The sequence below is a fragment of the Dryobates pubescens genome, chromosome 5, assembly GCF_014839835.1.
Source record: "Dryobates pubescens isolate bDryPub1 chromosome 5, bDryPub1.pri, whole genome shotgun sequence".
Lineage (NCBI taxonomy): Eukaryota > Metazoa > Chordata > Aves > Piciformes > Picidae > Dryobates > Dryobates pubescens.
The window spans coordinates 26,056,751-26,178,806 of record NC_071616.1 but is presented as its reverse complement, the minus strand read 5'-3'; the positions used below and the strand labels follow the sequence as shown (position 1 = coordinate 26,178,806).

The 122,056-nt window shown below is 41.3% G+C and overlaps 1 protein-coding gene across 4 annotated transcripts; it reads right to left on the bottom strand.

The window, feature by feature from the left end:
- Positions 1-26,560: 26,560 nt before the first annotated feature.
- On the bottom strand, positions 26,561-119,289 carry BCL11B (BCL11 transcription factor B). 4 transcript variants are annotated; one of them, XM_009905264.2, is made up of 4 exons: positions 119,095-119,289; positions 104,983-105,351; positions 78,201-78,416; positions 26,561-31,887 (listed from the first exon to the last, which is right to left on the bottom strand). In XM_009905264.2, exons 1-4 carry the CDS (start codon positions 119,150-119,152, stop codon positions 29,876-29,878), a joined length of 2,655 nt encoding a protein of 884 aa, XP_009903566.1. In that variant the 5' UTR covers positions 119,153-119,289; the 3' UTR covers positions 26,561-29,875. The 4 variants fall into 4 exon arrangements, with proteins under 4 accessions (XP_009903566.1, XP_009903575.1, XP_009903583.1 ...); XM_009905273.2 differs by having other exon boundaries at positions 104,983-105,348; XM_009905281.2 differs by lacking the exon at positions 78,201-78,416.
- Between the last annotated feature and the right edge of the window lie 2,767 nt (positions 119,290-122,056).

Here is a 122,056-nt window from a genome sequence, read left to right as displayed (position 1 = left end):
AAATATGTAACATTTAAAATTAACTTGAAGATTTTTATCTTAATATGGGAAATAATTTTTCTACCATAGATTTGAGATGTTAATAAGTTTTCCCTTATGCAGCTAACTTGAAAAGAATACAAATGTCATAATCTGGATTAAAATCATTCCTACTCTGTTTGAGATACACATCTCATAATCAAGAACATCCAGGTCCCCCTTTCACAGGCACTGCTGTATTCCCCAGGGGTTTTCCTTGCTGAAGTTAACTTATGCAAGTAGAAAATTTAGAGTTGAGTCTTGGAGCACCAACATGCAGGGCAGGAATACCTGAAAAAATGGATTAACTATTTTGCTAGATACATGCTGTCTCTTAAGGGCTGTCTGTTGCCTCTCCTGGATTCTCAGAGCTCCCTGTGAATTAAGAGTTGCAGCTCCTTACTGGATAATCACCAAGGCAGCTTGTGATAAGTATCACACACAGTGATGGAAGCAGTTCAGAGTTTCTGAAAGTAAGGTAAATAGGCTTCCATTAATTGGAATGAGCATTCCTTAATTACTTTTCTAGCCTGAACTAGCCTATTATAATATATATCATAATTCAGAATACAGTATACTAATGTCTACAGACTTTTCATGACAAAGGGCGAAGAGCTAACTCTTTTGGAGCCAAAGGTAGTTATGCCATTGATTTTAACAAGGTCGAGAATTCATCACAGACAGATAAAGTTATTCCTGACTAGCACTCAGTGCTTCTGTGAGCAAAAGCAAGTCACTTCCCCAGGCTCCTGTGGTTTCTCCCATGGCTTGTTTTTATGCTCAAACCCATTACCACAGGGCCTATCTCTCAGATTTGTCTGACTGGACCTAAAAGGGTGGGAAGAGAGCACACAAAAGGTATTAAAGTGGTAAAAAAGTGCTAATAAAAATAGTAACATAAGTCTAGTATAAGACAAGATTTCCAAGCGCTGTGCACACAACAATATACAACTCATCCTGGATCAGATGGCAGTCAGCCCAGCCTGTGCCCAGTGATGGATGTTCAGAGAAACAGCAGAGACAGCTCCAGGCTGGGTCTTGTCTCCAGTTTCCCTGCCAAGCTTCCCTCAATCAGTTTTAAAAACCCTGTGAAGCAGAGTTTACTTATAGAACATATGGTTTAACAACCACTGCTGGACTTCAAGGAATATATCTAATACTTTTCTTAACTCATTTTAATTTTTCACTTCCACTATATCCTATTCTTTGTTTTGATTATACACTGTACAAAAAAAAAAAAATTAAAAATTGTTTGTTTAAAACTTAATAATGTCACTGGATTGTGAAAAGCAGAGCCCAATCCTCCCCTAATCTCATTATCTGCAGTATTAGTTATATTATAGACTTCTGGCATATTTGCTCAGAATTTTCTTCTAAGATAAAAGTCCAACATTTTCCAGTCCACAGTGCATGGATAGCATTCCTGCAGCTAGTAAAAAAAAACACACCACATTTCTCTTCACCATTTTCAGGTTACTTTTGTCTCTTTTGCAGTAGAATAATCATGGCTGCATTCAATATTTAAGATACAGATATGTCATGAACATGCATAATAAGACAATGATACTTTCAGTTTTCTTTACCTCATCATTCCTAATATTCTGTTTGCTTTTCTTGAGCTGATCCTTTTGAACAACTCCCTAAAATTGTTTCAGCATCTCTGGCTACCTATACCAAGCTGTCCATGGATGCACAGATGTGAACAGGCAAGGATTTTAGGGAGGACTCCTCCCTCTATATAACTATTTTGCAGGTACCACTATTGAATTCCAGTTGCCATCCTAAAACAAAGTCCCTCTCTGGATCATGGGATACTTTAATCAAAAATACTAAACAAATGCTAGTCAAAAATTAATTTTGGCAGACAAAACTTCTAATTTTCATTTATAATACTTGATTCTCCTTGAACTTGGACTCCAAGTTTTTCAGAGGTCTAACAGACCCATGGAGTCTCATTGGAGTTCCCATTGAAAATAAGAAGTAATATTGATGGCACAATAGATCATACTGATGTAATTGTATAGGACCAGACAGCATACATGAAGCCACAGTTGATGCTCCATGTGGCAATTACAGAATTTAGTTGTAGTACTTCAGATGAATACTTGTACCATCTCCTAATTAAATGATTCCACTTCACAGGACAGCCATGTAGTCCCCTAATTGAGTAAATAAAGGGCTGTACAAACTTCCATCATCTTAGCAAAGTCTTTTTCTTTTCTTCTTTACCTTTTGTCTTAGATGGTACCTCTGCTTCCACACCTTCTATAACATAGGAAATATAAGACTAGAAAGCAGTTCTGAAGAAAAAGTGACATCGGATGTTACAGAACTTGGCATCCCTATGGCACACATATTTCCCCCAAAAAACCCACCCCAAGATATCCTTAGTTAATATAATATCTAGTATAGCTGAAGGAGAATATTCTCCTAGCACTGTGCCAAGGAGTGAACCATTTGGTAAGTAATGGCGGGAGCCTGATGCCATCTCTCCACTGCACAGACTATTAGTCAAAGAGCACCACACAGCTGTAGTTTTACAGAAGGATTTTTTTCTTTTTTTTATTTTTTGAGTGACAATACCAAAAAAACCCAACTTTTTTCTGCTTCTACTTTTAAGACAGCAAGAACATTTCTGACATTTTGTTATAGTTATAAAAACTATTCTCAGGTAATACATAAACACATTCTTCTTTACAAATACAGATGTATGCACAAATATATGGTTATGCTTTTATTGATATGAGTAAGTACATAGGTATTCCACAGGGCATATATAAAAACATCGGGAAATCATCTACTGTGATGTCAGGGACTAAAGGAGCCCGTGATGTCCTCTTATTTCATAATTTTACATGGAACACATCAGGTGTACAAGTAGTAGAAAAACTTGAAGAGATCATAGTTTTTAACTTATTTGGAAACTATAAACATAAATGATAACCTGTCATTGTTAGGCTGTTACTTTACAGAATCACAGAATCACCAAGGTTGGAAGAGGCCTCAAAGATCACCAAGTCCAACCCATCACCACAGACCTCATGACTAAACCATGGCAATAAGTGCCACATCCAATCCCCTCTTGAACACCTCCAGGGATGGTGACTCCACCACTTCCCTGGGCAGCCCTTTCCAATGGCTAATGACTCTCTCAGTGAAGAACTTTCCCCTCACCTCGAGCCTAAACTTCCCCTGGTGCAGCTTGAGACTTTAGCTCGAAAAAAGACTGAACCAAAATTGCCTCTTCTGTAACATCACTGAATTGGATGGTGGGTGAATTGCTGTGGCTTTTCCTATGCTCACACATCACACAAGGTTCATAGCTTACTGGCAGTTTTATTCTAAAACAGTCCTCATGTTCTGTTTAATCTGCATCAGTAATTGCAATTTTCAGTTTGTATCCTGAGACTGGTTTTTGCAAATTTGCAAATTTACCTTGTAAATCTGGAGAACTCCAAAATTAGGTTCTCCTCCTCTGTTTACAGAAGAGAGACAACACATGTGGTTTATGAAATGTTTCCCCGGAAGGAGAACACTAAACACCTGACTAATGCATGAGACCTACAAAGTGAGGCCTATGAAAGTGGTTTTCCAGGAGTAGCAATGATTAATACAACCCGTCAGAACTTTATTTATTAGTTGGCCTTTCTGTGCCAACTGCAACCACAGAGTTGGAAATGGGAGCCTGCGTGCACTCATACGCACACGTGCGCGCGCAGGCATGACACACTCATTGCAACATGTAATTAAGGTATTTCCTTCCTTTCACATAGTAAGCGTTATAGAAGATTAACCAGCTTTGCAGCACAGAATTCGTGTACTTCTGAAATCAAATTGGAGTAGATTTTCCTCATTCTGTGCAGATCAAAGGCAAGCAAAGGGGGGGGGGAGGGGGGAAATAAAAGAGGGAGGAAAAAAAAAAAAGAGACAACAAAACCCCAACAAAATTATGCCTCATATACAATGCAAGGGCTCTTCATTTCTAAGTTATGCAGATGACCCCTCCACAAAAATAACAATCTCTAGGAACTTGGAAGAAGAAACTGTAGTCCCAGTTGCTTTGACCTAAATAAAGTGTCTGTGTAATTATCTTCAACAGGGCTTGCCAAAACATCATTTTATACTGTTCAAATGCATATTCTAAGAGGAGATGGAAATTTGAGGGACAGGATGGCAAGCAAAGTACATTTTATTTCTCTGAACAATTAGAAAGATTATAATAATACAGCAAAAATACTGTGCATCCTGCCACTATGTGCCATCTTCCATCCCAAAGGATCTCAAAGGGACTTGTCACTAATTCCATTTTTCTCATTCCAAAAAATAATATGTCAACCTTCTACTTCCCTTTTCAATCTCATGAAATTGACAATGTGCATTTCTTTGGAGTTTTTTTCCTAGTGACCTAGGATTCCATGCAGACTTGATAAACAGACATCTTTGTTCAAATACAAGCAAAATTTTGTTCATAAATCACACCTTTTTTCCCCATTGCAGACATTTTGCAAATACTGTATTTGAGTATGGAAGATAATGGCACAGTTCAGTTATACAAACTGATAAAAATCTTATTTTGAAGGGATTTGCAGGGAAACAAAATTTCTTATCAGACAGTGAAAACTGAAGAAAACAAGAAGTGGAAATTTTCTTATTTTGATGAATATTTTTTTAAAGACCTGAACTTTGAATCAAAATGTCTATTAAACAAAGCTATTTTAAACTGATAATTCATTACGCTACAACACATGATTTACAGGATGATCTAAGACTTCAATGCCATGCTATCATTTTTCATGATAGAAGTGGAGATTGATTTGTGAGATACACACCCCAACAGCTGCCTGAAACAGAGGCTTTGTCACAGAATTGGAGAAACAGATTCAACATTCCAAAATGTTTTGCAGATTTTTAATAAAATCTTAAGTTTCATTTCTACAAAATTTATAAAGTTAGGGGGAAAATGAGTTCATATCTAGGGCTTTCTTTTCATTATCTTAATATGACAGTTCCTTAACCTGACAAATTAAATTCAAGAGTCTTTAGGACTTGACTGTTTGCAATTTCAAGAGGGATTTTTATAGACAGAAAATTATTCCCTGACTTGGAGTCTGGCCAGGGCACTGCAGAGAGCAGCATCTTGAGAAAAAGGGATCTGGTCAAAACAAGGGATACGCTCATTCTAAACTGTTTAATATAAAACCTTCCTCCTGGAAACAAGACAAACTATCAGACACTACCACAGTGACCATCCCAAACAAAGCAGTAAAGCATTTCATCACAAATATTATCCCACACTGTGTCATTTCAGACAATAGACACTAGTTTGTTCGCAGTGAGTTTGAGCAATTTACCAGGAAATGTAAAAGCTGATCGAGTAGAGAAAGGAAAAAATTTCCAGCCTATTACAGAAAACCTCAATGAGAAAAAGGGAAAAAAAAACCAACAAACCACACAAACAAGCGAATAAAACAACCCCTCCAAAAAAACCAAGACAAAGCAAAACAAGAGAGGATCTCTCCACACAAGACCTTACTAGGGCGATATCTAGATGCATGTCAATAGTCCCTGTGCTGTTAGAGCTTTATAAGAGCCAGCAGTGAAAGAACAAGACAAAAATTGAGACTTCCAAAATTCAAAGCATACGATAGCTGATGAACTAGCAACATCTCAAAACTACCATCAGGAGACCCTGTTGGGATCAAATGTAATCTCAGAAGAAATAATATATTTGTGAGGAAGATACGTGAGTTGATCAGATAAAGCTTCAATCATGTCACACAGCAGTGGCTGGGCATATTATTCACAAATATCACAGATACACATTTATTACAAACTCAGAACATTAACATGAAGGTTGCACTGAGACTCAGTCAGCAGGATGTGGTGAAGAACATAGCAGACAAACAACCAGCAAACATCAGAAGAGACTTTGAAAACACCCTGCTAACAGAAGAACCAAGTACAAGCCAGTCTCTTATCATCACAAGAATAAATTGCATTGGCACCAACATCAAGATGCCTGCAAGGTAAACACAAGACTTTGTACAATACTGGCATGAAAAAAAGTAACTCTCTTAAACCCAGAAGAAAACACTTTCGTTCTCCAAGCAAGTTGGAAGCTCATAACTATAAAAGAGAACTTGGAGCAAAACAGCATAAAGTTATATAATTGATGAGAATTTTAAATGTGTAAGAAAGTTCTGATAGCTACATTTAATGCTACTGTTTTATGTGCAGTCAAAAGTACGTTAGGAAGTGTGGCTTCCCAAGAAGGGATATTGTGTCTTGATAGGCTGAACTATGCACTGCTTTGACACTGTCTCTTTTTGTGCCTGAACATCAAACACCAAGGACATCACTTAACTTTTAGTTCAACTTTTTAGCTTACCTGATAACCCTTAACACTTCTTTTCAGGGAAGTGTAACTTCTAGGCCTCTTCTGCTTTCTTCCCATGAGTGCAGTAAAGATGAAGCTACTAATGTCCTTCAAAGGAAATGGCAATACCTGCAAAAGGGAAGACATTGTCTGGGGTTCTGGAGAGATCCTTTACTTGTCACCTTCTGTGCTATCTGTTAGTGCTGTGCTTTTTTTCTCTTTAAGGTGGATTTCACGTTTTTCTTTAGCAGCAACTCTGGCTTCTTTGTTTTGTTGTGTATTTTATCTGCAGGAATAATACATGCTGTTTTTCCCGCAGTGTTTTGTACACTGTGATGCAAAATCCAGCACTACAACAGAACATTCCCATATTTTTCTTTAACTTTTCTATTGAGACCAACCTCTGCCCAACATAAGAACAGTCACATAACATGTCTGTATGCTGTATTGTGGTGGACACAAACACTCTGCCAGTGTCCTAAACCAACCACACTCTGCTCAACCACAGTTAGCAGTAAGCATTAAACCTGATATAATAAGCCTAGCTGATAATGAACCCAAATATGCTTTTTGCAAGAAGGAAGACAACTGTCCCACTGCTTATATTGTCGAGTTTTTTTGTATCTCAGCAGGCTTATGTCCTCCTACACATCAAATGAGTGTGCAGTTCACATATAACAGCAAGGTGGCCACAATGGAGAGGAACCCAAGCCAATGAATTCATTCTGTGTATCTATAGCCACTAAATATCTCCAGTGAGCTAAAACACACATTCATCTTACACCTTTCCCCTACTAAGACTCATGTTTAAATAATTTTCAACTTCCTTTTTATTGTGCCTTAAAGCCTGTTCTCCATATTGAATCTTTACACTAGGCAGATTGGATCTGTGCTAGAACATCGTATCTCATTTCAGAAGCTATCTAGTTGGAATGTTACCCAGAAAGCAAACTGCCTTCCGCAAGGGTGATGAAACCAAGAGAACAAAACTGAGAGGCTGAGGACTCCACTACAAGCAAACAGGGTGAGCAGATTTCAGGCATGGTTTACCTCTCCAGCAGCACATTGTCACAGGTGAGCAAAGCATCCGTTTCTCTGTCTTGGATAACAAGGACAGATTGCAACAAGAGGGCAACTGGAGTTGCACTCAGCCTTCTGAGGCCAGAATTTGCCCTGTCTCAACTCAAATTCAGAAAGACAAGCAAGGAAGCTGCTGCAGATACCTTGTAAATCATGAGAAGGATCAGCTTAGGAAGTGAAGGACACAGGCAGCTCTTGTGCTAACCAGTAACCCTGTTAAGGCCTTCCCATTACACATTTCTCCAAACCCCACTAACTGAGGCAATGCTCAGAGGGACAAAGAAATCCTTTAATTGTTTTTCCTGAACATGTCACAAACATGTCTTGCCCAGTGAACCACTCTCCTGTACTCCCTGAAAAATCACAAAGCCAGATTATCAGAACTTGAAATAGCATCACACTTAATAATCTCTATGCTATTACAATAGCTGAAGATTTGATCTGATATGTCTGATGGTCATGAGCAGCAAATACTAAAACCTATTTATCCTTCAGCTGTCTCTATGTGATTTACATTGAGACTGTATTAAATGATGGCTGTTCATTGTCATTTCCAGTTGGTTGCCATTTAAAAACTTTAATTTCTAGGATTCTCTTCAAAGCTCCACGTCCAAAAAGCAGCTAAGACATTTGTTTTCCCCACTGAAAACAGATCCTGATTTTTGGAAATATTGGAATTGGTTGTTTTTAATCCTTCTGTATGAAAACTGTCTTCCACAAGCAAATAGTCACAGCAGGTACCAACAATATACAACTACAGACTTCCAATCACCCAAGGTGGGAGCAGAACTGAAGAATTTCTTCCTTCAGCCACAATTATTTTTTCTCTCCCTGCCTATCTATAGCTTTCTCTGTAAGGAAAGTGATACTTGCTGTCATAGCTTCAGCCTCACTATGTAAGTTAAAAATATGCCCTGTCTCCATTACATGATTACAGGCAGACTTTCAGCTCTGATAGTCTATGAGCTAAAGTCAAGGAACGTGCGCCAGCTGTTACAAAACAGTTTTCCTGGAAAATAGCCACTGGAACAGCAGTCAAACTGGGACATTCTACATACAAGGAAGAATAAAAAAAAAAAAAAAAGAAAAGAAAAAGAAAAAGAAAAGAAAAAAAAAAAGAAAGAAAGAAAGAAAGAAAAAAAAAAAGCACAGCCGTACAACACATGATTTTAATAAAGTCAGGAATGCCATGAAATGTCCAGAAGAAAACATGTCTATACTAACCACTAAATTTGATGATCCATGAACATTCACTGCAAGAAAAGTGCTGTGGCACTAAAACACTCACCCTAGCATCTTAACTTTCCATGGAAATCTGATGCAGAAATTCAGGTGTCTTTCTGTCCTGGCAACACTCAGATACTTGTTCATCTGAGTATCTGAGGACATCACATTGTGTGATGTGTCTCACATCCATCACATGTTCTTTGTTCTCTCATCATCTCCCCATGGAGGAGGAGTATGTGGCGCCAGGCCTCTTGTTTTCCTAGGGATTTTTTTTTTCTGGTTTTGTCTGCACATGTTGCTGCACACTGGATAAAGGAAGGTCGCAAATCACGTCTCACATTTGGAGTTGAAGACTGTGAGGCTTGTGATGATCCTTAGCTTCTTAAGCTTTTGTCAGAAAAGCAAAAGTGTCAGAGTCCACCACTAGAATGCCATTTATGTAGCTTTCTACAAACTTCAGTGGATACATTTGAGGTGTCCCTTAGAGAATTCAAGCAAGGTGTTGTGTCTTGAGCCCATTTCTGATCAGAAATGACTATGCCTAATGATCCTAGCACTACGTACCATGACAACAAGAGAAAATATAGGTATTTCAACTTTATCTAGCACCTGAAGCAACCTATGCAGCAAATTTTCACATCATTCAATTTCAGGAGAGAGCTTTGGTGACTAATTTAAGACTGAACTCCCATGTGTTCAGAGCTGGAATCCTAGTTGTCCTACCACATGCCAGTGTTCTTATGCCACTTTCTTCACACCAGCACAAATATAAATTGCATCAACACTACTCACAAATAAGAATGAACTTGAGGATTCAGCTCCCTCCAGACCACAATGCTATGTAAAATCCAGGAGCAGTTGCAAGATGTGACAACACTGTGTGGCATATATTATGAGAGGAAGAAGGATGTTTAGTCAGCTTGTCCAGGATGTATTGAGAGCTGTTGGCAGCCAGGAAGGACAGTTTTGGGCAGTTGTCAAGGAAATTGCAGACGGATTAAATGTTTTTCATGTTCCGGGTATCACAGTTGTGGGAAAATTAACATCTGGGAGGAGAAGGGGACTTTGAGCACTCTCATCGTGGCTGGGAGGTGCTTCTCTGGGATTGCCTCCAATTGACCCTGTGCATTTTGATGGCAAAGCAAAGCCATTCTGCCATGCAGAACTGTGCAGAAGCCAAGGTGCAGAGGAGGACAGTGCTACTTGTTTGGGATTAGCATTTTAGTTATTCTGTTGTGAATTACCCAGAGGAACTGCTGGGTGATGTACCTGAGGTTCATCATGTGGGACTGAAGATACAAGTCAAAGAAAAGAGAGAATATGTGTGTGTGTGTTTATGTGTGTGTTTGTAAATACATGTGAGCTATCTTGAAGATTCAAACCAGAATTAATTGTTTTAGAAGCAAGAAAGCTTACATTTAAGACAATGGAAACAATGTCAGGCCACCAAGAGAAAACAAAAGATCACATTTAGCATATGCATATCAAGGTTTTTAATGTTATCTGAAGGGAAGTTCTTTCAAGAAATGCAAAGTGTCCTGATTTGGCTTGAACACAAGTATTCCTTTAGAAATGTTAATCAGATAGGTAAAAATCTACAGAAGAATATTTTGTACAGATCTTTTGTCCTACATATGGGTGAAACTGGAATAATTTCATGATGAGATATGTACTCTTTTCCCCAAAGAGGGCTCAGTATAGCTTCAGTTATAGCTCTGCCTTAATCCATGAAAGCATGCCTTCCATAGTTTTTGTTGTGATGTTTTGTTTGTTGGGGTTTGTTTTCATTAGTACAGGCATGAGTATTTTATTGTGCATTGCAAGCATTGTTTCAAGGCATCATGTTCATGTCATGCTTCTAAACATGCACGGATGTGTTTGGACAGGGCAATACAGGTTAATTGTAACTTTACCAGTTATGTATTGAAACAAAACACTGACAATACAGCAAGAGACAGGAAATCAATATGGTGTCTGACAAATTAATTATCAATGGTATATGGAGTTAAAAATAATGGAACAAGATTATCCACTTAGTTATTTTCAGAGGTCTGCCTCTCTGTGATCCTCTTTTGACTTTAGAAAATTCTCCATAGATCTGCAAAAACAGAATAATTACCTGTTCAATCAAACTTCTTTCTCCACCTGCTTCTGTGCTGAAACGTCACACTTCACCAGCCCCATTCATAGCCCTTTGCCTTAAATCACATCACTCAACGCTTGTGTAGCAACTCCTGATGCTCTTATGCTTTATTATCCCAACTGGGAAACAAGTACTTCCAGTTTCCAAATCTTTCACTCTTGTCTCACTTCCGCTCAGGTGCCCAGCACTGAAGCCCCTTTATCCACTCTGCTGACCCTCACCCTCCACAAAGCCATGATCTTTCTCACTGCTTTCCATTTCCTTGACCTGGATTTTGTTCCCATGCATTCCTCATTCTCTCTTTGCTTCTTGTGGCCTATCCCATATTTTGTGTCTTCCACATCACTCAGTCTTTCAGCCTTTTCTTCAAACCTGTTTGAAGGGCTTCTATAGCTCTATCCCACCTGCAGCTGCTATCATCTCCTGTGCTTCATGCCTTTAGGCCAGGTCTCCAACTTGAATGATACCATTAGAGACTGTCCTTTTCCTGAGGCAAAAGCAAATGTCTTTGGGCTGAACCCTGAGCCAATATGCATCAGCTCAGCTCCCTGATTTCAAGGGAAAGCTGCAGGCTCAAAGCAGCTGAACATCTCATACACAGCTTCACCCTGGGATATGACTGCAGCACATCACACTAAGAGCTGAGAAGTTCTCATTACTCCAGAAATGGATTCAGCTAGTCCTGCCTAAAAGCCAAAGACAGGAGCTGGTATATTGTGTTTTTATAGTTGTGGGTCATTCACAGTTCTGTCAGATACATAATAATCACAACAGACTTTGGCTGTTTTCTAAAACTTGGAATTGCTGGGAGGAAAAGGGGTGAAAACACAAAAGGATTTAATTAAAATGTATTCACTGAGGTCACCAAGTTATGACACATACATTTGGTTAATCACATTTTTGTTCATTGTTGCAAAAACTGGCAGTTCAAATTTACAAGGCCATTTTCTGTCTGGTAACTCCACTGGTCTGTCTGGAGTCTCCCCTACTGTCAGCATGTGAAAGCAGTGTCCTCCAATAACCAGCATTTACATAGGGCAAAACATGATTTTTCAGATTCTCCTTCTTCCTGGATTACCAGCCTTTAATTAGCAGGACTTAGAGGTCAGTAACTCAGACTTTCTGCATTATGAGATCCTTTCATCAACAAATTATGGCTCAGATCATGCCTCCAGGCCCAGCCCCAGGACAGCAGTAGGTGATGATGGCAAGTCAGCCCAGGAGCAGCCCTGGGAGGATGAGAATCTCAGAGACGGTCCTGGCAGCACACAGTCCCCCTCCTGTCCCTTCCTCAGGGCAGGAAGAGCAATCTACCACTAGTCTCTTGCAACAGCAGCCCATAGCCTTTCCCATGACAGCTCGACCATCCCTCCAAGCCACTATGTGTACACCTGCCTGTGGGAGAGGAAAGCAGCTGAGGAGCTCCACCCATAGCACCACACATCTAGGCACAGGCAGGATCACAATATCCTTACTCCTCTGCATGGACACATAGATCTGCCCTGACAGGTTTCTCTCCCCAGATGCAAAATGACTGAAATATTCTGCAGATGATAGGTCTCTGAGCAAGATGGATTAACAGCCAGGGCCAAGCCTCAGATGAGAAGATTCAGAGCTGCACTGATTGGATGCAATACAGAGATTTGCTCTTTCTTCCCCCCACCCCCTTCCGTATTCCACTCTAACCAAAGCTGCTGTGTAGAAAATCCTTCATAATGTAAACTTTCACTAGAGATTATTCTTTAATTTCCCTTTATTTTCCCTTTCCTTTCCTTTCCTTTGGCCATGCTATTTTCTCATTCCTTTATTTTTTATTCATTTGAACCTGACAGCTTTTAAATAAAAAGTTTCAGTGCTTACATAACTTCCAGTGTGCCAACATGACTGATGAAAGCCAGTGAAACTCACAGTAAAACCTTCCTGAATAATGGTGCTACAAATGAAAAAATAGAAGACACTTTGCAGAAAGTTGCCAAGAGACTCTATGAGATGCTAGATAAAAGCTGGGGATGTATCTGGAGGAAAGAAGACAACTGCAAGAGATAAGAAGGTAGATATAGAGATTTAAGATCAAGAAATAAAGCAGATGTTTGTAAATCAGGACAATGATATAAAGACAAATAGGAGAGAGGAAACCAGGAAAAACAATATTGAATTTATCAAGACAACATTGAACAAACAAAACAAAACTTGAAAGTACAGCAATAGGAAGAAAGCACAAGAGAGGGAAATATCATATTATCACAGTGCTGGGGAAAAGACAGAACTCTGTAAGTGACAGGGCACAAATCATTAAAAGGAGTGGAGTATTCTACAGAGACCTAAGAGCCCTGCGTTTAAAGCAGCTAGCTGAGAAAACAGGTTTTGCCTTCAAAAAGCACCTCTGAAATCATAAATGAATGAAATGCGTGGCCAGACCAAAGCGTACAGTAGGTCAAGGCACTGGCAGGCAGTTGCCTTTGATAATCCATGGAACAGTTTGTCAGACAGCAGTGTGCCCTTTCTCATGTTGGTGTCTTGTATGAAAAGAGCTGTTGGTTCCCCTTGCAGGAGATGTTTGTCTCTCTCACAAAATAACACCAGGGCCTCTGGCACAACTGATTCTCTGAGCAGAGATGCTGAGAGCTAACTGGACATAGAGAAAGAATATTTTTTTTCCTGTAATATGGGCCACAGAAACAAAGATTTTCTGAGTTAACAAATACAGCATGACAGTGGCAAACATACAAGACAGCCCAAACTATGAGGACGTTTGAAGATTACTTCAGAAGATTTTAGAAAGGTACCTTGAAGGGCAACCAGTAACACCAGCCATACCTATTGAACTGTCAGCCCCTGAATATGACCATAGCAGCAACATGTGAGATCAGAAGAAAGGTCTGCATCTTATGTCTCCAACAGTGCACAAAGTAGATGCATGTGAAACATCTAAGATCAAGGCAACATGTACAATTTCTCTGAACAGGATTCGAGTCTCTAGCTCTTTGTGGCTCAGCAACTTCCTAGGCCAGAGATGTATTCAGGAATCCTCAGAAAGTTTCTCTTCTGTGAGCTTGCAAAACCTCCACTTAAAGGCACAGGAACCTTTAGAAACATACAGCAAGGATTTCTGCAGATTACCCACACATGAGTTGAAAGACCACTTCTGATCTTCCCCAGCCAGCATCATCTGACCCACCCCAATCCACCCACATAATTCCACAGACCTTAGGTATCTCTTTCACAGTCTGAAGAAACCTGTTTCCACATCTTGGATCTTCAAAGTGGGCCTTCCTAGATCTGTCTGGGGAGGTCCTTGCTTACTGCAGGTGAGTTGGACTAGATGACCTTTAACAGTCCCTTCCTACCCAGTGCATTCTATGATGCTCAAAAAGCAAGCACCACCAATGCCGTTTGTAGCTGATCTGTGAACCAATGGAATTTTCATATCAGGATTAATGGAGGGTTTTTTAAGGACAGAAGGGAGCAGAGTGGAAACATTACTTTAAAATGTTGAGAATCTATTGATATTATTCTGGGCCAAACACATGTAGATACATAATGCAGATGTCATACGGCATTTCTATGATAGAAGTGGCCTGTGCAACCAGAAGGACTTTCTGTACCCTTTTGAGGTCATGTGACTCTACAGCAGTCCAGCAGAACATGCGGAAGGTGCCAAAACTCAGACCAGCCATTCTTCCCTACTGTATTACCACAGTGATCTCTGCTACCGCTGCATCAGAGCCAACACCCTGTAAAGATGGCAGTGAAATGTACCTTCCTCCTGAGCAGAAACACATTTCATAGAATCATAGAATCAACCAGGTTGGAAGACACCTCCAAGATCATTCAGTCCAACCTATCACCCATCCCTATCCAATAGAATAGAATAGAATAGAATAGAATAGAATAGAATAGAATAGAATAGAATAGAATAGAATAGAATAGAATAATTACCCAGGTTGAAAAGACCTTTGAGATCATCAAGTCAAATCAACTAGACCGTGGCACTAAGTGCTTCCTCCAGTCTTTTCTTGAAGATCTTCAGGGACAGCAACTCCACCACCTCCCTGGGCAGCCCATTCAAATGGCAAATCACTCTGTCTGTGAAGAACTTCTTTCTAATATCCAGCCTCAACCTCCCCAGCACAACTTGAGACTGTCCCCCTCATTCTGTTGCTGATTGCCTGGGAGGACAGACTGACCCCCACCTGGCTACAACCTCCCTTCAGGTAGTTGTAGACAGCAATGAGACCTCCCCTGAGCCTCCTCTTCTGAGCTACCTGGACAGATTTTTTCCGTTCCTTATTCTAACCTTAAATTATTCTCAGATGGTCTCTCTGCCCTTCTCTTTATCTCCATAAATGACTCTTTAACCCTACAGTGGCCCTTAATTTTAGTGAGATCAAACCCAGAGTAAGTGCAGGAATGACCCTACCTTCCATTTTTGCCTCTCAAAAGCAAAGCCCAGGAAAATATTTCACAGCTGATACCTGTTCCCCCACCCCTCCCAGATATTTAAGAGACCAGCCTATTTGTTTACAGTATTTGTTTGTCCTAGCCTAAGCAATCAAGTGCTACCCTGCCTGGGGAATGCAGCAGCATTGGCAGAGCACTAATGGATGAACACTTAGACAGAAAAACAAGGGAAAACCAAGGCAAAATACTTGCAAATCCTTAAATCTTCTTTGACAACACCTACAACCCTCTCCTGAAAATGCAGTGGTAATTGCTAACACTGTGGGTGAGGGTAAACACTTGGGCCACAACTTGGGTTTTCTGCTGAATTTTAGCAGCTACAGTTCTGGTCTGGGATCTGCTGTTTACTCAAGACAAAGATGAGAAAGACTGCATCTTATACATCATGTTAGCATTCGAGCAAACATCGTGTTTAATATTAGCAACCAGAATGCATGTGGTTGCTTAGGAATGAGAAACATCCCTTCTATATGCCCTCCGATACATACCAGGTTGCTGTGGGATGTTTTTGTGCATTCTGTTTGAGCAGTTACCAGGGTCTGGAGTCCATGGGAACATGACATTGTAATCTTGGTCATGTTTTATTTATGGGGAGTACTGCAGCAGATAGGGTGTGTTAACAAACAAAGATGATTGCTTCAGGGGCACTCTCTCGTCCTGAGGTAATTAAGACAAAGTAGTTTCACTGGTTGGGGGATTCATACTGCAGACAGCCTTTCCCTTGCTGAAATGATCTGCAGTAACCAGGCCAAAAAGGCTAAATCAGAAGCAACATGGGTAGTGTTTTATCTTTGGTTAAAGGTTCATCATTAAATGACACTGGCATAAATTATACTTCTTAAAAATCCATATGACATTAAAAACCACTGAGAAAAAAAAATGTCAAGCTCTGAGATGTGCAGATTTCCAGCTGGAAAAATATGCAAAGAATTGCTGCTGTGGCCCAGCATCTCTTTTGAGGCCTGAACTGAACAGTGACTGTCACCAAGGCCACCCTAACCATAAACCCTGAGAGATGTTGGCCTGACAAAACATGTAAAGTTTGAGTCAGGCTTAGCTGTCAAAGAATCTCACCATCATGAGGGAAATCTATTCCATCATCAAAGGTCACAACTCTGCTCACATTTGTTGGCTATTTGTGAACTGTACAGCTGTCATCACAGCCCTGCAGTACCTGCTTCAGAGGAACTCATAGAAATATGCACAAGGCACAACACAGGTTTTGGCAGGAAATACACCCTCTTCTCCCTTCTTTTGTCTCTAGCCCCATTGCTTCCACTGCAGCAAGTCCAGTAGGAAAACTGCCCCCAGCACCTTCTTGCTCTTCATGACGTGCTAGGCTCTAATGAGCAGGTGCGTTGGTCATCTGAGCTCAGATTGATCCCTTGCTGTATTCCCCCTGAAAGCAGAGGATGGCCTTGCCCCTTGCAGTTTTTAGCTGACACATTGAAACTAATGGGAGACTCTTCACTGATTTGGACAAACTCTGGATGAAGCTTGTACGGAAAAACATCTTCATATGTTGCCTGTCATAACAATACATCTACCAAAGGATGATTGTTCCTTTGGGACTGAGGAACACGATCAAAACCCACCAAAGCTGGATTCAGGAGATAAGCACAGAACTTCCGGTTACTTCACAGAGTTCTTTAGTATAACCTTGAATAACTTAACCTTTCTCTGCTTCAGATCCCCATTCATAAAGCTACTATAATAACATTTTTTCCTCTTACTGTTTATACGTACTGATGAAACATGGTAAGTCTCTTACAAAGCCAGAGGTATCAAGCTCCAGCAGTGCTTTTCAGAGACAGTTGTAGACACATGAGGTATTTTAGAGACATAAAATACAATAAAGTATTTCATTTTCAGGATTGCCCATCTTTCACTAATAGGCTAAATTTGCTGTGTAGGATGATTACAGCAGTGCTGTTGTCTTCTGTCACCATTAACCCAGAAGAGTGGTCTGCTCAAATAAGGGACAACTTGAAAGGAAAGAATAAATACATTTAATGAAACCTGACAGGTACCTTTCACACATTTCCAGGGAAAGACATTAATTGCCCCCTTTGCTTTTAACTGTCCTACATTGGTATTTTAAAATAGATCAATATAGTATAAAACCAGTGTCTTGATTGCTTGAACTGTATGTTAAATTAGGCTAATTTGAATTTTTCTCTGAGTTAAATTGAGGTTTAAATTTGAGTCTGGTGGAAGAAGAAGGAACTCTTTTAAAGGTTATGTTGCATTATCTTCTACCAGATCTGAATTTGGTCAACAGGTCTCTACTTAGGTTTGATAAATCCTCAGTGAAATATTGCCATTGAACTCCCTTGTTTTTAGTAAACACTGTTTAAAATATTTGCTCTTTTAAGATGCCAGCGACCACTTATTTGTGAAGAAAGAAAAAGTTTGACGAGAAAAGGATTTGAGAGTTATATAAAGTAAAATTCTTTGTGAAAGGATGAACATCTTTACAACATATTTTTCTCTAACTGATAAGAGTTACCTCCCCTCTCATGTTTCTTCTGATGTTCTTTTTTTGGATGAACAGCCAGAATTGTTTCAGTATTTCCTCATCAAACATACACTGTGGTCTTCTAGTAATTTCCCTTGCTCCCTTCAGGATCACCCTCCAACTGGCCTACCTTCTTCTTGAATTGTAAGAGCTGAACCCACATTGGATGTCCAAAGTCCTCACTAACGCTGGCCAGAGTGGTTTGAGTATATCATGTCATTTGCAGGCTACTATTCTCTTGATATATCTCACAGGGGTATCTACCTTTTCTTTTTTTTTTTTTCTTTTTTTTTTTTTCAACATGTTCTCTCCCTGTCACTTGGGATTCTTCATACCCTTTTTCCCTGACCAACAGCTATTTAGTGAACTTAGCAAGATATTAAAATCGCTTTGAACACCAATGACAACCTTCAATACATTTTTGTCTCTTCCAATTTGGTTTGATATGCGAATATAAGTTTTGTCTACAGACCAACGTTTAAGGTTTTAATGAAATATTACACAGAACTCTTCCCAGTACAGACCCCCTTTAACCTGCTCTGTTTTGAGAGTGGTTCTTCTGAGATGGCTTTGGTCCCCTCAGGCTATATGTCTCTCTCTCCCTGAAGAGAAGTTCCCCTAAAGAGAAAATCAGGAGCATGTAGGAATTCAAACAAACTGAAATATGGTGTGTGCTAGGTAGACACAGAGGCAAGGCAAACAACAACTTAATGCATCTGTGCAGGTTGTTCTAGTGTCCTTTGTGCTCAGAGGATCTGAATTCATTTCTGCTTAAGCTCCTATTTTGTTTAAGTAGCAATTGTGCAGGAGAACTGCAGAAGCAGGTCACTAGTCCAGGAGTGTTACTAGACAGGAGTGTTTTGCAGGAACCCAGATACTTCTTCTGAGGTATAATTAGCAACAATAATTGACCAATTGAGGAATAATAACCAAAACCTCATCTTTGGGAACAGCATGGTGAAGGAAACATACTGAGTTTGTGTTGAGGAATCACTCACAAGGATTAAACTGGTAACATGAAATCATGTCTGAATAACAGCTGACAAATGAAAGAGTCTCTGAATATGGAAAATCATGTGAACTCTCTAGCCAGAGTTTCTTCATATCAAGACAAGTACATCCTTCTGTGAAAATTTGCTTGAGAGATTACATCAGACTGAAATGACAAAAAAGCTGCTTAATTCTGCTGGCTGATCATTCACATACATCAGAGAAGTACCTACTGACATGCACAGTGCACTTAATTTACCAAGAGCTGCTGCTTCCTGCTACTTTTTTTTTGAGGATTTGAGTTACTGGGGAAGTCACACTCAGCATCACAAAGAGACCAAGGTAATTTGGTTTAAAATGCTTCTTGCTTTAAAATTCTGAAGAACATCTTAGTCTTTTTGAAAAATATATCAGATATTAAAACCATGTACCAAGCTGGGGTGGACAGCACAATTTGAAAATAACTCTCAGGTGATAGGTAAGGAAGCCTAATTACTTTGGCACAACACATTCATGCCAGTTCACACCAGACAATGTCCCACTGTGGTTTGCTCCCCAAAAAAAGAATTGCAAAAAGTATTTCTCTAACTTCCTACTAGAAAAATTAAAAATAAATCTGCTTTTGGATCCACATCTGGGAAGATAATTCACCTTTAGAGGCATATCCCTATCTCCATTTGTCATTACCACTGTTCTGCTTACATATATTGTGGAATATCATAGCATCATGGATGGACAAGAGATTCTACAGCATTGTAAAACAAGATGTGCTAACTGAAATTGTATTGCTGTGATCCTTTCATCTTCTCAGATGCTTCATCTGTCAATGAAGAGCTGGTTAATCAATCTGACTGTACTGCGGTGGATGAAGAGCACACATGAAGGCTATCCTGCAACACTTTTATAGAAAGAATGAATTATATCAGAGAAGTAAATCACAAATACTTCACATTTAAAACTTCAAAACTAGCACATGCATAGAAACATTTTCATTGGTGAACATTTTTCATAAAGAGGCATGATTTTTGACTCAAATGTATTTTCTTCCACAAGAACATTCATGTTGTTAGTTGCTGGTAGATTGGGCATTTAAAATAGCTATGATTTCATACTATTACTTCAAGAGTCTCCACAATAAGCCAACTTATGAGCTAACTTTGAACCTCCTGCAGGTAGAGAAGTTTCCACCAGGATGGCATTCCAAGAGTTTCTCCATGGGATTAAAGGAACACTTACAAACCATACTGATCTGGAAATTACTCTGCAGTCTTTCACATCTAGTGAAAGGGTTAGACCACTGTCCTAGCCACGTGCTGTTTACCCTGAATTTGTTATATCTGTTGGTTACAGTGATGAGTTTCCACACCTGAAATATGGGGAATTAGGAGCTATGAGTTATGTCTCTACTAAAGATGCTTCTAGGCCACAAACTGAGACCAGGATGAGTCTGATATTTCAAAAATGTTCAGACATTAAAAGTAATAATTTAAGCCATTGGAATATGAGAATAATGTCTATGATGGGAGAGTTTTTTCCAAATTAACTTTGGACCACTGTCTTGTTTTCGAAAGTCATTTGGAAATGCAAGGCTTGTTAAAAATCAGTGGGTCTTAAAGCTCAAGTTACATCTAAAATGGGATTTATCTCCCATTTCACTTAGGTATTTTGAAATGTCTAACAGGCTTGATTCATCAGTGATCCTCCAATACATTCTTTTCATATGAACATTATTACCATGCGAAACATGATTTTCTCCCTTGTTTATATCTCTTAACATCTCCTTCCCTCTCCTCTTCTAATTCTGTAATTGTACCATTTCGTTCTGTCAGTCATTTGGGGGTATTTTGCAGGAATGATGCATTTTTCAGTGAAGCTGCATTATGTTACATCGTTGCTAAGAATTCAAAGTATTCTGTGATAAGTGCCTGGTTTCTGATTAGATTGCTGCAGCCACATTCTGAATAGAAACTACTATTGCTATCAATATCAATTTCCCCTCGTTTTCCTGATGGTTCACATTGGGAATGTATCATATGAAGACTATTCCTTTGGCCACCTTCTTCACTGCAAAAATTCTTCTCATTGTCACATCACAGAGAGTTAAATGATAAGTGTTTGTTTTGAAGTGTTTCCATGTCTGTTCAGCTTTTGTAATTTGTCTTTGTTTTCTTCATCTCTCCACATCTTGCACCTGTGGGATGACCCATACACCATGAAGAGTGAAGTCTCACATCCCCCAAACACACAGATAGTCATATCCATCTTTCCATACAAATTAATAGTTATAGTGAGGGGAAAAACAAACAAACAAATGAAAAAAAACCCCAAACTATAAACATATCTCCTAGTGGTACTTTGGTACAGCTGAAACTTCATGTGCCCCAGATTAATCTGGCTGGTCACTGAACTTTGCTTTATGATCTATTGGTTTCTAGCTAAAAACAGCATCTTGGGGATCTTAATAGTGTCTACTAGAGTGTTATATGGACATTGCCCACATGCAATGGCCACTCCAATTGTGATTTTCAGAGAGGGAACAAGATGTCTTCATTTATCATTGTAATATCCATTCTAAATCAGCTTTGCTGAAGGAACTGGCAGTCTTGAGGATACAGTGCCGTGGACTAAAATGAGGGCAGTTACACTTGTCTGTTATCAGAAATTCAAACAAAATCAATATTATACTCTATCTTTCTGCAAATACACTTGAAATGTGAATCTGAGTTATGTACACAGAAATGTATACATAGTTTTTGCACTCTCACATGCATGTAACTTGTTAGTCATAGGGCATCCATTCTTCATGCTGAAAATATTTTTGAAGAGTGATGTGTATTTTTTTGCATTATTGTAGTTCCTAGCCGGTTTATGATTGGTTTCTTTCATATTTTTGTTAGCTTTTGGTGTTCTATGATGATGCATATGACATCTACTATAATCAGCACTGGCACTTGGCAACTCTACATGAAAATATGTAAATGGTCCCCACTTGCACAGGAGGCATTTTACAGGTATGATGACAGAATAAGAAAGAAATAAAATGATCCACATCAATGGAAACCTATGCCTAACTTTCATGCAGAAAAAGTGATTTTAAATCAGTATAGTGTTTGTATAATGTAGTGGGCTTCTCATTAGTATGGGAAAAGGAATTAGAACATCTTTTGGAACTAGGCTAGCCCTCAAACTACACCCCACCAAGCCACAAAGCATGTGCCCACTCTCAATAAATTTAGTACCATATTGTTATACCCTGTGACTAAACCATGGGGAAATGGACAGTGACAAAACTGGATGAAGAGCCTTTTCTTACAAGCCACTGTTAAGTTTTTTTTCAATGGGTAAGTATAAAATAATGCTTGATTCTCTTCTGCGTAACATCTTCTTTAGGAAATGTACTGAAAGAAATAATCTTGTATTGGTAGTGGATGGGCAAAAGGACTGAATAGGTCTTTCCCATCTCTAAAATGAGTGATCTCAGAGAATGGCCTGTCATCTGTCAGACAGTGAAATGTGTGTTGTCATTGAGTAGCTAAAGGTCAGTGTTTCGCTGAGCTAGGAGAATAATTCAGAACAAGTCAACTATTAGGCAAATGTTGCCTCTTCTTTTCTTACAAGTTGTCTGCAAATAGATCACAGTTTTATCAAATATATTCATTACTCAGAATTATTTCCTGAATGATTTGGTGTATAATTATTGGTCTGTTCATAAGCTTTTCATTTTGACTGTTTAGTTTTCAAGAAACTGAATGTGCAGGTCACCTGGTATCTGTCTGTACTCTGATAGGGTAAATTGTAACTCTTAGAATCCACTTTCTCATGAAGACATCTCAGTCATGAAGTTAATTGTTCAGTGGCCACTGCTATTCTATGTCATTTATGTAATTTTTTTGCATATAAACCCACTAACCCAGATTCAATCCCACTTGAGCAATTAAACCACCGTCATAACCCTTTTCATCATTGTAATATTTACAATTGTGACTTAAAGTACTTCTCCTTTCATACAAAGTTTAAACTCTACTGGTTTCATTTGGATTTTTCGAAACCTTTTTCTTTTCCAGATTATAATAACAGTTCTTCTTAGGATTCATAAGCATGTGTGAAACCAAAGTATTCAACCCAAGAATGCTGCAAAGAGACTCATTTAAATTTAGTTGTTTGCAGCCTTCTTTGTGTGATTTCTCACATTTCCTCTGTCAAAAGGGCCTAATCCTGCTTTTTCCCTCATGCCAATGTGTGTGAGTAATCATGGTTCTGTCAGACAAGATTTAGCACATCCAACAGTGATGAGTTAAGGCATTAATACTACCAGGAGGTCCATGCTTCTCCTTGCAGGACAGATACCACTTCCCTAGCAGAGACAGTGGACAGGGAGTCCCTCAAAACCCTCTCAGCCACAGGCCAGGACATACAGCAGCAGCTACTGCTGCTAAATCTTCCAACACCACATCAACATCTGCGAGGCCTGCAATGCCATTAAAATTGACAAAATGACACAGTGGTGTAAAGCTCCACTAGAGTGAAGTCATGTTTATGGGGTGTCAAAAATACCCCATTCAAATGCTAACTGTTGAAAATTTAGAAGTAAAATGTAACAGCCTTTACAGCTCACTGCAGAAGTCATTCAAAATGAACGTGGCATTTGGGGAATTACACTGTGAACTATTACCCAATATAATTGTCAGCATTGGGTTCTGATTTCATTTTCACTAGTTTTTCATGAGTGCGACTTTTCAAAGCCTATAACTTTTATATCACTCAGAAGCCTTGATCCAGCAAAGTACTTACACGCATACCTAAATTTAGATTGTAGATTCAGGGAGCCTGAGATCAGGAAGGGACCATCTGTGGGAGCTCTTCTGTAGCACAAACCACTTAGCTTCCCCTTCTGACTTCTGAGTTGAGCCAAATACTTTAAAGTCCAGAAACAGCTCCTTTGAAATGAATTTCAATTACCCACCTGCTTTGAATCACAAGTGTATTACATAGTCTGTTGGACCAGGCCTTCAGGAAATCCGAATCTGGTCTCCAACACTCCAAATCTTTCCTGAGCTTTCCAATAATAGTTTGAATAACAATTCTCTTATTTAAAATTTCCATGCACTTGCTAACAGGTTGGCTTGATAAAGACTATCAGAAGAGTGAACTGCCTGTAGCTGTCAGCTCTTATCCTCAAACTGCAAATTGTGCAATATTCTGCCTTTAACTGTGCATGCCTTAGTCCCTAGATAAGGAGGAGGAGGAGGAGATGTTTAGCTGCCATTACATTTTGGTGCTTCTCACATAATAATACACAGTCTGTGGCCCAAATTCAGCTCCTAGTTCATTTGGTAAGTGTTGTCCTTATTTGCATTGACACCCAAGAAGCAAAACACATTAATAAACATAAGTGCATACAGTTAACAATTAAGTTTATGGGGCTGGAAAGAAACACAAGGGCAAATCTCTTCTCTCTGTCCAGAAAAATGTGCTAATTGCCCTAAATGTAACATAATTTCATGAGAAATTTGGCTGTCTCAAGCATTATTCTACCATTTTCTTTCAAGACTGCTACTTAGGAAATACATTGCATTATATTTAAGTCACAGGGGTCTAAGTAAGACTTGGGCATCTGCTTAGCATCGTATAAGGCGTTTATGTGTCCTCCCCAAACAAGAATTCTCTTCTGATTGACTCCCATGACAGAAAATATGGCACATACTAAAGCTGCGACGCACTGCTTCCTTCTTTTTTCCCCTTCCCACCCCTGAATTTCAAAAAACCAGGAAAGACAAGATTTGGAGATCAAGTCAAATGTCCAATTTATTTTTTATAACTTGAAACTGGAACAAACGTTGTTTTGAACGAGCGTACAAATGAAATGGTAGACACATGCTGAACTCAACAATGTGACAATAAGGGGAAAAAAAAAAAAAAAAAAAAAAGGGCCAAAAATCTTGTACAGAGAATAAAAGGAACAATAAATATTTCACTAAGCCATATTGAAATGACCTCCAGCCATCTCAACATTTTATCCATAATAAAAAAAAAAAAAAAAGGTGCTCTCGTTTTTTAAACAGAGCACAAATACCAAGCAATAATAAATAGTTCCAAACTTGTAGTAAAAGACAAAACCTCCAAGTAAACAACAAAAGCTCATACAATAAGTAATAGAAAAAGGTAATAAAAATATTTTGCCTTGCCGGTACAAATGCAAACAACTTAAATCAACGTTACTTTGCTTTGCAGTTCTAAAATACAAAGAGCACCATAAAAATGAGTTTGCCTGTGAAAAACAAAACCTCGGACTGTCTTTTGCAAAGGACTGGGATGAAATGCTGGAGTTTTGACCCTTTCCTTAAAAATCTGTACTTTTTCTTTCTAAAACCGGGTTCTCAGATCTGCCCTGTTGCCAAGGAAGTTGACTGGAGTTTTGCTCTGGACTTCAAAGGCAGTAGGACCAGACACAATGAAAAGAATAAATTCAACCTTAAATAATAGTAAAAACCTATTTAAATTGTGAAAAGAACTATGGCAGCATCATAGCTATTTTATATCTATGTTATATTGTGCTTATGGCCTAGTAAACTACAATTCTTCTAAGCAAGAAGAAAAGGAGAGCCATTTCATTATCACTACAGTCTGCAGAAACATAACCCTTGTGCTTTTGGGTGACTTACTGTTAGTTTCAGTGATCTAAGTCACAAGATTAGACAACTGCTGGTGTTACCTATCCTTGATAAATAAAAACAACAGAGAGACTGGAGATCCTAGGCAATTTACACCAAAATGAAAGGTGAAAATCTTTCTTAAATCAATGAATTGTGGACTGTAAATCTGCAGTCAATTCTGATCTTTGTTACGCTGATGCATATCCAAGAAATTGTGCTGAGTTCTATGGCATGACTCTGGATTTATACAAATGCCAAAGATCTGAATTTTGACCAAAAAGTGAAAATGTGCCTTTAGGGGACCACATTCCAGCCTCAGCTATGCTGGAGTAATCCATGACTATGAGTGATGGATAATTCCTGATTTATATTAATTCAATCCAGATCTGGAATTTGTCCGGAAGTCTTAAGAGTATATTGTTCAAGCCAGGAAGACACACCTATCTGATGGATAGCTGGACCAAATTTTCCCCACTGTCACATGCATACCTCTCCAATTGCTGCAGCAGTTCTGCATCGATGAAAGCAGCAGAATTTGGCATGGCAGTATGTTTTTTGGTTGTTTTTGTTTTAAGTTTTACTGTTATTTTCTCCAAGAGCAGTTGAGCATTTTCTCCTCCTCCCCCTCACTAGAGCATCAGTTCCTCTTCTGCCACCTGTCCTCCCATTGACCCAAATGTGTACGAGAGTGAAGGAACAACAAAGAAGAGAAAAATCAAAAGGCACAGGATTTCATCCCAGTCCCTCAAACATTCAGAAATTTATGGAATGTACAATTAGGAGTGAACAGCAGCAAAGCAGCTAATAACATGGACTGGCAAGACCTGTACATGGACTAGGTCCTGTTCTGACAGGGAAGAGGAGGGCTGTGCCTGGACCAATTTACTTCAACCTGGTGACAGCTGTACCACCAGCAGACCATTTTACCTTTTTATGTCAAAATGGGTGCAACATCTCTCACTTTTTGCTATAAAATGACTTTATTCCAGAGGGTGGTGGCAGGGTGCAGGGAGCAGTGACTGGAGAGAGGGTGGCTGGGAGAGGGAAGACGTGTTGCACAACTTGTTTGGAAGGGGGAAAATAAAACTCTCTCTCTCTCTCTCTCTCCCAAATCTGCAGGGAAGCTGTGGGATGTCACCCCAGACACCTTTCCAGGAACGGAATTTAATTTCACACAAATAGGCAATAATCATCCGGCCTGGTTCAACCATACCTGGTAAAACCTTGATGCAAGGGGTCCAGGCAACTTTGACATTATTTAGAGCCCTGTGGGAACAGCACTTTTTTGTAGGCCATTTCTGACAAAAAAAAATATATATACAACTAAAATTATTTGTGAACAACAAGAACAAAAAAAGTAAAAATAAAAAAGCGCTTAATTATTTTGTTTTGTTTCTTTTACTCAAAGGTCGTCTAACAACCCCCTTTTTTTCCTGTACAATAAGGACTTCACTTACAAATTTTTTTTTTTATTTTTGCAATATTTTATCCTGCCAAATTAAAAAAATATATTATGGCAGCCTGTTTGTTTGTTTTTATTTTTATTTCCAAATTCACTAACAAAAAGGTACATTAAATCCCTTTAAAAGGACAAGCGTACAGTTAAAAAATTACAAGCTTCAGTAAAAATACAGCAAGTGCCTACATCATATGAATCAACCAATATCAATATCCATTCCAGAAGGGGAAGGGAAAGGGGGAAGGAGAGAAAAAAAGACAAAAATAGGTACAGGTCAGAAACGTGATTTTTTTTTTCTCCTGCAAAGCAATAACAATATTAAGCACTTTTTTCTACATACTTTTTCTACATGGTGTAGCAATCACCTTTAAATCCCCGAATACGAGATTCTATACATTTTTCGAAATAAAAATTCAACACCCAAGGCAGAAAAAAATTTACTAAAACTCAAGACTTTACAGTTACAGTGACAAGAACAAATTTATAGACCCACCATTTAAATTTTACTGCAACATTTTCAAGGAAAAAAAGAAAGGGGATTTTTTTTGTTTTTTCTTTCTGGTTTTGTAAAATGCCCAGGCATTCTCCATTATTACAAATACTGGTCCACTTTTACAGTAATCAAGAAATTTTAATATATATAATATATACTAAAACCCCGTCACCAAAAGAAAACAATATACACATGGCCATTATGGCATTTCTTTTAATAACCTATTAAGCAAACTTTGAAAAAAAAAAAGATTGCTCAAACACACATACACACAATTTCTTTTTCTTTACCCTTGTATGTATTCAATACTGTAAACGTATTTTAAGACAGAGTGCACTAAATTTAACTTTTAAAAAAAATTAGCCGTTGTTCCTGAATTGTTTTTTGTTTTTGTTTTTCTCATTCAATGATAACAACTTGCAATTTGTGTCATTTGAGTTTTAATTCAGCAGTAAATCATTTCCATTCCATTTCCTAAGCAGCGTTGTCCTGAAAAAAAAAAAAAGGCTGAGAATAATTCAGCTAATGGATGTCCGAAGTTGTGCTGGGTATATATCTTCATTTGATTGGGTCTTATGGCATTTTCACGTCCACTATCTTCAACCAGTAATTTTTTGTTTTTCTTTTTGTGTTTTTTTTTTGTTTGTTTGTTTTGTTTTGTTTTTGTTAAGTAAATGTGGCTCTTTTTTTTTTTTCCTAAAGAATGTACTTTTCTTGCTTTACTTTTTTTTTTTTTTTAAAGTCTTTCATTTCACAAAAAGGTTTTGCATTTGTCTCAAGAGACTCAAATAGGAAGATCAGTTTTCAAGGCACTCACGTCAAATTGAATGGCAGTAGAAAAACTGTCCAATAAATTATTTTTATTTATTTTTCTTTATAGTGCCAGTATTGTGAATGCCATGCTTAGCAACACTGACACTTAATCTCAGCTGTTCCCTTACAGTTTAACCCACCTTTGGGCCAAGTAGAAGAATATGATGTAATTTCTTGTTGAGAAGCCATTTTTCTCTTTACCACAAACAAAAGCTTTAAAGTGCGGGTCAACGTAATTAAAATCTATAACCATAATTGTCCACAGTTTGATAATATCAGTCATAAAAGGCTTTTAAAATGTTGGAATTTGAAAGCAGAGCAAGTGCATTTTTATTTTCTTTACTTTTTTTTCCTGTCATAATACTTTTATCCGAATACAGTCCCATTCCGTTCCTAATTAAGTCATGGGGAAAACTCTTACCAATTTCATCAGGAGCAGAATCTTGCCAAGACAAGTAAATCAACTAGAATTTATTTTTCCCTTCCTTATAATAACATTATTGTACATCATATAAGACAGTTCTGATATTTCTTTTCATAAAGCACATGCCTATGAGTTTAGGCTTTTCATTGAGAAATTCCCACTTCCCATCCTCTAGTAAATGTTTTAATTACAGCAAATCTGGACTAAAGTAGAAGTCCTGAACTTAAATTTATGATTTTGTGGCTGAAAAAAAGAAAAAAAATTAAAAAGACAGCAAACAAACATGGCATTTTGCTCCTCCAACGTTTGAAAAGAATATTACAATACTCAATATGTATTTTTACTGTCTCCATGAAGAGTGGCAGGAGGGAAAGAGGGAAGGAAAGAAACCCCAAAAAGTGACAAAATGCCATTGTTATCTTGCCATAGCTTTTAACATGAAGAAACTCTCTGACAGTAATACACAATTAAGAATGCAGAGTTAAGGGTTTTTTTAACGTAGCTGCCTTCTGCACCTATGACTTTTTTGTTGCCATAACTTCAGTGACAAAATCCATCTAGAAAAGGTCTCTATCGTCAGCAACATTGTCAGTGCTACATACTCGATCCAATTCCAAAGAAAGTGCTAATTTTAAAGATTGTTATCCGCTGTACAATTTAGTTCACCCTAATCTTCAAGGTTATTTAAGAAAAGGTAAGGAAAAATAAAAAGAAAAAGGTATTTCTGTTCAAATGCTGGCTTCTTCACAAGAAATTACACACGCTTAGTTTAAATTTCAACAAAGCAGCGGCCCAAAAATTATAATTTTAAAGATATGTTTCTCTCCTACAATGCAAGTAATCTCAGGCTACGACTGGGTAAAATTAAAAAGGGATACCCAACAAAATTTAAAAAGAAATTTAAACAGAAAGAATAAAAAAATGTACCTGCACATGCCAAAAAAATTACAAAAAACCCAATAAATACAGAAATTATTGCACAGTTAAAAGGCTCCACAATTTTTACTGCCTTAATCAACCCTCGGGTTTAATAGAACTTTGTAGACACAGGTTATATTTAAGTGCCAAAGTCTGGCACCTACCATAGTTATGCTAAGTTATGTTTACGGAGGCAAGTTAGGTCATCTTTTCTCAGTTGGCAATAGTTAAACTGTACAAATAAAATGTTACCTAGACCCCTGAAATTTAACCTAGCGGGGGTGGGGGAGAGAGGGGGGGGTTTAGCTTCTTTCTGCCTGCTCAATTTTGACGTCATTTGTCAGCAAATGTTCTCCATGCCACTTTTTCATGTGTTTCTCCAGGGTGCTGTAAACACTGAAGGGCATCTGGCAAATGTCGCAGCGGTATACCTCCTTCCCTATCTGGCCATGCGTTTTCATATGGCGCGTCAGCTTACTGCTCTGGGCACATGCATAGTTGCAGAGCTCACATTTGTAAGGCCGCTCTCCAGTGTGGCTCCGACGGTGCACCGTCAAATTGCTGCAGTTCTTAAAGACCTTGCCACAGTACTCACATGTATCACTCCTGCGCCCTTCCTTCGAACTGGGTCGCCCAGGTCCGGGACCACTGATATGGGGAGTGCTGCCTCCACTTGCCGTGCCGCTGCGCCCTGAGAGACCCCCGTCCAGCATGTCCCCCGGCGGGGTGGAGAAACGCAGACTCCCATTCTCCGACGAGTGTTCGGAAGAGGTTGCAAAGGGGGATTGTCGGGAGTCTGTGAATCCGAGGAACGGATCCTTCATGAAGTGCCGCGATGCTGCATACCCTACCAGCCACTGGGAGTAAACGTTTTCGGAAGGTATTATCGTCGCTGGTGGCAAGTCCAAATCTTTCTCTACCTTTATTCTTTTAGAGGAATTGTTTAAACTGGGGCTCGTGATAGGCGTTGGCTTGCGAGGGAACAAGTTTGGGAAGGGTTCACCTGGGCCAAAGTTTCTTCCGTTGACTGTCCCTTCCTCAGTGCGGTCCAGCTCCCCTACCACTGAGTCTTCGTCACCTGGATCTCTCTGACAAAGGTCTCGAGGACACAAGTCTCGCTGGTCAGAAGACCTTTTCATGAAGCTACTCCTCTTCTGTTTTTCAGCTAGCATGTCATTATATTGCTGGATGGCACCTAGACTTACATTCTCAATTACTTTTCCCAGGACGAGGGATTTCTCGTCTGGCAGAGACTTGGAGCCGTTTTCTCTGTTACGACTCAGCTCCGAGTCCATACTGAAGCTTGATTCTGGCCGGCTCTCATTTTCAAGCTCCTCTTCCTCCTCCTCCTCCTCTTCTTCTTCCTCATTGTCATGGCCCAGGGAAGGATCACTCTCATTCCTGAAATCTGCCTCACTGGATTTCAGTCCCTCTCCAGTGAGCTCGCTTGTGCCTGGCTCAGGAGAACTAGTAGTGGACAGTCCATCATCTGACCTGCCTGTCATGGAGCCAGCTTTATGCATATGTGTTTTCATGTGGCGTTTTAGCTTGCTAGCCTGGGAGCAAGCATGGTCGCAGAGCTGACACTTGTAGGGCTTTTCTCCTGTGTGACTGCGCCGGTGCACAATAAGGTTACTCTGGAACTTGAATGTTTTCCCACAAAATTCACAGGACTTGCTCTTGGCCTGAGGCTGGGGAGGCGTAGTGCTGCTGGGGGGCATGGGGGGCAGTGGTGGGGTGCTCAAAAAAGGTGATTTAGGACTCGGCTGGAAAGGATTCAACAGGCGATGCATAGGGTTGGTGCGACTGGGTGAGACTGGCGGAGGGGTGGAACTGTTTCCTGCCAGCTCTCGAAGCCTTCTGGAGAAATCCATCGCTGGAGACTCAATTGCCATGGGGTTTAAACGCATAACTCTGTCAAAGGCACTGGGATGCTGGGCAACTAACCCCATTTCTTCGGCACTAAGGCGGTGTGGATCCAGATGATGACGAGGCGGTGGGCTAAACAGCGGAGGTGTGTTTGGGAGCCGACCCTCACCAAAGCCAGGATGTTCACGCAAGATGGGTCCTGTCATCCGCAAAAGATTGAAAGGGTTGTTGTCTCCAAGGAAATTCATCAGTGGGGACTGTGCAACAGTCTCCGGTCCCAGAGGAGGAGGGATGGTGATCCGTGGAGTGAGGGAACTGTTTGAAGGGCTTGTTTCCAGGTAGATGCGGAATCCATGTGTGTTCTGGGCATGCTGAAGCAAGAACCAAGCGCTATTAAAAGGCTGCTTGCATGTTGTGCAAATATAGCTTGAAGGCTCATCTTTACCTATAAAAGAAAAACAGAAAGAACATTCAAAAAATAATATAGCAGAGAACATTTAAATACAGTTGGCATACGCTTTATTTTGCTAACACATTTCCTCCTTGGCATTTCTGAAAGAAGGACTTAATTGCAATGTATTGACTGATATAAATTGTTGAACAGCACTTTTACTTACCACACTTATTCACTTAACATGTATGACAACTATCACACATATACGTTGATGCCATATACATTTATATCCTCTAACTCGCAAATAGAACCTTCCTTTATGACGCATAAAGATTCAAATCCTTTCAGGTGTTTATTCCACAAAAAGGAATTTGTTTCAAGGAATTTGACTACAGACAAAAACCAAGGAAAATGTGGTGTGGTAGGTTTTACAAGGCACCTGCAAGGAGCTTCAGTGTCACTTTCACTCTTTCATTCTTTATTTTTTACACTTTATGCAGCATTCCCCTCAGATTTTGCTAAATTTAATTTGTACATGCTTCAGTCATACCAGCACTTCCTTTTTTTAAAATACTATGTAGGCATTTAGCTGTGCAAGTCCTATTCAAGTCAACAGGAGCCTGGAAAATGTACCCCTACATAAACCACTTTGACTTTCTTTTCGCCAAAACACCAAGAAGCCACTCAAGTGAAACATCCGGTAATCAAAGCCGACAGCACAGTTGCAATTAACAGTAACAAATGTCGGGCTGTGCTTGAACTGAGTCCCAAGAATTCCTGAGCCTGAGCCTGCCTTCCAGTGTAGAAACGTTCACTACAGCCAAAAATATTGTTCTGTTTGCCTTTCTAGCCTATTTGAACGACAGCATAAAGGTGGAAAGCATTCCTTTAACCTTGATTCAGCTTTACATAAAGGACAGGTGTGGACAAGTCTGGGCTACAGTCATAATTTTGCTAGCTAGAAAATTCCAGTCCTGGGCACAATATAAACTATGTGCTATCTTCAAAAAGCACTTTCCTCCCTCCATCCCCCTCCTTTTTTCAATGCCTCTGCAAGACTCTAATAAATTCATAAATATGTGTCAACTTGAAAATCACGATCGGGGATTGCTTTTGCTGTTGTTGTTTTTAAACGAGGAGGAAGTTTCCTGAAAAAAACAACTTACCCATTTTGGAAAATCTGTAATTAATCTCTCGCTTGTTTGTTTGTTTATGAAAGCACATATTTTGGCTAGCAATGGTACCGCTGCACCTAAAGGCACTAAACTTCCTGAAAGTTCAGAGCCTGCCAACCTCCTCCTTGGTCTGTGTCTGCATGAGAACCCAAATGAAGTTTGATCTCAGCCCCTCTGCAAGAGCTCAGATCTGAAACTCACTAAACAAACCCTTTTCTAGACAGGGGGACTGAAATTCACAAAAGCCTGTTGCTTGAGTTTGGAAATGAAAGAGCTTATAAGGTGAACAGAACTACATCATCAAAAATACTATTGTAAACAGGAATGACTCAGCAGTGAAAAAAATAAAAGAAAGGGAAAAAAAAAAGAAAAAAAAATTAAAACTTGATCACGTCAGGAAAATCAGGATTGCTGCTGACTGAATTACCCTCTTCTGGCTGTTGCAGGAATGGCTGCTGCTAACAAAACCTACAAAACCATAGACAAGGAGGCTAGAAGATTATCAGCCTACCTATCACCCTGTCAGTCTATCTAATCTTACCACTCAGTGAACATCCATAAAAGCATAAAGGAAAAAGCATCTATCAGATTGAGACTTATTTACAAAGGTAGGTGATAAATGTGGTGCAGCATCTCTTACTCCTATTGATTTAGTAGGGCTGTTGCTGTGAATTGCAGCTTCAGACCCTGATTTTGGAGACGCTGACTCTCCAAAGCCAAGAAAACACATACACAACACGGCAGGCATTTCTGTCTGGCTGACATGGCCCCTATGGCCCAGCCCTGCATGCTATGTCAAATGGGACAGACTCAGTTCCTTTGATTAATCTCTAACAACTGCTACTGGAAAAAACATGTTTGGGAGCTGTACTCAGCTTGGAAAAAGTGCCTGTAACTGCTATTGACATTAATGAAAGCCACATACAAACACGGAAAGGAACCGATACATTATCCCTTAAAACTCTACGCAGCGCCATGGTAGTTAGGGAGTTTTATGTCAGCTCTGCAGCCAAAGCAACAGTAAATGCTCCCATTATTACTTCAAATATTTAAATTTCTTTTTCTTACAGAAATATGATGAAAATGTCTAGACCTTTAACTTTTCCTGCACAGCAACATGTGTAGTATAAAAAGTGACAGAAATCACTGAAGCAGACTAAAGTATATAACATACTCTGTCAAAAGCTTTTTTTAACAATATGTTTTACCTCAGCTCACCCTAGAATAGATTTTAATAAAGCCCCTTCTGAAGTGTGATCTAATAGCAAATGAAGTGCAGCATCTTACAAGGTCATACATCTTCAAATTTAAGAGTGCTCTGCACCCTTCACCTTCATTTTATCCACTCTAATTAATCGATTTATTACCCACAGCTGTTCGATTCTTTCATTTTTAAAGTCACAGCATGCATTCCTTTTTTTGCTGTGTTTTTTTCCTTTAGAAAATACGTGTGAGTATGTGAGTGTGTTCTTACATTATGCTTGCTTAGCTCAAGAGCTGACAGAAGAAAGCAAGCAACTGTATATAGACAATGATGACAACAACGGCAACACATTTACTTCAGCAAAGGCGCATACTTAAGGCAGAAAATTCCTGAGCAGGCTGAGGATCAAGGCCAATCCAAAACTGAAATGGCTGATTAAAAAAATTACCTTCAAAATGGCAGCTGGCAGGCTACTTGCTACTACATGTTACATGGAACTGAGATGTTTTGGTTTGGTTTATTCTCCAAAACTTTACCTCTGTGAAATTCAAGTGAGGAAAGTTAATCCCCTACCTTTTTAGTTTTCTTTCAAATAGAGCAAATTAGTGCTATTAGTGATCTAAGATTTACAAGCTAGCAGTCTTCTCTTCCTTTTTGATTTGTTTCACTTTTATGCTCCTTAACACTTCCCTTCAGAAGACCCTGGCATGACGGCAGAACTGACTGCAGGCTACCTGGCTACCAGCCTCTGACTGCTTCATGAGTGTTTGTGTGTGCATGCCTGTGTATACATGTATACATGTGTACATATATATACACACACATATGTATGAACTTTTACAACCCTCAAAAGAGTCTCCCCAGACTCCTCATTTTTAAAAAAATAATAAAAGAAAAACCCATATAAATAAAAATGTTCATTTCTACATTAGTACTTCATGGTTATCTCGCCTAGAAGTTGCTCTGAGCAGTGTAGGTCCTCACTTTTAAGAACAGAACAATGTCAAAAAAGTCTTTGAAGATCCACTTCATACATTTTTGTATTAAAAACGCACTAAATATTTTAAACATGCCCAGAAACTGCCACATATTGCTCAAGAATTATCCTTATATTTAATAATGCAGTGCACTTATACTATAAAACTCTTTGTTATAAGGCTACTTTTGATATATGGCTATCTTAATCCCTTGCCACCTGTACTGAAGTCTGTCTAAATACCCACTTTATGACAACTGTCTATGTAGGCTTTGCCATATGCAGTCTTTATCACTTTAGCACGTGCTTGACTTTGAGTATGTGAGTAATCAACATCAGTGAACTTAAGCATAGGCTGAAGTGCTCTGTTGGATAGTGAAGAAATTTTTAATGTGCTTAACTCTAAGCACAAGCCAAGACTCCATTAATTATGTTCAATGAATTGCACATGGATTCAACCCTACAGTCTGTAACTAGGCATGGTTTTTTGGACTGATGGATCAAGTTTAATTTCTTTTTTTACATTAGTTGATAAATATGGTATATGTACTGAAATGAGGCATCCAGGACACAAGCCCTGAGTATTCAATAGTAGCTTCAAATTTGTTTGACTAAAGTCAGATAAATACTGCCACTAGGAAAGATTTGTAGGGCTGGATCCTAATGAGATATAATTGTATAGGTTCAGAAACATTGGTATTACGGCCAGGAAGGACTGTGAAATCAAAAACTGAAAGGACTAGTATAAACCTTAAGGGTTAACCCTTACTACATTTCTCACCAAAAGAATGTCCACATCTATGTCATATATCCCACTTCAACAGCCATCTGCACTTACAGATAATATTTTGTCCTACCCGCACATACATGAAACAGATATTTAGTCTGCACCTCACATATAAATATCACCTAGTCCAGCAGTTCATAGTTGCATCCCCTTCTACCAACTTGATTCGGAAACACTAAGTGAGACAGAATTCACTCTGTGTTGAAGCACTCTGTGGCAATGGTTGACTATTTTCAGTATGTTAAAAAAAGTCTTCTTTCCAGCTCATATTGCTGAGTTCAACTGCCAACCATTAGATATTGCTGTGTTTTTTATCTGGTAGATCAAAAATTTTGTAGTATCCTCTCCCTATGTAGGTAAGTATAATCTGTGAACTTATTGAACACTCTTGCCTTTTCTGCATATTATGACAAAAGATGGTCTTTTCCAGAAGTATTAAAATCTGTTTCCTCCATTACTGCATGACAGATTATGTTCCATTCAAAATGTCAAAGCAATAATGAGCATTTTTCCTCTTTCATGAACAATACAAAACAAAGTTAAATTCAGATCCCACTTCACAAATTCTGCCTCTGCAGCAGGCAGTGAGAAAAGACAGGTCCATTTGTCCAGCCCAGAGTAGCTTGAGTGTGTGGACATTTACCCCGCTGCACCAGGCAGCCTGAATCCTGACTTATCTGTCCTCTGCAGTCTGACTTGTGTCATATAGTGATATGCAGATCATCCTTGCCCAGTTGGTATATGACTTTCTATATACCCTGAATGCTGGGTGCCTTTGCCTTGGAGATAAATTTCTCTCAAAATATCCTCAGTTATTCTGGATACCATCAAACAATAATCAGTATGAGATAAGAACTGTTGAGAATTCATTATTTTCTGCTGGGCTACAGTGACATCCAGTGCCTTTTGAATCCTCCCCTCAGCATGCCTGAGTAATTCTATTAGCTGTAACAGAGAACAAACTCTCCTTGCTTGTAATCACCCACCCATAACCCCTGCCAGGATTGCAGAGGACCCACAGTCAGGTCCACAAAACCACTACCATTCTTTACCTCTAGCAATATTTTCCAGATGATGTTTCTGGTTCCCTTTACAAAGTTACAACAGCAGCAATAAAAATGTTAAGAAATTTTAATGCTATTTTACTGCACCTTCAGAAGTTCAGGAAAAGCAGAAACTTGCAAGCTTAAACAAAAGGACACCTTTTAATGTATCACTCAGGAACAGACATGTATCAGCTTCCTACCATCTTCCCACCAATGTTACTGTCTTTTCCACCACGCGATTTTTAATGAGCATTTAAATAATTACTCCTTGTTATTATGATGGTTACTCTAATAATACCAATAAAGGTAGCCTGGATGCTCCATTTAAAAACACACTTTTAATTGAATTATTGTTAAATTAAAATGCCATAATTGAGAACACTACTTTAACAAGTCTCCTTATAAGACCAGCTGACATTAAAGAGAAGGGCATTAAATACTGGAAAGATGTAGTGTTTCATAGTGAAGAAAATATATGGCTTGTATGTGGTTTGACAGGTCACCTAGACAAAGGCCAAATACCTTCCAGGTGTCTGCAGTGTAAATCTGCAATGTGAACTCTATCAGTTCATGCCTGATGCTTGATCAAGTATTAAAAAATATTGCTACTAAAGGTATTTCTGCTGAAGAGGTTTTATAAACCATAGTACCACTCTAAATTATGGAAATTAGGAAGAACATTTGCTTACATATGTTCATGACTGAACAAGCATATGCTGAGAACACCCAGTCTTCAGAATTTTACCCTCCCTGCACTTCCTGGGGTGTTTGGAAGTCCTGCTACCTCCTTTTCAGAGAGACTGACAGTCTCGACTGAAATAAAAAAGAGAAGTTTGAAATAAGGTCCAAACCTGGATGAGGATCTCCACTGCCAGTCCAATGCCAATCACCACTTTTCAAGACCAAGTACAAAGGAATCATTTCTCTTTATGCCACTCTTCATTTTAAGTTTGTTTTGACAGCAACGTGAGCTGAAGATGTAAACCAAGCCAAACTCCTCTATCCACCTCCAAAGCTAACAGTGCATCCATCCTCACATTGCCTTGTCTGAAGGAAGGGCTCAAGAATGTCAGGCAGCATATTCTGCAAAGGGGACTATCACCAACAATTCAGGAAGTAAGCATCAACTGGCAACTAAAGTTGTTTTATTACTTAGCAAGACACTTGCAGTCTCACAACCTATGTACTTCAAATTCTCCACTCACATAAACAGATGTTCTCTTTTGGAAAGCTCAACCAAGCTGAAGCGCATCTCAGTCAAGAAAAGGAGCTGAAGATTAAGGTGCAAGAGTCCAAGTATAAGGGGCCACAGTGACTGTCATCATCTGAAAATGGGAGATCTCAGGATGAGGTCAGTGTAAGGAAAGAATATGACAGGGAAACATAAATTAAACATTTTTAAGAGGGGAATGGAAAAAATAAGTGTGTCCAAAGAAAGTAGAAGTAACCAAGAAGTGTTATTTCTCATTAACAGAATCCTGTTTCCTCCCATACTAGTCCCTGTTCTCTTTTTTCTGCCATGCCTCTTGAATAGCCTATTTCCTCCAGTGCCATCTTCAAGCAGAAGAAAAATCATGACTTCATGCAATATTCTTCTCCCACACACTGCCTGTGTGTTTTACAGCTTTCTGTCCTGACTAGCGAGACTGCAAGTTCTCAATACAGATTATACAAGAAGCTTTATTCTAAGAGAACCTACAAACCCCATAAGACCCCCTCACTCCCAGTGCTGATTTCAATTAGCAATGCGAATATTCTCAAGAGCATTTTCTACCTGTTGAAAAAGATCTACAATAGCATTGGTTGACATCAATATTCAATTATATTACACTACCGTTAGTAATGTAGTATTAAATCTCTCTGTGCTAAAGACAGCCACCAAACTGTCCTAAATGGATTATATGCTGCCCCATTTTTGGGAACCTATTTTATTTTCCGAAGCCATTTGTACTTTTCAGCTGTCCCCCTCTTCTCCTAAGCAGGAATGTACATCGGCCATTTATCATTCTTGTAATAATAATTTATTTATTTTTTTGTCAGAGGAATTATGTTATCACATGTGTGATAAAACCCAATCAAATTAATTACCAATCATATGGTCAAGAAGGCAGGCTGACCTGCTGCCTACAGTCAATCCTTTCATAATTCCAAGAACAAAGAGTATGAATCCTTGAAAGACTTAAGAGATACCAACCTGATACCTTAAAATCATACTCTTAGCCAAGCTCAGATTTGGAGTACCCTACTAAGAATTCGAAGTAGCTCCAATGACCACCAGTACAAATTTTTGTTTCCCCCAGAAAAACTATACCAGCTTATCAGAACCAAGGATCGCAGCTAGGCTTATGTGAATATGCCAACTTGTGATTTCTATTTTTCATTAAACTTCCTCCAGAAGCATTTTATATGTCCTCCTGGCATTTATACTTACAAGGAGACTACAGACAGACTACAGCCATGCATAACACAAACAGATGCTTCCTGCTTCTTAATGGACACAGGCGACCTTTGGTTGAAGATGCAGCTCATGTTCAATAGTCCCATTTTCTGTGAGACTTAATCATACCTCAGATCTGTACTGCCAGATTCACATAAATGAGCCAAATGTGCAGCTCAGTTTAATTTCCAGTGCATTACAAAATGGCAATATTATATTTATAGGTATAAAATGTCAATAGTCATTTTGGGCAACTTCCTTCTGGATGTCCAATTTCTCATTCCTTAAGAGAGCTTGTGGCTTACTGGAAGTGAATGTTCAGCCTACAGAAGAAGTACTTTTGCTTAATGCAGAAAAAGAAAGAAAAATGCATAGCAAAAATTGGATCTCTCAACACAGGAATTTTGACCCAGCAGTGGTATTACAATGGAAGATAAAAAGACATGTTTGTCATCTCTGAACACCTCCTTCTAATTGGTGTTAAATTCTAAAATACAAAGGCAATTTATAAAGCAGAGAAAGGGAGAAGTGTGAAAAGTAAGGAGCAAACAGCAAAATCAATATTAAAAGATCGATAGCGAATAAGTTAACTTTCAAATTAGCCCTTTGTGATACAACAGTTTCAATTGACTCCACCTTTAGCACCTAAACATCTCTATGTCTTTGGTTAGTTTCTCTGAACTTAAGATATCAGATAGCAGACTGAAAGGATGCTGTACAAACCTCCTGTATAAAATAGTGAGAACTATCAGTGAAAATTGGGAGTGTAATATGGAGGGCAAATGTACCCACTCAGGAGATTAAAAGACTATAGGACTACCCACAGCTAGTGGTTTAGTATATAGAATCCCATTTACAACATTCATGAAAACCCCTCGTACTGCTCAAGGACACTTTCAGGCCTCTTCTTTGCATAAGGTATTCAAATGCATTTGAAATAATAATCTTTTCTACAACATATGAACTATCCCAGCAGTTTCCCTTTAAATTGGTTTCCTGTAAATAGTTTTGTTCAAAACCTGGCTTTTTTTCTCTCCCAGTCGTTTCTAAGGTGCCATTTTCTCATTTTACAAGCAAGAATTCTCAGTAATCTGAATAGGAACTTAAAAGAGGACACATAAAGGAAATTGTCCGTGTCATATAATGGAAAAATAAAGAGTAAATTAGGAAAAAATAAAGAGCCGAAGACTGAAAACAAATTTTCCTTTTTTTTTTTTTTTCCTCAGGAGTACTTCAGCCTGTTTTACTACAACTTATTTCTTCAGAGTATTAGGTACCTATTCATAGTTAGTAAATGAAATAGCATTTTTTTTAAATTCATTGCTTCTTTAACAAATGCTAACTCCCATCTCTGCTTCTTAAAACCCACAAAATCTCCACGTTCAATCCTAAGAAGTATTATAAAGGCTGTAAATCTTGTTTTAATGGAATGTACATTTAGCTATGAGGAGATAATTGACGTTATGGAGGGCCTAGATGCTGAATTATATAGGTTATCTAATACAAAGGGGACTCATTACTGAAGCACTACAAACAAGTAGTAATATATGTATATTGTTCTGAGTGGCGTTATAGCAAAAGTGTTCGGGTCTGCAGGGATTTATAAAACACAAGAAAACAGCAGACATGCACTTGTAAATTTGTCTCATTTGTCTCTGAAGTTAAAGGTTATTCCCTTGATCTGAATTTGTAATAAAAACATACTAGACTAAGGTTTGTAGAGAATGTTTGAATATGTAAATTGTGTATAATGATAGGCAATTATAGGGTAAAAACTGGACCTTATGAATGTTACAGAATTGCATGGAGCATCAAAGTATTTTCCTTCAGATGAAATATTTATCTTCTATGCATGTTGTAAGCACTTTTCCAAAGGTATTCAGCAACCTATTTGAGTGTAGAGTTGACAAAAATCAAACCATTACAACCGACTAAGGCTGTGGTCTTATGCACAGGAGAAGCCACAGCTTTTTGCAGAATATACATAATAAATCTCTTGAACTAATGGTTCCGGAGATGGATCCTCAAGGACAGGTTCTACTGATTTTCACTCCCTTAGAAGAAAGCTAGTCAGATGTTTCTGGATTTTTATTATTTTTTTTTTAGGAAGATGTGGGGGTGGGAGCGTGGGGAGGGAGACTGGGGAGAATAACTAGGTAAGTGTGAATTTTCTTGGACTGATTCAATGAAGCCCCATTTCCCATTCAGTTTGTTGGCTGCTGTTTTCAGGGAAAAAAGCAAAGGAAAGGGCGGGGGGGAAGAAAAAAAAAAAAAGATGCTTCGAGATGGAAAGATGGAAAGGGGTAAAGCCAGGAGATGATACTGCAGTTTATGCTACTGAAGATAAGGTTTTCTCCTTCTCTGAGCACGACAGTCTGTTCAGGTTAACCAACTGCAGTGTTAGAATAACTCCAGCCGACTTGTCACAGAGTACAAAAGTCATCAGCAACTGAATGTTCTTTTCTGCACCGCAATTAAGACGAATCAATACGACGTGCCACAAATGGTATTTTACTCTCAATAAGAACTCGGGCTGAGTTTATTCAGAATATTTTAGCGCTTCCCCAGGGGATTTTGGTCCGACGCAGATGGCAAATAAAGTACTCAGCCTAGGGCTAGAGCACATTATGCTAATTCTAATGTCAGATGTACTTTAATATACAGCTCTATTTAATCACCCCATTATTTCACATTTCCATATGAAAAACCTGCGGCACTTCTGCAGAGCTTTCACTCTGCGACAATGCCAGCTTCCTTCAACTAGCTCACTGCAAAAGAGAAAAGAAGACTGGTCATTCTCACCAGTCGAAATGTTACAGTTTCAAAGTTTCAGTATTCCTGAATTTAAAGTGGTTCTTCCAGTGCAATTAGCAAATCGCTCAGCTAGAATGCTGATATGTACAAAATGCTAAGGAGGTGTGATTGGGGAAAAAAATAAAAAATAAAAATAATAAGAGCCCTCCCTTTCTACCTCATCTGCTCATGCACACAGATACAGGCAGGCACATATCTCAAATCTGCTTGCAGAACAGTAATAATAAAAATAATGAAAATATTTTCATAGTGCAGTTCAACCAGTATGCTCAAGGCTTGTCACCAAAACACTGCTATTCACGGCTGTATGGCTTCCGTTACTTAGAACAGACATGGCTGGCACAGCTGCCAACCTACAGATGTCTCTGAATAAAACCTTCCTTGTGTATCAATAATTTTTGCCTGCAATAAGCTACACCTCTAAATTAGGTTTAGAAGCCACACACCTTCAGCATGGGCCACTATCAAAATTGTCTGCTATTTTACCTCAATGTCTCATTGCTGGTGACCACAAAATCTGAACCTATAGATTTGAAGGTGGATTTACATTGAAAGGAACAAGGGGAAAAACTTTTCTGTGGAGCTATATTTCAAGCTGTTTTCCAAGCTTTTGATGCACAGGCTGGATAACCAGAAACAGTCCATGGAGCACCTCTTCAGCATCCAAGCTTTCCAACTTCAGAGTAATTCTGTGAAGGACCCTTAATTCAGCATTTGGGTACAGTAACCAGTGAAATAAGTTTCATGGTTTCAACAAAATCTTCCCCCTGTTTGGCATAACTGGGGCTCCATGACAACTGGTTCTGCACATCAGGGGGAGCCAGGTCAGGACTGGATTATACCACGCTGCTAATAGAAAAACGTATGAAGCTTAAGTCAATCTTTTTTTTTTTTTTTAATCATTGCATTAAACCTACAACATATTTCACACACACAAAAAATCTATTTAGTAAAAGACCTACTTTCTCCTCCTCCAACAACCCAATCTGCATCCTTTAAAAATTGTTCAGCAATGCATGCAGCAGCCAGCACCTGGGGCCACATCTCACCTGGTTTCACTGTTACGCATCAACATTTAAAGATACACAACTGAGCTGCTGTGCCCTGACATGGCATATGCTGCAATGTCCATGTCCTAATTCTAATACAGCAGATGCTATCACTCACTTTCAACACAGAGATGCTTACATTTTCATGGTTGCTTTTTTAATTTATTTTTTAATTATTATTATTATTAGTGTGTGTGTGTGTGTGTGTGCATATGTATACATACCTGATTTGGTTTCTGCTCTGAATACAGCACTATGAACAAAGGATAAAGGGGCTTGAGTCAAAGGGCAGGGTTCTGCCCTTCCCCAGTTATTCTAATCAGACTTTTAGAAATACAATCTTATCTTCCAAGAAACATGCACAACAGTTTCACCCTATGGGAAGTTTTGCCTGAATGGCAAATACAGCACAAGTTAACTTAGTGAATTGGGACAAGTTTAAGATTTCTTTAAAGAGTACCTCACCCAGAAAATGAGTAGTTAAATTAAAAGGAAGAGGAAAGAAATGTTTAATATTCCAATGCAAAGCCCACCAAAAGTCAATATGAATCTCCCCACTGGCTTCAATGGGCTCTGGATGTGGGACTTCTTCCACAGTGGGATTTGTTAGTCTCAAGACACTGTCTTCAATGTAGGGATAAATCTGGTTTATGGTGGTGTAGTTAAAAGAGAATGGAGTTCACAGCAGCTCTAAGCCTAAAGAACTCAGCTGTTAATATTTTAGAGGAATAATTGGAGACATTTCTAGTAAAGTTTTTTTTGTATCTTTAGTTAAAAGAAAAACAGTTGATATGGGAGAAATACATAAACTGAAATTAATCCTTGATAATTCTGTTACTTTTTCTTATGCTGATATCATGTTGACTTTTGTAAGCAAAAAAGGATAATAATAGTAATTTTCTATTTATCTATCCTATTTCTTTAGCCCACTTTATAAGAAATGGCTGCATTTTTAAACTCCATTATTAAGAATTCTTTGAAAAAAATGTAGTTGAGATTAACAAAAACCAAAAAATTTATTCTTGGCAATACATAATTTTGTGAAATCCCATTCAGTTTCCATCATTATGGAAAATTTTTGAATGCCAGAATGTCTGCAGACACATCTTACACTAAAGGGCTCTTAGAGGACTCAAAAGTCCTGTAAAGGAGAAGCCCAGACTGAGTGAACAAAGAAGCAAAATGAGCAAAAGCTTTTAAAGGCTAAATGGGGGGGGGGGGGGGGGGGGGGGGGGAACAAAAGAAGTAGGAAGGTATAAAATACTTCATATCAAAAATAAAACTCCTCAACTACAGACATAGAAATCTTGGGGGTTGCTCTAGATTAAGCAGTTAAATTGCAATCCATGAAGCTGCAAAAGATGAACTTCCAGTTATACTTCCTGAAGTGCAAAGATAAAAATACTATTTTTGCTCCTTAAATAGGTGGTGTTTTATGCCACTATAACAGTGCAGAAAATAATGCCAATGCTGGCTTAAAATGAGATCCTATAAACTTCCTGTTTTATTTCTATACAATCCAGATTGATCACCTAAGAGAAGCATAATTAAACAATGCTAAGCATCCCAACCCCTTTGAGAATGTGCTGCTGAAAAATATTTTTAGAACAATCACTGTAGTAATTCTTCTTAGTTGTAGAAACACTCCAAATCAGAAAGTCAATTTTTCCTCTATTTGCAGAAGTGTGCTGGTTTTCACTGGAAAGGCGCCTGTGTTTTGTTTGGCTGCTGTTCATATACTGCCTTGGCAGGATTTCCTTGGATTGCTTACAGTGAACATTGCTCTTGCATACAGTAGCACTCCCATTTTAACCGTCCCAGCCACACGTTTTCTAATAACACACGGAGAGCTGCAAAATCCCTATAAGCACAGCTCTTTAAAGCAGCAACAGAAGGGGGTAGGGGCGAAGGACCAGAGAGGGGGAGAGGCTCTGCTTGTTCAAAATCCAGTGCTACAAACAGAGGAGGATAGTCCTTTTAAAAACAACTAATGTGAATTGTATTTAAGGAGCAGCTTTCCAGGAAAAAAAAGTGAAAAAAAAGAAAAAATCTCTGAGAAGAGGGCCTGATTCAGTTGATTCACCGAATCTGTTCTGCACTGGCTGGGCTCTGAGCATCACTGAACTGGGTTCTAACTACTGTTTTTCTTTTCTTTTCTTTTCTTTTTTCCCTTTATTTTTCCTGTCCTTCTGAGGAGCATGCAGATAACTTAATAATTACTGACATTGCTTCGCATGTTTGAGACCTTGCACCTGAGGCTGTGTTCCTCGTGCATCTGAATTTTCCACCTCATCAGGGGGAGACTGGGGTACACGGGGAACACAGAGCTCCACTGTGGGAATCAAACGGGCAGGCAAGATGAAAGAGGGGGACATCTATCTCGCTGAAATAGTCACGGGAAACAAATGCAGCATTTCTACCTACGGCTGAGAGAGAGAAAGCCAATAACAAAACCGTTATTCAGCTCCGTGCCCTTTACAAATAGGACTGACTTGTTAGTGGACAGCTGCGACTCAGCCCCCCTCCATGCCATTCCAACTTGCTGCCTTTGCCACCCTGCTCTTGGAGATCAACAGCAATTTGCATCTCCATGCATCTCATTTCTCGTTAAGTAAGTTGATTAATTTGGGCGAGGGAAGTTGTCATTCAAAAAACCAGAAATTTCTACTGGCATTATTTCTGCCTTTCAAAATCCACCGACCTGCCCCCATACCAGTCCAGCCCCCACTTCACACCTCTCTTTCTCCCTATCCCTTTCTCCCCCCTTCCCATTCCCTCCCTCCCTCCCTCTCCCTCTTTCTCCCTGTTGTTTACAAAGGTTTCATTATGTTTTCAACTAATCAGAAAGGCCCACTAATACACAATTAACATGTGACTATAAAAAAATAGCTTCCAGAAGAAGGAAAAGTAATTAAGTAGAGAATGCTTTTCAGTAAGTGCTCGCTTTAACCCATCGTCAGAGAACAGAGTCTAGGTTAGTCCACAATGGATGGAACAGATGCCAAGGGCGAAATGTTAAAAGCAAATAAAATAGGACATTGTTTTCTTTGGGAATAATAATTATCAATGCCACAAAACCGAACATCAGACTGCAGTTGTTTTTATCTGACCTTCTCCTCTTTCCTCCACTTTTCTAAAGCGCCTTTTCTGTGTGTTTCGTTAAAATAAATACAAAAATAAAAGTATCGTTTATTGCATCTCTGCTTCCAAGGTGACAGGAAACGAAGTGTCCTGATTTTGGCTGAGATAGAGTTAATTTTCCTCCTAGTAGCTGGCGTGTAGTGCTGTGCTTTGGTTTTAGGATAATAATAATGTTAATAACACACAGATGTTTTAGTTGTTGCTGAGCAGTGTTTACACTAAGTCAAGGACTGATGCTTAGCTTCTCCTGCTGCCCTGCCACTGAGGAGGCTGGGGGTGCACAAGAAGCTGTGAAGGGACACAGCCAGGACAGCTGACCCAAACTGATCAGAGAAGTGTTCCATAATGATGTCAGGCTTAGCATATAAACTAAGGAGAAAGCTGGTCAGGGGCTGCTGCTTGGGAAGAGGGAGGGCATTGATCAGTTGGTAGTGAGCAGTAGTTTTTAATTTGCATCACTTGTTTTTCTTGAGTTTTATTTGTCCCTGCTTTTGATATTTTCCTTTTAATCAGAATTATTTTTATTATAATTTTGTTTTGGTTTGTTTCAATTATTAAAGTCTTCTTATCTCAAACCACAAGTTTTCCTACTTTTACCCTTCCAGTTTTCTCCCCAGTCCCAGTGGGGGTGAGTGGGCAAGCAGCTCTGTGGTGCTTAGCTGCCAGCTGGGGTTAAACCACAACACCAAGTAATCAGCATCACCATCAAAGTGGCACAACACTTTAGGTTATTTTAAATATTTTAGGTCTGAATTTACACATACACTGTATCTCCAGAAAAGCCAATAAGGAATTCTGCCCAGTGACAAGCGATGTTGAACCCTCTGCAGTTGTGCTGTGTACATATAGTAAATACAGAAGACAGTTTTAAAGGTTGTAGTGTTTGCAGCACTTCAATTATTAAGTGTGGATCTATCTACAGACACTGTCCTCATCCTGAGAGTTGGCACATGTGTTGGCAGCCTGAGGAGTCCAGCATATATATGGCACACACCTTATATATATATATGCAGGTGTGTAAATTAAAATACCATCTAAAGAATTTCAGCCATTTTGTTGTTATTGTTGTTTTAATCCAGGAATTGTCAAAATATGTCCAAATGTTGCCTGTGTTCTTGACACATTCAGCTAACCTCTATCAGCAAAAGTAGTTCCCTTTGGGAAAGTATATATCCTTCTAGATGTCCACCCTTGAAGTGGAGCATTTGGGATAGTTTTTCTTCCTGTTCCCCTCCCTCAGATGAATTCTAAAACAAAGACACTTAGTTGTGTATTTTGCAAACAAAATTCTGCAAGGAGCTCAGTGTTTTCAGCAAGACACTAAGCATCATTTTGGTCCCACTGAAATCAAGAGGGAGATGAAGACTTTTGGGAGGAACAGGTCCTCCAAAGTCACAAAGGGCCACATGCAATAACAGCTTCTTTTCCCTACATCCTCCCCTTCCAATGAATTTATATTCCAAACTATGTATCACATAGAGAGTATTTTTTACTATCCAAAATCCCATTAGTTTCATTGGCACTTTAGGTAATAAGATTTGCATGGTAAAAATTCCATTTCTATTAGATTGGGTCCATAGGACTCACCAGGCTGATATGATTGTCAGAGGAAAGGGAGGATGTGTGGGTTTGTTACAATATGAGGATTTGTCCACACAGAATTTGGCACCAGTTTAATCAAAAGGACTCACTTTAACCAGTGCAAACCCCAGTGTAGCCTCTATTTCTGTCAGCTTAAAACTGGCTATATCAGGAAATTACTCACTGTAAATTTATATAGGTATCCAAAAGCAGGTCAACTAAATTGAGGTGGCAATCAGCTAAAACAATCTCTACCCTGAAGTATTCTGGGTTATTTACCTGAAAGACCCCTTTTGTTAAACTAGGCGAAGTGGGCATACAGGCAAGATCCAAGTCATGCATTGGCTTTACACAAGAAGGCTGTAGCTGGAACCTCAAGATCTCTTTCCAAATAGAGTGAAATCAGTGAGATCCCATCAACCAGACACCACTGCTCATGCCCACAGGCAGGACTTCAACCATGGCCACCATGGGAAAAAACATGTAAATCAAGGTACAAAAGAGCTCACAACTAGATCCTATCCAGACCTCCCAGCTCCTAGCCTTCAACAATTTAAAGTCTTTTGTGTCAGGTCTTGATCCAGACCAAATTAGCATTTTTATTAACTACACACGAAATCTTCCAGATTTTTCCTAGTCCTTTTCTGAACTCATTTGTTACTTTTAACCCCTGCAACATCCTGTGGCAACAAGTTCCACTCCTCTGCTCTGTATGAGTGAAAAGCAGCATTGGCTGTAGGTCTGCTGCCTGACTTGCAGAATATTTAACAGGGATATTTGCACTGCCATGGCAGGGGACCATCACAAAATATTCCCCAGCAATACAAACAGCAAAATCACACTCTGCTTTTACACAGTTCTCACTTCAGCCAAGTCCTTACCAGCTCTGCAGCAGATTGACTTCTAACTAACAGCAGATGGAAAACTTCAGGATTGGGCACAAGTCAGAGATGGCAGCTCCTTCCCAAAGCATCCTTCCTTTAGTTTGTTTGCTCTTGATTTCTAATCAACTGAATAGTTTCTTGTTCTAGTCCTAGTCTGGGTTTAATATCTAATCTGGGTTTAAAAGCCTCCAACAAAGGAGACATATTCACCAAATGTTAGGAAATAGTACTTTGCTGAAACTTGGCATTTTTCCACCTCTTAAGAACACTCTACAACCTGAAAATCAGTCAGGGGCTGGAATTTTTTACTAATGCTCATTTAACACAACATTCAGTTTACCTGTTACCCATGGCTGTAGCTCATATTCTGAAAATGCACCTGATGTGTAGCACCATCAGCTACTGAAGCTTCATTGGCTTCCTGGACTTTATAAGCCCACTTCAAACCTTCTGGAAATGGGGCCTGGAGTGGGTCTCACACTACTGAATCATCCTAATGTTCCTTGTTACTTGAATCATATTCCCACTACCTGCTCCTTATTTAACTTGCTTATTATACTTTTAGTTCTTCTCCCTATGAAATGATCCTGACGAAAAAGTAATAACTTTTGTTGCTCTTCTCTGAATTACTTACGATTTGACAACCCTTTTAGCAAAGTGCACAGTCTTGGGTTTATTGTTCTGTGGACAAATAATTCTCTATTTAGCCTTGCTGGCTTCAAGAACACCTTGGGATGGTGAAACTGAGGACTGATTTTGGCCCATGACTATAACGCAGCTGATTGAAGTGCATAAATTGAGAATTAAGGGTACTTTCCACAGCTCAATGTCACTGTCCCTAAATCAAGCAGTGATCAAGAGCCTTCCCTCCTCTACAAGCCCTGAGACTGGCAGATGGAGCTGTGTGACAGAGGAATTAAGTTACAACCTTCAGACTGGACTATTTCACCTTTACCAATCTCAGGCATGTTCTTAACTCCAGAAAGAGGTGATTTTCTAAGCAAAACGTGATGGAACACAACATTTCCCCAAAAAAGCAATAGAGGGATATAGGATGCAAAGCAGCAAGAAAGACCCTGGACATGCAGAGAGCAGACAGCAATCAGACTGATTTATAGCCAGAGTTTGGTGGGAGGCTCCAGATAAGCACCCAGAAGTATCTGACACAGACAGATAGTGAGGATGTCAAGGAATTGTTTGGGGGATTCCACTGGAATATTAGAAGTAACGGGATTTAATTGGACTAGTGACAGTGTAGGCTATCAGGAAAATGCTTCCTAACTTTGAGGCCAGCAAATCCTTAAGAGAAGCCCCAAGCCATCAGCATCTCAAACAAGGAGAAGCACTAGAGAGTACATAATAAAAATAATGTCTCATCGCCAGAGTCAGGGTAGCATTATGTAACAGGCATTTTCTGGTTTTTCAATTCACAAAATTTAATCATGTTGCTCTAAGTATTCCATTTAGAAACACCAGACAGTGTGAGCTGCAAACACACACCCTCCAACCTCAACAGCAGCTGGGCTGCATGGGAGCCTTAGTGCGCTCTAGAAATGAGTGTTACCAATATCAGGTCAAAACTGCTAATATCTCATCAGTCACACAAACTGCATCTCTTTCCCAACACACAACTACAGATTTATTGCTAGGATTCTTCAGTTCTTTTGACTTTCTAAAGCAAGTTGATTCATGTACTTCAATGTTTATTATACAATTAAAAGTATAATGGTAGAAGGCTTTTTCCTAACTTGTTAGGAAATATATATTTATGAAGTACATTTTATCATCTTTTTAGACCTCATGATATGTGCTGCCTCAGGGTAGATGACCTGTTATTCAGACTAATTGATTTGATTTTATATCTACAAGAACAAGGTATTTTTATCTATGCTTGGTCATTTGGCTCTATCCATAAAACGTGTTCTTGGGGAAACAAGATTGAACACTTGAGTCAGTATTTATCCCTTTGTCAAGATGGATGAGGAACGGATAAATCTGGTGTACACGCTTTGTCGGAACTTGGTAACATGATTTCTGCTCAGCAGACCCATCAAAGTCAACAAATACTCTTCCAATGAACTAACAGTGAATGCCAGGTACCAGACAAACAGACAAGTACTGACTGCTTCAGTGAATTACATGAACTTTCATGATAGCAAAATGAGTAGCCCTATCCATACCCCTATGAGCTGAGATAAACACTCAAGACCATTGAAATGTTAAGAAAAATAGTAAAATAATTTTTAAGGTATCAATTCAAAAATGCCACTTTCTTCATCTAGGAAGATCCCCTACACTTAGTGGGCATCAGTTCTTCCAAGCCTCAATGCACACACAATTGTTCTCAGCTGCACTCTAGTGTTTGAAAAAAATGGAGTAATGCATAACCCTTGCCTTCCTCAAGACTAAAATGGGACACAGGCATGAAAGCTTCCCTAATTCTCTAGCCCTCAAAGCATGAAAAGGGACTTGCATACTTTTATTCTTCCAATCAAAGAGGACTTAAATCAAAGTGGTCACTCCTGCTTCAGCCTACAGACCTGACCCTCTTCACAGATTCAGAATGATTTCTCACATTTGCACAGTGTGAGGTGCTCTGAAAATACAAAATACTGACTTGCAAAGGCTGGAGCTGTATTTCACACAGCTCCACACTGCCAGTTCTCCTTCCTCTGGGTATACCAACATGTTTGTGTCAGGTTTGGCGCTGGAGGCCGTACACAGACCAAGTTCCTCTGCAGCTCAGCTGTGCACTGCTCCCTCGCTGCCACCACCAGCTCTGAAAGGAGGAAAAGTTTTGGCCGTGGTATGCACAACTTCAGCAGGATGAGGCAGGGCTGGGATGTAGCATGGAGACTATGAAAGTTAACCAGAGGTACTGCCTGTGACATAGCCAGTGAGCTCTGACTAGGGCATCCAAATGGAGCAAGGGCGACATTTGAAAGCTGCCCACAGAAAAGGACCTTGAAGCTTCATTGAAGCTACAGGGAACTAGAGATCTCAATTTCTCCTTTGAAATCTCACTCTGTGATACACACACTCCATTCCTATCTTTTCCTCACTAATTATACCTCCCTCCTTTTCCAACTTCCCCTTTGTTTTACCTCCAATCATCAAGCTCTCTTCTGATGGCTCCAGTTTAATTTTTCCACTGCAGAATTACCAGTCAGAAACTAAGCAAACCAAACTTTGCCCTAATGTAAATCTACCAGAGCCTTTTAAAAGAGATAAATGCAGCCCTACAGACACAATAGGGTGCAATGGAGTGGCACATGGAGACGTCTGATTTTCATTGCTGTAAGGATACAGACACTGTGGTTAGATGTTGATTATTGCATAACCCACACCCCTATAATGGACCAAGAGGAGTGAAACTTGTGCGCTTAAGTAATAAAAGGCTTACAAATGAGCCTTTTCTATTAGTGAAAATAATCTCTATTTTGTTAAGATCCATCTACTGTATGGTGCACTGAGCTAACAAGCAATCTTCAGTGGCCACCTTGAATATCTGCATCACATAGTACAATTCCTCCTGGATAAGTATCTTGAGAGAAGCAGGAAAACAATTAAAACTAGAAGGTAATAAATGATGAACAAGCCTATGAACAGCATACTGGCCCTCTTCCCAGTCTTCATTCATGCATCAAAAAAATCCCATAGCTCTGAGTCTGAGAGGGCAGCTGGGCAGTAAGGATGTCCACAGTAATATAAATGGGAATTAGATATGATTGAATGTGCTCATTTCGTTTTCAAAAGCATATGTAATCTTCTCCCCTCTTCCCTGCAGTTCCTCCACCTCTCACCCTGCTACCAGAATAGATGACAAATGATCCTGTAACTAAGCAACTGGGCAATTGAAGAGTTTCAAAGTTCCAGTACATGATAGTTTAGCTATGATCATTTGGGTGATCAGGCTCTAACTGGAGACACCATCCCTGAGTTAAATACCTTTCCTTTCTCCAAAGAGTTTTACCCCGGCAAAAGTTTGCGGTGCAAGGGTTGACAGAGGTAGAATTTTGTCCATCTCTGTCCATTACCTCTGATGCACCAACACACACCAGAGGATGATGACCACAAAGGAAATGACAATGCATCTATATGACAGTCACCTGCATGGCAGAAATGGTGGCAGCCTAGTCAATATAGCCTTGGTGATATCTCAATGAGACTTCATCCCCAGCTAGTAAGTACTTACACAGAGTCCATCAGTAGATACACTTAGTACAGTTTAATCCACCACCATCTTTCTTTGCCAAATGCAATAACTTTATTTACAAGAATTATGCCACTGAAAACAAAATATCTAAATATTTTTCATGGATCTATTCCAACTACAGTAGTCGTTTCCACTGGGGGGGTGGATTGTGAGATAATTGATTTTGATACCACCATGCGTGCCCTTGCTTTAGACTCAGGACACATAACTCACATGGTGGTCAATTAACTCATAGTACAGTCCCCAGTGGCAGAGTCTATGGCTTAAAATGATCCTACGCCAGAAAAAAATTCACCATTATCAGAGGCTAGCATTTGTTTCCAAACAAAAATTTAATGGCAAAATTATTGCCTATGCACATATATGTGTAGATACATATGAGAGTATAAAATATATATTGAATATGAAAGGAATGTGTTGATTGTATATCTATTTGTACAGGTATGTCCATACACCGCTACGGTATCTTTGATGTAGATGTAGAAAAGTGCACAGCAAGGATTTTTAACTCTCGCCTTGCAAAGAGAATGCCTACAATAAGGACATTCATTTCTCCCCGTTTGAATAAACAAGGTAAAAAAATGTCTTTAAAAGAAACACAGCCTAGAACATGCTAATTGTTTTTAAACGCTGAGCTGTATTAAGGCTTCTCAAATCTTTGAGTATCCTGGCAATACTGAGTCAGCATTCACATATCACCCATAACTGTTAACTAGCCACTGCAGATGAAAACTATTTGCAATAAAACCTAACCCTATTAGGTTGGCCCAAGATTAAGTTTTCTTCTCCAATCCCCACATCGGCTAATCACTGAATGGCAGTATTCAGACATGCATTTGTACATCTTCATTTAGCAACAGGGGCCCAGAAGAATGTGGCAGTATTCTAAAGAGAACTAGTCATAGGTAACTAAACCCCCCACAAAAGACTTGGCAAGCCACTCTGAGATCACGCTGCCAAATTCCAAAGGGAGGTGAGTGCTTTCCAATCTCCAGCAAGCATTCAGGTTAGACTCTTCAGTGAGGTAGAGGTTAAATCAGTAACAGGCAGAGAAAAATGGTGCAAACAGTGGCATCTTTACCAGGCTGAGATTCTAGGTTTGCAGTAAGAGGTAGCTTGCAGATAAGGAGATATGGCAGGAAAATCAGTTAACTGGAAAATATTACATTCCCTTTTTTCAGACCAGCTCCTTGGTACCTCTCCATAAGCACATTCTTACAGTCTCATTTTTTAAATTATGTCAAATTTCTGACCCCAGATGAATGTTGAAAGTATTCACACCTTACCACTTGCAACTCCATTTGTTTTTTACCACCTTAAACTCACAGAATATGGCCTCAGCTATTTGAATATCAAGCCTCAAGTCTGTGTCAGTCCCAGTGAGAGATTTGCCAGAGGGTCAGATGCGCCTCAAAGTGAAATCAGTGAAAGAAATTAGGAAAACTATCTTGGGAATGTGCATCACTGGGACACTTTAAAGCTAAATGAGACCTATGTTCCTTTTCAAAGTCAAGCTGAAAATCAAAGAGCTTCAAGTAAGAAAACAAACACTCTGGGAAATTAAGAGGTTAGTGCAGCTGGAGTTTTTCATCACTAACTGTTTAGTGTAGGTCTATTGGCCACTTTTAAGTAGAGAAAAGAATGCCTAGCAAAGATTGTCTCCAACATGCAAAGCTTCAAACCTGGAACTATTAGCACCTTATTCAGGGTGAATAATTATCAATAAACTAGCCCTCTTCATCCATGTTAGATTACTATGGCCATGAATAGTATAGATATACTGGAGGGATTTGGGGAGTAACTCCTCAGAGCACTGCTCTCATTGAACCTACATCTCACTCTACTGGGCAGTAATTAATAAAAGCAAAAAACATGGTGGGGGGAAGAAAAGAAAAGAAAGAAAAACCCCTCCAGATCTTGTGAACTATGGAAGTGCAGGAGGCCAGGTCCCTGTAGAGTCTGGCTGGTTTAATAACACTAGTAAGAAAACAAGACTGGTAAAAAGAACGATCAGAGTGTTCAAGAGCAGTGAACAGAGTATCAATCACAGTGCAACTGCCAAAACACTGCCTGTTCTCCTCCTTGCCGAGACACTAACTCTGAACAATTTGCTGCAGCAAAGGAGCAGATTTAATGAAACAACATGGCTGTAAGGGTTGAGGTGGCAGGATGCCTGGCAGACTGTGATACATGGCATGCAGGCACTGGTGCAGAGCAGCATGTGGGCTCCCACCTCCTCACAGGGTGTTGATCCCCTCCCCTGCTTCCCATCAAGACTGCGGTCCCAGAGCAGCCACAAATCTACCGACTCCTGCTCTCCCTCCACCCTTTCTCTGGAGTAAACCCCAGGAAGGCAGCTCATGCACTCCAAAGCAAGGCTGGCACTGGAAATGCCAGTTTGAGCTGAAGCAGGAGAGGAACAGATGATGTGCTACTGTTCCCACAGTGGTTCTGGGAGAGGCTTCACTCTTGCCTAACAAAAACCATACAGAAGCCTCCACAGCTGATGACTTATTTTCCCAAAAGAGTTGACTGATAGTCAGGAAGATCTGTTCTGAAACAACCTGCCCCTTGGTGAAAGGGCCAGGGTGAAAGGGCCCAAACCCAAAGTGCTCAGCACAAGTCACTGGATAATTCAATACCTCAGGTTTCTGTCCTAAAGTGTATCCTCCTGAGTTTTAACAGAGGTGGCCAGCATGTCTTGTGTTTACCATTATGATTCCTACTTGGTTTATAAACTGCTCAGGCTCCTGAGCATGCCTCACAGTCCCACACAGTGCACGTGGATCACTGTGGGCCATGAAGTCAGTGTGACACGAATTCTCACAACGAAGTGATGTCTTGCACCAAGCTATTGTCCACAAACCATTATTTGTTGAAAAACAAACAAAAAGAGAACACTGGAAATACTTTTACATGATACTTTTCCGGTTCCTGAAAATGTGAGATAATGAATAAAAATGTTCATTACGGAATTATTCACTTTTCTCCATGATTCACATCCCAGTAATTACCGTGACCAGCCTAATAAAAACTGCTACAAAACGAAGGTCAACTAGCAGTTAGAAGTGTTCATTTTCATTTCAATGTATTCATCTCTGGCTCCTAATGGCCTCATTTTCTCCTATGCTCTTTAATAAATACCACTGAATTACAGGTTAAATAGCTAAATTAAATTATTGCAATTACAGCATGCGGAGCACTGAAACTGGTTTACCTTTCCCAGTTCAATTAGAGGGGAAGTTTCAACAGCCTGAGACTCGTGATTGCTGTCAATATTCTGAATCACTAGGAGTACGCACTAAAGGCCAGGTTATTTGGTTACAGATTGGGTAATTTCTACACCCCTCTTCCCTCCAGTATAAAGAGGAATGAACGAAGTGCTCTCAGCTAAACCAAAATGAGGCAGTCAAAGTATTTTGGAGGAAAGTAACCGCAACACATAATTGATTCTGACTGAAGAGAAGGAAGCCTTGAAGTGGTTCAGGCTGAGGAAGAGTATAGGAAACGACAATCTTCCTCTAAAGGAGAGGCAAATACACTTTAATAAATATGAATGCTTAACCTGCCATCGGCCCACAATTATTTTACATGTACAAATTAAAGATGTTCTTCATTATTTAAATATATTCCAGCATTTGTTGATGTTGCCCCTTCCACAGGCTTAATTATTTAACATCTATTTTATAAGAATGAATATCTTAGTAATAAGGGTCTTTGGAAGACAGATTTAAAAAAAAAAAAAAATTCTTTCCAAAAGATGCCAGAGCTTGCAGTGATATTTGTTGTGGAAGAGCTCCCCCTTACTTCTTCACTCTCATGTTTGCAAAAAACACCAAAAAAAAAAAGCTATGAAGGATGGGAGATTCTTTCCTGTAGTGATAGCAGGACATGAAACACAGGCACACTCAAATATAGTTAGAATGAGAGAGCGAAATATTTTGACTGCTCAGTGCTATTACTATTTCTAGAGTCAAGGGGAAAGGGAATCTGTGTTCCACCAAAAGCCACATGTTCTGTACTGCACTTAAACGGAGAAATGACACTGTCACTGTGAGAAAAGTGAGGTGGACCATGCAGCTAAATCACTCGCATGCTTGGATTACTTCTTTTTCGGGCACTTAGAGGAAGTAGTGAGAAATGGAGTTACTTTGTGACAAGCTGAGGAGACACATTAAAATGTCTCTACAGCCAAAAGAAAAAAATTACATACAGTCACTGACGTAATTGTCAGCATGCTCAAAATGCTATTCTTCTATTATCTCATCTTTAGTATGTTTTGCCACTACAAGCATTTAACTCCCAGTAATCAATTTGGTGTAAGCAAAACCAGAGTATGTCCAATAAACCAAAACAAAGTTGTGATTAATATTAATGTTCAAGAAGGGGATATAGATAGGGATACAACTGTGAATTAAAAATGCCACCAAGTCCTTGCACGTGCCACATTAAAACTCTAGAATATAAATACAATTTTTCCTACTGGATTTTATGTTGAGTTTGGTTTGGGTTTTTTGCAGGTGGATCCTGCTGCTAATAGCCTTAATGAGCCGCAACATTAAATTGGTGTTTGTTCTCAACAGCTTAGGCAGAACTGTATCCTTGTTGTATTTTCTGTAAATTATAACCCACACTTCTCATGAACTTAGATGGAAAGACAGTTTCCACACGTGAATTACCAAGAGAGGATCAAACCTGAAATGAGGTAGCCTACAGTGTGGGGAAGACCCTGAATGTACTTCGTAACAATGCAAGAGCTAATTAGTGGCAGCACCTAGAGCCCCAAAGGAGAGGAAAGGACTATATAGCATTTTAGGTGACTCAGCAGAGGATATCAGAAACACAATTAGAGAGAAACTATTACTAGGAACACTATGAAGTCCTAAGACTACTAAAGACCTCAGTGCCTGTGTGAGTAGAGGAAGAGAATGAGGAGTTCTGAAGGTATGAATTTCTCAGACTCGTCCCTCTAAGCAAACTTGAAAGGTTTGATTCTCCACCCACCCTTCCTCAACCTGAGAGCAGGGTTCAGTTCACATACAACCTTGTGAAATGAACCCTGCAGGGCTTGAACAGTTCTAGCCAAAACCATAGCAATGGAAATGAAATGAGTGTTTTGTGATAGCTGACAAATTAGGTTACATCTCTCCAACTGTGAAGTGCATCCACTCTACAAGGTATGTTTCCACTGCACTCTACCCAGGTCTAAGAGGGCATCCATAACACCCCAGGGCTGAGTGACCCATGTCTGGACTTTCAGATCCTATTAGGAATTTAGCTGGAATATGCAGGACATGGAATAGACAACTGGAAGGCTTTTCTTATGTCTATCACATTAAAAAAGCTCTTGCAAGGATAGCTGTACCAGCCAAGCAATACAGTGAATGTATAAAACCCATTTCTTTTCACTGGACACCAGAGATCCTTTTTTAAAGATCTGACCATTGCATTTAAAGTTAAAACAAGTTTGAAGACCGTGAAATAAAGCTGCTCAGAACACTTTTACCAAAGGTTCTTGACAGCTAAGAAGATCTGTTTTAAGAGCTGAGTTTCAGTGAAGTTTCATCAGAAAGACTGAGAGAGAGAGTTGGCTAATGGTCAGGGACCTGCCCTAGTAGTCATAAGACCCATATTCAACTCCTTTTGTCAGACTGCAAATGATCTGGTGAAAGATACAGAAACAACGTAGACACTGACCCAGAAGCCATCAGATTTGAACCAAAATATTGTGATGTTGCCTAGAAAACTGAAAACAAAATTTCATTTCTCAGAAATCTTTAAGTTTGGATTTTGCTACAGTAGGAAGAAAAACACAATTTGAAACTTTAATACTCAATGCAAAGTGAACATTTATTATTATCAATTTTTGGGATGCAAATCCTTATAAGAAACCTGCCAGAAGTCACCATGAAGTTTCTACTGGGTTGTACAGACCACAATTTCACACCTAGATCACATGGGTGTTTTTTTCAGAACTTCAGTGCTAGCACTTGAAAAAATGAAGGAAGTTGATTTTTTCTCGGCAATTTCAAGCTTTTATATCACTATGAAGTTTAGCTTTCCTCAGCTAGAAGCCAAGAAGGAAGGCAGACTAGGTACATTAGTAACAGACAATAAAAGAAATATGAAATGTACTCTATAATTCCTTGAATTACAGAAACTAGTCAAAGCTCAGACAACTTGGAAGCATGAGCCCACGTCAACTTTTTTACTCTTTTTGTTTTACTCTGTGAAGCATAGTTTGTACCCTCTAGGGTGAAACATTTATTATGCTCCCTAGGGAAGAAACACCAGCTTGCTAAAGTCACTCATTCTCTTATGGATGAATTGCCACTCCCTTCTTCAAGGTGAAGAGAAAGGGCAATATCACCATAATGCACTATCAAGCTCTCAACAATTTCAAGAGACTCCAAACCAGCCTCTCAGGGCTGGTGGCAAGCTGTATTGCCTGAGGGAGGGTAGAGATAAAGTCTACAGACCTCTCCAGGGCTGAAAACAGCATCACTGCAGTCAAATGCAATTATGGGCTGGAGCAGCCTGCAGGAAAGGGGACTGACAGTGACCAAGAGAGTGGAAAGGCCTGGGAGAAAGCAGACCAAACATTAGTAACGCTAAGTCAATGCCTAGATTGCTAAATCTATGTGTTACACAAAGGACCTCCTTTGGCAACCACTACCCAAGATGACTAACATTTGCTCATGCTGACTTCAACAAAAACTAAGTGCCTGAGAAACTACCACCTAGGGTGAGGAAAGTTATGTCTACATGGTATCTAGTAAGCTGACAAAGGCTCACCCTGCCTGCACTCCAACATGGCCAGATGCAAGCCAGCACCAATGTAGAGGACATATAACTGTGGTTAGTATAACCCCAAACCCAAGCTAACACGCCCTGCAGAGAGACGAGTCTGGGGCTCAACATCCTCACTCATACAGCTGTATGGCTTCCGCTGCAGGGTTGGCTTGTGTCCAGTTGGCTTGAAGCATGAGCAGAACAAGCTCATGTGTACTTGCAAAACACCATGCACACCTACTTTCACACAGCTCTCAATTTTGCCCAAGAGGTTGAAGAAATTAAGAAATCCCACATAAAACAGACATTCTGGATTCCTGGCTTCTTTAAAACCCAGGGATTCATACTGCAGAGCCAACCCTAGTTTGCTTTCCTAGCAGGCTCCAGGTATCAAGTACTTCATCTCAACAAAATAAAATTAGTTATAGTTAAATCTTTCAGGTCCTCTTTTTTTTTTCTTTTTCTTTTTTTTTTTTTAGTATATTTATTTTTTGTGTGATCTCAGTGACAGTAAAACCTGAAAGACAAGCAGATCCTATTATTCGATCAGAAGTGCTCCAATACCTCAATACATAAGTTTCAGCTTTTCTAAACAGGAATTTTAGACACGCTTTTGTCATGCATTTCAATTCTGACTACCTTGGGCCAAAATAGTCTTATCTTCTGCAAGATAATTTGGTAACTACTGACCTGGATTATGAGCCTAATCCAAACTCAAAGAAAATCGCATTCAACTGTACGTTCATTCTATGCCTGTTGTTCATGTTGCAACATGACTAGACCAGACTTCTAGAGGCCAAGAACTTACTAACCAAATCTGTGCCCAAGCCCTTTTTATTTCCTGCCTGTAAAATGGTCATACTCACCTGTGAGGGCTGATTAAGAGAAACCACAATGATGAACTATGCTACACAATCTCAGGCAAGTTGAAGCATTTTTAAGGATTACTGCTCCATTTCTGAACTACTAAAAGACTGTACTTCAGAGAGCAGAGGAGGTCAAGAAACACTACACTCTCTGACCTCTACACAGCTTAAATTCTTAGGAATCTACATGCCAACATGATGGCCACTACTCAGTAACAAAACTCAACACTGTACCCTAGAACTTTCCAATCAAACCAGATTGTTACACCCACTGACAAAAAGTAATGACTAATGAAATGACTAAGAGGGATGGGTAACTGAAAAGCAGAGGCTGCAGAGTGCCACTATGCTCTGAAGTATTAATTCTGTCAGGGAACTTGGCACCGTTTGAGTATTTTATAGCCTTTTATTTTTGAGAACACAACGCCAATCCAGTCTGGTCATTTTATTATGTAAGAGAGGGGAATTCCTCCTTGCAGTAGGAACCTCATCACTTCAGCGGAAAAAGTAAAGTCACCCAGAGGAACAACAAAATGTTAAAGCAAGTGTATGTATTAGAGCTTAAAGTGGGCCTCAGAAAGGCAGCAAATGACAAATGAACTTGAATCTTCTCTTGCTACTTACAGTACACAGACATGAAGAGACAGAAGCGAGACAGAAGCATGAGAATGGCAAAAATGAGTGGGCTACCAAACTTTCTCTTACTACCCTTGCCAAAATGCCCTGTTGTCTTTTGAAATTCAATTTAATGGTAGTCAGGGATCAGGAAGTCTGATCTAATGCTCACTGAATCAATAGCAATTGATTTTTCTGATAACTCCCATGGACTTCATCTATGTCCTGCCCTGAAAGAGTTCATTTGCTCCCTTGCTATGTGGTCATATTTCTTCCTAATCTCCGAAAGGGCTGAATTTCTTTGAACATACAAATCTATTCAAAATAATCCCGTTAAGGTTCTTCCACTGCTTGCCTTATCCACACACCTGATTGCCTGAGATTACATCCCCACTACAAGAGCCACATTAGGGAGAAAGGGAATTGTTCAGGTTCACGGAGGAACAGTGTGATGGCAGCAGCAGCCAGAAACACCAGTTTCCACAGTCTCTCCTGTCTGGCATTTGAGCTGCAGAATTATCCTAGCTGGAATGACTCTTATTTTATTGTTTACTCACTAATCAATTAGAAGTTCTCTGGGCTCCTGGAGATGAAAAGTTCTAGCTCCGTAAGTACATGTTGTTGCTATCATTAAGATAATTCACAAACAGAAGTGTCAAGGTAAATTCAGAACAAGTTCTGCTGAAGCTCATATATCCTTCCAGGCATTTGTCCATGTCATTATATAGTATTAAGGTGTGAACAGGGAAAACCATGTACCCAGTCAGTGCTGTGTTTAAGTGGCCTGCCAGCTCCAGCTAATCACCAAGTTATTTACTTCCAGTTTATTAGGCTGAAACTGCCACTAGCTGTTGGCAGCCTCTAATATTTACACCTTACTTTCCTGGGGTCTCTTCAAGCACTGCTGTAATAAAAAAAGCCATTTCTTCCAAGTTTAGATGCAAGAATTAACACACAGAGCACCACACAAGGCCAAGCCAAATTCTGATCTCAGTTACAAATGTGCAACCCCATTGATTTCCAATGGCTTAATTTGCAACACTCTTGAGCTGCTGTACCTGAAAGCACAATTTGATCCACCAATTTCACAGAGAGGAGTAACAGCAGTACCTCTTACACACTTGTAAGTATTTTAAACACAATGCAATTGTACAAATATCAATCACAATCAATGACACTCAGTCTGATTTCCATCACATCCAATAAAACCCAGAAGAAATTCCACAAACATTTGCCTAAATTATTTTTATTCATTTTATATACTTCTGTAGGTTTTTATTATTTCACATTTGAGAACCTCAGAATTCCCAAAACATTATCCACCTAATACTCCCATCAGCGAGTGAAGAATTGAAATTTCTTATTAAATTGGTCAGAGACTTTCCATGGAGAAATTAAGGGACTTTTCCAAGATCACAGGGAATATTCAACAAAGGTTTGGACCTAGATTTCCCAATCTGCAGCAAACAGGACACACAATATAAGAATTTTCTTCTCTTATCAATACTTTTCACTGAATAGCAAGAAAAGCATACATCATATTCTCAAATCCCCTCACAATATCTTTCAACCAGGAATTTCCTTTTTCAGCCAGACACATGGTCCTTTCATTGATATTGCTGGGAATCCCTGGACAGGAATGCTTTATTTGCTCCCACCTAGAAAGAGATCCTGTTGTTGGTCTCCTAAAGTCACCTTTTCTAAGGAACATTCCCAGTACGGTGTTCTCCTTTCATTTTAGACATGATTAAAACTTAGAGCCATGCCCTCAGTTGTGTAAGGCCAACAGAGTATCTATTTGTACAGAGCAAACATGAGATTCCTGATGGTGAGCCTCTGATGCGCATTGAGCTATGTGTTCCACGTGAAGTTCCCAACCCCTTTGCACTTTCCAGCTGCCAACACAAGGGAGTTCCACAATTTGCTCAGGGCCAGGCACGCCTTTATTCATAGGAAAGCCTGCTAAGAAGCAGCCAGACCAAACCAATACTGACTCATAACACATGTGCACTTGCTCAAGTGACCACTTCCAGAAACAATAAAATACTTCAGACAAGCCCTGTCCTGCAAAAATTACACATTCACAGCTCATTCGTCAGGCTGAGTTCATTGCAATAAGGAAAGCTTCCATGTTACAAAGGACAGCTTTCTTTACACATTTTCTTAAGGATGTTTTCCCCTACTCCATGTAGGAACAAACTGTAAGGAGAGTGCACCGCACTGTAAGTCTGGTGGCTGCGCTGTATGCTGTGCCTAGTTTTGACTTCACTCCTGCCTCTCCTCCTCTCTCATGCACTACAGACTGACCAGTAATTATCTCACCAGCTTAATCTAAAGTCTGCATCAATTATGTTTCTTCCTTATAAGAAAAGAAAGCCAAGAAGAGAGAGAAGAAAGAGAAGGAAGACAAAAAAACAGGTTTGGGGTTTTAATAACTTGAAAGTACAACCTGATAGGAAAAGAGCTACCATTTATTTTATTTTGGTCTGCTTTCAGATTTCCAGTTGCTTTGTGAAGTATATCATTTGGGAACTGCTGACATTATAGCACAGTCAGGTAGATAGAGGTCAGGAAAAAAATCATCAGAAGCAATCTTAAAAGGCCAGATTTCAGCACGGTAAAGTGTAGTTACTTTAATTGGAAAAGTCATGCTGCTCAGTTCAGTACCATCTATGAAACAAAACCCAAGGATTTTAAGAAATAATTAAAATTGAAATAATGTTGTTATAGTTACATTCTAAATGAAAAAGACAGCTAAATGGAAAAAACAGTCTCTCCTCTGTTCTCACCTGCCTGCTTTATATAGAGTATCTATTCATGTACCAGAGGAATGGAAGGTAATTTTGACATGACTACAGTACAGCAGCTGACGTAACCAGAGCTCTAAGATCCCAGTACCTATCCTCTATGACTCCAAGTCCTTCCTCCATCCCTTTTATCCTCTATCTCCCCTCCTCCTTCCTGCTCTCTCCTGCCTTACGTACATCCCAAGTCAGCCTAATTTACAGACAGCAAGGAAGATTTGTTTCAGTCTTTACACCTCCGTCTGTCCATCTGTGAAATAGTTTTCTAGTCATAGACATTACCTGAATAGCGATCTAGCAACAAATAAAAATGCAAAAGCTAGTTCATAAAAAAAGAAAAAAAATCTGTTAAGCTAACTGCTTTTTTTCTCTGTGTTCACAGTAATACTGGCAAACATTTTAAAAGTACAAGGACAATTTTTAAAAGAGGCTTTAAAAAGGAAGAGCTCTCTGTTTTCTGGAAACACTGACAACCCTACTGCCATTATCAGAAATTCCTGCCCTTGCCCAAAACTTCCCCTTCATACTGGCACACTATGGGCTGCTAACCTGCTGTTACACACTGGCTGGGATAGCATACTCCAATGGCCAAGAAAGCGCTGCTTATGAAAGGACTAAATTGGAGAGACCATGTGTAAAGATTCCGCTTGTACCTGCTTTTATCTAAAAAGCCGTTGTGCTTATTGTGTGCAGGTGTATGTCAAAGTTGCCTGGATGCTACAAAACCTGATCTTGCACCCAGACAGTTCAGGTTTTTTGTGGCTTTTACTGTCTGCTCTCCACAGATCTGCATAAATTCAAGCTAGTGAACTCTGAGAAGCATTTGGCCTTGCCAGAAATGCTTGAGCACCTAGCCAGTACACAAATGAAATAAGGGAACAGTAGCAGTTTTTTGGGGTTTGGTTGATTGGTTTGGGGGGGTTTGTTGTTGTTGTTTTTGGTTGGTTGGTTTTGTTGCTTTTGGTTGGTTGGGAGTTTTTTGTTGGTTTTGGGTTTATTTCTTTTATTTTTATTTTGTTTTGGGTTTTTTTTTAATGGATTGAATTAACTTCAGAATCAGCACTGTGCATGCACAAGTACTGGAAACTGAACTTCCATGCCCTCAGATAATATGCCAACACTTCTCCCTGAGTAAAAACTGAAAGACAAAGTCTTGGCAGTAATCAGTTCACCGTGTGTTCTCCTGCAGTGGAGTTTGTCAAGTACTTCAAGACAATTTGAGGATAACACTGTCTTGTGTACAGACAATTCACAAGTAGAGAAAAAAACTACCTGGGATACATTATCTGGTAACTGTTCACTCAGCTCACGATAGGTGTGTGACGCTGAACTGTTTCTGGCATCTAACAATCTCCCTTTTGATAGATAGCAGTATCTCAGCAGCCTCCTTTCTGAGCCAGTGCAGACAAGGAATGAGCAGTACACGTTCATCAAACTAACATCTGCTTTCAATTCGCCTTTATAGATGTGGAATCCTTTCAACTGGACATTAATCATTCTCTACAGCAGCAATTAGATACTTAAGACAGATCAGAACAAATCAAATTAGCCTTATTTATTAAACAAAAGAATCCTAAGGAGTAAATAAGAAAAACACCAGACCATCCTGTGTGCAGCAACATAAAAAGAAAATGAAGATATTGACACACAGGAGTCTAAAAGCTTTCAGGTGTTATTTTCAAAGCCTCATCTGTAACCAAATAGCAGAGGGCTCTACTGCAGAATGTCTTGTGGATTATTTTAGCAATAAGGTATAATTGAAAGGATTATCATGAATGCAATGTTTCCCTTCCAAAAATTCCAGGAATGCAAAAATGACTCTCATCTGCACTGCATGTCTCATGTTCTTAATGCTGGAACTTCATTTTCGCTCCTGAGGAATTCAAGTTCAGGGAAATGTTACCACAGAAATTCTCATTCACTTGACAAAGGAAAATCTCTCTCTCTCTTTTCTGCAGTTAAACAAGCCTAAAAATCATATCTTTGGAGAGTCTGTCTCGTTTCAGCTTCAGGCAATGGATGTCCTGCACACTGAGAGACATTCATCTCCCCCAGGGATCAAGCAGATCACCCAGAGGAGCTCAAATTACCCAGAGTAGTTCCTCTAAATGAGGAAGCAGAGGAGTTTCCTCTTGCTGGGTTTCCCCATCTTAACTTGGCAGACGGCTTTCAGCAAGCAAGGTGAAGGATGCATTTGTATGGAAGTTAGTAGCAAAACATCTGTACATCAGGAGACAGTTTTGGACTGGTCCACTGAAAGGTACACAGCTCTCCACCAAACACCCGATACTCTATTTCTCTCTCTTTCCCTCTAGATTCTTCAATTGTTTTTTTCTAAAAACACCTTTTATTTTTTAATGAGGAAACAGTATAATATGTTTGTTACAGAAAACTGGCAATGCTCAAGTGAAGAAGAGCTCTCACCATCTAGATTACACCTACCAACACTATTTCAAGTTTCAGGTTTTTGTTGTGGTTGGTTTTGTATATTTGTTTATTTGTTTTTTAATAAAAGTGGCTAAACATTAAGCAGATGAGAAGTTTCATGAAAGAATATGTCTGAGAACAGCAAGCAGGGTTTGACTGTTCACACACAAAAGTGATCTTCCTATGCCTGTGCCACAGACATGAAGTCGGTCATCTGCTCCCATCCAGAAGGTTCCAGCTCATGCTGGGCTGCTTTTGCTGCTGTAAAGTACCAGAGGGGGGCAAGCAGGTCCAGAGCAAATGCAACTCTGCTGCATGCTCTGAAAAACTGTGATGCTCTATTGCCTCTCCCTCTCAGCACCTACTCACCTACCCTGTGTGGTACAGGAGAAGACACTTTCTTCAGTGAACCTGTCAGACCATTCCTCCTCCTTTGATATCTGCAGACCCCATGCTGATCTCTTCCTCACCCTTTCCCAGCTCCATATACACCTGACTATAATAACAGTAGAGATACCATCTCAGGTTAGCTCGTTACATGTTTATTACTCCTTTGTTTATGTCTTCATAATTGTTACCTGTGCAAGCCTGTGCATCTAGCCCAGCTCTGGTGAGCCTGAAAAGCCTCAAACTGAAAATAGCCTAAAGATGTGAAGAATCTCAGCCAGCATCACAGCCCAAAAGGCAGTCAGTTAGCTGAGGTATGGAAGGAGAATAAATGCAGCACACAGCACATTGGGATGTTTTTTTTATCTAAGATATCCTGGCTTGGAGGTACTGTATTAGCTATTTAGATGTGGTTACAAATAGAAGTGCCTGACATTAATCACAATAATTTGGCAATGTGGCTACCAGTGTGAAATTACAAATGGGACAGGTACCTCGCAAACCTGAGCTCAGTATATTGTTGGCCAGATCATTTATCAACCAGGAAAAACGACCTTTCCTCTGTGTTCTATGATCTCATGCAAACGGGAAACTGAGCAAGAGAGGGAGGATAGGACCTTGGGTCTTTTTATTTGATTTGATTTTTCATTTGGTTCAATGTAACTTTAAGAAATATTAGTCTGCTCCTTCATTTAATTTCATCTCTACCACTGGCCAAGAGAAAAGCACTAATTTATAAGTTGAAGCAAGCCTTGAGATAATGTCACCCACCATTCATCCAAATTTGTCACTAGCATCCCATTAAAGCTGTAATTATTTTTTAATTAAAACTAAGGAAGCTGGCATGCGTGTGCCTACTTTATACATCTGTTATGGGTTAAAATAGCTTTTAAAAAATGTTTTTTTAGACTGCAGTCTTTTGTGGCCATGGCCTATGCCAAAGAAAACGCAAACTTGCTTATTTTCTCCATGGGGCGCAACACTGCCTATGTGTGCCTGAACAGATTCGACTGGCCGTGAAAAGAATTCTAAATAAAACACAAACATGGAATTTGGCAACGCCACAGAAGCGAGCTTAAGACTAATTCCAGCATGCGGACGGCTCTCACACAGCAAGTCTGGCTCCACTATAAATGAAACCAGGCTCTGTAAAATCGCCAGTAAAGTTTGAGTTAAGATTTAAAGCGACAGCACTCTTATTCCAAGTTTTAAGGGGGGGAAAAAACCACATGCACACGCATGGGCATGGACAATGCATACCCCAGGTTATTAAGGAAAGTCGTGCTGGCGCAATGAGCCTGTACATTGCAAGCTGTGTTTACTCTCAGCAATCACGTCCATTTTAAAAAATAAAGTTAAAAAAACCCACAAACACCTGCAAATTCACTTTGGACTTGCTTTCTAGAAATACAATCTGTATTTACTACTGCAGGGACCACAGGATGAAGGTCCTGAAATGACAGATTAAATAAGAAAGTAAGAAAGTATGAAAGTTTGGGGCAGAGCAGAGGAAAGGTGTCAATGGGAAGAAGCTCCAAGGCCAGGGTGATCACAGACAAAGCAGCCTGTTCTGATTTGACAGCCCAGCAAGCAGGATGGTGACTCACTAGGACATGCTGCGAAGGAGCTATATGCAATACAGCCCCATGCTGCCATGCAGAGGGGCAAATTCAGCCCTGGGGCAATGAAATCCCCTGGCTAACACCTCCTGGGCAGTCCTACACAACCCAGAGAGCAAAGACATCTGTGAAGAAAGAGTAAGAAGGAAGTGAGAAACAGTGCTCATCCATCTTTACCTATTAAGGAGAAAACAAATTTAAGAAATCTCAGGTTATAATCACCAAACACAGTCTGGCAAACTTATCAGGAAAGGAGAAAATTATTTAAGGCAGTGATGGTGCTGTCTCCCACACACTCCTACTCCCCCTTACAGCTCTGGATAACACCAGGCTATAGAATTAATATTATACCTCAAATGCCCACTTCAGGCACTGACCATTGGGGTCTTTCTTCAAAAAGCAGAGAGCTGAAGGGAAGATTTACTCGTTATAGGGCTCCAAATATGGAAAAAGCTCAAACTGGTATGAGTGTGTTCAACTGCACTAATGAACATTGACAACGGTAGCAGAGGCAGAGGCTAGCAATATTTCAGCTTTCACACTGCTTCTCGTGGAAGAAGTGCAGAGAAAATACAAAGTAATTGGAAGGGAGTTTACAGCAATTTCACAGGATTACTTTAGAACTATTCTATGCATCAATTGATAATGATAGTGAAGTGTTTAGCTTCAATAGACTGCAGAGTTTTAGTTCAGTTTAAGAACATGCCAGGAAAAAAAAATTAAAAACCAAGCACACTTTATTTTTATTGTTGTAGTATTTTATAAGGTTTTACAGAAAGGTAAAGTTATGCACCAATCTTGTCCTCACTGTAGGCAAAACCACAATTATCTTATACCACAATGATCCTATTCCCAGTTTAATCAACAGTTCAGATATTTTTTTAAAGGATTTGGTTTAATCAATCCATAAACACTCAGACCTAATTTTTTGACAGGCTAAATTATAGGCCTGTCTGTACCATAATAAATGAACTTACTCTCTCCCTGTTCAATCAGAGGAGTGGAGGAAATAACCTAAATTTCTGTTAGAAGATGCAAACTGAAAAGAAAAAAAAAGTTTACCTGAAAAGCACTGGTGCTATGCTGAGGTCTTACATGGTTCCATGAATTTTTGTTTTTCAGCCCAATGGCTATGGACAATTTTAAATTATACTTATTTCCTAAGAGTACTCTGATTCTTAATTTAATCTGTGTACATCCCTGAACTCCACAGACCATGTTCACAGCTAGCATACACCACTGAAGTCAGGAAACACCTCATAGAAAGATGCTCAGGTAAGCATCCCTTGACAGCCCCTAACCCATCTCTCAGTGGACTGCTGGCATGGTACAGCATGCCCTGGAAGCACCGTGCTTGTCACTCAACCACGGAAGAAACTTAAGGATCAGTTTTAAATCTGGGTCTCACATGAAGTAATCTAGGTCAATACAGGACATGTCAGGAAACAGTGTGACACACCAAAAGGATAGGATACTTCCCATGCATTGCCCAGGGATGCAATACGTTCATAGTAGGCTTCAAATACCCAAATGATGTTTAAACAAGCATAAAAGCTTCAGGTATGTTGTGCAAACTGGCCTCTCTCTAACCAAAGATTCTTTATGTTAATAGTAAAGACAGTAATTTAGAAAGCACCATTTTGTGGCATGAATCCAGCTCCTGCATCTCCCCATCTCCTTGCTTAGTGCCTGCATTAACCTCATTTCAGAAGTCCCAGGACCTCTGACTCTTACAGCTGAATTTGTTAAAAATGTACACCCTCTCTATGTGGGATTTTTGCCTGCTTCCTTCCAAGTGCAGGTTTTAGTGACTCATTGAACACAGTTTCCCCAGCTTATGCTACAGCAGGTTGTGTTAGCTGAAACAGGGATCCATATAAATGGTTTGATTAAGACAAAACCAAGCGGGAAATAAAGATAACAAAGGGTATATACCATACTCTAGCCTACCATATTTCTATATGTACTGCAAAAATACTTGGAAAAGGAGTGTCCAAAATAAAGCCAACTGCACAAAAACTTACGTTGCTAACAGTTGCTCAGCTGTTTACTGCTCAGCAAAAAGAAGGACTAACATGCAGCACAGAGGAGCACAGTGGGGCACACGTGAGGTACATCAGCGTGGCTTCTTTAACTTAAATCCCTTTCTGAACATAAAGCATCCCGTCTGAGCACTGAACACTTCCTTTCATCTAGTTTTATGAAGCATTGAGGAAAGAAAAAGGACCCAGGTCCTCTGAATTATGAAGCTCTAGAGGAACACAGGGTAGTACTTTTGCAGTTCTCTGGCCTAAACTGAAGCTACTCCCGTTCCTCTAAAAAAAATGTATACATAATAAAGCTATGTCACTACAAAATGTACACCACCTCACTGTTGCCTCCATGTTTCCCGCTCTGCCTTGTGAACTAAAGAGTGGTTCTCATCACAACAACCTACACCATAGAACATGGCTTGCCCTACTTCCTTTGACCCTGAGCACCGTATTTGTGCACAGGAGATTTATCTCTGTTCTCACAAACCGAACAGCCCAATTCACTTCCTGGCTCAGACACACAAACACATCCACAAGTATCTGACAGAAAGTGAGAAGAAAAGTGATGACAAAGAGCTCTTGCTGAAGGGACAGAAGAAAACTCCATCCTGAATATGCCAGGTGAGGCTGTACAAGTGAACTGTTTAGCATATGCTACATACAAATGAATAGAAATTTACTGAGAGAAAGAAAGAATAATTACATACATTTATGCCTCATACATGTGTATTAAAAAAAAAAAAGTCATCTCTTAGAAAGATGGCGCATTGCCCAACCAAAAGGCAAGACACCTGACAAATGCTACCCCTAATTTTGTCGCTTTGTAGGTGATTGCTTCCTTCCTTCTCTTCCTGCAGTTGATTTCTTCTCTTTTTAGGAAGTGTTCACCAAGAAGCATTCAACTCCCTGAAAAGGCTAGGAAGGAGGTAGCAGCAGGGAGACGATGGTCCTATCCTGCAAACATTCCTGGTGGTTACTCAGATGCAGAAACATGTAAGTCATTCCTGTCCTTTTGCAGAATATGAACTAGCACCATGCTATAATTTTAAATACAGGTCTTGTCCTCCTTTGGACAATCGAGGTACTTTTGAATGTAATGCCTGTCAAAAGCTACAGAGGTGCCCAGACCTTGCCCACTGCACCCCATTAATGCTGTCTTTATTTATGCTAGTGTCTTCTGAAAAGTACTGCACAAATGCCAAGAAAAAAGAAGACTCTGATTTGTTTGGGTCTTCTGTCAGAGCAGCAGGCACCTTGCCATCAGTGGTGCCTCTTTGTAACCAAGCAACTCTCTCCTATCTAAACTACTGATACTCCCAAATATTTAATGAATCAGGGAGGAAATGGGGATTATTAGTAATAGGAGCAACAAGGAACAAGAAAGGAGCTCTGGTTAAAAAAAAACAAACAAAAAACCCCAAACAAACAAAAAACAAACAAAAAAAAAAAACCACCACCCACAACTACCTTGCCTATTGAGATAGACCAGTATTGTCCTTCCCTTGCTCTCCCATAACCTTGTCTTTTGCCTTGTGTCCTACCTGATACCACCAATGCCTATTCATCCTTTAACAAAGATGGATCCGTTGTGGTGCAGTTCCCTAGTGCTTACCTATACTCTGAAGTCTCCTACTTCTAACCCGGCCATAGCTCAGCAAACTCTAAAAGGAAATAAATTTGTTCATTCCAATAAACAAATTATAAAACCACCTTCATCCATCATGTTCCTATATTTTTAAATTTGATTGTGGCCAGAGAATTGCTGGCTGGGAATTACCCTTCCCCCACTCACACATACATGCTTTAAAAATGCAAAATCTAGCCCTCTATTTCAATATTTCTGATGTCAGTGACCTGTGGCGGCTCTCCCCATACAGTAACTGCTTTAAAGCGCTGCATACAGCACTGCATTAAAAATTAATTACACATGCTATTTTATTGATAGTGCATAATGTAATGAGCACCAGCTGTGCTAAACATCCAAACTCCTTTTTAAGACAGCTATAAAAAAAGAAAGAAACTGCACTTCCAAATGCTTCTCCTGTCAGAGGAGAAAAACAGCAACATCTTGGATGGATTTGAAACAGGATTCTTTGATTTAGCTCTCCATTTGGAGTGTTTGAAGAGTTCAGACTCTCGGGCTCAGTGTAGTGGTATGCGATCAAGTTAACTCTCTCAATGTTGGAGCCACTGTCTTTACTGCAGGCACCGTTGCCTTGAACCCTTTTGTCCCGAGACTACCAGATTCAGTTAATATTGCAATTAAGGTCTTGTCTTTTTTTTCCTGGGATGTCTGGAAATGGCAGACATCCACTTTAAAGCACCTTTAAATATCTCTGTTGCTCCTGCTGGTTCTTAACTTGACATAATTAGGACTTGCAAAGTTATGCTGATTGGGCATCTGTGTAGAACAAAGCCTCAGCCACACTCAAATTGCCAGTTCTATTGCCCCATGCAGCACCCTAATTTTAGTCACCTCTTTGCAGTCTTAAGATCTCTTCATTGCCTCTTGACAAACACACTATTCAGTCAAAAAATCATCAAAAAATCATTTTAGGATTAGATCCATGTATTTGGAGTTTGGATCTGATTTTAATATCTGGTGAGACAGAAAGATGCATAGACAGGTCACATATGACTTTAATACTTTGACAGATAGATGAAAAGATGGATGCATACACTCACACTGATGCATTACCATTTTTAGTATATACATCTCCCACACATCCCTGCACTTTGTAAGTACTGTCCACAAAGTCAATTCTACTATAGCATGTATTAAGTATTTCACTAAAATAAATACATACATGTAACCATGACTAATAGGGACATCTTTCCTGAACGTTAGCCAATACTTTATACAAACCTCTTCTTTATGCAGCAAAACAAAAAGATACATTTACAAAGCATCTCAAGGAAGCTGTGGGTCTTTTTCTGTCCTCTGACACACAAACCAGATTCCTCTTCCACCTCTCAAAAGAGCACCCAGTGCTGATAGAAATCAAGTTTTAGTGGACTTTTTTTTCCTGAGATTCCACTCGACAGAAAAATTAAGAGTAGATTATCAGCCATTGTCCTGGGACTTGATGAGTTAGAAGGCTTTTGCTGGATGAGTTTGCATTCTCCACCCTGATTACTGTTTTGTTTTACATTGATCTTCTTGTTTTAATAAAATCCATTCTGAAGTGAACAAAAGCTTGCTTCTTGTTCCAGTAAGAAATGTGCTGAGTGTATATTTTAAATAACACTGCTTTCCAGACAGACTGCATTAACTGCATCAAGCTTTTTACAGCACGGTGGTCTAATCCAGCTCTTCTTGTTGGCTTACTGAAGTTACAAAACCAACACTAAATTAATATTGTGATATAACAAAGTAGGGGGAAATATTCTTTTAAAACCTTTACTTACAGGTATTTATTTTATCTTTACTATCACCTTAACCTTTGCCAAGAAAACACCAGACTAGTTAAATGATGCCATAAGTAGGCTTTCAGTAGCCAAGTAATCTGAAACTGACTTTACAAGATGACTGTACTTTTCAGAATGTTCTAAGGACCAATACAGTTCATTTCTTGAATTAATATGAGGATGTTGCTCTCTTCTGAGCCATGGCTCATGCCTTCCTCTATTTTAGACCCTAAACTTCACAGCCCTGTCCATTTATCACTCCCATCCATGACCACTTGCTGGTTTTATACATGCAACTAAGCATCATAATAATTTTCCACCTTCTTCCATCAGACAACATGTGGAAAGGAAGCAGTTTCACTGGTTATCTGAGTGTATGTGTATTGGATAGATTTTGTTCATTTACACAGGTACATAGAAACCTCTCTTGCAGGCCCAGGTCCAAAGATTTTGGATCAGGTATATATTTGAATGCAGGTGTAGGGGATAAATTATTATGTGTGCTTTTATAATCCCCTTTATTTTATGCTGATTATAATTCCATTTCTGGGGCTTTTGCGCTGTAGGATCTTCAGGGCAGGGACTTTTTTTCCTTTGGAGTGCACACTGTAAAGTGCCATGCACTTCTGTGCTGAGGTTTTCAAAGCTCATCTCTCGTTAACTTTAATGGGAAATGGGCATCCAAATCTCTTAGGCAGCTTTGACAATTTGAGCCTTAATGTACAATATTAATAAATCAGCATCATAAAAAGAGCCTTATGAAGATGTATTGTGAAAAAATAGCCCCACAAAAAGCATTGCAGTGTATGTGTATGAATATGGGCATATACTTTTCTTTACATAATTACGTCTCTCAACAATCATTTGCATGTCTCTGTTATGCAGAAAAAACCAAACCAAACCAACCAACCAAACAAACAAAAACAACCCAAACCCTGTGTGTGTTTTACAGTTACTCTGAGCAGTTGCAATTCATTGAAATGAAATAAAAAGCAGGTTCAAAAAAGCATCCTAATCTGGCAAGAGGTAAAGCAAAATGAATGCTTTGCCCATTTATATTTTAGATCCAAGCTACACAACCCTGTGAATTTCATGACTCTATTCCAACTTCTAATTAAACAGGCACTAAAAACATTTAAATGGGAAAACCCAATTCAACAGGCAGAAGCCTCTGAGGCTAAAAATAAATAAATAAAGAGACTGAGAGAGAGAGACTGTTTCCGTGGTACATATTGTTTTCAAATCACATACGAAAACATAGACCTTTAGTCACGATTTCCTCATCCTTTGGTGCCCTGAATGCAAAGAATTGAACAAAGATAGAGGGGACCACAACCAGCAGTAGCCAAGTGACATGGTGGACAGCAAAGCAGGCTTCCCAGCATCATTTACTGTGATTGAAACTACTATTAGCAACACATTTTCTAAAGATTGCAAACAGCTCTGGATGAAGCAGCACCAGTTCCCCTGTGCATGACTGAAAGCTACTCAGCATTCCAGGCAATGACTCTTATCTAGGTTGGAGATTTTCAAATGTAGTTTTCACATGGTTGTGCCACAAATCCCACCACAAATTCTCCAGCACAAAACTCCTGGGACTTTCAAGGGCCCTATTTGTGAGTGCCCAGAAGAGATTTGGGAGGACCTGCAACCTCAAGCCTTCAGAGTCACAGCTTGCTTGAGAACTGCACAGAAAAAACTCCAGGTCCTGAATTAAATGAATGCTGAAAAACAAGAAAGGTAAGAAATTATGAAGGAGGAGGAGAGGCGGGAACTGTTGATGGCTTTTGTTCAAAGAAGGAAACAATTCCTCAGAAGCAAGAACAGGGCTGACAGAATAAAAGGCTAATCAAGTCAGAGAGACAAGCAGATCTCTAAAGCTGGAGCAAGTGACTGTTGTAAATGCCTAAATTAAAAAAGAGGGCACAATGCAGGGATCACTAGATTATTAGTCATCACAAGTAACTCATTTTCCTTTAATTTCCACAAAACATTTATGGGACTAGCAAGATCCCATAACCCTTGCCACAGGGTTTAACCATGCCCCAGGGTCATATGCAGTGAATGCTATGGCTAAGAAAGGGTTAACCAGATATAAGCTCCTTTCTTAAGGGAAAAAAATGTTTCTTTCAAGCAGAACTTGACCGACTACTGTCATAAACATGTAGCATGCACTTTGATATAACCTATTCTCTAAGTGTGGCAGACTGCAGCGGTAATTACAGGAAGCCATGATAACAGGTCTCTCCACAGAGCTGGCATCACTCTCCCAGCAAACAGGCAATTCTGAAAACTCACAGTGCACAACTCCAAAGTGAGAATTCAAAATACACAAAGCACAAAAGCCACACTTTCCCATATTCTCTAATAAGTTATTCCTTCCTTCCTTTTCTATGTTTACTTGCCTTTCTCCCCACTAGCTGCTGGCATCAGAAGCAACAGGGAATCAGGACATCCAGTTCACTTTTACAAAATCCTGCCTGTCAAAGTCACCTGTGTGCATACTGCACTAGCGAAGACAGAGAACATCAAAACATGAGAACAGCTCCAGTTTGGTTTACTGGTTACAGGCAGAAGGGAAGAGGGGAGGGAAAGGACTTCCAATGCTCACCATTCGGAAGAACCCATTTCTGCAACCATCTCAGGCCACTTGGTCCATTTGCTGAGGCTGATGAAGCAACACCTGATCAAAATAGCAGCCACACACACACTGTATGCAGCAGCTCCGATAGGAAATCTGACCAAATTCCCAAGATGCACTGATTGACATAATGTGTCGCTGCAAGCCGGGTGCAAGCAGCTGGGTGCAGGGTGAGCCTCTCCCAGGCAGCACAGGAGCCTTCCTCATGTGCTCCTGAGATTTACCCAAAGTTAAAATAGGACCTGAGAATATTTTATTTCAAGATTGAGGGTTTCCAAGATGCAAATTTAAATTTCTTGCAAAACTTCTTGTCATGCTTTATTACAAGGAGAGTTGTACAGGAATATTCTCACGAGATACGGTGTACTGCAGCCAGGTGACACCACTGCTTGTGGAAGGAAAAAGTTGGGCTCAAAGTCTTGCCAGCTTCAGGGAAGAGACATTTCCCAGAAGCTTTACTCCTGACAGTCATTTCTGTGTCTCTAAATCCTCTGGTCCTCATGCATTACTTATCCAGCATCATTCTGGTAAGTCCCTATTAAAACTCCACACACGTTAGCATGAATGAGGGCTGCAGGGTTTGACCCACCACAGTGAGACTCCATAAATGCTTGCAGATTTTGTCACAGCTATATTTTCTTTTAAGCTCTCCCCATTTTCACCTCTCTAGCCTGCAGTTCACCATAGACCTAATCTTGCAACTGAGCCACACTTAGAAACATCCACTGATTTCAAAGAGATCACTGAGTCTGAAATGATGGGGTCTGGTGACAACATGTCCTTGTCCTCTTTGGCTAGCTCAGAGAGCCTTCATTTCCACAACACTTTCCCCTACTCATGGTGACAAAAGTCAGGCACAAAAAAGGAATAAAGGAAAAGTCTGACAGGGGAGATGTGAGGGGTCTGACAGAGGAGATGTGAAGGATTTTTGGCATATTACCAAGGAGCATTTTCTCAAAGCAAGGGAGAAAACAGTATGAAGCACATACATCCTGCATGCACATGGAAGTGGAAGGGGGCCTTTAATATGAATGATTTGGGAGAAAGGGGTAAAGAAAGAGGAAAACCCAAACCCCTCAGATGTTAAATGTTATCCAATTAAGTTTAAAATAAACATCCCTGAGAGATGAAATCTTGGTACTGGGGCATCACGTTCTTTGAGGAGTCTGACATTTATTCACAATGTGGCACAAATGGCCCAGCAGTGGCGACCAGTGACCGCTGAAGGTGGGCAGGCAGGAGGGAAGGACTGGGGAAATGGAGGGAGAGGCACACCCTTTCCCACTCCCCAACCTCTGTCAGGATGGAGGGGGAAGCAGGAAGGGGAGGGGGGTAGTTTAGAGCATTTTCACTGCCTTCCCCATGCGACCCAGTGAAGGCAGCTCTCCCACAGCAAAGATGACATCACTTGGCAGCACTACTGACCTTCAGATAGCAACAAAAAAAAAATTGTTTCTATTACCTGACAACTGACAATGACATCCAAATGTGCCTGACGTCTCAGTCTGAATCTCAGTCTGAGTCCCGCCAACTGAGACTGCACGTGCACCACAGCAGGGCAGGCTAAGGCAGGGCGGGAGGGAGGCCAGTGCGCGGAGAGGTGACGTTATCACGGATGTGTGAGGGTGGGAGGAGGCAGCTATGGGAGCCCCCGGCAGGTTTGCAGGCCTGGACGGCCCTGGAGAAAAAACAATAGAAAAAACTGTCAGTTGGATCTAAGTTTGAAGGGACAGAGGCGGCATCAACAGGGGAAACAGGCAAGGCGGGGGCTGGCTGCCTAATGTGCGATACACTCGGTCTGAACACCTCTCTGGGTTCAGCTGAGGCTGATGGGCTTGTGACGGGCAAAGGAAGAGAATGAATAGATCTGGGGGACTCAGGAACCTGGGCTGGGGGCCTGTGGAGGGCATGGAGAAGGGCAAGTGGGAGAAATGGCTGGCCCTGGCATGGAGGAGTGCTAGAGGTGGCAGATGTCACCACCAGCACTTGTTCAGGGACTGAATCAAAAGGGGGATTATTGTTTTATGTCTGTGTTAATGCACTGAGCCGACACAAAACTGGGCAGGCTTTCTGCTGAGCTGCTGCTGAAGCAGGCTCCACACGCTAGCCCAGACAGAGTATAGTGACTTAGAACTCAAATGGCTTCATCAAGGTGCCAGGAACCGAGCTCCCAGAAGAAAGCATTGGTGACCACTGTACTGCCTTCCTGCTTCAGCCATGGCCAGTTGTATATTTTGCACATCCCAATTATGCAGCCTGCTTCCCTATCAAGCCTGTGAAGAAGGGAGCAACCTTTTTGCCGGTAGCTAAAAGATGATATTGTAACCTCCAACCGTATTATTTATTTTTAACCCTTCTAGGAATCACCTGCCTTTAAAAGTTGTATTTAAGAGTTTTCTGCTGCTTTGCTGGAAATGCTTCCTTCTCCTGGCACTTGTCCAAACTGAGCTCCACGACTTTGAAAAACTAAGATACGAGTCTTACATATCGATATACAAACAAATGCAGATATGCACACACACGCAGAATCAGGTAGGAGTTGCATTTTTGGTAGGCACAAATCAGCAGAGTTTAAAGAAGAGCTGAGCAAATGGCACCATCTTATACCCAACAAGAATCCCACCCCCTTCATTTAAAACTATGCTTGCCACTTTATTTTTGAATAAACGGTAGCTACTAATCAAGGGCAGCTGCTAAATGAAGATACATGGTGGAGTGTCTCCATTAGAAAGCTAGCATTTGCCAACAGTTACCATACAGTGGTAGATCAGAAACCACAGTTTTCCCCTGTATTTAGATCAGGAAATATGTGTGTTAATTGAGGGGTATCTTCTCACAAACAGTTTCTCTTTTTTTAATGGTGGCCATTCTGGCTATGTGTGCATTTCACATACATGCAAACACCACAGCAGCAAGAAATATTTATCTTTGTTCCTTCCAACCCTAGAAAAAACATTTTCTAAAGGAGCCTACACTGCGGCAGCAAGGAGAAATATTTATCCATGCTCCCTCCAACCTTAAAAAAGCAACATTTTCCAAGAGAGCCTCTCCACCTCAAGAGTCCTGATTCGGAAACTAGGCCTGCATGCTGATCTGACAGCCACACATGTGAGGCAAACAGGGATACTTCATCCTTGGCACAGTATCCAGTGCTCCAGTCTGCAAGGACTGCATTTGATTTTGTCGTTTATCTTAAATGGCTAAGAGACCACCAGTGCAAAACATTTGTGTGAAGCTTTTGCCAAAACCACAAGTGAAGAGTCTAAATTCCCTGTGTAAATACTTGAGCTTCAAGCATCAAGGATAAAATTTGTGCTCTGTTGTGAGGAGTGGTTTTAAATAGAAGCCATCTCTGTGGCTCATGGAAGGATGTTTTAATTTTAGGGGCTCAGTTGCTTGGCTTTTGTAACTGTTTGATCTCCCTGGAACTACTATACAAGCAGGTAATGATAACTATTATCAAGATCTTACCTATGTTGCATTTTGTACAGGACTGTGCATTAGCCATGTGGAAATTGATCTCAGACAAGGAATTCTATGTGCATATTCTGCTGCCACTGTAACATCTATATGAATAACAAGTTTGTTTTTTTTCATGGAACAAGCAAAACGTAATAAAAAGGCTAGCACAGGTTATCATGAGCTGCCTGGCCACTCGCCCCTGCTGGGAAAATAGTGACTTTGAAATCAGGATTTAGAGTAGGACCACAGGTTACACTTAGACATGTCTGTGGCCTCACCATGACTAAGGTCCTGCAGTCCCTCAACACTCTGCACATCATGGTGGCATACTACAAGTTTTGGAGGAGCTCGTCACACAGAGGAATTTTATGAAGCCTGCCAAGTGCACCATCAAACGCAATTGCATGGGATTTTAATGTGGAAGTGCACAGGTCCTAGCACACAACACTGCCTGAGAGTAATAGTCTCTCCTATAGTCCTGCTGGGTCCTACCTGTCCATCAGTGATGTATTTGATACAATCTGCATATTCCTGCTCATCAAGTAGGTACAGGGAGGCACTCCCTTCTCTTATCCAATATATTTCCTTTAGTGTAGAAAGGGAAATAAGGTTTCAAATAGAAAGGCCAAGGAATCCTATAAGAGCCTTCCAACAGAGGTACTAAAGGCAAGACAGCAATTGGCTTTAACAAGGTACCTAAAGAATTTATGGGAAAGGCTATAGGACCCAATTGCCAAGGAATTAACAGAACTGAACCTGTAACTCAGAAGGCCTTTTTCTATCCTCTGGTATATATGAGGAAATCTTAAAAGTGATAACCTAGTGTTAGAAAGGAACCTAGTGTTGGAAAGGAAAGGGTTAGTAAGGGAGAAAAAGAATGAACAAAGAGAGACTCTGGCAAATGCTCAGGGAGTTCCACCACCACTTCTGAATCCAGTGCTAAGAGACAAAGATCATCATTCTGCCAGAACAGGACAGTGAGTCCAACCCTACAAGCAAAGTGAAATCAGGTGATTTCTCCTCCTCTTTGGTACCACATTAGGGTTTGCTTCTTTGTCACAAATAGAATAGATATAATTCCATAGAATCATGAAAAGGGAAATCATGAAGAGGGAAGTATTCACTGGCCTCCAATAAAGGTATGGAGATAGAACAAATTGGTGTTCAGAAATGCTCAGCTTGTGTTTGCTAGGAACATGCCCATGTTTTACCTTTCCAGCCCCTCTTCTGTGGGATTTTTCCTCATAAAGGCTCTGTTTAAAATTCAAAATTAAGACAGGGGATCTACTATTACTCAGCTTAACTACTACAGGTGATGGACAAACACAAAATGAACAAACAGATAAAAAGATATAGGTAGATAGACAGTATCCTAAGGTGCTGCTGAGAGTTTTCTGCTCAGCTCACACAGCACAAAGCAAGGGAGGGGAGCCAGTCTCTAGAATTCTACACCAAATTGACCACATAATATTGCACACAGATTTAAAAAATAATACACTCCTGCAAACCCCTGACTGCCACAAAAGGCACAGCCACAACCAGCACTAAGGGAGAGCAGATCACAAGATCTGTGGTGCAATCCCAAAGGCAAAAATCTGATCTGACTGGGGTGAGCAGGCACATACATGCAGCTCTGTGTCACTTGGACATTGCTTATACAATATGTGAGGCTTGATTTTCCTCTTGGGTCAGCCCTGGGAAATCACCCACCTGCACTGCAGATCTCAATTATATATTCTGCATTCATTCTGCACGTATACGAAGGGGAGTTTTGCTCATAGCAGGAGTGTGAAACATGCACAGGCACTGTCACCATGTAAATAAAAGATCTGCATTGCTGATGGTAAAGGAGGATTTTGTCCTCACACTTCAAATAGCCTTGGCATATACTCAATACCTGTATATGGCAGTAGCTCACAGGTTATATTGACTCCCAGGCACTGCTAAGTGTAATTTTTCTGCTCTCTGCTATTTTTAAACTTGCAAAGAAGAAAATAAGGTAAATTGGACATGACCCCAGAAGATGGAAATGAGCATAAAAGCCTAGATGAACATGACAAAAGCCACAATCAAGGCATAAATTGCATCCTTTTGTTGTCCCTCTCCTTGAGCTTCAGCATGACTGGCCATATGATATGGTATATGTAAAATACCACGCTCCTCTCGCACATCTGCAGAAAAGTCCCTGAGCAGAGCACAAAGACAAAGCTGCAAGCAGCATTCGCAATATCCCACCTCAGCATGGCTCAGATCAGGGAACCTGATCTTAATTTGAGAGACTTTGCTTTACATCTCATGTCACGTGTTAAATGCAGCCACATGTAACATCCCTGGGGGTGCTTGCCTGAGTGAGTGCCTGGGTGTGTATCTGTGCACAGGCAGACACATAAGCCACTAAACAGGGCATGAACTAAGTTTTTCTGTGTGTCTCTCTGTGACTGTCTGGTGACAGAAAATCAATCAATAGCTGGTTAGAGACTAAATCTCAGTTCCATTATTTAAAAAAATCTCTTTAAATAAAAAGAAAAACATCTGTTCAGATACTGTGGCTAAAAATTCAGAGTGCAGGCTGAAGCCTCATCGCTGCCCTGTGCCCATCATGTCAGGGAGAGGACTGCAGATGTTTTGAGGTGGGTTTTATATGTACCATCACAGCAGCCTTGAACAGACACTTCCACAAGTGAAAAATTAATCACTAATCACTTGCACTATCCAAAAGTGAAAGACTAAGCACTGAGTATTATTCAATAATCTTTCAAACATTTTTTTTTATGAGCTTTTACTAAGACAGGTTGTCTCATCTGTATTACACCCTCTCATACGGGCTTTTCCCATCAGATATTATTATCTTTCTACCATGTCTTTTTACACAGGCACCAACAGGACTGACAAAGCAAGTATGCGCAACCACATATGTACACACATAGAATGTACAGAGACACAGACATTTTCAACAGCAACTAGCAGAGCAGTACATTGCAATTGGCAGGTACATACAGCATCCTCCAGGAAAGGCAGAAGGACTCAGTGGCACTGGCAGATACACTATTACACATGCTCATTCATGGAGCCCAGTGCTCAGCCAGACACACCTGCACACCAGCTTTTGCCTCTTGCCCCAGTACACACACAGTGGGCTTGGAGCAGTACCCTGGTAATGACTTATGATGCCAAGACGAAAACTTTGCTTCAGCTGGAAACAGGCTGCTCTGGGTAGAGAAGAAGGAGTATAGGGAAGGGATTTCACTTGATATTTTGCTCAGGGATTTTTACTTTTCTTTTTTTTTTTGGCAGACAAGGATTCCCTTTGAATTGATACATTTCTTTCTCCCAAGAATTTCAAATGATAATGTATAAATGAGTCATAGAACAAGAACAGCTATGTGGTGAGCAAGGAGAAAGAGTGTGAGTGAGGGGCACTGGCACAGAAATTTGACAGTACCCCAGCTCCCCCCCCCTTTCTCCCCCCATGCCAAGACATTAATTCTCACAAGTCGGAGAAAATTACTATGCATGAATGCAAAAAGCATGATCAGGAGTAATTAACATGGCTTCATATGCAAATTTTATTAATGCAGAAGTACAAAGTCATTATGCAAATGAAACTTACGTCAACTCTCTTGACAAATATTCATCTCTAAAGCTCAAGTTTCTCCCTTCTATTTTTTTTTTTTAGGTTTTTTTTTGGTGTAAAAAAACAACAAATGAAGAAAAGAAGTGGTGAGAACTGTTCGACAAGTTTGAAAAGTTGTTTTTCAACTGGAGAAATTTATTCTTGCATTGTTGATATATTTTTTGTTGTTGTTGTTGGCAGGTACACGACAGCTCATGGAGGAGAACGGGAGGATGGGGGACGCGGGCTACCAGCAGCAGGCAGCCAATCAAAACGCCAGCGGCTGTAATGAGCGCGATTGATGACTGTTTGGCTTTACTGCAGGGTAATGAACTAGAATCGAGTCTGAGGAGGAAAAAAATATGAATATTCATGAAGCTGTGCTCCTGCCTTTGATGATTAAAGAAATTTTTAATATTCAAATAAGCGCTTGCCAAGTGATTAACAAAGAACAAGCATGCAGGAATATGGAAATGGAGCTGTGGAAGATTTGGGAGTCACAGTCTGTGCAGAAAAGACAGCACAAAAATTCATAAACAAGATAGGCAGATAACCTAATTCAAATCTGAGCAAATAAAGGGGAAAAAAATCCCATTCTTTTTCATCAGTTTGGATATTTTATCAGTCACTTTGGTTTAGAGTGCGAAGGATAAAAACAACTGGTGCAGTAAGATGGAGTAAACATCCAAACCCTCAGAAACCCAACCCAGCAGTTACAAAGTAAGAATCTGGGGTGAGAAACCAACAGGAAAATGATGGTTAAGTCCACCGTTTGCCATGGGCTATTGCTTTTCAAAAGCAGTAGCCTACCTGATTCTGAGAGCCTACTGGCTACTGAGAAATGCCAACTTGTGGTACAAGTAGGTACAAGTAGGAGATGGAAGTAGCCCAAAATAACAAAGGCCAGTCCCTTCCCTCAGATAGAGGTGCACCCTGGGGTTTGACCACTGTCTGGGAGAGGAGGGCGGGAATGTAACAGAAAGAAGAAATATTATTGTCAGTGAAAAAAAAAATGAGGGAAAAGGGCAAAACAAGGGTGCAAGGAGGTCTCGGTTGCCCACCCTAGTAATCAGTTGGTAAGAAATGTGTTTTCCATGTCTGAGCCGGAAAGATCCTCCACTCCCCACAGCGTTCTAAACAAGGATACAAAAATCCAGCCACATTACAAAATGTCTGATAAGTTCAAGCTCTCACAGCTCAAGAGCTTCACTAAGGATTCACACTGAAGCACATAATAACAATATTATTGCTAAAATGACTTTTCAGTGAAAATACATCTAATTAGCAGCCAATGACATCCTATTTGTTTTCTTTTCTTTTTTGGAAAAACAGTTACCTTCAGACACCAGAACAAAATGTGTTTGAGCTCTTTCTGTTACCCAAAAGCCAGAGTATGGATGTCCTCAAACTCAGGGTAGTGGTAAAATGACTCACCTTCTTTGCTATTAGATCCTGGAGTTTCACAGGCCTGTTTGACTTTTCTGCAGATCTTTAAAACCTCCAGTTAAGCATTTCCCATTTTAAAATCTAAAGAAAGCATAGGCTAGATACCATTTAATAATTAGCTTGTATCATTAGAATGTAACATTTCATCTCTACTTAAAAAGTAATAATAACAGCATGAGGACAACAATACAAAATGCACTAAACGGCCATGACTGGAACCTTCAGAGCTGCCGTGAAAACATATCATGGAGATAATAGGATTTTTCCTCCTGTATCTGCTCCAATTTTGGAGACTCGGAAACATTCACTGCTGATGTACCACAGGAAAGAAAAAGGGGGAGAAAAAAGGGAAGCAGAAAAAAAAATTAAAATGCCTAAACAGAAGTAAAGATAAGGTTAAACAGCATGCAGGGGTATTGCTGGGAGTCTTTCCTCTGAATAATGCCAAGACCTTTTGAAGATGCCTGTTGTCTCTAGGTGTGTGTGGGCGGGTAAAGTGCGACATTACATAACACACATGTGGCAGCGGCTGTGCACAACCGTACTGATTAAAATGCTTGACTGTGAAACTCAGCTTTCCATTTCCTGGGCTGTCCGTAGCTCATCTCAGACCCTTAAATACCATAAATGTTATCCTTTCTCTATGAGATTCCTTGGTTTTATTTTAATTAACACATTTTCCTTTTTTCATGGCAGAGAAGCAACTACCAGCTCATACGTTTGGTGGCTTTGAAGCCCTTCTTAAACAGCAGTTGAGTTCTACCACATAAATGTGAATACTTAATATTTATGCCAAATGTTCATCCTTTCTTTAAAAGCATCTCATTTACATATTTCTGTAGAAGAATGATACTTCAGCAGGGCAGGTGAACACACATTTCAGCATATAGAGTCAATGGGAAAAACTGTTAGGAGTCAATATTGTAAAAATCAGCCCCTAAATACAAGTGGCTTGAAATGAGTATGCAGCTGTGGTTGCCTGTCACTAGTTAGATGCTGTAATAACAACAACAATAATAACAACAATAATAATAATAACATGCCTTTGATTTCTCTAGTGCCTTCCACACAAAGATCTGGAAGCACTTTACAAAGCTAAATAAACTGAGCTTGGAACACCCTATGTGGTGAATAAATATCCTAATATATATAAATATCTTGGTTTGATCATGCAATTCTTCTCACTGCATAAAAATCCACGTTAGGTTGTCCATGTATTTGCAGATAGAATTTTGGAGGCTCAGACACTGAGGGAAAGCTGTGGAGGTTTTTACTTGCCTTGTGGAGTTCCACAAGGTTGCTTATGCGGTGCCAGAATGTCTCTTTTAGGAAATAGGGGCGTGGGTTGTAACCAGACCCACTCAGTGGTCAGGGTTGGAGACCCACAGGAGTGTTCAGGTGTTGCACAGCAGTGTCACCAACATACCTATGATCTGGGTTCCTGGGAGGGCTCCTGCAGGACCACCAGTCCTCACTTCCACCTGATGCTCATGCAGACCAGCTCCTGGCCCCTTGTCTGTGCTCTGAACATGAAGCTAAGGGGAAATCTGAAACGTCTTGGATCATCCCAGTTAAATACACAGGAAAAAGGTCTTTTGCCTACTCCAAAGATGCCACTCCCTCAGTGCCCTCTGCCCATCCCACTGACACAAGGCTTTGCCCCATGAGGACTGTATCTCTGTTCTATCAGAGCACTCAGAAGCAATAGCAGGGGAAAAAAGGGCAGCGTTAGACCTAAAACATCACAAGGCATATCAACAGCATATCAACAGCTGTGACATAAACATAGGAAACCAGGGCCTTTTCTCACGTCAGAAGTGTGCTCTTGCAGACAGGGTTCTAAGAGGAAAGAGGGCCAGGGCTCATACTCCAGGGCACGGACCACATGGGACACAGCTTGTCCCCTTCAGGAGCTTGTCTTTCCCCTTCCCATCCTTTGCCTGTCTGGTCTGTTCAGCTCCAAAACATTTCCAAGCACAGCCTGACTCTCATTCCTTGGATGCAGAATGCCTAACACAACGGTGTCCTGATCTGAGCTGCAATGTCCAGCAGCTACCACAATAAACTAACAAATAACAATAATCACTCTGATTTGTGGAGTTTGTTTTTCAAAGGGCATAAAGGGTTGACAATAAACAGTTCATCAATTTTCCGAAGTTTGTTCCCCAACTCTTTTAAGTAAACCCTGGGGAGTTTCAATGCTTGTAAAAACTCTTGTGGAGATTCAAATTTTTAGTCCTGAATATATCATGAATATTTATATATTTCAGCAAAGATTGCTGTTGTAAATTAAACATACAACTACCCCAATAGATGATCATCTCCGTGCAAATAATAAAGAAACTCAGTAGACTGAAAGAGCTGTTTCCAAAGGGCAAAACAATATATACAGGCAGCTACAGAGAGAAATACCACTCAAATAATCAGAGGACTTAACATCAAGAGCGTTGTCAAGGGGCTAAAATGAAGTGAAGTGGCAAGGCAAAAGTCCCACATAGGCAGAAGTCAGTAACACCAGTGGACATCTCCACTGCCTTGGCCACTGGGACCAAGCCAGGCTCACATCAGAAGACACTGCACTGCACACTTGTATCCTCAGGCAGAATGCAGCCTCTGGAAAATAAACAGCTGCTCAGGTAAGTATCTCTTCTTGTTCTAAAGTTTGCCTTCTACTAGTATTTTTTTTTTAATTTTGTCTCAATGTCACACTGAAAAAGGCTTTAGCAGGTCTTCTGCTGTTTGGTAGCAAAACCAAATCCTGGAAGAGGAGAGACTTGGGGAAAGAGCAGCAGATGATGTCATTCTGCCCCTCTGTGCCTCAGTCTCCCCATCTGTGAAAACTGGCTAATGACATCCACCTGATTTAGTTAACGGTTCTGGAAACTAAGAAGACTCTAACTGCCATATATTAAGCAGCAGCATTGTTAACTGCTTCACCGCTGGAAATGTGAAAGACCATCAGGTGCTGCTGATGTCCCTGCAAAGCACAGATGGACAAACTTAATATACAGACACAATTAGCTTTGGGAGAGAATCACAGCTCCTGGTTTGGGGCTCACTCTTTGCCAAAAGCAATGTAAGCGTAGTCACTTTATAAATTCTGAATTCCAATGTGAAAAATAGTCTACCTGCCTAGTGTGAATGCATACATTACACTTCAAGTACTACAACAGTGTTTGGGAGGAGTCTCATTAATGTGCACATTTATAATTTGCAAATTTTTTCATGAGCATGGAGGACATTCACACTCAGTAGAGCATTTCTCTAACACCAAACTTAAGCAAAGCAGGGCAAGTAATCATAGCAGGGGAAAAAGCAAGAGAGATTTTTAAAATTAAGATTTCCTTTGAGTTTTGAATCTCTCAGGGAAAAACCAGTCCAGCCACATGTGTACAAGCAGGCCCAAGTCTGATAACTGAATCTGTCAAATTAAATGAGCAGAGCAATCAACCGGAGATGGTAAAACAATCCACCAAACAAGGGGAACCCTGAGGATCTAAAGCTTCAGTCTTCAAATTACTGGACATCAGCACAACTGAGTAAATGATGCCCTCTGAATGGAAAAGAAGCTAGAAAATTAACTAGCTTTTAAATAATGAAAGAAAGCTGACAAATAAACCACCAGCCAGGAATGTAGCTCACACTATAATATAAGTTCAAAAAGGGAAATAATAAACCAGTGTTTCATTTGCACAAGGAAGCATGTTGCAAATCTGCACCCAATCCCGCTGCTAAATAGAACAATGAAAACTTTTTAGCCAAGGACTTGTACCCAAGCAGAATTTGGCTAATTAGACAGGATAACTGAAGTCTACACCAGGAGAGGTAAAACACAAGAACGCTATAAAAACAACCCCTTACTCCTTTCGGTACGACATAAAACTAAGAGCAAAGTCAGCTACAAGAAACCAAGAACCATACTGCATACAGGATGTTTTATCTGAGGTATATTTTTTTCTGGACCAGATCCCCTCATAATTCCCAATTCACCCCTTTGTTTGTACAGAATAGCATCTTTCTCCACAAGGCAAAAGTATAACACACAAAAAAAGCTTTTTACTATCATTTCTGGGGGAAAAAAAGAAAAAAGAAGAAAGAGAGAAAAAAAAGAAAAAAGAGAGAGAACAAACCAGAGGTATTGTACAAACCGATGAAGAATTCCCTCAAACCATCAAACATCCATGGTCAGGATGAGGAAGAGATATTAAATTTATACTTATCACCCCAGTAAAACAAAAGGTAGTGGGGTTTTTGTTTGTTTCTGATTAAAATTTCAATGTATCCAAACAGAAGCTTATTTCTATATATATATCACTGTCTAACCAAATCTTTCTGCAACCTCTTGCATTACAAGCAAAATCTCTAAAATGTCACCAACTGAAAAATTGAACTAGCCTGTAATTAGTTGCAACAAAGTACTCCTTTTAACCCTAATTTTCTAGATGTAAATGCCATTTCTGAAGTAAGCATTATGAACCTTCCTTAAGGACAAGCGGAATCAAACTGTAAAATCATAAGCAGCGATCTAGTAGTTCTTCCTCTAAGCAAGCCTTTTATTTCCCTGTAATAAATTCAAATGCAGTCTTCAGTCTCTTAATAGGTGATCACAGAAAATATGCATGCACACCAAAACCGCTACAACAGACCTTATTTTTTAAATAACACTTCAATCACTAATATAATAAAGACTGTTGTAGAACGTTAGCTCTGGTATCATTACTCCTTATGATTCAATATTCTAATGACTGGCTGTAACAGAGGTTTACGTTCTGCCGAGGTTTATACCACTATTTAATGTAATTAAGGGAACTGGCAGCCAATGCCTCTATGGAAATACCATTTCTATCGCAGAGTATTCCCACCAGAAATTCAGAGAAACCATAACACACAAAATTTGATTCCGTTTATTTTTTCCCCTGTTCTGAAACTGATCTGGCATTTCTTGGACTTTGTAGAAGGAATTAATTTGGCTTCTGTAGGCATGTTATTATTGACAATACTAATAATCTATGACAAATGAGCCATCCTTGCTCGTCTCTTTCAGCAGGCATTGCAGTCTGCAACATGGCTTTGCAAAACCCTAGAGCCGGACTCTCCTCTTGCTGGGAGCCCTGTAAGTGTACCACCAATGGGGTTTTAAGTAAGCCATTAAAATGCTAATTTCCAGTATGGGCCAGATCCCTGTTACCACTGAAAGCAGAACTAAAGCTTCTCTGGAGACGGGATAAGGCCCTTCCAATGTGATCAAAGAGTAAATACATGCAAAGCTCTGATGGGAAAAAGGATCTTTTTTGTAATTTTAAAACCAGACAGGGAGAGTCCACCAGGCACATAATCCATGTTACAGTCACATCTGGGATCACTGATATCTGGGATAACAGCAGCAAGAAGGATGGATCCAGGCTTTCCACCTGAGGTCAAGGAAGAGCACTTAATACCTAGGACTGCATCAAAATAGTTTGTTACCTTTTGGGCTACACTCCTCTCCACTCAACACAGCTCTGCTGACAACAGTGGATATGTCACAAACAGCTATGCATGACTTTGTCATGTTTGCATTCACCTCATCTTGCAAAGATAGCTCAGTCCCTTTAGCAGCCCTCGCTCAAGCAAGAGGTTTATGAAGCCACCCAGGTCAGGAATATAATTCATCCCCAAAACCAGAGTTCTTCCACTACCTACAACACTAGAGCTCACCACCTGACTTGGTTAAAATAAAAGCTTAGGTACCTTTCCCTTCCAGCTGTAAAGCTCTCTGTAGAGAAGAGGGGGGAAAAAATGCTGAAACAAACCCCACACACATTTGTAGGGAGGAACGGGACAAGGAATGATAATGAGAAAGGGAGCGTGTCTGTTTCCTATTACTGCTATCTCCTGTGCTTTCACCTCCACAAACAGATTAAAGGAGGGCTTCTGGAACAGAAGTCCAACTTTCCTTAATCTGGGCTCTTAAACTGCCAGGATCTGGTTACATTTTCTCCTTCTCCAGATTTTAATACTTTTATTTTATACCCCATTGCAGGGGAAGGGGAATAATTTCAGTGTCACTGTAAGAAAGAAGTCACTGGGTTTTGCGATCCAGCAGCTTCTTTGGCAGAGGGAACTGCTGGTTGGCATATCCACCCGTTTGACAAAACTACTATTTCTGGGCACAAGCTCAAAAACAGGTAGGAAGCAAATGCTGAGAAATAAGGAAGTAGAAACAGCCAACAGATTTTTCACTACCAAGAACGCCAAGAGTAAACATGATTTATTTAGCTGTGTTTAACATGTCTCTTCTGCACTAGACTGCAGAAATCTGCTTGCATTTAGAGCAGGAGGAGGAGGCGGCAGGGGGGAGGGGATGAAAAGGGAATCCATTACGGCGCTCCGCTGGTACTTTCTGAATTGTTCAGTCACACAGTTTTATTGAGTACAAGTATTTTCTAGCCCAAAATATATTCATGTGTCAGAAGAAAGCAGCACTAATCTGCTGTTAATTAACAAGCTGCTGCTAACAAAAGATGAAGGACCCAAATCATACAAACAATATTTACGTGGGTGTCACATGATTTTGTCACAGATCTTTTCTTACACCACCACCCCCACACACACACCCCTCAGGCCCTTCTCTCGTGCCTCCTCCTCTTCCTCAGTACTCATTTGCAGTGCTGCAGTGCAGAGAAGTCCTGGCTGGTCTGGATACCAGCACCCACAGTGGAAGTGAGGGTACCCAGCCTCACCTCAGTGAACACAAACTCAAACAGGATCTTGCCCAAGGCACTTCACACTGGAGCTCCTACCTTCCCATGGGGAGAAGGTCCCTACTGCACACTCACAAGTGAAATTTCCTTAGATTTGTATTCAATTACAAGGCAAAAGCCATCTTCTGGCACCGTGCCTGCAGTGGTTGCAGTGCTGCCGAGGCTCCAGGAAGTGGCACAAAGCATCCCATCTTCCATCACTGGCAGCACCCGGGCTGCAAGTGTGAACAGGCAAGATCACTGCCTTACCTGGTGCCCTGTCTGTGATTTTGGATCTGGTTAATCCAATTTTTTTTTTTTTGCTGAGGAACTTATGGAGGAGGGGAACATGCTAATGGCACAGAGACCTGGAGGGTTTCAAGCTTGGTCAAAAATATCAGTGCATGCACAAAAAGGTAGGGTTGTGAGCAGTGAACCAGAGGGCAGGCTTTCCCTGCCATAGCCCTGCTACTGTCACTTTGGACAACAGAGCTTGTGTCATCATCCAGAGGGGTACTGAGGCCCCTACTGCTGGATGCAGCCAGGCACTTTGGAAAATCCAGCCATTCTTTTCTGCCTCATATGAGAAATGTGAGTGCTTATCTGTATGTCTGCTGTGGGTGGTTTAAAGCTGGTGCTGGCAAAGAGATGGGAGGGTTAAAACAAGCACTAAAAATTTCTGGACTTGCTGCACTCCCAAGAAGAAAAGTAGGATTGCAGTGATAGAGAAATGACAGATAGTCTACTCTATTTTAACCATGAAGACAAAGCTGCACAGACCTGCCCTAGAGAAGGGTGGGATGAAGTTTAGGTTCTTCTCAGTATTTCCATCACATAGCCAGGGCTGGAAGAAGTGTAGGAACAGGAGGGTTGAAAACAGGAATATTCAAGTGTGATTTTAGAAGTGCCAAGGTTCTCCCATGACGACATGCTGGGGTGATATTTCTGCTGGCACAGTGCTCTGCATACCTCAGTTAGAGTCTCTCCTCGAAGGCCACAGTTTTCTCAGTAAGAAACAAGCTGCTGGAGTCAAAAGGCCTCTGGATTGAGGGATAGATGCTTCTGGTGGCCAGCAAAGGTGTTCTTTCCTTCTGTGTACTAGCACTGCTAACAGCAAACTACCTCGTGCATCCCTTTCAAAAAACAGCAAGTATCCTTGATCAGCTTTAAAATAAAAAATAAAATACACCATCTTAAATTATAAACTTTGCATAATGAGGCATGTTCAATGTAGTCTGAGGGGGCTGGAGTGGAGCATCGAGATTTTTTTTTTTTTAGGGATTTGGGGGTTATTCTCTTAGCTACTTTCTGCAAAAAGGCCCTGTACCATAAACATTAATCAAACACTGTATTCTGCCTTTTAGTCTTGAACAATTATGAGCACAGTTTTGTGATCTTTAGCCATATTTACTGATACTCAAAGGCAGAGTCTATCTTGTTAGATTGTTATAAATGGGACCCCAGGGAATCGGTACACAGGCGGAGGCAGATGTGAGAGAGAGTCTTCATAGAGCTCGGGTGTGCTTCAGTTTTCTACTGCTGAAATTTATGAATGTTTTGGAGGGAAAAAAAAAAAAAACACCACACTTTATGCTGCACTGCCAGATCATTACAAAGAGCTGTTCGTAGACTAAAAGAAAAGTTCCATTTTGCTGAACTTAAGATTTTTTAAGGTTAGCTGTTAAATTTCAAAGTGTGGTTTACATGTGCTGGCCACTTGTATGCACAAAAGTTTCAGAAACAGACACGGGAAAGGTTTCTGGTTATAAACCACCAAAGAAAGAAATCCACAAGTTCTATCTTGTTTTCCCTTAGTTAAATATATTGTCTCTGCTCCAGACCTGTTTCATAATACCATAAAACAGAGATGGGTTTCCGACACTAGATTTGAGAAGCTGTCACATTAAAGGTAAACTTTTAATCTGCTGCAGACAAACAGCACACATTTTTATTTCCAGAGTAACAGCTCTGGAGAAATGTTTAAACAAGAATTTAAGAATGTTGTGGTAAAGCCAACATATAGGGGTCTCAGACAGCTACTGGGTTTGAGCTTCTTCTCGTCTGTCCTTTTTTAATTCTTTCAACAGCCTACTCAAAAATAGGTTTCTATCAGCAGAGTAACCAAGACGCACAGTAAAGTGAACCTCTAGACTTGCTTTTATTTCTAGTTAATTTAAAAAAAGGAATGTTTAAACTGAAATGCAGGTCTGAATTTCTAGCTATTCACACCCATCTTTTTATTTTCTTGGGTCTCACAATTGAACACTTTTAAGCAGTTAATTGTGTCACAATTAGTAACACATTAGTCCTCCGATATTTTTAATAGCAACCCAGGTTTTCCCCCAAGGCACTTTAAAAATGGCAGGCTCGGCTATACTCTCCTTTTTTTAAAACTCCCATGCACTTTCTTCTTTAAAAACCTCCCACATGCATTTCACTCTGAAAATACCAGCACAGATCTTAATCCTGCCAACGCTTACAGACATGCTTAACTTTCTGCACATCAGTAATCCTGCTGACTGTGAGAGGACCGTTGGCGTACCTACAGCTTGGTGCAGGCTAAGGATGAAATCCTGCTTTTGCTAAAGCCAATGGCAAAACCCCCACTGACGTCAATAAGGTTATGCTTTCACATCCAGTTTGTTGCAGGATTGGGACCATCTTCACTTCAAGGTACTTTCCTAAACTCTTTTTGTTGGGTTGATTTTCTTTTTCATCCTTTTTTCCTTCCTGCCGTTTCTCTCCCTCACCTCCCACACTCATTCTTGTGGGGCCCCATGTTGAGACCACTTGAAAACTTCTGCTGTTCAAATCCCTCTGCAAGGGAAACCCCCTTGCTGATATGGGAAACATCCTTTCCAGGTAAAGCTGAAAGAAACTATTTTGCCCCCTTGGTATGTGTTTACATAAACTAATTAAAACCTGGGAAGCTGGGTTCCAAACGATGCCAAGAAGAAATTGTTAATATTAACTGAGGTGAAACAGGAACCTCTAAATGTTTAAAATTAGCTGTAGGGAAAAGGAAAGAGGGAGTTTAAAAAAAAAAAGTGGAAGGAAAGAATTTTTTATAATTTTACCATAAAGCCAATACGGTGCAGCCTGGACTGCATGGAGTTAAAATTAATTTAGGGGCTTGTTCTTGCTCTACAGTGAAGGGGGAAAGTGATCCTGAAAAACAGGGGAGGGGGAAGCAGTGGCAGCCGTCTCGGAAGCACTGCAGTGCTGTGAAGAGCCGGCAGAAGTGAGCAAACCAGCTGAATCACTTGCAAAATTAATCAGTAACAAAGAGGCTGGAGTTGTTGGCGGGCTGCAGCCCTTGAACCTGGACTCTGGTCTATAAATTTAAACTTGGAATGGCTCTCTACTTGTTGAAAGACAGGTTGGCTCCAGGCCAAGCCATAGGAGGAAAAAAAAATAACAAAACATTCCTTCTTGCTCAGGAAACTTTTCTCCAGTTTCTAAACTCTTTTTATGACCTAGTAATAGGGCACTCCAGAAAATGGGAAACAAAAACTCAGCACTGAAAGGAAAAAATTAACCAGAAGTTGGTTTATTAAAGAAAATAAAACAAGTAGGTGCTAAATTCAAATCCGGATTTTGCCTCTGCAAAAGTACCGTGGTTGTAATAGAAGACTTAAGAGCACCTCACCAATAATTCAAAGGAGACTTTTATAGTTACATTAGCTGGCTACAGGTTTGACTCTGAAAATTATAAATGTCTTTAAAGAAGAAGGTTGTTTAATCCCTGTCTGCAGTTGCATCTTGCTCTCTTCTCCCCCACCACTCTACCCTGTCTAAATGAACATTACAAAAGCAGCATGGTATAAACCCCATGTAGAATGATCATTTATTCAGCGGTGTATCTTTCCTTTCTTATTTTTTCCCGTCTTCAAACACGGGCGTGCAGGAGAATCGACACTCTCCCCTGCCTCTGCTCATTGCCAAGGCAGTTTCAACCACAAATACCTTCCCTTCACGGTGCTTTCCCAGCTCGAGCAGACAAGGAGTGGGCTGGGGCAGAGTGAGGGGCTGAAGTGCAGAGCGGGGGAGCTGTCAAAGTGGGAAGAAAGAAGGCAAACATCTATTCAGAGGCCAGACAGACTGAGCAAGGTCAGATGCCGAGACACAGCCCCTTGCAGCAGCTATGCAATTATGTCCGAAGTCTTCACAGCACCAAGAGTCCCACAACCTGCATGCAAGGGCTGGACCAGAGGATCTAAGGCAGCTGGAAGAAGGTGTATAATGATTTTAATTGCTCTTCCGAGATGCTAAAGGGTAGATGAGATGCTCTTTAACTAGAGCAGAGGGCTGATGCTCTATACTGCTTGCAAGAATACATGCAGATAAAATACCCTAATGAGAGAGTGGAGAGAGAAATATGATAAGTGCCAGCCATGATCAAAAGGTGAAATAAAGTACTGAAATAAAATGCAGCCTAATCAGAGCATGGAGGACAGGGATCTGCAATCTCTGCACCAAAAGTGGCTGTTAAGATAAATTAGATAATCACTCCCACCTCCCTTCCTCCCCAAACTTGCTTGTTTTTTAATGAAGGGGCTTACTCCTGCAAGGCTGAGTGCTGTGCAATACTGGTGGACATTTAAAGCTATACATGCAACACACCTGCCACAGACATGCACCTTGTACTTGCACTTTCCAAGAAAATTGGGATCTACTACTTGGTAAGTCTTTTCCATCTGCAGATTTTATGACCCTGCTGAGGGACTAGTGAGCAGTGTCCCCCTTTTCTTGCTCAGGAAATACACTACCGTATGGCAGAAGAAAGAATGAGTTTAAGAGCCGTTGGGCTTAACAGTGGTTTGTGCTGATTGTGCTAAAATCTTTCTGCAAAGACATACATGCAAAGAGGAAAAAACAACAACCGCTAAGTAACCACTTCACATCTACCATTAAGATTATTAAACTCCTTACAAGTGGTATCTACACAGCCTTCCCCACTACACACAAATATACACACACCCCCAAGCTCTGCAGCATGGCAACTAGGAGCCAAGACGGCACTCCCTCTTCCCAAAGCAGCAACCACATTCATTCCTGTTAAGGGGTTAACGATTCGTTTCCACTACTTCTCTCGAGAAAACCTACAATGAAAACATTGGCTCACGAAAGCATTCTCACTGCCAGAATGCCACAGCGCAAGTGAAAAGTCCATTTTGTTTTCATTACATCTCTGGGATTTCCGGCTTAACTCCTGAGCTTAGACACCAAATCCCTAGATACCCCACCCACCCACTTTTTCTTCCTTCTTTTTTTTTTTTTTCTTTAATAACATTTCTACTGCACAGCCCACCAATTACCATTTGGAGGGTGGGAGGGAACGGAGAGAAGGAACCATGCTGAAAAGGATCCGCTCGTCAGAGTAAGTGTGCATGTTTCCCAAGGCTGTCCGCTGAGAAATAGTTTTATTTCTATACCTGGCCTCTCTCCTCTATTTCTTACCCTCTAGGCTCCCATCTTCCCACTTGGCCACCAAATCAGTGCTGAAACTCAGCCCCAAATCTATGCCCTTTGAAGTTATGTTACATGACATAGAAATTAAAGTCTTTTTGTACAAAAAGTATGATTATTTCACAGGGGTTTTTTTCTTCAGTTATGATAGAAAAATGTTCCAATCTCAAAAAAAAAAAAAAAAAGCACCACAAAAAAAAACAACTAGAAAGGTTCAACCTTTATGTCACAGCCTATTTGGTCACTGCGTGTACAGGCAGTGCAGTTCAAACACAGGCTGAGAAAGAAAAACAATCTATGGAAAAGACATGAAGGGAGGCAGCCCCACACTATATCACTTTTGTGCCTTTATGTCTTTATTCACCATCGGAGAGGAACAGCAACTTTATCTGTATGGCAGATTTTCTGTTCTATAACATTTCCATGCAACCAGCTTTTCTTCAGCTACATCCTAGTGCAAAATTCTCCTGCTAACACACACAAAATCCTTTCTTGCAGTTAATACTCTGCTGAGCACAAGCCTATTGCTATTAGTCACACCTGCACAAATGCAAAAGCAGGCTATAGGATGGGTGGGTACTACTTTTACTTTGCTTCTAAGAGCTGCTTGCAAAGTTGTCAAGTGAGCCATGACTGGCTGACCAGTGCCTTTCCACCATTTACTTTCAGTGTTGTCTGAAAAAATCTACCAATCTTTCCATGCAAATAATAATCAGAGATATGCACATGGTTTCTGGTCTCCCACACATGGCCCAAGTAATTTCACATAAGGGTTAAAATAAATGCAAAACCCGACTTCTTTTTTTTTTGGTGACATTTTGACTGGGCTCTACCTCTAACTAAATCCAGACTCCTTCCACTGAGTTAAGACTGCCACAGCAGTTCCAAGCTGGTGCAAACAACTAAGTTTTGCTCTTAAAGAGTGACTCTCAATTCACATCCACCCTGGAGCAAGAAGGCTCTGGCCACGTGTACTGACCTTCTTAAATTCCCTCTCATCACCCTGTAAAATGGCACTTCTGTCGAAAATGTTTTATCTAGCATTGTCACACATAAAACTGAAGATGACTATAACTCAGATTACAAAGAGAGAGAGAAAATCACAGCAGTGAGCTCTAATGTTACAGTTTGGCACCACCTGCATTAGGGGACAAGTCCCGGTGTGCACTGCCCAACCAATCTGGCATGGCACTGCTGGTTTCAGGGGAGCTACCCAAGGTGAAACCAGGGCTGAGTGCGATGAACCAGATCCCTTGCCATACCTCCAGCACTGACACATGCCATCCTGGCCTCATGGGAGTCCAGCTTATGACACAGAGGGCACAGAAGATCACTTTGAAAAACAGGACTGTGAGAGGAATAAAACAAAAAGCTAAAACCAGCAGGGAGAATCAAGGACATAATATTCCACAGTGTTTTTTTCAGTCTGCTTTTAAAACTGTTGTGCTTAATTTCACACTTGATTCTCAGGTATGTCTTGGGAAAGCTTGGGTGCCTGGCAGTGCTGGACCCCTGGCATGACAGATTTGGGAGCAAGTTGAGATTGTGGTCAGTCACTCCCAGGCTGAGGCTGGGGCTGGAGCTGAGCCACATAGGTGTGGTGGAGTTCAAGCAAGGGGAAGAAAGAGCTTGGTTTCATAATCATCAGGTTTCTCACCTTTAACTTTTACCGGGATCATCAGGATGCTTACTCTTGCCTTGGTGGGAGACACTGTGCAGCACAGAGCAGACACGGTCTTACTATCCCCCACTGCCAACTTGGGGGACACATTGAGGAATAGGGGCTGCCAAGCTGCTACAGGATGCCCTCTACACGAGCCCCTGTAAGGATCCCCTAAAGGGAGGATCACATAACCTGGATCACATAACCTGGAGAGTCTCCATCTGGCCTCCCCAGCAGCTTTAAAACATTAAACCGTTAACATTTTGGCAGATCCTTTTGCTGCTTGAAGCTGCCGCAAACCAGGGAAGCTGCCACTGTGGACCCCTCCCATGTGCTGGGGGTGCCCTGCCCCTGGAGAAGAGCCAGGCTCCTCCATCATGTCCCCCACCCTGCCCATGGTGCAAGCAGGGCTCTGGGTGAGATCACCTAGCTTGTTTTTCTCTCCATGACTGAAGTCAGGACCTCAGCCGAGACCCTCGGGACAGAAGACTTGCTCGTTAACCCTGTTCTCTGGGGAGTGTTGGTTGCCACATCTGTGTGTCCTGTGTCCCCCCTGCCCATACTGCTCAGCAACACCATTAGCAAAACATGTTGCTAAATACTTGGTGAAGACATGGAAAAGGAGGAGGCCAGGTAACTCCTCTGCATTCAGGGAAAGACAGGCAAATGCAAGGGAAGCAACAAGCCTGGAAAAGCTTCACGAAAAAAGATTGCAGCTACAACCCAAGTTTCTCAGGCACTATTACCACATGCTTCTTCTTCACATACTGTTTTTCCTGGCCTAGCTTTGAAAAGTCAGTTCTGCAAGACCTCTCACCCAGGGGAGGTGCTGGCAGCAGGACCCAGTGCCATGGTGGCCTCAGAAAAGGGTTGGCCCCCATGCCCCAAGACATTTTGGTGCTGCTCTGGACACCTCTTCCCAACCTGCCTGACACTGCCACCACTGGCCTTGGGTTTTTTCTGCTCACGTTCTCTTCTCCTCACGTGTGAAGGCATCATGATGGCTGAGTCCTACAGTTAATATGGGTGCACAAGTCCATAATGGTACATTGTAAGTGAATGTCTCGGGGTAGACAGCAATAATAATTAGCTGTCACGATTTGAAAAAAGGATAATCCATGCCATTGAGTTAACAATCACACACACAACACACATGGATTTAACTAATCTTAATTTGGAGAAAAATAACAATTCTAAATATATCAAATAGCCTATTTCATGGCAACCTGCGGCGGTGTTTATCTCTGGCTTCCAGCACATGCAAGTTATTTAGTTTCTCTCACTGGCAGTTTTACCATTCAAAAGCCTGAAATGAACATTCATGGAGCAAGGGTTGCAGTTAAATCCTGCATCTGACAGGGAGCCTTTTTTCATGATGCACATCTAGTTCAAGTGCATAATGTATGGAGCCCAGCAGTGGCAGCCCGGATGGGATGAATGAGGAATTCCAATCAACCTCTTCCCCTTTCCGAGCACCTTCTTTGCAGAAATTAACTACACCGTTTTAATGAACCTCTGCTGCTGGTTATGGTTCTCTGTCCATGAGGGGACAATGCCCAGAGCATGCAGATCAGCCAGCGAAGCTGAAGAAAGTCTGGTCCAGTGGTGCCTGACCCACTGAGGCTCCCTTCTCTGCTGTGGTTCTCTGAAACCATCCAACATTACAAACAAACCAATTGCTACATTTTCATTAATCTGAATCATTTCAGAGTGTCTTGCTGAAGAACAGCTTAGTGGCCCACAAGGCCATCAGGGCTCTGAGAAAGACAGGAGATATCATCAGTCAAGGACAGTGGGAGCCACTCCCCATGGCCTTCTTCAACCAGAACAGGTCACCTAAGATCTGATAAATATGAAAGATAAAAAGAAGCATAAAATACGACAGTGGTCTAATTTTTTCCAAAATACCTGCCAGCAGTGAAGTGAAAGAAGCAGTGACTGATAACTCCTAGCCGACTGATTGGCCTGGCTGTGTTTTGCCGTGCGACAATCTGGTTCATCTGTTCGATACTATCACACCCTCTGTACAAGCGGCAGAACTGATTTTCAAATGGGTCAGCCAATTTGAAAAAAAGAGAAAAAAAAAGCATTACAGGACAAACTGCTCCTAAGCAAGTCACGTCCTCCCAGTGCCAACTAACATGCTACCACACACCTTATGGACAGTAGTAACTAAGTGAAAGCACCTTGAAAAACTTGGATTTGCAAGTTACCAGTCAGGGAAAGATGATAGACTTCATTATCAGAAGGTCTTTAAAAGCTGATTGTGGTGATGAAGTTGCTTTTGTCTCTATTGATAGCTAGAATGCTAGCTGGAGATCTGCATTGTGTGCATGCAAATTCTTGCAGACTCCTGAGCTCTCCCTGCCTCACTCAACGCAGTGTAAGGTCTGTTACAGGGTCAGGAGGAATTCATTGACCAGATCAAGCAAAGTTACCACGACAGAAAGGAAAAAAAAGGAAAGGCAAAAAAAGAGAGAGAAGGAAAGGCAAAAAAAGAGAGAGAAGGAAAGACTTCAGGACTCTGGAGCATTCTGCACTATGTTGAATACTCAGCACAGTCCAGCATCCCAACATCCTCACACCCAGAAGAAAGAGAGGTGCAATGGCAAAGTCAAGCTCAGCACTTGACATACCCTCACTACACTCAGTCATGGGAAGCTGTAAGATTTGGCAGTTGTCACACCGCAGAAGGCTGTGCAAATCATTTCGACCAAATAAGAAGGTCTACAAAAATAATGCAAGATCAAGGAGAGAAGCTGAAACCTATTTGAGGGCAGCAGAGGTGGCAGCACATTTCAGGGAGATGGAGTGGTGAGTGGGTGATTTCTGGTTTCCCTCTTCAAATATAAAGACTCAATTATCTTTGAACAGCTTGCTTTACACATGAATTGACACATTTATTTTACAATAAATAACCAAAACTTATCTATGTTTCCTTTACTGTTAATCTACACAAAGAAGTAATAAACAGAGCTTGTCTACAAAAATGCAACTACTGCAGTCCTCAGAATTCAATTAAGCTAAAATAATTAATGCTTCCACCATATTAAATTACTTTATACATTTGAGCTACTGAAGTTTTTATTCTTTAATCTTTTTTTGCCTTTTTATTTAATAAAATAAAATAAAAAAAGTTAGTTTCAAAGTAGGAGGGGGGTGACTAGAAGAGGGAAAAAGAGCATGATTTGCTGTTAAAATGTAATGGTCTCCTTTAGCTGACACAGCATGTAGAGTGTTTTGTGCCTTTGATTAAAATAACATTTTAAATGCTTTGAACAAACATATCTCCCCATACTTCTAAGGGATTATTTTACATATTTCTTGGTGGAATAAAGAAATTCATTCTTCCTGTAGCAGTACAGAAAGGCTAAGAATATCTTTCGTCACATATAAAGTAAAAATACTGTAGGCTGTTGCATTATTACCAAAAAAATAAAAAAAATAAAGGGAGGGGGTGGCAGGGTGGGAGAAAGCTGCCTTAGAGATTAAGTTTCCCTTTTATGAAATCGTATTTAGCCTCTTTTTTTAACAAATCTAACAACAATGCTCTACAGCCGCTCACTGGGAAATACCTTTAATGTTAAATGCAGATTCTGATTTTCTTGGCTAATGCAGAAAGCCTTTCTATTGAAATATAAATAAGGGGTTTGGTATATCCCACTAAAGCCTTTCCAGTGAATGACTTCTGTGGGTTTTTCATGGCTACCCTCCATGGCAGTAATGTGAGGCTTTTATCCTACTATTGAAAACTATCCGCTGCTATTAAAAAAAAATATGGAAGGACACTGCACCTTTTTATCTCAGAGCTGGGCTCCTAATTGAGAAAGCATTATTACTGCACTGTTTAGTGGATGTCCCTATCTCTGCGCACTGCTGAGAAAATGCCAATCAAGTCATAAACCCTTTTATTTTTCTCAATTCAAAATCTTTCCTACATATTTTCATTTGATACTCAGTTTAGTCTGGAAGAGATTAAGTGCTCCAGATTGGCTTTTAAATATTTTTTTATGCCTTTTCCATATATGAACATCTCCTTCACCCCTTCTCCCAGCACATTTTCTACATGGCAAAAGCATCAGCTATATTGATGCTGACCCCCAGAAGCTGAGATAGAATAGCACCCTCTGTGCTGGGCATAGCCATTGGTGTATTTCACTATGGACTGAACTTGGGCACATCATATCAGGAAATAAGATCTGGACAGAGCATAGGTTTCCTGGACCAACCTTACTAAGTACCGGGTACCCTCTGCAACGGACTGAGTGCCATCAGCTTGCACAGACATCAACAGCTATTGCAAGTGCTCAGCACCATTCAGCAGACCTTCGGCAGACCTGGGGAGAAAGTTCTAGGTACTTCTTTTCTGCTCCCACTAAATAGGAAAGAAATCTAGTGCTCAAAGCTGCAACACCATGAGGCAGTCATCTCTGCCAAGAATTGCATTCATAAGTGCAAAAGGACAGGGAAAGTTGAAAAACAATGAGGAAAGGACAAGGTCAGGTCTTACAGTTGGGTTGCTTGCAACACTACGGCACACACTGCCGCTGCTAATGTTTCCAAGGCTACTAACTCCCCCTGGTCGAGATGGTGACTGCACCCAAAAAAGATGGCCAGAAGACAACAAGATAGTCAATAGGTGGCATATGCCCTCTAACATGTAGATCATCTGGAGATCTGATAACTGCAGCAGCTCAAAGCCCACATGCTCATTTATGCAACAACCAAGCCTGTCAGAGACGCTAGGGACTGACTCTGAGAGCTCAAGTGTTAAAAGTGGGCATCTCTTAATCTTCAATTGTAACACAAGTCTTCTAAGGATGTTCCCTCATAGGAACATCTCTACTACAAGCAGGATCCTGGACTATCAGTTCATAGGACAGCTCCTAGAGAAATTGGGGTAGCTGCAGCACTGGTCGTCTGTATGGGATAGAGTTGATTTGAACAAGAAAAGCCCATTTGAGAGAAGATGCTGCTGTATAACGTAAAACCTCCACTCACTGGCACAGAGCAGAGCCTTCCTTTTACCCTACTGCCAAGGAACACAGCACTGCAAAGGGGAAGAAAGGTCCTGCATGATGAAAATTATCCCATGTTGGGAGCTGCTGCATAGCAGCTCACCCAGATGGACACCGTCGCCCACCTGCTCACCTTTGAGTCAGGGAGGCCCAGTGAGTAAATACTAACTGCACCATGTAAGATAGTTTTAGAAAAAGAAACACAATTTATTCACCCAGGCCAACTTGTGCTCTTGTCTCCTCATTCAAAAGCCCCATCTGGGGTGTACATATGAATGGAAGTGTCACCCACCCAAATCCAGCCATCTGCAGAGATCCAGAAGAGACAGCACAGGCAGCAATGCAGACCTGACATACACCCCAGCAGAAGGATCAAGCAAGGACTTAATGAATTCCTGCTTTAACACTCACAGCAAAATCTTACCCCTGCAGTCAGCAGGAAGACTTTTTTCACTGACTTCAGTGGCCCTTCCCAGTGGGTCTGCATGTGACAAAGGGTATCTGAACTGAACTAAGCATCACACAAAAGACCCCTATCCTTCTACCACTACTACTGGCTTAGAAATGCTCCTGAAATGGTTTCTGACCCAAACTTTCTGCTTTTTATTATGTGTACAGACTGCCCTCTGGCTCTCCCAGATCAAGAGGCCTCTCTCTCTGGGACCTGGCCTTGAACACACAGCTGCACTGAATTGAATGTGAGGTGGACAGCCCTACAGAGCCATGAGGATCCTCCAGACCGATGGGTCCTATAAGGACCTGTTACTGAAGTTTCTGTTTCATTGCACTTTCTAGAGGGCTCTCGTTAAAAGATTACCTAGGCAGTTGATTGAGTGTAAAACATGCTGTACCTGCAATGTTCTCCTGCTTGGGGCAAATTCCTTTTGTAGGCGTGAGAAGACGGTCTTCTTCATCGGGTGTGACTTGGATCCCGATTTCCACTGGCTCTGACACTTTCCTGAGCTCGGCACGTGAGGAAGGGGGAGGGCTGCTCTTGTCCATGCTCTTTTCATAGCAGGCACCACCAGTGCCATTGCACTGTTTTCTCTTGTGCTCTATAAAAACCAAGATGTCTCCCAGCGGGAAGTTCATCTGACATTGTCCACAGGTTAACAAGTCAGGGTCTGTCCCACCTGTGGTGATGCTGATGCCACCTGGCTCTGCTATTGCCAGACTCTCATCCTCGTCGGCGAGTGCCGGTTCCACATGGTCAGCCTCTGCTTTACATGGACAAGGAAAAAGAGGGAGGAAAGGGACAAGGGGAAAAGAGAAAGAAATTGCTTTGAATGTTCACAGACTGAAGGATGCATCTTGAGAGGCCCAGCCTCTCCCCACCCCCTCAAAGAAGCCAAGCCCGATTAGATCTTTCTTTCATTTTTCAGCTTTTCCACTCTCCCAGAATGAGTTCAATGCGTTTTGCAACCAAGCCTGCCTGAAACAAAATGGAAAGGCTGACCTGGCATAGCTTTCCTGACAGCTCCTTCTCACTGCTGTCGGAGCTGCAAGGCTATCAGCAAAGAGCCGTTTTGCAAATATTCGAGCCCTGACTCACTTTCTTAAATAGTTCCTCTCATTTTATCCCACCTTCTCATTCCCACTGCGTCTCCCAGCCATCTGGCCAAGGCCCCATCCAGTAAAGCTTATGTACCTAAATCTCTTCTCCAGTTTCAGACACAAGGGGAAAGCTTGTATGCTCCAAACAAGCAGGATCAGGCTCCTTGCAGCATACAAAACTAGTACCACCTTGTCCCACTATAAAGATACCCACAAGGTTAAATGACCACCCATTAGAACAAATTACAGAAAACTATTTGCAAGAGTAAGGTAAGCAGGATAAGTCTCACGAGACATTAAGGGGTTTCAAAAGTGTGTACAGTGGAAAAGAGAATGAGGGACTTATTTAACATACTGGAATATTGGCTGAAACTGAAATCTTCCACTCTGTTTTGCTTTCTATGTCAAATAACCTTGCAGTTGCTATATAGGTTAACAGAAGTTTTTTTGTTTAAATCTTGCCTGTAGATCTGCTGGATTTCATAGCATTACCCCCAAAGACTGGGAAAGCATTTCTAAGTGACCTGCATCAGTTTCAAAGAAATAAGCAACTTCTCATTTCACAATTAATAAAACACAGTGCATTTATAATGGGTACTTAAGAAGATAATTTTTACATTATAAAATAATTACAGATCACAATCCATTTCTGGGACAAAATATGGGGTTTGGTTTGTTTTCTTTTGTTTTGCCATGTAACTGCCAAATCATACAAACCTTGGTCTTTACTCAGGCAAAATTTCCACTGACTTTTGCCTAAGGCTGTTTTGCCTCTGCAAGAACTATAGGATTTGGGCTGAACAAAACAGAGGAACTAACAGTATGTAAATCAGTGAGTGAGACCTCTAATCGAATCAGGATTAAAGGAATAGGAGGAAAAAGGTTTGCCACTAGCTCAAGCGATTTGCTTATGGATTTCCTGGGGAAAGCAAGTGACACAAATATCTCAAAGAAGTAAGACTGAGATAAACAGATGTTATCAGCCAGATCTAGATTCTCCTCCTGGCGAAAACAAAAAGACTTTTGTCCCACTCTTCAGCAAATTGCAAAACAAATAAACAAACAAACAAACCCACAGGAAAAAAAAAAGCACACAAGGAAAATAAACCACATAGGAAAGAGACAAGAGGTAGAAGGTGAAATGTATTATGTGGCCACAAAAAACCCAAACCAAAACAAAAAAAAACAAACCCACAAACAAACCTGAGCCTTAAAAAAACAGTTTAGAAAAAGAATCATCCCCATTTTCATGTTCCAGAATAAATAATTAATTGGTATAGTACAAGCTGCATCCGAGCTCCCTAATAGCAAAGTGGAAGGCAGCAGCAACACCAGCGGCAGCAGGACAAGGATGGGAATCCCAGAGAAGTGCCTTGAGCATGGACCATCCTGCTGCAGCAGAGGACAGGAACAGGAAAGTTTTCTAACTCGCACCAAGCTTACCAAATACACAGCACAATACTTTTTCTGAAAACCATTAATTACCTTTTTCCCCTTAAGTTTAAAAGGAGTTTGATGGCAATACTACGTAATTAATTTACCAATTTATATCATTAAAAAATGCCTCCTTGCCTAAGTGAAAATGTAACCATAACCCTATACTGAACAGGGACCGCTGGGAAGGGAGCGGATGCCTGCAAACAGTGTGTCACGATGCAATTATTTAGTGCTGCGGTTCCCTTTAATGATCTAACATTGAGCAATATTGTTTATATTGAAGAGAGCTTGCACCTTTAATTACCAATTACATATACATCATTTTAGAGCCAAAAGAAAAAGGACTGTGAAAAGGGTCCTTTAGAAATGTGTGCACTATTTCTAGGAAGAATTCCTATTAAATGGGACCAGTGTGTCAAAATATTAAAAGAAAAAAAAAGCATACAGAGAGGCACACATAGGCACACAGACACACACACAGAGGAGATGGGACAAAGAGCTGGAAAAGACAACATGAAAACAGGAAATGAATCAAGGGTCCTAAGGAAAAAGAGTGGCAGAGGGAGAAAACTTCTCGTTTTGTCTAACATTCCTGTAAAGCCTTCAGATTAAAGTCCGTATCTTAAATTACAAAGGCTGAATTTTGGCATTTAGATATATCTATAACAAATAAAGAGAAAAGCACAAATCTCAATGTTATTATCTTTTTGCTGTGGGGAATTTATTTTTTTTTCCCCAGCAATTTAAATCACACTCTTCAGAAAACATAGCAAAACTGCTGCCTTTGGTAAGGGCCCTGACCATGCGTCTGTGGAAACATGAAGAAGGTCTGAATGGCTAAACAGTTTCAAATTCTTTCTTTTCAGTTCTATAGTTCATTTGAATATTAGCTAAATCCACATATGTCTATTCACTTACACTCGCTCACTCTCCCTTTCCAAGGACTCCGCAATGGCACTTTTTTAAAATAACATCTGGTATTCCTTCATATTTTGGCAGTCGTCACATTACCGAAAATCAGCTTTTTGTTTCCTTGGTACGCCGAGCCCTTGTGATCAGTAGTAATTGGGTCTCAAACTATCAAAAGATTTTTAACTCGACTCTTTTCTGATTTGAGCTTAATAAACCATCAAGCATGAGACCAACCGTACACCCAACAATGCAGAAGCTATATAACATCTCCTTACTCTGGACATGGAAAACAGACATAAAGGAATGAAAAACAGAATACTGACTAGATCTTCAAATGCATTTTATCCATGTCAATTTTCTTTTCTTTTCTTTTCTTTTTTCAAACTTGGAATGGAATTTAAAAAAGAAAAAAAGAAAACAAAAAGGCTTCCTATTGATAACTCAATTAAGCCGTTAAAAACCTACATTCAAGTAACATTACAGGAGAGATTTAAAACCCACAAAGGAAAAGAGAAAAGCCTGCAAGTCCAGCCCATAACACATCAGGTCATGCTTGGTTAATACAACAGCCAAGATCTTATGCTGTTTAAGGAGTCCTTTAATACCAATGGGGCAATTTAGGCCAGTCTCAGTCTAAAGTTCTGACTCCACTTATGTCTGTGGGTTTCAAATGAGTCGCTTCACATTATTTGAATTTAACTCTGTGGTTTTATTGCTGTTTGTTGGTAACTGGGTTTGGGGGTAGGAGGGTGTTTCCTCTCGAGTATTTATTTTAAATTATCTTTTTTCTTTTCTTTTCTTTTCTTTCCTTTCCTTTTCTTTTCTTTTCTTTTTTTTTTCTTTTTTTGAGGATAAATCAAGGCACACAAAAAAAGGAATAAAAAAATATTGCATCTGCTTTATGTGGGAAAAGGAAAAAAAATGCAAATAAGCTAGTTCCAGCCAGGACTCACGTCCTGGTTCTTCCAGGTGTGTTAAGGTCTGCCTGGCATTTTCCCTGCACCCAGAGATTCCGCCAAAGAGAACTGCCTTGGCATTGCCTGCTGAGGAAGCACAGTGTAGGGGACGGGTGGTCTGTGCTGTTATCTGAAATTAATGCAACTGGACAATCTAAATCTTTTGCTTTATTTTTAAAAGCATTACACATGCTGGCTGGACGCTGAGCAGCATCTCCATACTCCCTGTCTGCCTACCACACCAAATTACAGTGGACAAACTCCTTAATTCCATAAAGGCACTGTCACAAAACCATCAGTGCTCCTGCTTCAGCGTGGTGACATCATTAGAGCATATGTGCCCCATGCAAACAACACTCTCGTGCCCAGTATTAAAGAGAATGCACATGCTAACTATTTTCTGCCTGTCAGATGTCTCAAAATCATACCCACTAATAGTGAAAAAGCCCATGTTACTAAAAATCATTTCCAAAGCCTCAAAGGAGAGAACTGTGAATGCTTGTTCATGAGGTTTACATAAGGCTAGGTCCCAGAAGCAGCAATTCATTTTATTGTCTTTCTATTGCACCTAAGAACCAAGGCAAGAGCAGATCTAAAAGTTGCCAGCCTATTCTCTTCCTTATTTTTCCTACCCACCAGTATACAAAGAAGGTAGAGAAAGGGGGAAGAGGGATCAGTTTGGTGCCAGGCCAAAGCGTTGCCTGTAAAATCTCCCCTCTGTGGTTGATTTCTTCACAAAAATGGAGTGGTTAATTCAAGCACTGTCTGTGCCTTCACCACAGAGGTGCTACTGGGTGCCCTGTCTACCCCAGCACCCCACCACAGCCACCGCACACCATTGCGCCCACCTGGGAGGGAAAAGCACAGGCTAGCCCAGTGGCCACACAATTCTGGGATGAGATGAGGCTGACCAGAGTCTGACACAGGGGCACAGCTTCTGGTACCCAGGCACAGAAATATGTCTGCAAGGGTGCCGCAGCACACCGAGCATGCTGTCCTCTGCACACAACCATTACTGTCTTGAAGGTACATCCAGAAAGAGTGCAGTCTAGTCAGGGAGTGAGCACAAAGAAATTACTTGCTCTCCAGGGTGTTGGCCCAAAGCAGGCCTGAAAATGATGTCCCTTCAATCAACACCCATGTCACATTTACTGTAACATCAACATGCTTAACGGAAATAGCTAGGATCACACACTCTCTGGCTGAGTTATCACCGAGATCGGTGTCGGGATCCTTGCTACACAAAGGACAGTGCTGCTCAAAGAAGGCAATGCAGCTCCTCACCATCAAAGTTTATCAATAACCTGTTTTCAGAGCCTCCCTGCAGCTCCCTGCAGCTGCAAGGTGCAGAGTTGAGTTTATGTCTACATATTGCATCAGCACCACACTCAGAGTACTAGGCACCGCTTGTCTGCCATCAATTTTTAATTTTTATGAGGGCTGAAAAACAAGTGCTCAGAGTCTTTTATAAATAAAAGTCTGAGGCCAAGCTGGCCAAAAGAGACAACTTCATGGGGAAGCCCAAGAAACACTGAGACCTCATGTTCCCAGCAACTCTCAGGTGTGTGCTACGCGCACAAAGGCAGCCAGAGCAGCAGCAAACCTTTGTCGCACTGTGCCTGGCCTCATCACAGCTGCCCAGCCAGCACCATCCAGTCATCTGCCCACCACCACACCAGCCCATTGGCCCCACAAGCTGGACAGCAGCACAGCGGTGCAGCAGGTGACGGCAGTTGCCGAGGTGGACTGGCCACTGACACCTGCCTGCAGCAGCTGGATGGACCCCACCACCCTTGAACAGCCCACTGAGCTGCCCCCACTAGGCATCAACAAGGAGAGGACCAAAACCAGGGGGATCAGGACTCAGCAATGCAGGAAGAGTTTGGGGAAATCTCCAGTTTCATTGCAACACCTTAGCAAGCCCGGCACACAGCCGCAAGTCAGGAGTCTCCTGAAGGAGCATCAGACACCTTCCGCAGAACTAGTTTGAACCTCTAAAACAGCAGTTTAACCCTCCATACACACCTGAGACAGAGCAAGCCCAAGCACCCCCACAAAGAACCAAGCTAAGGGAAAGGCAGAAGGAAAACAGGAACCAAATCAGAACAAAAGCCAAAAAGATCCAATGATCCACACGAATATTCAACACTTGTCAGATGTTATTTCATCAGGAACTATGTACAGTGTTAAAGAAGGGAGTAGTGTGTCTCCTCTTAAGTAAACTATACATTCATAAAAAATATTTACTGCTTTGGAGAGTGTAAAGTGCATAGGCTCTTCTATAGGCTGGAGAAGCTGCAAATCTCCACAGATAAAACAGGATGTGATGATGTGATATAAAAGCATTCCTTGTTCCCCAGAAAATATATTTGTTTTATTTAAAACTAAACAACCAAGGAGAATAAAAGAGTGATCAATGTCACAAAAGGAGAAGTAGCAGTATTTGGGTACAGGTTTTTAACTGCTATAGAAAAGGACATTGGAAGCACAGATTCTTACCAAAGGATTTAAAAATACGTCATCAAAATTAATTAGTTTTGAACAAGTATTAAACACACAACAGCTCTGTTCTTCTCCTAAATATCAGGCTCAAAAGCAACTGCATTTCTCAATTGTGTATGGCACACTGTTGCTCATATACAATTTTCCTAAGCCTTTTTTTTACTTTCATTGAAGCATATTCATTATAACATTCAGCGAATTTATGGCTTCTTCCAGAGGCTTAGTAAAAGGGGTCATAAAAAAGTTAAGTAAACCAGTGTGTTTTTTTCCTCTCCCTTAACTTTGGATTCCTTTTTCATACTGTGCTGTCTAGTGCTTAGTCTTTGGAAAGTACCTTTGGCATATCCAGCACACACACAAATTATCAGCTGCTCTAGGAAAAAAAAAAAAAAAAGGAATTTCTTGCACTGAGGCAACTACACAAAAGACTTGCATATGTCAAAAATACCGAATGAAGTCCCTGTGAATGCTGCACCATTAATCAAATCCCCGATCTGGTGTCACTTTTGCCAGTAAAATGATGATATTCTCCTAACCTCCTTCTACTGGCGTGTGCCTGCAACACATGAAGTGTGTCCCTCTGCTTTAATTCTTTAATTTGTTTTTTAATAGCCTGATTTAAGGATTTTTTATCTATTATTTGGAATAAGAGGGGGTAGGGGGGAAGAAAAATAAAAAGAAAATCTGCTACTTAAATCTCCAGCAAGGGTTTACATTACCGAGCAAGCAACAGCTTTTTGGGAGAGAAGGCAGGCAGTGAGCAAATTTAACTAATACTCAGGAGCTCGACGCACAACCGCCTCTGAAGCTGAAACTGTGGATGCTGAGGAACAGTGTGTAGCCTGCCCAGATACATTTTAGGAAAGTAAATAAACACGAAAGAGGAAGGTGCTGTAGTAAGAACAGCTGAATGAATCATGCATTTATATCAATGCACACATTTATTGATGCCTTTTCCCTCCCTCGTTAAAAGACACATATACATAAACTCATCTGCAGCCAACGCTGGTGCTTCACCAAGTGCTTTTGCATTGCTGCTAGCTTTAAAGTAGGCAGTCAGCCCCCCCCATTTATTTTTCCACAGGGAAGGGACACCAAATTCAACAGACAACTGAAACACAATCCTGGAGAAATTGAACTGCAGTCAAAAAGAAGGAAATGGAATGGCAAGGAGTCAGAGAGCCACTTTGAGGTAGCAGGTCTTCCCAGGGAGACTTTTCCACCAGGCTTTGACCTGGCAGAGTGGGACAGGTGGGAGACAGATTAAGTAGCAGGATGAAGGGGAGAATGGGTTGTGTGTGGGTTGTGTGTGGGTTGTGTGTGTGCTGGGTGGGCAGAGGCAACAGGAAGGAGGAGAGGTGGATTGTTGGTAAAAGTTAACAGTCATAGAATGGAAGGAATAGAATGAAAGTCTGGGATTTTGGGAGGGAAGAAAGGAAGGTTTTCCCCACTGCTGGGCACACTAGCATCAGCACTGGCCCAGGCACTTCAGCTTACCGGTCTATCAAACTAGCAGGCTGCTGTCTATACGCTTCCAACTAGCTCAATTCAAATATTAAATGAAGTAGAGAAATCATCAGATAAATTGCTGGCCATCTCTACCCAAGAGTGAAGGGGTTTTGTACAGCTGATGACAGCCCTGATCTTTTGTCTGACCTAATTTACTTCTCTTTCAGGTTAGAATAAAGCATGCTTTCCTGTCACAGCATAACCTCCCTCCACATACTGCGCACCGAAAATAAGAAGACGCTTCTGCTGTGTTAACAATACCATAATTTAATTAATTTTTCAGGCTGGGGGAAATAAACATCCACTGATCAAAGCTTCCCCTGTGTATGCCACAAAATTACATGTTTGGGCAAGAAAGCATCCCGATAAAGTCCATCCACAACATGCAAGCCAACTGCAGCAGAAAACAGTACAAGCCCGATGAAGAAGCCTATGAGCTCAGCAGCAACTTCTACATGACAGATGTGATTTTTGTGTTTATTTCTCTAGGAAAAAAAAAAAATACCACCTATTCTCATTTGCAGGAACTGCATTTTTTTTTTTTTTTTTTGCTATAAAGACCTACAGATCTAAGAATGATAAATTATCTAGTATCAAATCCTTTTGGCAGGGTTTTGTGTTGCTTTCTGACACATAATCAACACCAAATTGTGTAGGTGTATTTCTGCTTTATTGCTGTACACACCTTCTAGAACTCCAGCTTTCTTGCCTTGTTCTTATGTCCACTGGAACAAACGGATCTCTGTGGGATTTTACACACACACACGTGCATAGGGACTTGATCATGTACAGGTATCATTACCTCAATCACTATCTGACAACAGCAAATTGAGAATTTAAACACTGTATGCTGACAATAAAAGGCACTGTTAAAAACTAATTTTAATTAAAAACTCTTGTCTGCCCAAGTCAATTAATCAGCCATAACTTAGCTAAAAATAGATTGGTCTCGCACACAGCCCCTCTCAGCTAGCGTTATATAGATCTTCGCATGAAAATCAATACTACAACTTTACAGGGAAAACATTTTGCAGCAACGCGAACTGAGCGGCGGCTGCTTCCGAGGGCAGCGCATCCCGGGGCCAGTCGGGCCATCAGACGGGCGATGAGCTCCCCCTAGTTGCCAGCACCCGCCACTGGCAGCCGGAGCACAAGGCAGACTGGGGAGGCAACCCGAAAAGCCAGCAAAGTTTATCCGGGAAAAGTCTTCTCTGTCAACAAGCAGCACAGAGCGCAAAGCAGTCCAGGTAGGAAATATGGAAGAGAAGCGAACATCTCCTGCGAGGCATTTTTTTAATGGAAGAGTTTTGCTAGCAGGAAGCTCAGCCCCGGGAGGAGCCGATGAAGTGGTGGCAACTGAAGTCGGTCACTGACATCAATAATTTGCACTACTCCTGCGAGCGCACACTCCTCTAAATCATAATTATTGTCAAATCTGCCACAAGATAACCCTTTGTTCTGCTGAGAAACACATTGCATGCACGACAAGGGCTCAAAACATTCCTATTAAAGGCAGCCAGGTTGTAAAATCTTGAAGACTTCTATTTCTCAGTATTTAAACAAGCCTGACAAAATACGCAAGAAAATCTGCCGACCAGAAAAAGCATGCAAAATGATTTCTTATCCATTGGACATCTATTTAAGCCACTGAGCACATCAACCAAAAAAGGATGGAACAACCTAGATCTGCAATCTAGGTGTTCTGCATCACTTTTAAAAATATATTTTACAACACCAGAAACTATGCAAATGTGCCAGTATTTTAAATTTTCTGGGTTTAGATTTTTTTTCTTATTTTGCAAGTCCAATACAAATATATTCAAATTAAATGCAACCTGGAAGTTGACAGCATATAACCTTTTCTTTTTTCCTCTATTTAAAGCCAGCACATGTAATGTCTTTTAAAAGCACGTTAGGCTTTTCTGTGCATAATTATGCAGGTATTACAAAAAAGTCAGTCCTCACCAAAATAATAATAATTTCCTTTCCAGTTTTTCAGTCACAGCTTATATCCTCTTTATATTAAGAGTTTATTACATTGGTGTGGGTTTTTTTTTTTTCTGTAGGAAAAGTACATTAATTGTACTAAATCTAAATGCATTTTAAGAGAAGATGCCTGAAGCAATTTGCAAAAATTTGACATGCAAAAAATCTTAGGGCATTTTAATTATTTTTTTTAATGACTACATACAAATACAAAACGATAAAATAAATTATTACTCTTCCTAAGGAACCTGTTGGCCAGGTACTGAGGAGTCTCCTTGGGAAATCTGGTTCTCCACCTGAAATTGTATTATTTTACTGTGCCTTTCCCTGCCAGTCTTCACTGCTGCTCTGTAGAAATGTTCTTGCTTTGTCGCCTTCTGCAAAACTGCTACCAGAGAGCTTTTCACATGGTCTTGTCTTTCAAATTTCCTCCAAATGTAAAACATAGAGCTAGTTTGAAAACAGATTTCTCAAGTAAAACAAAAAGAGAAAATGTCTTAAGGTAGGAAATCGGCAGTTTGAATCAAACCAAAATAACATTTCTTTGCACAGAGCAGCTCAGAAGCTCAGCTTCCTCTTCTCTAATCGCCTCTCCTGCTTTGTCCATCTGTTTAAAGTGAGCTCAGCTACCAAGTTTGCTCTGCACACCACCACTGAAGAAAGGTCCAGAGCTGCTCTTTTCTTTCCAAGTGTTTCCCCTCTTTTTGTCCTGCACATGCATCCATTACAAGGCTGCCTGGGTGAGCCTGGCAAGGACAAACAGGCCACTCGTTTTGCAGTCTTAAAGACTACTGTGCTAATGAGGCATTGCAACTCTGGAGCACAACTCTACTGAAGCTTCTCTGCTTTTTGTGTGTTTGTCTTATACTCAGGATCTAAGCGTTTCTCTGAACACCAAGAGAATGAAACCAAATAAACTCCAGTTGAGCAGTGTCATTAAACCCTTCTCTCTCTCTCTTCGCATCTCTCAATCTCACTTTCCTTGCTTGGCACAATCCTCCAGTCCATCCTGAAATGCAACTCTATTGACAGATGCCAAAAAAATGGGGGGGAACCACACAAAAAACCAACAACAAGCTAAACATGACATAAATGCAACATTTCTGAAAACAGTATCAACTCATCCTGGCTTGGCTTCGAGTTGGCTTTATCTGGTTCTACATGGTTTGGTTTCCCATTCAGTTGCCCGCTACTTTCCAAACTCCCCTTTACAGAGGACAGTCTCCCTGGCTGCTTTTCCCCCACGAGTGACACCTTCCCGAGGAGTGTGGGGATTGCAAAATCCCTCTCCTGCAAGGCGGCAGCTGAGGCTCAGCGCCTGTGCACTCAAATGCCTGCGCTTCCTGCTCCCTCAGCTCCAGCCCCAACCTCAGCCTCACACACACACCACACACACACACCTCCCATCGCCCGGCTCCCACCGCCTCCTCCCCTCGATACCTTCATTTTTTCCTGCCACTGTTCAGTATGCAGCCTGATTTCTCCGCCAGCTTCATCAGGATGGAAAGATAGATACAAGAGGGAAGACAGAAAAGCTGCGTACCGCTTTGCTCCCCATTTCTTCCCGCTAAACCCATTGTACATGCAGCTCCTCGGCACCTTTTAATGCTCCCCTGCCTCATTATTTACTTTCAAATAAAGCGATCAGAAAAGGAGATCACATTGAAAGAACAAATCTACCTGGCTCTCTTCTCCAACCCACCCACCCACCCCCCACACCCCCAGCAGCAACAGTAACGAGATAAGAAACGTTTCACCCCTTTTAAACAAATTCAGACGTGCGCAACAAAACAGATGTTCTGCACATCCCCTTTCAACACCCCACATCTCCTCGCAAGTGAGACAGAAAAGAAGTGGGACAAATTGCACAAGGCGATTTAGAAGGATGTTGATGATTTTTCTTAAAAAGAAAATTTTTTAAAAAGGGGGCGGGGGGAACGCTGAGGAACCCAAAAAAAAAAAAAAAAAAAAAAGAAACTCATTTTCCACACCGGATGGTTTAAAAAAAATGCAATTAACGAAGAGAGAGTTGAAACGGGGGAATCCACCTTTTATGGTGATGCAAATCTGGCTCCAAAATAACAATGAATTAAAAACAACCCCCCAAGAAAGAGCTGAATACCAGATGCATCTTTATTTGTGTTTCACCAGCTGATGGGCTGGAAGGGGGTGGGGGAGGAACGGGTTAAAAAATAAAGGCACACACTAATACAAAATACCTATTTAAAAAAAAATGCAGGAAAAGCGGAAGAAATTGATTTTTCAAGACCCAAACCGTCCCCCACGACCCTCCGCTAGGAAAAGAAAAAAAAATCTCACAGGAAGTGGAAAAATTATATACACATATATATCTCGATTCCCAAGGAAATCTTACAAACAGAAATTTATCACCGGTAACAAAGAAAGAGAGGATCTCGCAAGCACCAAATGCTCCTGGCAGATGGCTCCTATTCTTGGCTTTCAGGGGAGGGGAGAGAAGCCGGGGGAATATTTTATTTATTTATTTAAATTCTTTAAAATCTCAACATAAATATTCGGATCCGCCGCGGCTCAGGCTCAGCCCTGGGCTGGCTACACGCGCGCCGCCGCCCCCCACAGCACAGCAACTTGCGGACCCGTCCCGAGGAGGCGCGGGGGGGAGGGGGAGGTGTCTGATCGGCCTTCCTGGAGGGGTGCTGGGCCCCATCCTGGTCCGATGCTATAGCAGGGAAATAAAGACCCCCCTGACATCCTCCCCCTTCCCCCCCCCCCCCCCCCCCCCACCAGTGCCCCGATCGCGGCAGAGCAGCAGGGAGGGCTGGGGGCCCCGTGCCCCGAGAGGCGTACCCCTTACACCCCCACTGCGGCACAAGCCCGGCGGGGAGGGGAGCGGCGGAGCAGCGAAGCGGGGCGCCCGGCGTAGGGACTTGCACCCGGCTCTGCCTGCAGGCGCTCGCCCCTCTCCGGGGGCTTTAGGGGTGGGAATGGGGAGGAGGGGGATGCTGGAGAGGGGGGCTCCTTCCCTCCCCGTATGTTTCCTTTTTTTTTTTTTTTGGGGGTGGGGGTGGTGCTGGGGTGAACGTGGGGTACGTGTGTGTTTTTACTTCACAATGGGAGCCTCTGCAAAGTGCAGCCTCCGCTCTTGGCTGGGCAACCGAGCCAGTGCCACTGCCATGCCCGCCGTTAGTGGCTTCCAGCCCCGTCCCCCGCCGCGGCTCTCCCCCGCCACTGACAGCCCAGCCCACCCCCGGCCCCTTTAGAGCCCCTGCCCTGCCTCAATTCTAGCCGTGCCGATCCTTCCTTCCTTTCCCACCCCTGCTTCGGAGGAAGTTCTCTCCCCCCGCTGGCGATGCACCTGGGGCAGGCAGGGTGCCGCCTTCATCTACCTGCCCCGGGGGCTCGGCGCCCGTCGCTGCCGGCCCGCACCTCCCCGGCCGGCCCACCGCTTCCATGTGCTTCCCGTTAAGTTCGTCCCGGCCGCTTCGTTTCTCCCCCCTTCACTGCCCACCTTGATCCGCCCCCCACACGCACAGCCCGTATCCTGGCCCGGCTGTCACGCCGAGGCAAGGCGCTTGTCCAACTTTTTCCACCGCTTCGCACTGCCCCCGGAGCAGAGAACGAGCGGGGCCCGGGGCGAGCGACGGAGCCCCGGCGGGGTGGCCCGGCATGTAGCGGCCCGGCCCGGCGCGCCCCTCTCCGCCGTCCCCCCCTCCGCCCACCCCACCCCACACCCCCCCGCACACGCACCCGGTCCCTGGGGGGAACCCCGCACCGCGCCACGCTCTCCCCGCCGGCAGCGCCTTTCCCGCTCCACGTCGCCTGCCTGCCCACCTCACCTCCGCACCGCTGCAAAAACGCACGGCAAACTTCGGGCTTCTCCCCCCCTCCACCCCCAGCCCATCCCCCCTAGCCACACACACCCCCTCCCCTCTTTAATTCTCTTCTCCTCTCCTTCTCTCTGAAGTCATTTACCAGCTTTAGTTGCTCTTGGAGTCTCGTCTCATCTCGTCCCCGTCTCCCCCCCCCCACTAACCCCCCCCCCCCCCCTCCGCCCCCCCCAACCGCTTCCTCCCCTTCCCTAATTCTGCTCCTCGTTTCGGCTCCGTCTGGTTCCAAGTTCAAACTTACGTGTGATAATCTCTCTTTGTGACAAGTGCTGCGGGTTTCCCTGCTTGCGACGGGACATTGCCCTGGCATTTACACTGGCATCGCCTGGAGAGCTGCACTGGTTTGGGGGGATGTCGTGGGGGCGCGATCCTCCTTCTCTTTTTCTTTTTTTCCTCTTTCTTCTTCTTCTTTATCGAGTTCTTCTTTCACAAAAAAAAAAAATAAAGAAAATAAAAAAGCCTCCTTTTTTGTTGCTGCTGTGGTGCACTGGATGGAATCCTCTCAATTAAAAATCATCAGGAAAAGCTCTTTTTCGGTCGGTTTTTTTTCCTCTTTCACACACTCTGTCTTTTCTCCACTGCTTCTGCCACTTAGACTTCCAGATCTCTTCTTGAACTTAGGAGGATATGCACCGCCAGTGACACTTTTCTCTTTCCCTCTTTCCAGAGTGCTTGGCAAATTAGCAAGTGCGCTTTTCCACCAGGAGGATAAAAAGAAAAAAAAATTAAAAAGGAAGGGGCGAAAAAAAAAAGCGAGATGTATATTTTAAAAGTACTAGAATTGGGATTGCCCAAACAGGAAAAAAAAAAAAAAGCCAAAAACCAAAAATATTTTTCAGAGATTGACCCTTGCTGGGTAGATATATAGAGAGAATTTTTTGAAAAGGGGTAGCCAAAATTGTGTCTCCTCTTTCCCAGTTCAAGTGGCACTGCTTTGCCCTGGTGCTTTTGGATTGCCAGTGCTCCTGCACCACTTTGCACTCTTCCCCCCTCGGCTGGCACTGGGACTGGAAGGAAGGAAGCCCCCAGTGCAGCTGGGCTGGTGCTGGCTATTACTATTATATATTGCAATGTGAAGATGGCGGAGTCCTGGTTCTCTGGGAGCGCTCTGTCTCTCTATGGCTGGGGCTGCCTCTGTACAATGGGATAAAATTCAAGTTCAAGTGCGGACGTGACGTTTAATCTGCACTAGAGACAAAAAGACCCAGAGAGTAGGAGCACTGGGGGCGACTAGCGGTGGCTTTTTAACATTGTACCCTGCAAGAGAACAAGAAACGCCACTCGCACACACCCGCACACACACACACACGCTGACACTCGCACACACACAAACTACAGCACATGCCGGGCTCGGGAGCCGCTCCGGGCTTTGTGCAGCGCTGCCTTCCCGGCTGCGCGGAGCCCCGGCAGCCACGGAAAGCCGGGAGGAAGAAGTAAATCCACATCCTCACGCACGGCCAAACTTCCCCAAACCTGGCGCCGGCCGCAGCGAGGGCGGCTGTGGGCTGTGGCGGGGGTGGCGGGGCGGCCCGGCCGCTCTCGGGGCGGAGGCGGCTGCCGGGGCCCGCGCCGGGCTCCGCCGCCGAGGCAGGCGCGGGCGGGAAGCTGCGGCGCGCTGCCCGCCGGTGCCGCCGCCTCGCCGTTACTCATTGCGGCGGCCGGTCTCTGCTGTCCGGGCTCGGCCCTGGGTCGTGCTCCCGGCTGTCCGTGCCTCGGAGCGGCGGCTGCCGAGGGGGTCTGGGGCTGCTCTTCCCTCCGGGCGTAGCGTGTCGGCGGCCAGCTCGGTCCCCTGCATTTCTTTCGAACACTTTTACAACAACACAAATATCCGTGGATTGGGGAGCGAAATTTTTTTTCCCTCCTCTTTCCGTACCCGAAGTGTGATGGTAGCGTGGTAGCGGGACACGCGCGCACACTCGATCCGCACACGCACACACGCTCCGACCCTCTTCTCCCACTCCCCCTATCCTCCCTTCCCTTAAAATCCTGGCAGAGGATTTTTCCTGGGAGGAATTAAGTCTCAGACACGGACTGAGGGACTACGAGTTTCCAGAGACTGCATCTCAGTGCACTTGTCCTCTTAATTCACACGCAGGTAAATGCCCACAACTGCGTGCGCTTCGAACTTGGAAGATTCTTAGAAACGAACTTTTTCCCCTCTACCTTTCCTCAGCCAGCCCATCTTCTGAGATGATTTCTATTCCCAACCCTCCCCCTCGACAAGGAAGCAAACTGCTTTTCAGCACCAGGTCTGGACAGGGCGAGGGGAATGGGACTAGGGAGAGGGCTAAGGGCTTGAAGGCAGATGGAACTGAAACCCAAGAAACCCAGCCTGTATCTGGAGCACGCTTCGGAGAGCCGCTTTGCACTCGGGTCATTTACTTTCCACGTTAAATCAATCTTCTTTTTTTTCCCCCTTTTTTCTTTTTTTTTTTTTCTTCACTTTTTTTTTTTTTTCATTACATAGCATAAAAGCCTTGAGGGATACCAGAATCCATCTCTGTGCTCTTAATCGGCTCTGAGTAGAATTTGGCTAAAGAGCATCGCTCTCGCCGTCACCAGCAAATCTGCCTTTTTTCTCCCCACACCCGCCTGCCCGCTCACAGCTCACGTTACGGCGCAGCCAGCCCTCGGCCCCCTGGAGCCCGGCCCGACGGTATGCCGAAGGGGCAGCCGGCCCACATCCCCATCCTCCCCACCCCCACCTCCCCACCCCGCCATGCTCCCAGGCCGTGAGGTGGGCACTGGGCCAGCCTTGTAGTACCCTCCTCTGCCCCGGCTCAGTCCTCTGCCTCTATTAACGGACGGCGAACATGTAAAAGACATTTAACGGCGCTGAAGCTCTTTAGATTCTTCGCCGTGGTTTTTGATTTGGTTTGCAGGGTCCTGCAAAGAAAAATTAGCGTGGTAATGGCAGGAGCGCTGCCATTACCCCGCCGGGCAAGGGGAGGGACAGGAGAACGCGGCCCTCGGGGGTGCCTCGGGATTGGCCCCGCGGGGCAGCCTTCTCCAAGCCGGCGCGGACTAGAGGTCGAGGCAGGGCGGAGGAAAGGGGCTCCCCTACTTTGACCTCCGCACCCACAGGGAAGAGGGCCCGAGCAGGTCAGCGGGGATAGGAGCTGTGTTCTCTCCTCTTCCCGCTTTGATCCTTCTTCTCCTCCCGGCTGGCGAGGCCGCGGGGCTTTGTGTAGCTCTATCTGCCG

Bases quoted from the DNA above. Each gene is read 5' to 3' on its own strand.
- BCL11B (XM_009905264.2), bottom strand. From the start codon at position 119,152: ATGTCCCGTCGCAAGCAGGGAAACCCGCAGCACTTGTCACAAAGAGAG. The intron at 105,352-119,094 runs GTAAGTTTGAAC...GTCCATGTAAAG, and splicing joins ACAAAGAGAGATTATCACAC to CAGAGGCTGACCATGTGGAA. The intron at 31,888-78,200 runs GTAATAGAAACA...TTTCTTTTATAG, and splicing joins ATGTCATTGTCAGTTGTCAG to GTAAAGATGAGCCTTCAAGC.